Below are 122,174 nucleotides of genomic sequence, written 5' to 3' on the forward strand. Positions count from 1 at the left end.
CCATTGTGAATTGTATGTTCAGGTGGATGTTGTTGAGATGATTCAAAAACTCCCTCAATTCTTCCTCCCCATGGCTCCAAATGATGAATGTATCATCCACAAACCGGAACCATACACTGGGTTTGTGGGGTGCTGATTCTAGAGCTGTTTTTTCAAAATGTTCCATGTAGAAGTTTGCTATAACTGGGCTGAGTGGGCTCCCCATGGCCACCCCATCCATCTGTTCATAGAATTCGTTGTCCCATTGGAAGTAACTGGTTGTCAGACAATGATGGAATAAGGCTGTTACATCCTCTGGGAAAATCTGATTAATCAGTGCAATAGTGTCTTTTACTGGAACCTTGGTAAACAGGGATACAACATCAAAACTGACAAGTATGTCTTGTGGATTGAGTTTCAGAGAACTGATTTTGTTGATGAAATCTGCTGAATCTTTGATGTAAGACGAGGTTTTCCCGATGTGGTCCTGCAGGAGATCTGCCAGATGTCTAGCTAATTCATATGTCGGTGAACCAATGGCACTCACAATGGGTCGGAGTGGGACTGAATCTTTATGTATTTTGGGGAGTCCATATAGTCTAGGTGGCTGTGCTTCAGTCTTGCATAGTTTTCTGTGCGTGTCGGGATGTAGTGAGGAATTCTTGATCAGCGCATTTGTTAGCCTGGTGATTTTGCAAGTGGGATCTCGTTTTAGTTTTTTGTAGGTGGAGGGGTCCAGGAGTTCCTTAATCTTCTTTTTGTATTCCTCCGTTTTCATGATCACTGTAGCATTGCCTTTATCAGCTGGTAGAATGATGATGTCTGGATCTGCATTGAGGGTCTTGATGGCATTTCTCTCCTTGTGTGTTAAATTGCTGGTGGGAAGCTTTGCCTTTCGTAGAATCCTGGCTGTCTCTCCTCTTATTTCCTCAGCTTCCTCTTCCGGTAGATGACGGATGGCAGCTTCTACATTTGCAATGATGTCTTCCACAGGAATTCCACAGGAATTCTGGTGGGGGTGACTGCAAAGTTTCCTCCCTTTGCCAAGATGGAGGTTTCTTCTGGTGAGAGTTGACGGTCTGTCAGAATTCTATGAACAGATGGATGGGGTGGCCATGGGGAGCCCACTCAGCCCAGTTATAGCAAACTTCTACATGGAACATTTTGAAAAAACAGCTCTAGAATCAGCACCCCACAAACCCAGTGTATGGTTCCGGTTTGTGGATGATACATTCATCATTTGGAGCCATGGGGAGGAAGAATTGAGGGAGTTTTTGAATCATCTCAACAACATCCACCTGAACATACAATTCACAATGGAGAAAGAAAGTGAGGGAAAACTCTCATTCCTGGATACCTTGGTCATCCGCAAAGCAAACTTTCAGTTAGGTCACAAGGTCTACAGGAAACCAACTCACACTGATCGGTACTTACACAAAAACTCCAATCACCACCCCCGACAGAAAAGAGGCATAATGAAAACATTAGTGGATCGTGCAAGACGGATATGTGAGCCGCGCTTTCTCAATGAGGAAATTAATCATCTAAACCACGCACTTCAGGCAAATGGCTACTCCAGAAATGAAATCCGAAGAGCAATCAAACCCAGGATGAATCAAACAACCAAGGAAAAACAGTCACCTACAGGAAAAGTGTTTTTGCCATATATCAAAGGAATTACTGATCAGATGGGAAAGCTTATGGAAAAGCATAACCTTCAAGCAGTATTCAGACCCACCCGAAAAATACAACAGATGCTACGATCAGCAAAAGACAGCAGAGACCCCCTCACCTCTGCAGGAGTATACCGTATACCCTGCAGCTGTGGACAAGTTTACATCGGGACCACAAAGCGTAGCATCCAGACAAGAATAAAAGAACATGAAAGACACTGCAGACTTGGACAGCCTGAAAAATCAGCAGTGGCTGAACATAGCCTAACTCAAACAGGACACAGTATCTTATTCCAGGACACCAAAATACTGGACAACACTTCCAACTACTTTGTCAGACTGCACAGGGAAGCCATTGAAATTCACAAGCATAAGCAAAACTTCAACAGGAAAGAAGAAACCTTAAGAATGAACAGAGCATGGGCTCCAGTTCTGAAAAACACCAGGCCAACAAAACACTCCACACCCGACAATAGCCCTGCAGAGAAGATTAGCACATCAAGCACCAATCCATATGCAAAAGAACCTCCTCAGGATTCAGTGAAGCCTCCCGCCATTAGCATTCCACACCCTGGGAAACTCTTACAGAATGACTCAGCTCAACCCCACCCCTCCTGAGTAGATACAAATGACCTACTTCTTTTCCACACTGTGACACTGAGAGATCTCTGTCTTTTGGTGCTACACCTCTGAAGATGCCAGCCACAGCTGCTGGCGAAACGTCAGGAACTACAATGCCAAGACCACGGCAATACAGCCCGGAAAACCCCCAACAACCATCGTTCTCCGGCCGTGAAAGCCTTCGACAATACATAGACCAAATGTTAAAAGTAATTAATGATCAGTTTAAAAACAGAAGGGGGGAGGTAAAACCTGATGAACTGCTAAATTTTGATGTTGGGATTAGAGCCCACAGCGCATGTCGGTAGGCTGTATGCGGTCTATGGGCTCCTGGGTTTGCACTTGATTTATAAAATTAAAAGACATGTTGAACTTCCATGATTGCAGGGGGGTATAATCACTCAAGGAACCAGGGGTCATTTCATAGAAAAAGAGCTGGAGGAACTCATTAGCATAACTCATTAGCATGACTCATTAGCATATGCCACACCCCTTGACATCACCAGAAGTGTAGCATAACTGATTGCATAAGCCACACCCCCTGACATCACCTATCCTGGCTGTTTTGGACCTGATCTTGGCCATTCAGGGCCAAAATTGGGCTCAAAATGGCAAAAAGGGGCTGAAAATGGGCCCAAAATGGTCAGGATCGGGCCACTGCTGAGTGGGAGAGTGATCCACCACCTGTCAGAGGCCCGATCCAGGCCGTTTCAACCCCAATCCAGGCCAAAATGGACCCAAAATGGCCGAGTCAGGTGGGTGGGGCCACCTGACATGTGACCTCTTTGGGGAACTGCCGGAACTGCGTTCCTGCGCGTTCCCCCTCGAAATGAGCCCTGCAAGGAGCAAAGTAAAAGGGAACTGATCTGCCGTCCAATCTGCTGCATTTTAAAACAAAAAAATCTAGTAATATCTGGAAAGGGATTAAATTGGGGCCATGATGCAGGGAGACGATTTAAAAAAACCTTCCCCCTGCTCCAACTGAAATTCCGAGGCTGCTAATTTTACCCTGTGGTCAAAGCATGGACCCACAGTGCTCTGCTCCAAAACTGTGAGGATTGATAGTCAGGAGGACCAAAGGATAAGGTGCAAAGGCCAAGAGTCTCCTTGCTTGCAACCCTCCTCTGTCTGTCTTTCACTTACCTGGTCTGTTGGGGTCTCCTTGGAAGTATCTGTCGATGGAAAGTCTTGTGAGATCAGGGAGAGCTTTGAATCTGAGAAGTTAAGCAGTGGAGCTGTCAGATCAGAGAATCTCAGACTTGCCAGCATCTTAACGGTCATCTATTAGTCCACCCTTGGGAGATTTCCACAGGGCCATACCCAGCAGCCTGACCCAATGAACAGAATCTATCATCTATCACCAGCTCCCCCCTCCCATTTATTGGTTCACAGAAAGGGAGCTGCACTTAAACAGCCTGCTAATTGGGGGAGGGGCGCTATTTAGGAGAAGTTTTGTACGTGTGGAAGTGGGCAACGAAAGATTTTCTAAGACTGTCATTCAGTTAAAGAGCCTTTGTAGTTAATCAGTTAGCCTATTAAAATTAAATATGTTTGCATATTACCAAATGCTCAGGAGACGTGAGGGTTTTTTGCGGGGTGCGGGGCGATACCCAAAGAAAAAGAAGACAACGTATCACACATAAAACCCAGCTTCATCTTTATAATGAGGACTAGCAGCTTTTATAGTATGTAAGACATTAAAGGGAGTGAAAGGGAACCAAAAGTCCATTTTTAAGATTTGCTTTTGTGTTCAACAAGCTCTAGCAATCACATTTAATTTTTTTAAAACAGGCACAGAGGAAAAACAACTTGCAGTTTATGGTGAAAGCAACACAAAGCACATAAAATAAAAAGGGGAAAGGTGTGCTCTCCTCTTTTAACCCTGACACTTGCACACTTAGAGAAGGGATGCGGGGTTTCCCCCATTGGGCTCCTACTTCATCCTAGAATTTTGCTATTGTCTCCAATGCCGCCTTCATTCCAGATTCATTTCTTTAATTCCAATTTCCCCCTTTAATTTCTTTCATATTAGAGACTTTCTAAAATGAATTCCCAAACGAAAGCGGACATGGCAATGCATCATTCATTCTTTTCTTCATTCATTCGTTCTTTCAGTTCATTTCCATCTTTCAAGTGCACATCCATTAAAACACTGCAAGAAAGCAATGTAATCCCGCACATATTTTGCACCAAGATGTTTGCGGTGCGATGTTTTACCATGCACCCTTGCACGTAGTAAAACACCACACAAAAAGAATCTTGACTCAACTCAATATGCCACCACATACCTCTTTTTTGGGATGTGCTTTTAATGTACACATCTTTAACGTGGGAGATCGTAATACTGGCCAGCCTCATAGTTGTGGTGATGATGACCACGACAATATACACAAAAATTCTGGAGGCACCGTAGGAAAACTCACTATTATCCGTTATGCATTAGGCATTTATTTTTTCCAGAATTTTACCTCCTGCCTTTTGTATTGTCTATTATCATTAGGGTACTTTTTGAAAGATGGGGATATAATATGATAATGCACAACTGGCTACAGGATCGAGCAACCTAAACATTTTTGCACGGGGTGGATTTCTTGTATCCTCAGGTTTTGCAAATACCCTGTCTCTGGCTAGCTTGGACTCTGTCCCTTTCGTGAACTTTCTTAGGATGTGCAAATGGGATGGATTTTCAAGATGTCATTCTCACAACAAGAGAGCGGGATCAATGTCTCATACTGGGGCGGGGGGAGTCTTCCCCCCATTCAAATCACAAGGCCCTGTCTCAAAAATCCTTCCCACTCACCCTGAGCCATGATCTCCGCACACTAGCTTGGTGGGAGGGGGTTCAAACAGCCTTTGCTTCATGACAACGTCGTCCCTCATTCCACGAGGACTGGCTCAGGACCCTCCCAGTATTCCATGTAGACTTTATGACATACAACGAAGTCATAGCTCATCAACTGTTACATCAGAAGCCCTGGAGAAGAAGGATCAGAGCTTATTCTCGGAGAATCAAAAAGAGTCCAGTAGCACCTTTAAGACTAACCAATTTTATTATAGCATAAGCTTTCGAGAATCAAGTTCTCTTCATCAGATGCCTGATCAAAACATCAGGCATCTGATGAAGAGAACTTGATTCTCGAAAGCTTATGCTATAATAAAATTGGTTAGTCTTAAAGGTGCTACTGGACTCTTTTTGATTTTGCTACTACAGACTAACACGGCTAACTCCTCTGGATCTATTCTCGGAGAGGTTCTTTGAATAAACACACCAGAATTTATTTTTTTTTAAAGATTATATACTTTTCCCTCCCTGCAGACATAGCTACGTTCCTCTGACTCCTCCCTCACTGAATCTGTTGTTTATACTCACCAAGGAGAAAATTCCTGTCTCCCTATCTAGGACATGTCTGACTGGTTCTCTGTTTGAGACTGACGTTTGAAGAAGACTTCACATATCGGCTTTCCAATAAAGGCAAAAATGTGCCACGTTTAGTGCGGGATAGTGGTTAGAATGTTATGCATTGCTTACTAGACTTCAGAGATTCAGGCTTAAATCACCACTCTGCCATGAAGGTCACTGGAGGACCCTGGGTCAGATGGTCAGAAATACGTTCTCTCTTTCTCTCAGCCGAGCTTACTTGAGAGGATTGTAAGAAGAACATGGGGAACGGAGAATGATGGACATTATCCTGACCTGGTTGGAGGAAGGGTGGGATAAAAACTGATGGATAGATGTAGGAAATTAACATAACTACTTAACTCACATGAAATCCTCATTCTCCTTACATTACCAGAGTGAGATGGGGATGCAGGCATATGGAAGCAAAGGTCACTGGAGTCATGCAAGAAAGGGGCCCCTTTTATCAGTGGCTGGGGGAGGGAGGGAGGCAGGCTGATCTCCGCTGGAGAATATACGGCAAAACAGAGCAAGAGTCCAGTAGCACCTATAAGACTAACAAAATTTGTGGTAGGGTAGGAGCTTTCGTGAGTCACAGCTCACTTCTTTTTTTTTTAACTATTTATTTTTCATTTTACAATTTACAATATTCATAAATACATATAACAATAATACAAGAAACAAACCTTGGAACGGTCAATAACAATAATAAAGCCAATGTAATAGACTACAAAAACAGTGCAAGGGGGAACAGTGAGGAGATATTCTCATAATATAGATAAGAAGCTAAAAGTATTGATGTCAGCATTAGGCAGTTGATTAGTATTGTATAAGTAATTCAAAAAGGGCAACCATTGCGTAAAGAATGATGACTGATACTGTGGTTTATCAAGAGAATGAAGGTGGTCTGCTATTTTTTCCATAATAAAAATATCCCATACTTTCCGAAGCTACAACAGCTCACTTCTTCAGATACATGACTCAAGAAAGCTCACACAGCCTACCATAAATTTTGTTAGTCTTTGTCAGGCTCTGCCAGTTAGATCCCCAGTTACTTCACTGTAGACACTCCAGGAGTCCAGTTAAAGTTTCTTTATTAGAGATCCATCAGTATCAGTGCACGCGGGCTACAGCATTGGCAGAAGTGACGTAAAGGGGGAAAGCAATGTTAGTTATAGGCTAAGGTTCCTGCCCTGGGATGAGGACTGTTAGAATTTAGGCAGGGCCTAGAAGGTTGGAGGGGGTAGGGGAGGGGAAGACAAGGATGAGCTCAATCCATGTCTCAGGGAGATACGACTCCGACTGGCACTTCAAGGACACTTTCCCATGCCAGCCGAGAAAGTGAAAGTAGCCACCTGCAAGATAAGCGATTCACAGCTACACAGTTACACAGCTACACAGATATTTCTCTACACATTCTCAGAGGCCCAGAACACAATATAGAGTATAATAGGCACACATGGCAGATAAGCAGGGTGCATCTGACAGTCTTATTGGTGCTCCTGGACTCTTGCTCTTTTCTACTGCTACAGGCATCCTAACACGGCTACCCATCTTGATCTATATATGGCAAAGCAGGTCCTTCCCCCACCCTAGTTTCTCACCTGTACAGAGTGTTCTTGGGCATGTGGATGGTTAAAGTGCTCTGAGGAATTGTCCAATCACAGCCCAGCTCCTCCTCCGCCGAAGCTCTCAGCATGCAATCGCACATGTGCAGAGCAAAAAAAAAAAATTGAAAGGGAAGCGGGCGACGACTACAAAAGTGCCCAAACTCCCCTCCCAACCTGCATCTCCTAAGAGCTGTGGAGGTCTTCTGACCTCAAAGCACAAGGTAAGTGCTTTTGGGAAGTGTTTGTGGAGGCTGAGTTTTCAGAGCAATTCAGCGAAACACACACTCAAAGCGGGCAAAGGGCGAGAACGACCGGCTGTGTGGAAACAGCCATTTACCTGCCAAGCATCACATTTTGTTGTTGTTGCTGATTTTAATATTTATAACGTCTTTGCAGACAGTTCCACTGATCTCAACATATGATGGGCCTAGTTGGCAACTATGATTAAGGATCAAAACTGGACCCTTTCTAAAGGTTTGCTAGAAGACTGACGCCTTAGGCAAATTCTGTCTTCACACTTGCTGATACAGAGCACACAAAATAACCTGAAAAATTACCAACAGGCTTTTGAGGCATCCCTGGGGGGTAGGGTTGCCAGCTCCAAGTTGGGAATTTCCCGGAGCTCTGGAGGGTGAAACCTGGAGAAAGTGGGGTTTGGGGAGGAAAGGACCTTGGCATGGCATAATTCCATAGAGTCCACCCCTAAAAGTAGCCATTTTCTCCAGGTGAACTGATCTGGGTGGCCTGGAGACCAGTTGTAATTCTGGGAGATCTCCAGCCACTACCTGGAGGCTGGCAACCTTACCGGGGGGAGAGAAGCTCAAAGAGTATTGCTGACACAAATCAGGCCTTTTTTGTATGGGCAGTTTTTGCCATATTTGTCCCCATACCTCTGGGTTTTCTTCCAAATTCTGGACAATTATTAACCCTCTGTTCAGATTTCAATTAGGCCCAATGCCCTTCTCACACCTCCTCAGGCTATCTTCTCTGGATATCCTTCTCCCATTGAAACCCCCCAGCTCCTGCTCGGAGAAAACAGCCCAGTTCCCTCTTCCCTCCCTTGGAGTTCATCATCCCCCTCCATATTTCTGTTCTGTTGCCCAGCAACACCTTGCCCAGCCTATGCAGAAATCACCTCCCACCACTAGAGGGCAGAGTTTCCAAATCAGGAGAAGTGAGCTCTGACTCCTGAAAGCTCATACTGAAATAAATATTGTCAGTCTTTAAAGTGCTACTGGACTTCTCATTTGCTTGGCTACAAAAGACATGCCTACCCCGTTGGAATTTCCAAACCAGGTCCAAACCAGAGCACAAATATTCTATTAATATAAAACATTACTTATGCCTGCATTTTATGCAAAGTGGGGGGAAACAGCACAGAATTACAAATGCAAACTTTGAATATCCTTGTTATTTTCACTCTTGTTTTTCTTTGAAAAGAAGCCTCTGGGCCTTAGCTGGGGTTGCCAGGTCCAGGTTGGGAAATTCCTGGAGATTTGGGGGGTGGAGCCTGGAGAGGGCGGGGTTTGAGTAGGGGAGGAGCCTCAGAATGGTGTAATGCCATAGAGTCTACCCTCCAAAGCAGCCATTTTCTCCAGGGGAACTGATCTCTGTCTCAGCTGTAATTCTGGGAGATCTCCAGCCACCACCTGGAGGCTGGCAACACTACCCTTAGGGTTGAAAGTGCATACAAGGGAATAGGGTTGCACTCTAAGTAAATGGTTCAGAGAGGTGTCGTATACCCATTGTGTACTGCCTGTTGCTGCAAGTATGTTCCTACTGGATAGTTTTATGTGCTGCTCCTATGTCATATCCATTTGTTTCAACATTTTCCAGCTCTCTATAGGATTTCTGCTTGTTTCATCTTTACCTTATTGTAAAGTTGATGATCTTATTGACTTATACTGTGTAATCCGCCTTGAGTCTCTGGGAGAAAGGTGGACTATAAATAATGTAAATGAATACAATTTCACAAACCTGTTGAGTACCTACCAGAAACCTCCAAGCAGAGCATTCATGTCTTGAATAAATTTAGGTAAAATATCTAGAGGACTCTTCTTTAAAAACACTGCAGATTTTTTTTAAAAAAAATAGCAATGAATATATCCAGGTTTCCAAATCTTCTATTTTCTGAATTAATTTCCTAAATTAAAATTGAAGGCACGCATCACCCTAATATCTCCTAAAGTATAAAAACACGAATCGCCCACCCCACAAGGAGGAAACGCCCCTTTTTCCTTACTCTTGGCATGCCTCCCGATTGGAAATGTAGAGACGCAACAAGCAACCTGTTCTGTGGGCAGGTAATCCTGTTTTGTCAACATCAGAAGGGATTAATTTCTCCAGTCTCCTCCCTGAGGCAGAATTGTCTGCTGTTGGCTGACAGGACCAGAATGACAACTCATACAGAGGCAAAACAAGCAGCCTCCCTATGTGTACGTGTGGCTGTGTGCAGGCACACAAACACGTATGAAAAAATTCTGCTACCTCTCTACATTCCTAAAGACTGAAATCAGTCATTGGGAACGTCACACACGCCTGTTTATCACGTACAAAGCTGCCTTCAGCCCAATGAAACTATTGCACCATCTAGCCCAATAATACATCTTCCCGAACCCCTCCATTCGGTGTGTCATCAAGTTGCAACTGACATTGCGATCCCTTCAAGTGGCCTTCAAGGAAAGGGACAGGAAGAGGTGGCTTGCCAGTATCTTCCTCTGCAGAGTCTTCTTTGGTGATTGCCTATCCAAGCACGGACTCTGCTTAGCTTTTGAGAACTGACCAGATCGGGCTATACCATGCTGCCTCCCCGCCCCCCAAAACTCACCATTACAGATCTTTTTAAACCGTAAGCCCTAAACTTGAGACAAATCGTTCTGCGTGTGTTCTGCCATGGAGGAATGGTTTCTTCCTTCCCATAGTTGCTGTTTTTCTCTGCTTTTCTATATACATTTTACGTCTCTTTTTGATGGTTTTTATGATGTGTTTTTATCACGTATTCTTTAACTGTTAGCTGCCTTGTAAGCCCTAAACTTGAGACAAATTGTTCTGAGTGTGTTCTGCCATGGAGGAATGGTTTCTTCCTTCCCATAATTGCTGTTTTCTTCTGCTTTTCTATATGCATTTTACGTCTCTTTTTGATGGTTTTTATGAAGTGTTTTTATCATGCTTGCTTTAACTGTTAGCTGCCTTGTAAGTTTTGTAAATAAATGAATAAAATAAACTTACGGGAACACCAGAGGTCCTTGAAACATTGCATACTCACCTCTGTCATAGAGACCCAAAGCAGATTACAACCTTGTTCTCTCCTCCATTTTATCCTCACAACAACAACTCTGTGAGGTAGGTTAAGCTGAGATAGAGTGACTGGCCTGAGTCACCCAGAAAGCTACCATGGCAGAGAGGGGATTTGAACCTGGGTCTTTCAGACCTTAGTCTGACATTTTGATCGCTACACCACTCTGGTTTCACATTCCTTACAACAGCTATCAATGGATTCCCCCGGGCCATAGAATCATAGAGTTGGAAGGAGCCATACAGACCATCTAGTCCAACCCCCTGCCCAGTGCAGGATCAGCCTAAAGCATCTCTGACAAGTATTCATCCAGCCTCTTCTTGAAAACTGTCAGTGAAGGGGAGCTCACCACCTCCCTAGGCAGCTGATTCCACTTTTGAACTACTCTGACCGTGAAAAAGTTCTTCCTAATAGCCAGCCGGTACCTTTGTGCATGTAATTTAAGCCCATTTAAGCCCAGGTCAAATCATGGGGTAGTGTGCTCTGAAAAGTTGCTTGGACTGATCAGTTTTATAGGGCTAGGTGGCCCTGTATCACCTGATCCTTGCTTAGCAGTCAGGTACAGAGCCACCTCCTGTCCAGTGGCAGTGCTGCGGTGTGGCAAAACGACCAGAAGAGTAATTCCCACTTCTGGCGCCATATTGGTATGACAGCTGGGTCCTGATTCCCATTTTTTGCATCACCACCTTACACACACTGGAAAGGAGCAAGATGTCAGTGCAGGATGCTATATTCTCTGCTTAACGCAGGTCTGTTTCACATAGATCCAGAGGAGTTAGCCGTGTTAGTCTGTAATAGCAAAATAGAAAAGAGTCCAGTAGCACCTTAAAGACTAAACAACTTTACTGTAGCATAAGCTTTCGAGAATCACAGTCAGATGCATCTGATGAAGAGAACTGTGATTCTCGAAAGCTATGCTACAGTAAAGTTGGTTAGTCTATAAGGTGCTACTGGACTCTTTTCTGTTTCACATAGGTTTACCAAGCTTCAGGTGGGGCATGGAGTTCTCAAGGAATTACTACAGACTGCAGAGATCAGTTCCCCTGGAGGAAATGGCTACTTTGGAGGATGGACTCTATGGTATACCATAGGGTCTAGGAGAAACTGAAATCCTAGAGTGGCATCATATCCCTGCTGAATTCCCTCACTTCCCCAAATTTCATCCTCTCCAGGCATTGCCCCCAGATCTCCAGGAATTTCCCCAGCCACAGATGGAAACCTTCATTTCAAAGTTTGTGACCTAAAGAGGCCAGGCCCTTGCTCATCCTAGAGATGGCAATAGGATCAATTCTCCAAATGCCTCAGGCTAGAGCTCTTGGGAAATCCCAGCCAGTCAAGGTTCTGGGCTCGGTAGACTAGTGGTCTGGCTTGGTAGTGGGTTTTAATCTCACAGCAACTCTTGTGAGGCAGGGAAGGCCAAGAGAAAGAGTAATAGGGTTGCTGATCTCCAGGTGGAGCCTGGAAATCTGGAATTATAACCCATGTCGAGATCTGTTCCCCTGGAGAAAACGGCTGCTTTGGAGGGTGGACTTTATGACATCATAACCCTTTATGACATCATAACCATCCCTCCCCTCTTCTCTCTTCCCCTCCCCAAACCCTGCTCTCTCCAGGCTCCACCCCAAAATCTCTAGGAATCTCTCAGCCTGGAGTTGGGAACCCTACCCATTAAGCTGAGTGGGGATTTGGGAGTCTTAATCCCAAATCTTTTTCTTATGGGAAATGAGCAGCTGCCTCAGTGGACTCTGGGAATTATTTCCTTTTTCCCCATTGGAGAGCATCCTGGAGAGGGCAGGAGGAACACAATTCTCTTGCACTCATCTTCTTGTGATCCCCAAGCACTAAATTGACCCAGCATCTCCCATTACAAGCTCTATAATAATAATAACATTCGATTTATATACCACCCTTCAGGACAACTTAATGCCTACTAAGAGCGGTTTACAAAGTGTGTTATTATTACCCTCATGACAATCACCCTGTGGGGTGGGTAGGGCTGAGAGAGCTCTGAGAAGCTGTGACTGACCCAAGGTCACCCAGCTGGCTTCAAGTGGAGGAGTGGGGAATCAAACCTGGCTCTCCAGATTAGAGTCCTGCCTGTCTTACTACTACACCGAACTCTAACACCCATCCTTGCCATGCATATGAATGGTGCTATAATAATAAATGAATAACCATCATAATAATTTGGAGGGGCCTGTATTTGAGAACAGAGTTTTGAATCTGCTATTCACCCTGGGATGGAGAGGCAAGCCCATAAACTGCCATTCCGCCTCCACCTTCTTTTAGTTTGACACTGGGCAGAGAGATAAGATAGCAGTGAGAAGGAAACAATTGTCCATTTTCTTAGGGCTGAAGCTTCCTCGGTGTGACAGTATCTATCTGGCTTTCAGGCTTGACATCTTTTGCCTGTGAGAGATGGGATGGAGACGGAGGCCGCCTAGCTGTGGAGCTCTCTTCTCTGGCTTTCCCTTGGGGACTTCTTCCCTTCAGCTGCCTTTCCACTCCGGCTGACTTGGGTTGCTTGCCCTTTGTGGAAGAGTTTGACTGGGACAGCCAATTGGTTGATGGATTCTGTGCCATGAAATCTAGTATTTCGTCCAAATTCTCCCGGGCCACAGCCATCTTTTGCCGGCTCTGGATAACAAGGTTGGAGGGAATATCCCGGAGGGAGGGGGATGCCGCAAAGTGAGACTGGAGCTCTTCCATGTTATCGTAGACACAGATCGCTTTTTCCTGGAGGTGGGAGGGGAGGTCGGCAACATGGGGTAGGAGACTGTGGTAAGTGTTGTATAGTTGTTGGGCCAGAGTTCGGGTCAGAGCCAGTGCTTTCAACTCCAGCTGCTAAAAAAAGACAGAGAGGGCCCTTCTGAAACAAATAATCTGTGTATCTGGCACATTTTTATGCCACTCAACCATCTCCGTTCATTTTATCCTCAGAATCATCCTGTGGGGTGGGTTATACTAAGGGAGTGAGTGACCGGTCCAAGTTCCTTCAGTGAGCGTTGTGGCAGGGTGGGGTGGGGGGGAATAAACACAGGTCTTCAAATCCTGATCTAAAACTGTTTCTTATGGTCCAATACTGGTGCCAGGCCAAGACTTCAGAATCTACACCTCCTGGAATGGAAGGCCACAACCAGCTGGGGTGAAAACTCCACCCTAGAGCAGATATTTTGAATCCATACTGCAGTAATTGTCCCCCCCCCATATTTATTCATTCGAGTTAGGCTCACTGCAGGGCAGCCACCCCTTAAAGCCAGAGCTAGCTAAACTGGTAGTCGCAGAGTCTCTCTACACAAGATGCCTTGCCGCGTGTTCGTCAAGTGTAGATGATGCAATGTTCGCCAGGAAGTTGTCGGCTGTGATGCAATGATAGCTGGGAAGGGTAGTTTAAAAAGCCAGAGCTGGCAGCAGGGCAAAGGCTTTGCTATACACTGGAGCTGTGTGAAGGGGCTGTGAAATGCCAGAAGGGAAACTTCAGCCCATTATAACCTCTCCAGGTCCAAGCCCAGCTCTGGAAGGCAGCTCCAGCCCATTTCCATTCCTTGCTGCCTTCTGGTTAGGATCCCCCAGAGTGGAGAGGTGAAATTGACAGAGCCTTCAGGGAGGCAAAGATGAAATTAACAAGCCCTCTGAGAAGCGATCTCCGCTGGCTCTGTCTTTTAAAACTACGCTTCCTAGCTAACATTGCGTCTCCCTGCACTTGATGAATACATGCTGAGGTGTCTCATGTAGAGAGACTCACAGTTATGAGGCCTTGATCCGTTCAAAGATGATTGGCTTCCCCAGCGAAAGGCTGTTTGCTCCTCTGGTCATTGCCCCTGTATGGTACCCGTTCCTCAAGAAGATACCTCAGGCACTATGGAAGGGGTCTCTTTGATAGATGCTCCCAAGGTCTTTGTGCTCTTCGGTACTTCTTGTTTTGGGGCCCACTGTGCCCAGAAGTTTTGCAGCGACTCAGGAACGCTTGCAATGTTCAAAAAATTTGGGGTACGGGTATGTTCTAACTGGAGGACAGAAAAAAATATTTAAAAGACCATCATACTGTCATAACAAACACAAAGAACATTCTGAATTTTTTAAACCATGTTTCTCCAACCAGACTAGATGCTTTGCAACAACTCCCAGACTTTTAGCTCCACTACAGTCTGTGCTGTAGTAGGTTTTGAGAGACCTGAGTTCAAATTCCACTTGCCCATCAGTAAGTCTATCCCAGCCTAACTTACTTCACAGGGGCAAAACTTGGATGCTACCCTGAGCTCTTTGGAAGGGTAAAAATGTGATAGTGATGTCACAGAATATTAATAAACATCCCTACTGCAAAGCTGGAAGGGTGAGCCATGAAATCCTGAGAAATAGTGCAGCTGATGTAAGGGAAATGAAACATTAGTTTGGTGGGGGGTGGGGTAGATCTCAGAACTTGCATGAGGCCCAAGATAGTGTGCTATTGAAAGGATTGCTTTTTAAAAAAATCCTGTTTTTCAGGCAAATTCTTTCTAAAGCAGCTTATGGCAATGAAAAATTAATACAAGTGTGAATTAAAATAGAATGCATACAACAGATCTCCCTGGCGGTTTTTGTCAGCTACAGATCCAGGTATGATGGATGGGGTGGCTAATGACTGCCTCTTTAGCAGAGAATGACACACCAGTGTATGTTTGTGTGTGTGTGTGTGTGTGTGTGTGTGTGTGTTATATGCTGTCAAGTCGCCTTTGACCTATAAGAAAGCTGACAGGAAGAAAATTGATTCATTTGAAATGTGCTGGAGGAGAGTTTTGCGGATACTGTGGATGGCCAAAAAGACAAATAAGTGGGCACTAGATCAAATCAAGCCTGAATTCTCCCTAGAAGCTAAAATGACAAAACTGAGGCTATCGTACTTTGGTCACATTATGAGAAGACAAGATTCTCTGGAAAAGTCACTAATGCTAGGAAAAGTGGAAGGCAGTAGGAAAAGAGGAAGACCCAAAACGAGAGGGCTTGACTCAATAAAAGAAGCCACATGCTCCAGTTTGCAGGATCTGAGCAAGTCTGCTAATGATAGGATGTTTTGGAGGTCTTTCATTCATAGGGTTTGGGTACATGAATTTCACATGAAACAAGCTATGTATCTGGGCACTGGGTTTCACATATGATGTGTCCCCCTGGATTTCCATACGAATTCTCTTCTGAGTCAACCTTGGCCCTGTGTCATGGACCAAAATATTATTTTCTCCCCGATAGGTTGCCAGTCAGTATGAGCCCTGTGGCACAGAGTGGTAAGCTGTAGTACTGCAGTCCAAGCTCTGCTCACGACCTGAGTTCAATTCTGGTGGAAGCCAGGTTAAGGTAACCGGCTCAAGGTTGACTCAGCCTTCCATCCTTCCGAGGTCAGTAAAATGAGTACCCAGTTTCCTGGGGGTAAAGTGTAGATGACTAGGGAAGGCAATGGCAAACCACCCTGTAAAAAGTCTGCCAAGAAAACGTCATGATGCGACGTCCCCCCATGGGTCAGTAATGACTCGGTATTTGCACAGGGGACTACCTTTACCTTACCTAGGTTGCCAGTCACTCCACTGCCAACAATTCCACTGCTCTGCTTTGCAGATCTTGCCTTCTATTCCTGATATCAGGAGGGCACAAACCAGGAAAATACCGAACTGTATGGTTTATGGTTCGTCGCGTTTCATGTACCACGAACTTTCACAAACTTGCCCCAGTTCGCGAACTGGTTTGTTGGTTCATGAAAATGTCACTTCTGGGGCAGCAGAAGGTCTGCAGACAGCCTATCCTCCCATTGCCTAGGAAACTGATTGATCGGCGCGAGGCTGTCAGCAGTGATGAACCGAAAAATGAGCCAAACGAACCGGCTTAAAATTCATGGTGGTTCGTCAGAAATGGGCTCTGATGAATCGCCTGTTCATGAACCACAAACTGGCTTGGTTCATGATGAACTTTTGTTCGTATTTCAGTTCATGCCCATCTCAACACCATTGCATGACAGGTGCTGTCAAAAATACTAACCACTACTACATGTCCAATACTGTCAGAAATACTATACTCTGTTGCATGTCATCTTTCAAAAACAGCCAGATACTGATTGTCTACCTGACAATACCCAATATTGAACTCAAATGCTGCAGAATATGGAATATTGGCATCAAACACTTTGTGAATATTTGAGCACCTGGGGAACATCCACAGCCAGAGAGCATTTGCTACCAAAGATTCAGAGGGGAGAACGTGAAGGTGAACTTCCAGTAGCGAATGTGATGCCTACGTACCAGATCTAGCAAGTGATCAAGCACCGTCAGGTTCTCTTTGGCAGCCTGCCGGGCCGTTTTCAACCGGTGCAGCGCGAGTTTGAAGGCTCGGTTGCGCATTTTGGTCGAGAGGCAGTTGATGCGCATGAAGCAGCCCTCTTTGCAAAGATCCTCCGAGGCAGTACCGTGGTCTTCCTCCGCTGCAGTGGAGGACTCTGGAAAAACACGGACAGACACACAAGACGCTGGCAAGTTTTGCTGTCAATCGGATTGGAAGAATTGATCTGGCACAATGGTGGGCAAGAGGATCCCTTGGACAGCAGAAAAATGCCATGGTGGAGTGTCTATTTTGTGCACAGAAGGCCACAGGTTCGGTTACTGGCACCTCCTGTTAGAAAGCACGTCATGTAGCCCAGCTGCATGGGACCTCTCTCTACCCATGACCTAGAGCAGACAATACTGAGTATGACAGACTGTCTCCAGGGAGAGACAGCTTCCTATGTCCATCAGCAAAATCTCACAGCTCTAGTCTTCTACGGACAGAGTGCTCTGCGTAAGAGCACCTGCTTTGCATCTCCCGTTAAAGGATACTCCAGTAGCAGAGGGCCAAGCTAAAAGGGACAAATTACACTTGAATGGCAAGTGAACAGACTCACATGCATTCCTCCCTGTTCCCTTGCGCTCCACTTGCACTCCACTCGATCACGTAGTGATCGAGTGGAGTGCAAGTGGAGCGCAAGGGAACAGGGAGGAATACATGTGAGTCTGTTCACTTGCCATTCAAGTGTAATTCGTCACTTCTAGCTTGGCCCAGAGAGTGGGGAAAAGGCCTTCTCTGGCAGACAGCAGCCACCAATTGCAAGAGACAATATCGTCCAAGATCAATCTAGAAAGAAACGTCATGTTTTTTGAGACTTAGCCTGTTTATTCTTCCCTTTGGACAGAACACACTGTCTGCCCAACTCCTGCAGGTTCTGAATTCAGTGGAGGAAGACATAGTTTACCCAGTATGGGGGCGCAAGTCATGAAGGGAGCAGAGGCAGTTCTGAAAGGCCAGATATTAGAAGTCACCTTGGGTGCCAGGTGTGCACTACCTGTTTAGTTTTTCTGCCCAGAACTTGCTTGTCACTTTAGAGAGATCATTTTGGATCTCCCCGAGTAACTTTTCACTTCTGCTCCCAGGGAAGCGGTTTTGAGCAATGGAAAACACACTTCCACCTCTCGATTAGCCCACTTCTATCTCCCTCCAAGGAGTTCGGGACAGCATATACTGTTCTCCCTGCATCCATTTTATCCTCACAACAGCCCTATGAGATGGGTTAGGCTGACAGAGAGAGAGAGAATGTATGCACATGTGAGTGGCCCAAGGTCCTCCAATGGCAGAACAGGGATTCGAAAGTGGGTGTTCTTGATCTTAGAGTCTCTATACGAGACACGTCAGAGCATGTTCATCAAGTGTAGGGAGACGCAATGTTAGCCGGGAAGCATAGTTTAAAAGGACAGAGCCGGCAGAGATCACTCCTCAGAGGGTTTGTTAATTTCATCTTCGCCTCCCCAAAGGCTCTGTCGGTTTCACCTCTCCAGTCTAAAACTGTGTAGGATCTCAACCAGAAGACAGTGAGGAATGGAAATGGGCTGGAGCTGCCTTCCAGAGCCAGGCTTGGACCTGGAGAGGTTATAATGGACTGATGTTTCCCTTCTGGCATTTCACAGCCCCTTCACACAGCTCCAGTGTACAGCAAAGCCTTTGCCCTGCTGCCTGCTCTGTCTTTTAAAACTACCCTCCCCAGCTTATATCGCATCTCCTGACATGAGTTCTTCACGTGCCAAACGTCTCATGTAGAGAGACTCTTCGTCTAACATAATAACAGCTATACCACACTGGCTCTCTCCTCTGACACAGAGAACTACCTTTATAAACGGCGCTCCACAGACATCCCTACTCCCAGTCTCTCACAGGCCCCCATTCTCATAACACTGTAATTTGGATGGGCGGGGGGAAGACGTTGTGAAATTAATAGACTGTCCATTCAAAAGGCCTCTCTCCTTCACACAATGCAGGATTAACTGGTAGAACTCACTGCCACAGGACGCAGCAATTACCCCTAACTGTAAAAAGGGATTCGACCGGTTCGTGGAGTTCTGCCACCAGCTATTAGCCACGATGGCTGAACGAATCTTCTGTGTTCAGAGGCACTTGACAGCTGACACTGGATAATCATTAGGATACACGTGGTCTAACCAAGACCACGGCTATACAGCCCGGAAAATCCACAACAACCATTGTTCTCCGGCCGTGAAAGCCTTCAACAATAAGACTGTTCTCCATTGCTGTTTTCACTCAAAGGACCCAGGAAGAGCTAGCCCTGAAAGTCCAAATTTGGGAGATGTTTTTTTGTAATTGGTATGCATAATTACAGTCTTAATTTTATCACCGAATCTGTTACATTGTTCTGTAAGAACCAGTTAAGTGTATTGGTTCGGAAGTGTTGGACTTGAATGCGAGTGACCCAAGAGCGAATTCATACTCACACTGGATGGCTCTGGGCCAGTTACTCTCTCTCTCTCTCAGCCTTACCTACCTCACAGGGTTGTTGTGAAAATAAAACAGAGGAGGGGAGAATATCGTTCCAAGTTCCTTGGAGGAAGGAGAGGATAAAAATGTTTTCATTCTCTTGAGTTTTTCCTCATAAATATGACTCAACTGTAAGTATGAGAATGTCAAACTCAAAACAGCAAAGACTGTTACGAAATATTGGGTGTTATTCAACAAATGCTGAAAGGTTCAGAGATATTTACATATGGGTCTTTGCATAATTTTTTTTTTAAAAATTGGGTCTGTGTTTTGGGGTTTTTTACCCCTTTCTCACCAACATTGGTCTCCAGTTCAGGAAGATAATAGTCCAGCCATTCCTCAGATTTTTCCAGGGCTCGGTCGATAGTGTGGGCAAAGACCTGGCCAACTTGGGAGTCCACGAACGTGGAGATACTGTTGGCCATTGCCGATTTGGAGGCATTGCCAACTTGCTTCAGTTGTGAGGCGAGGTCTTCCACTGTGTCGTTCAGGGAGGTACCCTTTCCTCCAGGTGTCACTGCAGCTGGTTTTGGCTTGAGGGCATCCGGGGCAGAGGTGGAGGTATCCTCTCTCCTCAGCCAGGCCTAGAAGATCAGTTCATCAAGAAGTGTATGTGAGAAGATTTATGAACCAAAGAAATTAAATGTACAGTTTGTCAAATGTTAAGAGAGAATGGCTATAAAATGTTTTTTAGATGGTGTATTACCCCTAAAGACATTGCAAAAGCTAATAAGGATTATAGTGGAAGGTGTTGGAAATGTCAGTATACGGATGCAACAGTCTATCATATGTGGTGGACATGGAAGAAGGCAAGAAAATATTGGACAAAAATACATGAATAGATGCAAAAGATATTAAAATTTCGCTTTGAGGTGAATCTCTAGTAATATAAAAATATAATATAAAAAAATTAGTTTACCTAGTAATATAAAAATACAGAATGAACTTTTTAGATATAGTGGGATGGCAGTAAGAGTAGTATATTCAGCAAAATGGAAGACAGGATCTTGCCCAGATGTGACTGAGTTGTATGAATTGTATGAATATGAGTCTATGGCCAAATATCGATAGATAGATAGATAGATAGATAGATAGATAGATAGATAGATAGATAGATAGATAGATAGATAGATAGATAGATAGATAGATAGATAGATAGATAGATAGATAGATAGATAGATAGATAGATAGATAGATAGATAGATAGACTTTGATTATAAATGTTGAGTGTATGTAAGTAAGGGGATGGAGAGGGGAAATAGTTTTGTTGTACAATAGCCTGTTATATTGTTTTTATTGTTTTTGTGTATTGTTATATATCTTGTTTGCTTATATTATTGTATCCATTGTTTATTGTCTTTGTTGTTTATTTTTTTCTTTACTTTCAAGTAAAAGTTTAAAATAAAAAAAGTGTATGTGAGAGAGATGTGGTTTGGCTTTGAGTGATGGGGAAACCACAAGGTCCCTTTTTGTCATCCTACTATATAAAAGCCGAGCCGTATTGGCGACGACTCACTTTTTATCCCTGTGCAGGCGCACTGAGATCCCTGTGGGTGCACCTGCACCAGAATAAAAGCGGAGTCATTGGTGCTCTGGTGGGGCCACTGCAGGCCTTGGGAGGGCCGCACTGGGCCTTTGTGCTGCCTGCGGCAGGCCTCTGAGGGGCTGCGGAGATGGCGGGATGGCTACACCAGGGGGGAGCGGGTCCCCGCTGCTAGAGCCTGTTGTATTTCTTCTTACAATGGGCTCTGTTGCTAGTTACAATAAATGCATAACCCCCAGTTATTCCAGCACTAGTTCCAAGGCTTTGACTTTATCTTCATCTTGTTTCTGCTTCCTCCTCCTTCCGATTGAACCTGTGACCTTTTATGGTCTCAGGTTTTCCTTGTAGTTTGTTCCCATTGGTGGTGGAAAGTGCCCTCAATTACTTGTGTAATTCAAGTATATTTTGTCTCGTGTGATGAGACCCTGAGACCACTTCCCTACAGTACACCCCTCCTATCTGAGAGTCTCTCTACACAAGACAGCTGACACATGAAGAACACCTATTGGGAGATACAACGTTAGCCAGGAAGAATAGTCTAAAAAGACATAGCCGGCGGCAGGACAAAAGCTTTGCTATAAACTGGAGCTGTGTGAAGGGGCTGTGGAATGCCAGAAGGGAAACCTCAGCCCATTATAACCTCTCCAGGTCCAAGCCCGGCTCTGGAAGGAATCTCCAGCCCATTTCCATTCCTTGCTGCCCTCTGGTTGCCCTTTGGAGAGGTGAAGATGAAATTAACAAATCCTTTGAGGAACGATCTCTGCTAGCTCTGTCTTTTTAAACTATGCTTCCCAGCGAACATTGTGTCTCCCTACACTTGACGAACATGTGTCGGGGCATCACAGTAAAAAAGCCCGCTTGAATAATTCAGTTTTGCATTGTTTGCAGAAAGCCAGGAGAGTGGGAACTTTCCTGACCTCTTCAGGTAGGCCATTCCATAGAGTTGGGGGCACCTCAGAGAATCCACACGTACGGGCAGCTGTTGATTTTGCCCATCTGCATGGTGGCACCTGTTACTAACTGGTACAGTGAAATTCCATTGTACATCAAATAATGCATACCACCAGATACCGAACAGTAAAACTCATATTGTTAGACATTAATGGGAGACACTCAGAGAGTAGCGAATATTCAGCACTGGGGATTTTCCTTGAGGATTGCCGGCTGCTCTTCCCAGTATCAAGTTTGTACTTTTTTGTAGACTTGAGCCAGCTTGTGGAACGCCCTAGGGATGAACGCTGTTCTGGCATCTTATACAGCTGTGGTCAGGAGGGAGGGCAAGACCAACCTTAGTTTCTGAGTGTATCACACTCTCCTTCTCTTCCTGGAAGGCAAGTCTTTCACACTTGTAGGGTGATGTTTTCCGCAATGCGAAGTGTTCCTTGATAGTCGGAGTCTGAAAAAAAATCATAAATTTCAAAAACGACTAGAGAGAGAAAGTGTGCACAAGGAAAGGTAAGATTCATGGTGAGGCACTTGCGGCTCACATGGGCAGTGTTCATTTCAAGGATTATCTGTGCTCGGCAGGCAGCGCATGCAGTCCCCATAGAATTAATGTAGAAGAGATTTCCCCCATTCTTCCTTTGTTCTGATATTTACTCTGACACGCATTCTGATCCTCCCTGATTCTGGTTTTTACTGTCAAATTAATTCCCGAATCTAATCACTTGCAGTTGGCTGCAGTATTCATTTGTATCTTTCCACTCCTTCACGTTACTGATGCTCACTCTTAGGGCACTGAGAGAACATGACCAAAAAGCAGTTTTCACGGACCGTATGAAGATACTTTTTGTGCAATGTTTTACTGCTGCCCACACGTGCTCCTCTTGTGCACTGGTAAAACACAACACAAAAATAATCTTGATGCAGCCATCGAGATTGCCTTTTGTGGTGCACAATGTGCCTCCTAGAAAGAGCATGGTGTGCTCATGTACAGTGAAATGTATAATAAAGGAGGGAAATACATAGGAATAGAAAGCTGTGGCCAACTGTGCATGTAATGTGCTCAACCGAACAGAGACAGCCTGAGAGTTGTGGTCAAATGGTTGAAAGCGAACAAATTGAAACAAAACCCAGGCAAGATGCAACATTGATGCTGGTTGGAAGGGTGGAGATACGGAAGGACAGTGTGTTCCCCTCTTTTGATGGGGCTCAGTAGTCCCTTACACACTCATTTAAGAGCTTAGGGGTTACATTGAATCCAGCATCACTGCTAGAGAGGGAAGTTAGAGCCGAAACAGATGTGACGAGAAACCTAGGTTCAACTCGTGTTCTCTTACCTCAAGGTTTGTGGGGAAGTGTAGGCGTCCTTGCAGCTTAAAGTTTAGCATTTACAGAGCAGCAGGGAGGGAAGTGCAGGCATAGGGCGCCTTTCCTCCCGCTCTCGAGGTGCATCGCGGCATTTTCCCTTCCTCGCTTACACGGAGTATCACTTCATCTTCCCCCCACCTCACCCAGCCTGGCCCCTGCAGAGCGATGCCTGGCTGCACCGGGAGAGCTGGGAGGAAAGGCACCCAGAGCATCTCCCCCCCTCGCTCGCCTGGCCCCTGCCCAAAGCCACATGGCCCAGAGCTGCATAGCCCGGCGTGCTCTGCCTTTACCCCGATCGCACGGACCGTTGCTCCACCCACCCCTTGCCCAGCCCCTGCAGAGCGACGGCAAGCTATGCAGCTCCGAGCCATGCGGCTTCAGGTGGGGGGCAGGTGAGCGGGGGGGGGGAGAGATGCAGCAATGCTCTGGGCACCTTTCCTCCTGCTCTCCCCGTGCAGCCTGGTGTCGCTCTGCAGGGGCTGGGCGAGAGCATCGCTGCATCTTCCCCCTTGCTCGCCTGGCCCCCACCTGAAACCGCGCGGCTCAGAGCTGCATAAACTTTAAGCTGCAAGGACGTCTACACTTCCCGACAAACCTTGAGGTAAGAGAACATGAGTTGAACCTAGGTATCTCGTCACGTCTGTTTTGGATCTCAATGTAGCTGCAAAAAAGGTCTTCCAACTCAATCGAGCCTGGAAGAGGGCCCCTTACCTTGACAGGTCTGATCTGGCCGCCTCGATCCTCACCATGGTAACATCGAAACTAGTGCATTCTACATAGGTCTCTTGAAAAGGCTTCAGTTGGTGCAGAACGCTGCAGCTCAATTATTATCGGGAGCTAGGTGGAATATGTGTATTACTCCCATTCTGCCATCACTCCATTGGCTACCCATCAGTTACCAGGCTTAGTCCAAGGTTTTGACTACAAAGCCTTTCATGGTCTTGGTCCCGCATATGTGCAGAGCCACCTGACCCCCTATGCTCTATCCCATGGCAGCTTTGCGCATCTGAACAGGCCTTCTGCAGGTGCCACCCTACAAATGAGCAAAACCAACAACTGCCTGAGTGTTCTTGTGCATTCTCTGTTGTGGTGCCCACCTTATGGAATGGCCAGCCTGATGAGGTTAGGAAAGCTCCCTCTCTCCTGGCTTTCAACAAACTATGCAAAACTGAATTGTTCTGGAGGGCTTTTTTTTACCCAGGTAGGAGCACTGTACTGTAAGGAAACGGTTCGAAGAGATGCACTGTCAAAGGGATAGGGACTATAGACTATACTACTATGTTGTGTCTGTTGCAGTTAAGTATGTTCCAACCAGGTAATTTCTGCTTTATTTACGATGTCAGGTTTAATTGCACACGCTCTGTTTCAGCTCTGTATCTCTGCACATTTGCATACAATATTGCATTGTTGATTGAATCCCAGCTGTTGATCGTATTGACTTGCACTCTGTAATCTGCCTTGAGTCCCAGTGAAAAATTAATTCATTCGTTTATCAAAACATTTATCCCCCACCTTTCCAGATAGTTCAAGGCAGCTTACAATAGAACACCAAAAACATTTACTGTTAAAATCAAAATAAAATAACCTCCAAAGCCCTCCCTCCTCCTTAGAAGATGCCTGCCCTTCACACCCCCTCGAAGACCTTGGCCTTGCAGTGCCTCCTGAATCTCTCCAGTGAGGGGGCTCCCCTCACCTCCTCAGGGAGCCCATTGCACCAAGCAGGGGCCACAACAGAAAAGGCCTGGGATAACTGCAGAAGCATCCCTAGACTTAAGAGCAACCAACAAACGTTACTGGGATCCCTCTGTTCACAATGCTGCCAAAGCTACGAATTTTGGAAACAGGAGAATTTTTTCATTACTGCCCCATCTTCTCCAATCTGGGAACTCGTTGCTGGGAAGAAAGATTGGGACCCCATTTCCAAAACAGAACATGTAAAAAGACAGATACCTTCTCTGGCAGAGACTGCAGTAATGGCAACTCCTTTATCCCTGATGGCTGAGAAGTTACTGGCTCCTGCATTGATGGTAGTTGAGAGACAGGTGATTCTTTAAGGACTTCTGTATGAGGAACTGGTGGCTCCTTTTCAAGGAGTGGCTGGGAAACTGGTGCCTCTGTTTCTAGAGGCAATTGAGGGACCTTCTGCTCAGTTTGTGGTAGTGGCTGGGGAACTGATGGCTCCTTTTCCATTTGTGACTGGGGAACTGATGGCTCCATTTCTAGTGGTAATTGAGAGACCTTCTGCTCATTGTCTGGCAGTGACTGCGGAACTGATGGCTCCTTTTCCATTAGTGATTGGGGAACTGATGGCTCCATTTCTAGTGGCAATTGAGGGACCTTCTGCTCAGTTTGTGGTAGTGGCTGGGGAACTGATGGCTCCTTTTCCATTAGTGACTGAGGAACTGATGGCTCCATTTCTAGTGGCAGTTGAGGGATCGTCTGCTCATTGTCTGGTAGTGACTGGGAAACTAATGGCTCCTTTTCTGTTAGTGATTGGGGAACTGATGGCTCCATTTCTAGGGGCAATTGAGGGATTTTCTGCTCAGTTTGTGGTAGTGGCTGGAGAACTGATGGCTGCATTTCTAGTGGCATTTGAGGGGTCTTCTGCTCATTGTCTGGAAGTGACTGGGGAACTAATGGCTCCTTTTCTGTTAGTGATTGGGGAATTGATGGCTCCATTTCTGTCAGTGACTGGGGAACTGATGGCTCCTTTTCTAAGGGCATCTGAGGGACTTTCTGCTCCTCTTCTGGTGGAGGCTGGGGAACTGAGGGCTCCATTTCTGGCGGCAATTGAGGGATCTTCTGTTCATTTTCAGGCAGTGGCTGTGGAACTGATTGCTCTTTTTCTGGTGGCATCTCAGCAGCCTTCTCCTTTTCAGGTAATGACTGGGGAACCACTGGCTCCTGTTTCTCTAGGGGCTGTGGGACCACAGGCTCTTTCTTGGCTGCCTCCTCCTCTTCTTTCCCCTCCTAAAATAAAAATATATCGCTTTAAGAATTGAGTGGAAACTTTCCAAATCAGCTGCTTCAAAGAAATGGACTATTGAACATGAGAACTGTTCAAGAGTAATCATCACCTCTCGATTGGCATACCCTCATAAAAGACTCCAGACAAAACAAAAATATTGTTTTGTGATATGCATATTTAATTATTGCAATGACGGTTCCCCCTTATACTCTTACAGCGTAAGCCTAAGAAGAATTATTCTAGTCTAAGCACATTGATTTCAATGGGCTTAAACTGGAGTAACTTTTCTTAGAATTCCACTGCTAGTATTTTTTTCTCCATTTTTATATTTGCATATTCCTCCTCTTTTTAAATATTTTCCTTCAGTGAGCAAGCTCTCCATAAATGCAGATCACATTCTGGCTGCATCTGTTCTCAGAAAACAGTCCACTTGAGTATTTATTGTTATTTTTCAAAAGGGACTGTTTCATTATTGGGTTGTTTCACATGGTTTTCTTTCATTATCGTTTCTTCTATTACACTTGCTGTGATTTCATAATTCTGTTTTGTTATTATTTCCCATTGGTTTCAATGGAAGATTCCCCTCTGCTTTTCTCAGGTCTGCACCTTCATGATTTTAACATCCACACTGAACAGAATTCAGTGTGCGTATGTATTATTTCCCAAGGACACCCACATTATCAAATTTCAGACTGCTAGAATATTAAAAGCAAGAGCAATAAGCTGGTCCCAGAAACCTATTAAAAGGAATCCATAATTGTGCCTTTAGCAGAGTGATATCGATTGCAGAGTAAGCATGATGGGTGGTTAGAGCTTGTGTGCGGGCTGGTGTGAGTATGAGAGAGAAAATAACAAATATACACTTGGTTTATATTTAGAAATGAAATAAGAGTTCTTTATTATAGGAACTCCATAGTCTGATAGGAAAGGAGGAGAGATAGATCTCTATCCACCTATCTAATTTAAGGTTGCAGTAGAAAAGAGCAAGAGTCCAGTAGCACCTATTAGACTAACACAATTTGTGGTCAGGTATGAGCTTTCGTGACTCTTCTTTACAAATTTTGTTAGTCTTATAGGTGCTCCTGGACTCTTGCTCTTTTCTACAACTACAGACAGACTAACATGACTATCCATCTTGATCTAATTTAAGAATGGACATGGATGGCAGGACAAGTCCTGCATCCATAGTTGCAAGATGGAGAGAGGGGCGAGGAATGTATGACAAAGACAGGAAGAGAAGGGTGTCATGAGGAGGAAGTCCTGAGAATAGCAATTTACACATCAAAGGATAGTCAGCGCAGTAAACAGTAAATAGATGCCCTGACCTCTCTATCTTTCTAATTCTTTGGTTTGTCCCCCTCTGAAACCTGAGGAAAGGGACAGCGTTAAATCCTCCTCTTCTAACTACAGAAGCCCACACCTGCAAAGGCACAGCCAGGCACCAGATTAGTCTTGATGAGAATCCCAAAAGAACAGTGGCTGATCCTCAAGTTGGGTCTCTATGTCTGCTGAAGAGGTAAGATTTGATCTCTGGCTTGTTTGTGTTTTGGTTTCAAATTTCAACCCCAGCAATCTGCCCCAATAAATATTCCGACTTCCAAAAGGGATTAGACAGGCATACATAGATCGATCCATCACATGCTTAGCCCACCCTTCTTCCAAGAATCTTCAGGCAGCATCCTGCTCTCCTTTGTGTCCTCACAACAATCCTGCAAGGTAGGCCAGGCTGACTGAAATACTGGAAACAGCCAAAGAAAGTTGGTTTGTGGTTTCTCAGGCCCAAACTGTTTTCTTTAAGCATGCCACCCTTGTATTGTCGAAGCCCGGAAAACCCACAACAACCATCATGCCACTCTTGTTATTATTATTATTATTTTATTGATTTCAAAAGAATACATAGACATCACATCAGGGGATATCAAGCACAACTTCGTAAGAAATCAACGGCGATGATAACAACAAACTATGTATTATACTCATTTTCCATCTCTACAGTTCCTTCTTCTTATATCTTGTTTTCCTTATCCAAAACCTAATTTTCCTGTAAGTCTACCTTGCTTATTTCCTGTAGGTATTCTGTCCTATCTTCATATCCTATATTTAATTTCTTGTTCCATAATTTGATTTAACCCATCTAAGAAAGGGTGACCATCTTTTCTGCAGATCGCCCCTACTTTGTTCTTTTATCAAGTCTGCTAAGACATCAGTTTCTGCTGTTTCTAAGATTTTTCCTATCACTTCTCCTTTCAATGGTATCTCTAGCTTCTTCCAATACCTCACATATATTATTCTTGCCGCCATAATTACATGAATCATCAAACCCCCCTTTTCCTTCTCTACCCCCTCCGACATAATATTCAATAAGAACAATTCTGGTTTGAAAGGTATGTCCTTTTGATAGGACTCAAAAGATGGATACCTTCCCGGGGGTTTCTTGAAGGGGTCTCAGCTCCTGTGCTAGGGACAAACCAATGGCCATCAGTTCCTGCTGCGAAAGTTTAGGAATTTTTGTCTCGCCGTCTGACACTGCCTGAAATCTACCGTTCTTCTCTTCGGACTGTTCAGGCTCTGTTGATGTGCACTCATCCACTCCTTCCACCCCTTCGTCCTCGATCTTGTTTTTGACTTGAGATTCTGTGACTATGGAGAGAGACACTCACAAATTAAGCCCCATGACCCCTCCATCTCAAGCAAGCTTCACCTCTTTGACCCCCCCCATACTCACTCAGAGTTGTAAGACTGAGTTGAATATGGGCGTCGTCATTCCCAGGTGGAGACGAAGTCCCTCCGGCAGCTGGATTAGCTGTATTCCCTTCAGACTCGGCCCCTGTAGTACGGTTCTCTTTGTTCATGGTTTCAGAAGTGGGGTTTATTGTGCGGGACATCCGTGGAACGCTGAACAGCCTGTTCACTGTAATCTAGGGGGGGATGTCACCGGATCATACAGTAGAAGAATGTTCTGGGCAATTCCTAAAGAGGATTAAATGTAGGGCCCTAAAGTATTTATGGTCACCAAGTTCTAAATATTCATGGTGCATCTTTGGGCAAAGGAAAAACACTCTGCGCATGCCCAGAGAATGTTTCTGATTTCACAAACTTAGGCAGCCCTGGTTTTTTTTTTGTTTTTTTTGCAGTCTGGGCCACTAAACAGCTGTTATGTCCAGGCTGGTCAGACTCTTCCTCCTCTGTCAGTTTTACCCAATCCCATTCAAGCATGTCCAGGATTGGAAAGGCCAGCCAGATGAGCAAAGTCTATAGGTGCATTGAATGAAAGATGGTTGTAGTGTAGAGCCATCTCGGACAAAACAATGCAGACCTCCCCACAATAAACTGGACTCCATGGCAAAACCCCACCACCACCTAGTGGAGTCTGCCTGTTGCAACTCTGCATGAGCCACCATTTTCGCCTAGCTTCTCACCCACCCTTTGCTGGGTTGCACTACATTTGTGTACCTGCTGTGAATGTCTAATTCACTCACCATGCAGTGGCCCTGTAAAAAAATCTTACCCTTGGAGGATTCCCGCTGTATCTCTGCATCATGCAAATCGCTCTGGAGGATGCCCCTTTACAATAAGAACATTGATTCTTGCAGAGGCTCCTTTGAAGGCACGCAACTCTTACTCTGTGATTTGTTACAGTCAGAGAGTCAGAGTAGAATCGAGACCAGGGTGCAAATCCTCACTCTCTGGTCACCTTGGGCCAACCATGCTTTCTTTCATCCTAACTTAATTCACATGGTTGTTGCAAGAATAAAATGGGGAAGAGAGAGAACCACGTAGATTGCCCAGAACTCCTGAAGAGCTGGATAAAAGTACTAAACAAATCCTCTACCTCTAACTTTAGTGGTACAAGAGCAAAGTATCTTCCATTATTAATTCAGGAAAACATGTGCCATGGCTGTCAGAGGTCTGGGAGGCTTTGAGAGTCAGGAAATTTACAGGATTTGAGCCTAGCCAGAAACAAATTTGATGAATCTAGTATTTTGAACACCTTGCCTTGAGAGTTAAGGTAAGCTATACCATCACACTCAAATCCCTATCAAATTAAGATTGAAGATGCTTAGCTTGACATGACATAGAATCAAAGGGTTGGAAGGGATCTCTAGGGTCATCTAGTCCAACCCTTTGCACAATACAGGAAATTCACAAATACCACCCCTACACACACACACACACACACACACACACACACACAGTGACCTTTACTCCATGCCCAGAAGATGGCAAAACACCATCAAGATCCCTAGCCAAACTAGCCTGGGGGAAATTGCTACCTGACCCCAAGGTGGTGATTGGCATTACCCTAGGTTCACAGAATCAGCATTGCTGCCAGGTGGCCTTCTCCTAAAAGCCTCCAAAGAACAAGATCCCACTGACCTCAGTAGGGCTTAATTTCCAGTAAACCTACACAGGAGTGGGTCTAGGTTGCTAACCTCCAGGCAGGGCCTGGAGATCTCCTGGAATTACTACTGATCTTCAGACTGCAGAGATCAATTCCCCTGGAGAAAACGGCTGCTTTGATGGGCAAAGTCTATGGCATTATACTGAACTGTGGTACCTGCCCGAGGACTGAGTCCTCAAACACTGTTGTCCCCAGGCTCCACCCCCCAAATCTGCAGGTAATTCCTAGCCCACAGCTGGCAACCCTTTCAAATTCAATGAAGCAGATTACAGAAAAATTGTGCCCAGTTCAAAGGTTAATGGGGAACGCAGTGGACTGCTGCAGGATCCAGGAAAACTATCATTTTTAAAAAGTTGAAGTTTCTGGCCCTCATGAAAATTAGTCTTTGCCTATCTTTTAAAAATTTAGAAACCCATTTTGCAGATGGGAAGGCTGAGGCTGTCATTGGCTTGTGTGACCATTACTGGCGCTCCCGTGATAGTGCTTTTGTATACAGTGTTTTAGATACCAGACATCCGGAGTGGCATTCCCAAGACGGGCTCTAAAAACCTGGCTATACAAACCTGACCATGCACAGTATAACGTGCCTCCACTTGAGGGTCCGAAGAACTTGCTGCCCCATCGCTATCGTCAGGTGGAAAAACTAGACCCAAAGCATAAAATGAAACAACGGCTTCAGCATTGTCTCGTTGCTGAAGGACAAAAAATACCCAGCAATATTTGCTACAGAAGGTCCCACAATTTTCCTGATTTGAATTTCTCCCCTGATTTTGGAGTCCTATACTACTAAATAGTCCCTATTTCTGAAACAGAACTGGAGCCTTAGAGATCCTCCCTTAAAAATTGTTAACTTATGTCCCCTCCGCCTCCTAAGATTCCTGCACCTTTAGTACTTTTAGGAATACACAAGGTAGGGGGTTTCATTTGATGATTTATCAAGATTTAGCTTTTAACTGCTTCACAAGCAGGAAGAAGCAATGTCACTTTTTGCTGGCATGCAGGTTTGGGAGGAAGGCTTCCCAGGTTGAACAACCAGGGTTTTTTTTTTTTAGCAGGAATGCGGTGGAATGGAGTTCTGGCACCTCTTGAAAATGGTCACATGGCCAGTGGCCCCGCCCCCTGATCTCCAGACAGAGGGGAGCGGCACAGAGGGCGATCTAAACTCCCCACTGTCCGGAGATCGGGGGCGGGGATGCTGGCCATGTGACCATTTTTGCCAAGGGTGATTTAAACCTTAAAAACCTCCCCCCTTGTTCCAGCTGACCCAAAGTGACATCATTGTGCGGTCCTGGGAGCATGCACACACTTTGCGCGCGCACATGTGGTACCAGGGGCACCACCTCCCACCAGGAGTTTCCCCCTGTGCTGGCAACCCACTGAGTTCCACCACCTCTTTTCCCAGAAAAAAGCCCTGTGAACAACTATTTGTGAACAAATCTCATCTCTTCTAAAGGTTTATTTAAAGACAGATTTTTCTCTTATCTCCTTTCCCTCATTTTATTATATTTGCTGACAGTGTTTATTTCCCCTAGTTTTTAAAGTAGGAAATAGCAAAGCTTGAAAAACAAAAGCGAGAAATAAACTGCAGCCTAAGCTCCACTCACAACCTGAGTTCAATCCTAGCGGAAGCCAGGTTCAAATAACCGGCTCAAGGTTGACTCAGCCTTCCACCCTTCTGAGGTCAGTAAAATGAGTATCCAGTTTCCTGGGGGTAAAGTGTAGATGATTGGGGAAGGCAATGGCAAACCACCCCTTAAAAAGTCTGCCAATGATACAACGTCCCCCCCTCCCCCGTGGTCAGTAATAACTTGGTGCTTGCACCTTTACCTTTAACAAAGGTGGAATGTGCCCTCAAGTCATAGCAATCCCTGGTGGTTTTCATGGCAAGAAACTAACAGAGGTAGTTTGCCATTGCCTGCCTCTGCAGCCCTGGTCTTCGTTGGAGGTCTCCCATCCAATTACTAACCAAGACCAACCCTGCTTAGCTTCTGAGATCTGACAAGATCAGGCTCACTTGGGCTATCCAGGTCACAACAAACCAACTTAAGCCTTTTTGTTTAAAAAAGTCAGACGGGGGCTTAGAACTGTGTGTGTGTGTGTTTCATTTCAAAAGCAACATTTGAAAGTATGCATGTTACTCCGTGTGTCAATTTTGGCCCAAATAAGTGCAAGTTCTGTTCTAGTTCTCTGCATGACTTGAGTATTAAATCTGGGCAGAGAAGATCTAGAAAGAACTTACTCCATCACCTCAAGAAGACAAATTGTGGCATTCTGCCTGTTGGGGGTTTGAAAATGACCAGTCAGTCATCCTCTGTTAACGTAATGGTGAGTGATTCCACACACTTTGGATAATGCACTTCCAATCCTCTTTATAGATCATTTGGAACAGATTTTTTTGTGTGCGGAACAAAAAATCCACCTCAAATGATTGATAAGAGTGCATTGAAAGTGCATTATTCAACATGTGCGGAATCAGCCTTGGAAAGCATCCATCCAAGCCAAATGGCTTTTGTAAACTGGAGTGGGAGAACACACAGAATATGTAGTACTGCCCAGGTGAGTAAAAGGATTGGAGGGAGGGGGCAAAGGAAAAGTTAAACTGATGACCAGATGTGTCTACTCTAGGCTACTACAGCAACTGCTCCACTCGTGGCCCAGGAAAGCATCAAGTTCCTACCGCCCAACAAAGGAAAGGCAGCCATTCTGCTTGGCTACTCACAGTCAGCCATGATGCCTGTTTTGGAGGCCACGCAACTGCTAGGCTTTGAGCCACACCATCATCCTTCCCCATCCATGTTGATATGTAGAACCTTCCAGCCCAATGGAAAGATGTTGGTTCCATTCAGCCCTTGTGACATGACATGACGTCACAGATCACATGTCAGTCATGTGGGCTTCCCCAAAGAAAAGAACGGCAAGATATGAGAAGCTATTTCACTTACAAGAGCCACAAACACAGTTAAACTAAGCCTCAAAGTGGCCCTAATAATTCTCTACTCCTTCCTCTGGGCATTTGGCTACATCTGAAGCATAAACCACTTTGGAAGCGCCACAAAGTGTCATTTATAACTTTTTGCCTGCAACACGCAAGCACAGAATGATGAAAATATCCCATTTCCTCTCCAAGATCCAGGCAGAATACATTTTTCAGTGGAAAGCCCTTCCCTGAAGGCTCATCTGGTACCTACGCCTTACTCTCTTTTTTTAGGCATCAGACCAAAACATATCTTTTTGCCCAGGTTTTTAAATGAGTGGGCTGATCTTTTAAAATTGTTTTTACAGGCTGCTTCAGGCCACGGACTGTTTCCTGAGAATTATTTGGGGACGCTAAATATTTCTATGGCTGGGTTTTTTTTTCAAGGCTGTTAATTTTTTAATAGTTGTTTTATAGTTTCTCTGGAGAGGCAGCAGAAACATTTTCTAAATAAATAAATGTTGTGCCTGAACACAAGAGGGGCTGTTGCAGAGCATCTGCTTGGTGTGCAAGAAGCCCCAAGTTCCATCCCTGATACAGCCGGTTCAAAGGGTGATATAGCAGGGGACATGAAAAACCTGTACCTGGAACACCTGGGAAAGCAGCCGACAGTCTTAGACAAGACTGATTTTGATGGATTTTGATAAGGCAGCTTCATAGATAACATAGGGGGGCTCCGTTAAACCTGCCAGGTGCTCTACAACAGACCTGTTCCCCAGGAATTTGCCTTGTGCTTAAAGCCGTCCAGGGCAGCAGCCATTGCTCCATTTTGTAACAGCCTGCTTTGGATGTTGTAAAAGGAAATAAATGAATATACCTTACATTTTCTTAAGACACCTTTTCTAAATATAAGGTGCAGTTCTGTCCTCCCTAATTACTGCATTTTGGCCATTTCCACACACGTTGAATAATGCACTTTCGCAATCCTTTTGAAGTGGATTTTTTGTTCCACACATGGAAAATCAGTTTCAAATGTTCACTAAAGAGTATTGAAAGTGGATTATCCAATGTGTGTGGAAGCAGCCCATGTCTCTAGCTTCCTTTCATAGATTTCTCTACCAAATGAACTTGCTTCATCTTCATTCCTTACAAGAACTCAAAATGGAGTAGATGGCTCTAGCATTTTTTCCTCACAAGGACCTGGGGAAAATGACTGCCTCAAAGCCATGTTAGTTAAATTGCGATTTGAACTCGGGTCTTCCCAGTTCTAGTGAGACAACTCTCAAACCACTACACCACACTGCCCTAACATGTTGATAATGCTCTTTTACTCTCTGCGTAGGATAAATAAGTCAGTCTCCTCAAGTCAGTAGACACACACAGGCCATTTAAAATAGCAACAGTGTTCAGAAACTAGAGGGAGAAAATTCAGATCTGCGATAGTGTCCTGGAGGAATGAGAAGTCATTCTCCAGCGATGGAGCTTCGGACAGAGACTCTGGTGTAAAACTACTAAACTGGAATTCATCAGTAAGTTATACATACTCTTCTAAGGACTTCGGATTCTTCACCTATTGCAGATGTTTGGGAGTTTGACACTACTCTGAAGAGGCTCAGTACTTTTCATGTTCTCATTTTAATTTTGTTACTTACTACAGTTCATGGTCCCTTGACCAAGCTGAAACTTGTTTCCTTCAGTTTATTACAAATGTTATAGGTCTTTTACCTCCGTCTGCCAAATGTGGACTTTTACATGTACCATATGAAGCAGACAAACCCATGAAAGCTGTGTTAGAAGTTTTAGGTGTATAAAGTAAGTCTTGCAGCACCTTCAAGAGTGGTGATAAACAGATTCCTCAACTTTTCCCTGCTTCTTCTTGGTTAGGCAACAGGAGATAACTTTGTGATTTAGAGTTCAGCCCCCCCCCTCCTATTTAAGGAAAAGCATTCTTAGAACTTCAATTCCCAAAATGCACTGGGAGAAAGGAAGCAGAATGGGAGGTAAAATGGGACCCATTTTCTAGTCATAGATCCTTGTTCAACTTCTCTCTCAAAAGTCTACATTTAAGGGCCTACCTGCCAGAGATAGGTGGCTGGAGCTCTGAACTTCTAAAGTCTGACTCCAATGGTGGTCCTTCTAATGCATGTTTGTGGAAACCAGTTTCACCACTAAGGTGCTAGTCCTCACCTTTTCAGAGATGCCAGTAAAGTAGACCCCCCCTTCTTTCCTATTTGATCGTTTACTTTGGATAGAGGCAGGTCCTTGTCTTGTTTTTCCTCTGTTCATACACAAGATTGAACTATTGTGATCTGTGATTTGTTTTTATAGTTCACTATATTTTTATAGTTAAATTTGTATTTATTGTTATTATTGCTTTTGTTAGCCATCATGAGCCAGTCTGTGGAAAAGGTGGGATACAAACTGAATAAAATAAATAGAGACGTGTTTTAATGCAATAACATTTATTGATGAGACCAAGGCACACGTGAGATATACAATCAACAATAGGAGGCAAAGAGACAGTCCCAGGAAGGCACAAGTTGCATTACGTAAAAGACAGTCATGTTTCAGAAAATATGCTTTGTCAGGTTAGAGGAGCGGTAGCCGGTTAGTGGTTGCCCACCCACTCCCTTTCTGGTAGCTTTAGAATTCAGAAATCTAAAACAGTCCAGAAGTCTGAGGGCCAAATAGTTTAAAGGCATCTTGTAGATATAGTGTTTCATTAAACAAAGCAGAGTTCCAGAGAAAAACAGATTCCTTGTGTATTTCCCTGTATTTTTTATTCATTACATTCAATACTTGTGCCTGATTTTACCATCAGGAGTGTTTGTAAGGAAGTCGATTCCAACCATATAAAAGAGTGGCCTTGGGAATATTTTCCTGCCAAGCACTGCTGGAACTATCATCTCTCAAAGCATTGCAAGTTCTCTTGGCCATCTTGAGAAAACCATTTGCTTACATTTTGGAATGTGAGGGGAAAGGATGAACAAGACTCAGCACCCCAAATATCAAGTTTTGCTTTTAAATTAGCGAATAGGTGCCCCAGCAGGACAGGAAGCTAGGACATTTTGCCTTTGTTAAAGAAATGACATCAAACCGGCAGCCAAAGCCTGTAGGCCACAGCCTGGCTCAAGTAGCTCAACTGCTCAACTGCCATGACATTCCCAAGCTTCCCTTCAACAGAATTTTCCTCATTTTTTTAAGAAGAGAGTTCCTAGGCTATGAAGGGAATTTAATTCAATTTCCATTTGGACCAAAAGGCCATTACATGTGGAAGTCAATACTCGAAACAGCCTAGATAATCACTATCTCCCCTTCCTCCCACAAGAATACTTTCCACATTCTACTGCATCTCTATTTCCTCCTTTTCTGGTTTGCCAGATGGGGCAAAGGGCCCCACCAGCCATGAGAGAGGAGCATTATGGGACACATGCTCCAACAACTCATCTGTCAGCTCCCGAGCCTGGGTGACCTTCTCCCTGCTCTGGGCCAAGATGGACGCAGACAAATCCTGGAAGGACTTGGCAGATAAGAATGACGACCGGAGTTCATCGACATTTTGGCGGACGAGGCTCACTTTCTCCTGGACTCCTGCGGGAAGGCCTTGGAGGTTGGAGACCAGAGCTGCAGTGGTGGAATGTAGCTGCTGAGCAATGCCACGAGACACCTCTAAAGCTTGAGACTCAATCTCCTGGAAGAAGAGGGACCAGTCAAGATGGTTAGACAAGGCAACCAAGAGGGTTTTTGAGAAATGGTTTCTCCAGAAATGAAGAACCACCTACCGCCGGCTGAGGAACATCCTCCAGGCTGACCTCCGGTGACTGCTTCTGATTCCATTGCAGCCACATCTGATGCAGTTTCTCTTGAGCATTTTGGATTTTCTGGTCAACCCCTTGTTTGATATGCTCAATCTGAGAGAAATCACAAAGGAAGACTCCTCAGCAATGTTTAGTCAACAAAAGTCTAAAGTTTTTTTTTTTTTTATAACAAGTGACCCCTTTGTTTCTTTTAGTATATGTGGAAATTTTCTAATTGTTTTGTGGGTTTTCAATTTCTCACATCTGCCTGAAGTCTGTGAGAAAGACAAAGTCAATAAAATAAATAAATAGATACACAATATGCAGATGTTTGCTTAAAATTTTCCTAGGGTGACCCATCACTGGCTACGGTTTGGTAACTGAACGACTCTACCACAAATCTGTGTGTTTCAGTGCTGACCCAGGGTAATTCATCCCATCACCAAGTCCACAACAGGGTAGAAAGCTTCAACCTTTGATTACAGAAACCTGGGTTGACATTGCCACTCAACCCTGAAGATTGGACAACTTCAGGTTGAGAAAAAGGTTTGGCAGGCCTACTTCACAAGGAAGTTATGAGTAGACACGGGCACGATCAGAATTACGGACTGAAAATTGCCCCGATTTTGGCATTTGCGCCATTGGGACCAGGCTGATCGGTTCCGTCCACGGCTCCTGGTTCAGCGCTCGGTTGGGGCGCTCTATCGGGTCTTGATCGGATCGATCAGTTTATGTTCGGGATTGCAGTCTGCAGACAGTCTGGCGCCAGCCATCTGTTCCTGAGGGAACGGAGCCCCGTGGAAACGGAGCCTGGGGAATGCCAGAGCTGTTTGCCCTCCTTCTGTCGCCCTGGAAATGCGAATGGAAGCCCAGCTTTCCTTGATCAGCAGGGCTTCCTTCCAACCACGGAGCAGCCAGAAAAGCGCGCTCCTGTCTCGTCCGTTTGGGAGAAGAGAGGGGAGGGCGGGGGAAGGGGGTGTTCTTCTGTAGCCATGCGCACTCGAATCTCATCCCTGCAAAGCCTGAGAGGCAGCTCTTACGGCCAAACAGCCCTCTTGTGTAGCAGACCCAAGCTTTATAAATAGCCATGTGCTGCGCAACAAAGTTTCACTTTCCGCTCGCGGGTGGAGTGGGACAGAGGCAAGCTCTCGCTTGCCGCTTTTGGAGAGAGAAAGCGCAAGAGAGAGAGGGAGCTTTAGCTTTGGGCTTCAGCGGATAGGGAATTAGGGAGCTATTTCCTCTGGTCCCCCCCCTGTGACAGAACCGGCACACTCCCGTGGGGACAGACCCCCCCGCCCCCTGAGGGGAGACGGCTCGCCGCCGTCTCCACGGGCCTGCCGGGCCTGGCGGCCGCCATCCTCCTCACCCACCATTCCTTTAGCGCTGGAAACCGTGGGGCGCCCTCCCGTGTCGGCATTCCCGATTCCCGATTCTGTACCTGAAACAGGACTTGGTCGGTGAGGTTTGGGTACCTGGGTTCGGCACTGCCGCGGAATCACGATCAGCTAAATCGGGATTATTTTTTTGGATCGTGCCCATGTCTAGTTGAGGATAAAATGGGGAGGGGGGAGAGGGACTGTGCCTGTTGCCTTCAACTCTTTTCCTTTGATTGGTAATGTTCTGTTTGACTTGAGACTTCTGGTCAAGTGAGTTTACCAATAAAGGAAGTTACACCATACATCATTCGCCTTTCATTTGAAATTTCAACCCATCTATTAGACACTCGTTTTCTAGATTGCTTCATGTACCCCACCATGTCACAACAAGAGGCCTCCACAGAATCAACAAAATTACAGAAAGGACCGCGGTCCTCCGTGGGTTGCCAATCAATAGAACGTAAATCGTATTTATGAGGTATTTTTAAAATTGATAAAGTGCAAAGTGCTGAAAAGCATATAGGTATCATTGAAAAACCAGGCAACACTCGCATAAGATGAGAGATCTACAGCAAGAGGTCTGAGAATTGAGCACAGCTGACGGAAGAAATCTTAAGACTGCTGGCTAGAACATCCATTCAACATCTAGGTCATTTTCTTACCAGTTCAATTGTCTGGGAGAGCTGGAAAAGAGCATCTTGAGTGCCCTCCTTAGCTTTCTTCAGCTTGCCCAGGGAGTGCTGGTAGGCCCGGTGGCGGACTTTGCTCGAGAGAGATCCCAGGCGGACAAAATAGCTCTGTTGCTCTCTTTGCTGTTCCACAGTGGCCATTTCAAATCCTTCCATGGAGGTGGCCAGTTGGGCTAGAAAAGGCAGAGAGGAGTTTCAAAAGGAGAAGAGATGAAAATTTAAGAAATGTCCTGTTTATTTTTTACCAGCTTCTCCCCAAAATGATTCAGCATGCTAGGTTGGCTACGTACTCAAGTGCTCAGAAACATTGCACAGATATGATACACCCAAGTTTCGAAGGGTGCTAGTGGAAGCCTCAAGACAACTGTGTAGTAATCAGTCATCATGGAACCCCTCCACACACACTTTAGCACCCAAGATCTTGTAACAGATATTTTTGGACAGGTACCTCCCATGTTTTTATAGGTTCCAACAAAGCTTTTTATTGTGTGGACCATGAAAAGCTATGGATAGTGTTAAAAGAAACGGGGGTGCCACAACATCTGATCGTTTTGATGCACAACCTGTACTCTGGACAAGAGGTTAGAACAGAATATGGGAAAACAGAATAGTTTATAATTGGCAAGGGTGTCAGACAAGGATGCATATTATCTCCCTACCTGTACAACCTCTATGCAGAGCATATCATAAGGAAAGATGGATTAGATCTAGAAGAAGGTGGAGTGAAAATTGGTGGAAGGAACATTTAAAATGTGAGATACGCAGATGACACCATGTTACTAACAGAAAATAGTGAAGACTTGAAACGACTACTGATGAAGATTAAAGGAGAAAGTGCCAAAGCAGGATTACAGTCGAACATCAAGAAGACGAAAGTCATGACTATGAAGGAATTACACAATTTTAAAGTTGACAATGAGGAAATTGAAATTGTTCAAGATTTTCTATTCTTTGGCTCAATCATCAAGTAAAAGGGAGACTGCAACCTAGAAATCAGGAGACTGAGCCTTGGAAGAGCAACTGTGAGGGAACGAGAAAATTAAGATGTCTCTCTGGGGACCAAGACCAAGATAATCCAAACTATGGTATTCCTCATGACTATGAATGGATGTGAAAGTTGGAAAGTGAAGAAAACTGACAGAAAGAAAATTGATTCATTTGAAATGTGGTGCTGGAGTTTTGTGGATACCATGAATGGCCAAAAAGACAAATAAGTAGGTACTAGATCAAATCAAGCCTGAATTCTTGCAAAGAAGCTAAAATGACAAAACTGAGGTTATCGTACTTCAGACAAATCATGAGAAGATTCTCTAGAAAAGTCAATAATGCTAGGAAAAGTGGAAGGCAATAGGAAAAGAGTAAGAACTAAAATGAGATAGGACTACCACCAATTGGCTCTGACACGTTTATATATAAGAATTCATACATATAAATAATTTTTTGTGATGAATAAAAATGCAAGTCCTCAAAAGGCCATGTGATCCCATTTTGGTTTTATGCTGCAATAAGTTTCACTTTTTAAGTACCACAAAACAGGAACAGATTTTGGCTTCTGTCAACAGCTTCCTTAAAAGGAATCAAAGGACTGTTCCATCCAGCCAGCAACCCACCACCTCTGTCCCGCCTGGGACCCTGGACCTCAACCTTATTTATCCTCACTTGTTCCACTTTTGTAGCAGTATCTTCAACAGCATTCCTGTGGTAATAAAGGAGCTGGTGTGGTATAATGGTTAAGAGTGTTGGACTAGGATCTTGGAGACCAGGTTTGAATCCCAGCTCTGCCACGAAAGCTTGCTGGGTGACCAGGGGCCAGCCACACAGTCCCAACCTAACCTACCTCGCATGGTTGTTGTGAGGATAAATTGGAGGAGAGGAGAATGATGTAAGCCACTGGGGAGAAAGGCGAAGTATAAATGAATACATAAATAATTAAAGGTAGTCCTATTATGGAGGCAACAGAGGCCTCTCTCACAGGGTTTTTGAGAAGTTTACCCACTTTACTAGAAGTCTGATGACCAAGGACATGAAATGCATAAGATACACATTCAAGTTAGGGGGGGGGGTCTCCCACTCCCATCCTCCTAATATTTCAGCCTTGAACCTGGGCCAAGTCTTTGCTCAGTGCAGCAACAAATTTTAGTCATTCAGACACCTGTGGAGTTCCATCTCATGCTGTCCATTTGTTGGCTTTTTTAGCGGCTGCTCCCATGTCATGGAATAGCCTCATAAGAGAAGCAGGACTGGTTCGGACTAGTGGTTTATCTAGACCAACACCCTGTCTCTTACAGCAGACAACCAGTTGTCCTGGAAGGCTAAACAGGGCACAGAGGCCAAGGTGCTCCCCACATGTTGCCTCCTGGCATTGGTATATGGAGGTTTACCGCCTCTGAATGTGGGTGTCTGGTTTAGTCCGCCTGGCTGGTAGCCATTGATGGACATTTTCAGTCTGCCGCTTTAAATCCATCCCTGCATCCTCTATCGGTGAACCACAATTTAATCACTTATTAAACAGACTAATTGACATGGAGATGCAAGACCTTAGAAGCCTCGCTTCGGGACATTGCTCTCCTGTTCAACGGGGGGTTCCATTTAGTGATGCACCGGCAGAGTCTTTTTCCTGTTTAATCGATCCCTGTATTCGAAGGGCATTTATGTTGGCCCGTTTTAATGTTCTCCCTTCTGCTGTCCTATTTGGGAGATTCAAAAAAATCCCATTTGGAGAAAGGTTATGCCCCTCTGGGATGTTGGAAATCGAGGATACAGCCCATGTACTTTTATCGTGCAGATTTTATGATGATTTACGTGCATTTTATTTGGATTACCTACTGCAATCGCTGGAGGGTAAATCTGTTGAGAGTAAGATAGTGAGTTTTTTAGCCTCAACCAAGGTTGAAGTCACTGAAATGGTGGCAAACTTCCTTTACCGTGTATACAAGAGGAGAAGTATGTTTAGAATGTTTAACAATTAACAGGCCCCACTTGTTTTCGACACTTACGGTTATGCCAATAAAGGTTCTGTCTTGTCAATTTAATCACTTATCAAGATAAAAAGTAAATCTTCTCTTGGAAGAAATTAGAAGGTTGTTATTTCTTGTGATTTTGGAAGGCCTATAAAGTAGGAGTCTTTAGAAGAGCCTTTGGCTCTTTGAAGTAATTACTTTTGTGGTTGCCTTGGATTTAGGTTTTTTTTTTTTAGAATAACTTTTTGGGAACCGTTTGTGGAGAAGCACCCTCCATCTTAGAATTCACTTCGAGATTGTAATAAGTGGGGCTGCACAGCACACAGGCTCCAGAAGCTTTTCATACCAGCTAAAAGAAAATTGTTTGTTGTTATGTGCCGTCAAGTTGTTTCCGACCTATGGCGACCGTATGAATGAAAGATCTCCAAAACGTTCTGTCTTCAACAGACTTGCTCAGATCCTGCAAATGGGAGGACGTGGCTTCTTTTATTGAGTTCAGCCCTCTCGTTTTAGGTCTTCCTCTTTTCCTGCTGCCTTCCACTTTTTCTAGCATTATTGACTTTTCCAGAGAATCTTGTCTTCTCGTGATGTGACCAAAGTACAATAGCTTTAGTCTTGTCATTTTAGCTTCTAAGGAGAATTCAGGCTTGATTTGATCTAGTGCCCACTTATTTGTCTTTTTGGCCATCCATGGTATTCGCAAAACTCTCCTCCAGCACCACATTACAAATGAATCAATTTTCTTCCTGTCATCTTTCTTTACCGTCCAACTTTCACATCCATACATGGCAATGGGGAATACCATAGTTTGGATTATCTTGGTCTTGGTTCCCAGAGAGACATCTTTATCTTTAAGGATCTTATCTAGCTGCCTCACAGCTGCTCTTCCAAGTCTCAATCTTCTTCTGATTTCTTCATTGCAGTCCCCCTGTTGGTTGATGATTGAGCCAGGGAATATAAAATCTTGAACAACTTCAAAAGAATATTATGACGAACAAAATCATGGATCCCCTCCTAGTACTTTAACGCTTAATAAATGCAAATAGCTTGGAAATGTAAGGAGCATGAAGGTTCTCTGTTTCATATGTGGTGGACTTGCCGTAAGGCTAGAGACTTTTGGGCTAAAATATGTGCTGAGATGTCTTTGATACTCCAGTATAATGTTGTTAAAAATCCAGAAATGCGGTTATTATCTTTGCACTTAGAAGATGTTAATAGAAATGACAAGACATTGCTATATTATATGATAACAGCAGCAAGAATATTATATGCTCAATACTGGAAGAAAGAAGAGATACCTGAAATTGAAGAATGGACAAACAAATTGTTGTACATGGCTGAAATGGACAAACTAACATGAAACATGAAGGATCAAGAACCAAAAATATTTTTGGAAGATTGGAAAAAAGCTGAAAAAATATATGGGAAAGAAATGGGATGTTAAGGGACAATTATGGTCTTTTGAAGGGTTTTAATGATACTAAGTAAGATAAGATATAGTTGAGATCTTTACTAATAATAAGATAAGAACAACTATAATATAGAAATAATGTGATATTAATAGCGGGGGGTTCGAGTGCTGTTGGAAGTCAACATCGAAAAGGAGAAGGGGAGGGGGTGGGGAAATATACTTGTGGGAATTGAAATGGATTGTATTTGTGTTTTAATCTGACTATATATTGACCCATCCAATAAAAACTTATTAATTTAAAAAAATGCAAATAGCTCTGGATCAAGTTAGAACAAACTGTTTACCATTCATGCCTCTGCTAGATTGCCCCTCTTGGGGACAGAGACTGGTAAAGGTAGTTTTTTCCCCTTCCCCTTGATCAGGAAGAGAGAAAATGACTCCCCTGTGGAGTATCGACTCTGAGGACAGGGGAGATTATGAATCCCCAGTACAAGAGAAGAAGCCTGTCTCTTTCATTTTGTTCTTCTCCAAGGATGGATACAAGCCACAAAGGACTAAAACTCCACCTAGGGACTCCATCATGACCATACGTCAAGGAACAATGGGACAAGTCCCAGCTCTGAGAACTAAGGTAGTGAAGGACTTTTAAAATAGGAGGATTTGTTACCCTTCTGCCGGGCCAGTAAGACAGAGATTCCGCACATATTGGATAATTCACTTTCAATGCACTTTACCAATCGTTTGAGGTGGATTTTTTGTTCCACACATGAAAAAATCTGTTCCAAATGATCTATAAAGAGGATTGGAAGTGCATTATCCAATGTGTGTGGAGTCACTCTAGAGATGTTCTGCCAGGCGTATGGTTGAGATTGGGGTCTGGGCGGGCTCCCTTGCTGATCTCCTGCTATTGAGGGGGGACTGAATCCCCCTCATCTGATTTCTACTTACATACTTCATATTGCCTACAAGTTCCCACTTATGGGATATTGGGCTAGGTTAAGCAATATGGGCTGCCGCCTGTTCTACGTCTACTGAATTTTATGTCTTTTAATGTGATTTTATTGTGGTTTTATTATATGCTGTTATCTGCTCGGAGCCTGCCTGCAGGGAGAGCGGACTATAAATTGAATAAATAAAATTTAAAAAAATAAATGAAAAGCTGCAACTTCAAGAGTAAATAGGCTAAGCTCCTGTTAGGATAAGCACAGAGCTGGAGGACTGCACTCTCACCTTTTCTTTGTATCCTTGCTCCATCCGATGCTGAACAGAGCACATATATGCTTTTTATTCATTTGGTAAACCTTCATATAATTTGAATGCCTAAAGCTTGGCCTCTGTACCCACGTCATTCCTAATCAGGCTCACTTTACAAAAAGCAATAAAGGGTAGGGGCAGCAGATGAGCTCACACTGCCTTGTGTGCAGTAGCATGGAAGCGCGATCGATACCTGCTTTGTTCCTACTAGCTAGCAGGGGAGAAGACACAGCAACTAGGCAGGGTCTTTAAACAGCAATGCTGATACAGACTGCTAGATAGATCAAGATGGGTAGTTGTGTTATTCTGTTTGTAGTAGTAGAAAAGAGGAAGAGTCCAGTAGCACCTATAAGGCTAACAAAATTTGTGGTGGGATATGAGCTTTCGTGAGTCACAGCTCACTTCTTCAGATACAGCTAGAATGTGAGTCCATCTGTCTATATATCTTGGAGACTGGGGTGATTACAGAAGCCCAATGACAATAGCCGGTGAATGACAACAGCAGGTGTGATTGGATAGGGTGGAGAATGCAGAGGGGTAGTGGCTGTGGTGAAATCAGCATTGGTAATGAGACAGGAAGCCTAGGTCTTGATTCAGTCCAGGTGGATGCATTGTCTTGAGCTCCATTATCAGTTGCAATTCAGCAGTTTCTCTAATCTCCCTTTGAAATTCCTCTGCAGGATAACTTAGTGCTAGATGTACAAATCTGTCTAGTGGGAGGACCTTTTCAAGATTGGTTAGCAGCAGTGGTTATTACCCAGAGAGCAGTTGACAAACACCCCCTCCAGGAGTAGAGGGAAGGGCTGCCTTGCCAGGTGGAGACCTGAGACAACTAGAGGGGCTTTTCCAGTTTCCCAGGACCCAAGGGAATGGGCTTACAGGACTGTTCCTTCACATTTTTTTCATTATTACCTGCCCTGAGTTCCAGCTACCTGGGAGAAAGGTGGGATTATTAGTATTCAAATGAAGGCATAAACAACTCACCCAGCTCCTCCTCTGTTATTGGAAGGTAGTGGTCGATCAGATCTTCAGACTTGTCCAGCATGCTATCCACACTGCTGGCCACCATCTGGCCCACAGAAGAGGCCATCACTGTGTTCACACCTGTGGCCACTGCTGATTTCGTCATCTCCACGCCCCCTTGGACTGCCTCTTTGGTTTTGTCAACCACACCTGTCACTGTGCTGGTGACAGCATCCTTGGCGCCAGTGACAGTATTGCTGATGGCGTCTTTAGCCCCTGACACTGTGGAAGTCACCAGCTCCTTGGTGTCAGAAAAGATCTAAAAGAGAGAGAGCCATTTATATATTTGGAGAACAAGACCAGATTTGTGGGAAGTCACAGGCCAGGGTCAACTTTAGAAGAGCTACAGGGAAAGGTGTGAGACAAGAAAATGACAGTGTGCTTATACAACCACTCTTCTAGACAAATCAGTGCCCCACTCAGAGCAGAGAACAAAATCAGTGTTACCATTATCGCCACAATACAGCTGGGGAGCTGGGCTGAGAGGAGTGGCTGACCCAAGGCCACCTGCTGAGCTCATGGCAGTCGTGGGATTCGAACCAGCAGAGTGCTGATTCACAGCCCAACCACTTAACCATTGTGCAGCAGCAGCCCTCACCAGATCCAGAAATCTGATGATACATAGCCCTAGAACATCTGTGTGCCCACATTATTAAGACATTGTTTCCTCAGGGGGACAGATTAAGTATCTGCTACTCAATTCATTGGAGCATCCAATGTTCCCACCCCAATTATGCTGGCAAAAACAAGTTTTGAAGGAGAAAAATTGCACCCTTATGTTAAGCCAGTCATAGAATGAGGGTTGACCACATTTTGCTTCCCGGCTACAGCTCCCCAAAGACAGATGGCAAGTACCTTCTCCGGCGGCTGTTGAAGGATCGGCAGTTTCTCCTCCAGTTTATCCAGCCCCTTGCATACGTATTCATTGGCACTAGAGACTGCAGACAGCAAAGAAAATCTCCAATCAGGAATGGACACAGAGCTGAAAATGAGCCAAGGTATATAATGGCTCCCACCCTCTAGGCCACCCAGAAATGGGGACTAAGCTCCAGGGAAACCAGGCAAGGGGGGGGCATGGATATGGCAGCTCTTTGATTTCCATATAATGTTTAGTTGGCAGCCCTGCCAATCAACTTCTCCAATTGCAAATCAGAAACCTCCTTAAAGATACTTTAAGAGGGCATTGGGTACTCTCTGGTGCCAGTTCTATTCTGCTGGGTGGTCCACACCTTGACATCTGCCAGCTCTTCCTCTCCCTTCTGCTGCCCTCAAATCAAAAGTATCAGCAAGGCATCAGATATCAAGGATCAACAATTTTCTCTCATTTCTGTATGAGAATAACTTCTAATCAAGACTTTTTTTCTGGGAAAAGAGGTGGTGGAACTCAGTGGTGGAACTCAAGACCACACAATGGAACTCACTTTGGGTCAGCTGGAACAAGGGGTAGTTTTTTAAAGTTTAAATTGCTCTCGGTGAAAATGGTCACATGGCTGGTGGCCCCGCTCAGCGGCGCGGAGGGCAATCTAAACTCCCCTCTGTCTGGAGATCAGGGGGTGGGGCCACCGGACACGTGGCCATTTTTAAGAGGTGCCGGAACTCCGTTCCACTGCGTTCCCGCTGAAAAAAAGCCCTGCTTCTAATCAAGATTAGCAATAACTATATTGATGGAACAGGGTATATTCAACTAGGGGCTTTCAGTGGTTACTGTAAAAGTACAGATCCTTGAATTTTATTCAGGTTTTAATATATCTCTTTATCGACATTCAAGCCACATTACTCCAGCAGAGGTCTCTTGAAGTTTCAAGAAATCCTGGTCTAACTTGCTATGATTTGAATACTGAACCTCAATTTCTCCATACTGCTATCTTCTCTTGCTCTTCGCATGCAGGCAGGGTAGAGTTCCCAGGGGTCTGGCGGTGGTGGGAGGGGACAGGCTATCCGGTGATCACCAGCCACCAGCAGACAACTTGGGCAATGCGTGGTGCACATGCTCCCAGCCAGTTGTGACAACATCACTTCTGGAAGTGATGCGATCACACTCTCTGTGGGAGGTGCCCTTGCAGGGCTGATTTCGGCCACAAACAGACCGATTCTTAAAGAACTGGCCCCACTCAAAGCACAGGGGCACTTCTGCAGCCAGCACAATGGCATCACTTCCAGAAGTGAGGCCAAGAGCACAAGTTAAAAACGCCCGGTAAGAACTAGGCCCTGACCTGGATAGCCCAGGTGAGCCTGATCTCATCAGATCTCAGATGCTTAGCAGGGACGTCCTTGGTTAGAAATTGAATGGGAGACCTCCAACAAAGACCAGGGTTGCAGAGGCAGGCAATGGCAAACCACCTCTGTTAGTCTCTTGCCATGAAAACCCCACCAGGGATCGCCATAAGTCAGCTGTGACTTGAGGGCACTTTCCACCAAGCACTAGGCAGCCCCCTCCCACCAGTTGCCAGGGAGTAAAGATACTTACTTTGTGGCTCCAGCTTAGTCAGGATGGGCTGGGCCCCACTGACGGCAGCTGCAGCAATGGTTTTGACCCCAGTCTCTGCTGCATCACAGACCAGTTTCACATACGGGTGGCTTTCTTTAGTGGAGGCATAAGCTGAGGAGACCATGTCATAGGCAGAGCTGACCAGTGGCAGGTTGGCTACCCTGTCAGCTACACACTGATGGGAGGGGGGAGGGGAAGAACAGTGATTAGGCACAGGTAGGCTCTGAGACACAAGATAACTCAAGGACCTGTTTCATAAGGACCAGCAACTTGCATAGGATTGCCAACTCCGAGTTGCAAAATTCCTGGAGATTTGGGGAGTTGCAAAATTCCTGGAGATTTGGGGATGGAGCCTGGAGAAGGACCTCAGTTGGTTACACTGCTGCCTTCCAAAGCAGCCATTTTCATCAGGGGAACTGATCTCTTGTCTGGAGATCAGTTGTAATTCTGGGAGATCTTCCAGGTTCCACCAGATTGGCAATCCTAGGTATCCACCAACACAAATTTAAACCCCCTCACTGCCCCTCAAGTATTATTTATCACACTTCTAGAACTCTGATCAGCCCATTCAGGAATTTCACCTTCACCTCAACCCATTAAGAATCCAAGATAGCGGCTGACACAAGATCAGTAAAGCTTCCTGATTGCGCAATGATTTGTGTTGGCGGAGTGCCTAAGCAGCAGTCAAGACACTGAACTGGCCGAGAGTAATAAAAGCTTTATTTATGGAACTAACAAACTGCATAGGAAAGAGAAGAAACAAACATTGCTGCCTTGCTAGTTGAGAGAGTTTGTGCAGAGATGTATAAGGCCTAGGAATAGCATTCTGCAGACATATGAGAAAAAACCCCTTTTGAAAGAAGTATCCCCCCTCCCCAGTCCTGTCCTGCTAGAGGATGCTGTCCCCTGCAGGATCTTTTTCCCTTCTGCTCTGTACACAAGATGTTGCTATACTCCAGCAAACGCTTCTCCAGGGAGGGAAAGGTTGTTCCGTGACATCACAGTGCCAAGCCAATCAGTGCTGTGCTCTGCCAGCTTCTGAAGCCAGTAGGCAGAGGGTTTTTTTTTTTTTTACCACCAAGCTTGAGCCCGGAAGGAACGCCATTTCTCCAACAAGGCTTTAGGACTCAGACTAAAGATCTCCACATGCTTCTGTGTCTCAGCCTCATCTTCCTCAACAGGACATCACAAGGCAGTGCAGTAATGCATCATAGATACGTGGCCCTTCTCCCAGGAGCCAATATGGAACAGTGCTTAAAGCAGAGGACTAAGACCTGGGTGATGCAGGTTCAAATTCCAGCTCTGCTATGAAGCGCACAGGGAGACCATGGGCCAGTCACTCCTGGCCTAGCCCACCTCACAGGGGTGTTGAAAGGATAAAATGGGCAAGGGATACGACGGGCTCATGGATTACTGCCCCGAGTTCCTTTAAGAAAGGGAGAAATGAAAAGGCCACTAGATCCTCTCTCAGAAGACAAAATCCGCCCCCTCCCCTTTCCAGATCTCCTCCACAAAGGTAAAAACTAGCTAACTTGGCCAGGGCGCACAACATCACCCGCTACTCAGGGCAATGGTGGCCAACTCCAGCACAAGTCAGTCATTTCGGCTATCAGCCAGATCCTTGTAAGACTGGCCCAGATGACAAGGATCACAGCCTAAACCTAGACACATGCCTGAGTGAGAACGGCAAATCGGGGGAGAAATGAGTCACGCCATCACATCTTGCACAATAAAATTTAACCTTGCACAGCACAACTGATCCCAGGCTCTTTCCTCCCAACTTTCCCCGCAGAAGGCAGCACAAGATTACATGCCTGCCTCAAGTTTAGAAGGCCCCCTTTAAACCTACCTTCTCCCTACTGCCCACCCGCCAACATGAGTAGCATGTTCCAGAAGTGACCATAAGGCTTGCATGAAGCTGGTATTGCAGGCAACGATTGGTGGGTTGGGTCAGTAAAAGCAAGACTCTTCCCTTAGAGCCAAGCTACAAGTGATGAATGACGCTAGTGATCAAGTGGAGCGCAAGTGGAGCGCAAGTGAACAGGGAGGAATACACGTGAGTCTGTTCACTTGCCAGGCAAGTGTCATTCAGATCGAGTGGAGCGCAAGTGAACAGGGAGGAGTACACGTGAGTCTGTTCCCTTGCCATTCAAGTGTCATTTGGATCGAGTGGAGTGCAAGTGAACAGGGAGGAATACACGTGAGTCTGTTCACTTGCCAGGCAAGTGTCATTCAGATCGAGTGGAGCGCAAGTGAACAGGGAGGAGTACACGTGAGTCTGTTCCCTTGCCAGGCAAGTGTCATTCAGATCGAGTGGAGCGCAAGTGAACAGGGAGGAATACACGTGAGTCTGTTCACTTGCCGTTCAAGTGTTATTCGTCACTTGTAGCTTGGCCCTTAGAAGTTACATGAGGCTATTAAGCACCAACTCAGAGATACTCTTAGCATGATAGGAAGAGAAAACGGGGCAGCCCCACTAATCTAGTGAGTTAGTTGAGTTCCTCAACCAAGGGCCGTTTAAATTTACCTAGGACTACGATAAGGCAGAAGGCACCTCCTGTTTTGGATTTCCTAGCCCTGCCTGGAAATTCCTGGCTCTCCTCCAGGAATGCTTGCCTCTTACAAAGGAGGGAACAACGCCACTAGCTGACAGCCACCATCATCCAACATTAAGAAATGTCAGCCCTGTATGATCTTCTGTCCCAAAAGGCAGTTTGGAGTAGTGATCAAACTTCAAGGCCTGGGTTCAAATGTACATCAGGCACATTTGCTCACCGGACAAATTTCAGACAGCCACAGATTCTTGTAATAACCCTGTGAAGTAGCTTCAGCTAAGGATAAAACGGAGAATGGAAAAACTACAGATGTCACCTGACAGACCTCCAAGAAGTGGCAGCATAGACGTATGTTAGACAGAACCTGTGATCAGAACCGGCAGTGGTGCATCAGAGAGAGACCTGTCTGCCTATTGCAAGGGTCTGCAGAATTGTTCCTCTGCATGGAATGATTTACTGTATTAAAACTGAATCAAGGGGTGTGCATTTTGGTATCTCCAATCTAAAACAGTGTCCCAAATTCCCCATTTCATTTTGGGTATTTCCTGTCTGGAACTAAACTGGAGTTTCAAGCACCGCTTCAGCTTGGAAATGTTCAAACATGCACCCCTCATTTAAATACTTCTCAAGATGATGGCCAACAGGCTCAGGACAGAGAGATACTTCACTCAAAGAGGATAGTTTCAGGCAAGAAACCAAGATCTGGTTCCAACAGCACCTTAAAGACCAACTATATTTCCAAGGTATGAGCTTTTGAAGGGAGTCTTGACTCTGGAAAGCTCATACCTTGGAAATCTAGTTGGTCTTTAAGGTGCTGTTGGACCCGGATCTTACTCAAAGGGGAATTGCCTTACAGAATTTAGTGCCACAGGGTGTAGGCAATGACTAGGGGATTAGGCACATTCATGGAAGTTAGGTCTGATTAACAGCTATTGAACATGCGGAATAAATGGAACCTCCGTGTTCAGAGGCAGTATATCTTGGAACAGCAATTGCCAACAGGGAGAGGCTTGGACCTCCACACCCTGCCCATGGATCTTCTGGTGACATATTGCTGACCTCTGTGCAAACAGGACCCCGGACTAGAAGGGCCACTGGCTCAGTACAAACGTGGCTGCCTTTACTGCTTTGTACCGAGTATGATCAGGTACAGCATCAATAAAAATTAAATCAAATGGAGTCACAATATATATATATTCTCGAGGGACTTACTTTTGAATCTTGTTCCGCTGTTGAAACGGCCGAGGCGACAGCACCGTCTGGGGAAGCCATGCTGAGGTTCGAGGCAACTGAAGCAGAGAAAGAGAAACTCCTAGTCATGTTAAGATAAGCTTGGAGTAAACTCCAGGGCAGTTCAAGAGCTCTTGATCAGAGGTCAGAAGATAAGCACAAACACGTGATCAGCAAGGTACAGCACTGGTCAGAGACGAGATGCCTTGCAAGGTTGTTTTTTAGAGCGAGTCAGATCTGGAAGGTCAAGAGTTACCCCCATACCATGTTTCCCCCACCCCCTGCCAAATCCATATATGAGTAGTGCGCAGTGCTCTTGAACCCAGTACCACCACTCAGGGATTTTGGTTCTAGAAACCACAAGAGGAACTGAAGCCTGAACAGAAACTCTTGAATGTTTTTTTTTAAAAGACATACAACCTATTTAACAGAAAACAAGAATTCCCAGCATTCTTAGGGGGAAACCATGACAGTTAATTCAGCCTACCATTAAATTGACAAATTGGCATAAGGACATAGCTGCAGCTATGCTAGATCGGATCAAATCTAACATCCCATTTTATACAGCCACAAACTAGTTGCTCCTAGAGAGTTAAACACTTCCTCTGCTATTGCAAGTACCATAAGTACTCAGAGGTACAAAAGTGATGGATATCTCCTCAACATACCAGTTCAATCCCTTTGAAAAAAAACCCTAAACTAATAGTCATTATTCTATCCTGTGGCAGGGAGTTCCACAAGTGAGGAAGGACTTCCATTAGATCAGTTAAAAGTTCTGATCTGGAGATGCGACACAAGTTTGGTTTCAGGCCAAAGCAAGTCAGGCCAGAGAGCTTGGTGGCCCTGTTAGGGCAGAAAGGTGAGGGAAAATACTGAATTCCTCTGGTGAAATTGGAGATCTGTTTCATACCCCCCCCCAAGATCACTATAGCACTTGCCCTCCAATTCTAAACAGTCACCAAGTATGGCAGCAGCACATTCCATCCACTCCCTTTGAGATCTAGTCTCTTGGCAAAGCTCACAGAACACACAGACGGGGGTGGGTGGGGGGAGGAATATTTCTCCGCTGATTTAGGGAGTCTATGCTCCGTGTTACACAAACCCGGGATGATGTGCAAAGCCAAAACTTCACATCACCCGCTGTACTTGCTACATATCTAGGGCAGAGGCTTCACCCAAACTGTTTTGCAAGACAGCCGATGCCCTCCATCTCTGAACCACAGGGGGTGAGTCAACAATAGACCTTTCCCCTACATTTGCTCAGTGTGGTCATTTCACCATCTCCTCCTGCCAGAATTTGTGCTGCGCCCCTTTGCAGGGAAAATAACACATCCCAGCTGTATTAAGACCAACGGAACCACTTGCGTTAAGCCTGGAGACTTCTCTACCTTGACACAAAAAGACTTCGCCATGATTAAGGCTCTTGGATCTCATTTTCCAGGGCAAAGCATTGCATGTGGCAGCAGTGCTTCTGAACAGGTGCCAGAGTGCCTTTTTGGGCATCAGGGACCAACAACATATGTGCAAAGGGCAAAGTCAAGGAAGGCATTTGAGCAAAAGTCTTCAGCTTTAGAGAAACGAATAGCTCACAGAACGTACTGCCACAGGTGCAGAGATGGCCGCCATCTTTGAGAGGAAGAGGTAAATATATGTTACTAGCACTTAATGGTTGTAGACTGCAAACAAATAAATGAATGAATGAGAACTTTAGAAGGGAATTGGAGTAGAGTGCACCCTCAAGTCATAGCTGGCTTATGGCGACCCCTGGTGGGGTTTTATGGCAAGATTCACAGAGGTGGTATGCCTCTGCAAACCTGGTCTTTGTTGGAAGTCTCCCATCCAATTACTAACCAAGGCCATCCCTGCTTAGCTTCTGAGATCTGACAAGATCAGGCTCACCTGGGCTATCCAGGTCCAGGAAGGGAATTAAACACATTTATATGAAGGACAGCAGCGCCACTGACAGCTATTAGGCAGGACAACTGGAACCTCCATGTACAGAGGCAGTCTACCCCTGAATACCAGTTGCTAGATGCATCACCAGGGCAACTAATGTAGGAAACAGGATGGGACTAGATAGATTATGGATCTAATCCAGCAGGGCTTTTAGGTTACCTTAAAAATGGAGTCCCAGGACAAAATGAAGCAGTTTCCTTTAAGATGAGCAAGATTCAAGTGCTCTTTACTCTTTTCATAAGCTGACTGATAGAACTATTGTGGGAACACCTTAAAGACTCAAATCTTGCTCTTTCTACTACAGACCAACACATCTACCCACCGGAAACTATCTTCTGGGAATTGTCATTTTTGAAAGGCCTGGGGATCAATAGCAAAGCACGCACTGTTTCGGGTGGGTAGCAGCCAGGATGATTTGCAGTAGAAGACCAAGATCCGATAGCAGCTTAAAGGCCAACTAGATTTCCAAGGTATGAGCTTTCAAGAGGTCAAAGCTTGCTTCATCAGATACAAGGAGTAGAAAAAGGTAGTTTATAATTTTCCCATCCTCTGCATGGATTATAAAGACTCTTACCTTTTTCTGCTTCTTGAATCTGAGGAAGGAAGCTTTGATCTCTTGAAGGCTCATACCTTGGAAATCTAGTTGGTCTTTAAAATATGCATGGAATTTCAGCTGCCAGGATACCCCCCCCCCCTTGAAGGAAGCTAAGAGAAGCGAGCCTGTAACAAGCTTATCATTTCAACATGCCTCCGGGATGTCTTTTTTTGGAGAAGGAGGGCTGACTCATAAAGAGGTCAGATTGTTACAGTGAGATATACATTCTAGCTAGCACATACCCGGCTATGTTGCACAAAAGAAATTAGGGCATTCCAAGCACGCCCCCAGGTCTCCTATCAAGAGGCACACTGGAGAGGGCTCTACAGATGAAGTTTACCCCACCAAGGGAGCCACTCAAGACCAGCTCCAGTGAAAACCTGGATACCTGCTCAGCTTTCCACACAGGATGCTTCTGAAACGAGGCCTTAAGGTCAGGCCCTAAGGCACCCCCCCTTCTGTTGTTAAACCATCAAGCTTGATGAAGAGTTCTCGAGAACTTCTAAACTCACTCACTGTGTTGCGCAATCTTGGTTGGTCTTTTTAAAAAAGGCATTCCGTGGTTCATCAAAGTAAAACTTGGGAAAAAATCCAAGACACTGTTCTGTTTTTCCATTCAAGGATCCCCAAGAACAACAAAATAAGCTTCACCCATTGTGTGGACTGGGAGGCAGTGCACCAGTGAACTGCTATGCACATCTCCGCGCATGGATGTGCATGGCAGACAAGCTACCAACACCACCAACTCAGAACTTCTGGAGAGCTGGATTTGGGGCTGAAACTCACAACCATGAGCTAGCAATTCATGCTAACACAATTTTAAATACCTCCACAACCCCAAAAGGGGTAGCTGTTTACTAGAGACAGACCACAACAGGACTGTTACTGGAAAACCTCAAGCAATGTTTAAGTGTAGAAAGTGCAACAATTAAAGGAGAAGCACCCCTTAGTTTCTGATCAAGGGACCATTTCCCTCCCCTTTAAGCAGACACAATCCAGCTCCCTGCTGGATTTTTATTCCACCCTTCTACCAAGAAAAACAGGATGGCTCTGCTCGGTTTTATCCTCAGAACAAATTTGCAAAGTAGGTTGAGAAATGAAACCATGCCCTCAAGTCATAGTTGACTTAGGCCAACCCCTGGTGGAGTTTTCATGGCAAGACACTGAGGTAGTTTGCCATTGCCTACCTAGCAAAACTAAGTTGGTCAAGGACCTACACCCTGACCTGGATAGCCCAGGTAAGTCTGATCTCAACAGATCTCTAAAGCTAAGCAGGGTCGGCCTTGGTTAGTAATTGGATGGGAGACCTCCAAGGAAAACTAGGGGTGCAGAGGCAGGCAATGGCAAACCACCTCTGTGAGTCTCTTGCCATGAAAACACCATGAGGGGTTGCCATAAGTCACCTATGACTTGAGGACACCCCCATCCACAAAAGGACCTGCATTTCATAGCTAGATTGGGGAAGGAAGGCAACTGAACCCATCTCCCTAAACCTAGTCCAATCCCTACACCATGCTCCCGTACTTTGAGATTAGGGAGATCCAAGACTTCTATGGACAACTGAGCCCCAATGGCCTCACATTCAGGCTAGGCAGCCTAATCTTTGGGAGGAGGGGGTGGAGATTTAGGACTTGTTATTTGGGGGGGGGGTTTAATTGGAATTTTTTTTAAAAAAATATTACCTTCAGCCACCTTAAACCATGTGGAAAGGTGGGGCATCCGTGTTTTAACGAATAAATAAATACGAAATCTGGGTTTCCTCAGGCTCATTCCACCAAACATGGAAACCCATAACGGCAGGCTTAGCTTTTCGGAGACAGTTGCGGTTTTAGCACCACACGTGAAGCTGCCTTATGTTGAATGAGACCCTTGGTCCACGGAGGAGAGTCTCGTCTTCTCAGACAGGCAGCCGCTCTCCCGGGTCTCAGGTAGAGGCCTTTCACCTCACCTCCCGCCTCGTTCTTTTAACCAGAGATGTCCCGGATTGAACCCAGAACCCTCTGCATTTAAAGCGGATATGCTACTACTGAGTCTCAGGCCAGTTTAAGCCTTGGTGGATCAGACCAGAGATTCAGTCAGGTGCCTCTGGGAAGCCCTACAAGTAGAGGGAAAGGCCTCTTCCCCTACCAGCCAGCTGTATCACAACAACACCCCCCTTCTCCCCAAAAGGGAACCTACTAGCACTTTAAGAACAGGTTTCTTTGTGGTAGAAATTCACCTGGGACTGCATTAGCTGCAGACTACATTATACCGCTGAAGCCACGCAACGATGAGAAAGAGAAAAGTGTGGGATAGACTACTCCTAGTAGGGAAGTTTAAGATGGGTAGCTGTGTGGGTCAGAGTAGACTAGCAGGACTTGAGTCCAGTGGCAACTTAAAGACCAAAAAGATTTTCAGGGTATGAGCTTTTGAGAGTCAAGGCTCCTAAAAAACGCTCTGTACATGCTCAGAAGTAGTTTTAGGTAGGTAGCCAACTGTGTTGGTTGAAGTAGAACAGCAGGATTTGAGTCTAGTGGCACCTTAAAGACCAAAAAGATTTTCAGGGTATGAGCTTTTGAGAGTCAAAGCTCCTGAAAAACGCTCTGTACATGCTCAGAAGTAGTTTTAGGTAGGTAGCCAACCGTGTTGGTCGAAGTAGAACAGCAGGATTTGAGTCTAGTGGCACCTTAAAGACCAAAAAGATTTTCAGGGTACGAGCTTTTGAGAGTCAAGGCTCCTAAAAAACGCTCTGTACATGCTCAGAAGTAGTTTTAGGTAGGTAGCCAACCGTGTTGGTCTAAGTAGAACAGCAGGACTTGAGTCCAGTGGCAACTTAAAGACCAAAAAGATTTTCAGGGAGTGCGAGTTTAAGAGTCAAAGCTCCCTTCTTCAGTAGGGAAGACTCTATTTCGCAATTATAGCGAAGCAGCTATTGAACAGCCCCTCTCAAGTTCGAACTACTTTGCCTTTAAAATTAAATAAAACAAATGAGATTTACGCCAATAGTTAAAGCCGCGTCCAACTTAACGACCACTTCTCTAACACGCGTTCAACGTTGAGCTGCAACGTTGCGAGGCATCAGAAACGAAACTTGATTGAACCCGACTCACCTGAAATCCCCGGTGGAAGCCTAGAAGCGCGATTCTCCCGAAGTCGCCCAGCTGGGCCCTTATATACTCCGCAGCGACTGCGCTTCCTTTAGGGATGCCCGGGGCGTCATGTGGAGGTGGGCGGGGCCAAACTGGGAGGGGGGACCAAAAGTTCTCTAGAAGGCCCAAGAGGGATCACGTGACGTCTCTGCAGTTCCTCAAAGCGACCGAACTCCGCCCCGAACTGCTAGTGAAGTCGCAAGTCAATTCGGAGCGTTGAGTAGCTCGAGAGTAGCTGTAGCCTCCCTTTATAAATATGCACAGGATCGAATTGTCACACTTGAGAGTGAGCTTCGTTGGAGCCGGCGGTGCTTACCTTTAAGTACATAGGTTCCGGTTGCAAGCCTAATTTACGCTTAACGCGAACCTCAGTGAGGTTTACTCCAGAGTAAACCTAATGGTGCGTTGTAAGGCTGCAATCCTATGCAAACTTACTGGGAGAGTAGTAGAACTTATTTCTAGGCAAACATGCCCAGGTGTGGCTTACTTGGGAGTAAACCTCATTGAAAAGAGTTACTTCTGAGTAAATATCCTCAGGCTTGGCTGCAGATTAAAACTCTACATCTACTTTCATGTGGCAGGTTTAATTCTGAACATGCATAGAGATGAAATTTACTTCTGAGTAAACATGCATAATCCTGGCCGTAGCCCTATGCAGATGTACTTGAGAGGAAGTCCATTGAAAACAGAACAATATCTGAGTGAAGATTTGTCGACTTGGCAACAAGGTTATAGTCTTAGGCTGTTTGGGGCCAGTTTAGTTTTGCATCAAAATGCCTAGATATTCCCAAGTAAACATAATAATGGAACAGGTTTGTTAAGGACAGTGCGGTGTAGTGGGTAGGGCCTGGCCTGGCTGGCGCCCTACTTTTAATTTCATAAAGTGTGAGTTGCAGGACTCGCCTGTGATTGCGTATGATGCCAATCAATCTTTCCTAACCAGATGCAACTTCCTTATTGGGGAGGGGAATGTACATGCCCAAAGACACCCTCCTTTAGCCTTTTTGGCACATTGTATCTTTTTTTTTAAATGAAAAGTTTTTCAGTAAAGCGGAAGGTAGTTCCACAGCTAAACCATGGACCATATACAACCCAAGTTTACAGGAGACCTCGGTTCAATTCTAGTTCCTGCTGTAAAACTCAATAAGTGGATTCTTTAAAAGTTTGGTGAGTACTTTCTTTGGACAAGGCTTCTTTCATCTCAGGCAGAAATTCAAACGCTAGTAGGCAAAGCTTCGCCAGATGGATTTCTGGCTGTCGGGCCACTGCTGCCAGCACAGGAGGACACACAAAATAAAACCATTAAAACAATTTGTGTATGCTCAGAGGTGTCATAATCCCAGGCTGAGTCTTGGAACTGAAAGAAGTTGCAAAGCTGGTTTAGGGTCTGCTGCTAGTTTTGAAATTATATCTTGTTTTTCACAGGCTACTTGGAGCTTGTAGAACAAGTAGCCTAAAAAAAGATTTAAAATAATAAAATAGATAATATTAAAGTGAACTATTTTTGCAAAGCTGTGGGATGCAAAGTTCTTGGTTCAAAGCTCCACTCCACCATCAGCTCCCAAATCAATTCTCCCTTTTGGCCTCAGTCTTTCCTATCTGCAGAATGGGCATAATGGGTTCCATATAGAAGAGTGAGTCAGCGTGCAGTATTTTGAACACCTCCAGTTATACTCTGCTTCACAGCTCAGGTGACTGTTCCACACACACCTCATCCAGAGACCTAAAGCCTAGTACTGAAAAACAAATAAACCTTCACTTTGTGCCAAAGGAGCGCGTGCTTTTGGCTCACGGCAGCCTAGACACTGCCCAGCGCAATCATGTGTCCAAAGTGGGTAGAAAAAAGAACGCCTGAAGGCTGAATTGCCGAGCCAGCTGCCAACATTTGTGTCTCCATGGCTGACCCTTAGTGAACTCTCAAATAGCCTTCAGCCATGCGGGGCTCAAGTTATTTGGCCGTAATCCTTTTTGACCTTCCAGAGTAGTTTCCGTGCAAGGTAATTGTTTTCATTCAAGGCTATGCTCAGTGGTAAGGAGTAAAGAATACAGGACTGCAGCGATATCTACCCTCTTCACTCAGTTACGTGCTCAGTCAGTACATTGTGATAGTTCACAACCTGGGGTGTGTTGGAATGATCAACAGCTTGGAACTCCTGGATGTTGCTCATGCTTCGGAGCAGTGTGAAAGTCTGAATCAAAGGGGGCATCTAATTACACATTCCTGGAAGGCCCAGAAGCCCAGCATGCATGGAGCCCAAAGTCTTGAGCCTGCCGATGCGGGGAGGGCAGAATATAAATCGAATGCAATTAAAATAAATTGTTGAAACTGTATTCAGGGGTAGACTGTCTCTGACCATGGAGGTTCCATTTAGTAAAAATGCCTTAGACAGACCTCTCGCTGGTGAATGGATTCAATCTACTCTTATACTCATCCAGTTCAGCCATTATTACTGTACCTTGTGGCAGTGACTTCCATAAGTAATTACGTGTCATACAAAGAAGCATTTCCTTTAGCCTGCCCCAAATCTACCACCCAGCCAGTTCATCGAGTGCTCCTAGAGTGGGGGGAAAAGAGGAATCTGAAGTTGATTCACTTCACATTTCCTATCTACGAATCAAACCACAAACATTGGGGATAATGAAAAAGCTCTGCACCCCAAAATGAGGACCGGGCACCAGTGCATGCTCTGTTGTAGTGGACAGTTCCCAGAGTTTTAGGGTGTGGGATTCGGGTTGGTCTAAAGATTGCTTTGGGGTACAGCTTCCCCCCAGTTTCTGCATGTGCGTTTGTTCTGGAGGCACACGGAGCCATTAGCTCAGGAACTGGGCTTTGGACCAGGAAACAGCATCGGTCCGTTTGGAAGACAGAGTCCCATGCGTGTGGGGAGGTATGATACGTGGTGGTCCAAATCTTATTTCAGGGTGCAAGCGTTTACATTTTCCTCTCTATTTGTTGATTTGATTTACAAAGAGGAAAAGCATATAAGGAACCGAGAACTGACTTCTGCCTCCTGAGAAAAAGTTTATTCCCTCTCATTCTCCCCCCCACTATGCATAATTATATAAGCCTCTCTTGAGCTCCTTCTTAGTCCCTTTTTACCTAAACTGAAAAGGCCCTCGCTCTTCAGCCTTTTTCTATAGCGCTCCAAACCCTTCTTCGCTTTAGACAAAAGGTATAAGAAGCCCTGTGCAGAGGCAGGCAATGGCAAACCACCTCTGTTAGAGCCAAACTACAAGTGACATCTTACACAGGTTGGACACTAGTCGGCTTCCCTCAAGTTCTGATGGGAAATGTAGGCATCCTAGTGTTGCAGCTGTAATGGAGAGCCAAGCTGTAAAACCAGGGCGCCTACATTTCCCATCGAAACTTGAGGGAAGCTGACAAGTGTCCAACCTGTGTAAGACGTCACTTGTAGTTTGGCTCTAAGTCTCTCACTTTGAAAGCCCCTGCAGGGGTCACTGTAAGTTGGTTGCAACTTGATAACACTTTACACACACACATCCCTACGCACATGTACTTGCATGTACACATGAAGCCCTTTTGGCCAACACACAAATCCCCCGTATTAAAATTTCACAGTGTTACTGTCAGCATGCATGGCAAAGCAGTGTGCAAGATTTGGGGTTCTCTAGACTGCATATTCAGAACAACCACAACAAGACGTAGTGGAGCGGGTTGTAGTGAATAGCAATTAGACATAGTGGCTGAGGCCAAAGTCTGTTGCTTACTTACTGTCTTTAAACAGAATACAAGCTGCATTGGATTAGTTGCAGGTGGTGCTGAACTGGGGTTGCCAACCTCCAGATGGCGCCTGAAGATCCCCTGGAATCACAACTGATCTCCACCTGAAAGAACTCAGTTCCCCTGGAGAAAATGGCATCTTTCGAGGGTGAACTCGGCCATGACACCCCACTGAGCTCCTTCCCCTCCCCAAAACCTGCCCTCCCAAGGATCTAGGAATTTCCCAACCCTGATTTGATGAGCTATGCCAGAGGCAACACTAACTTACAGGGACCAAAGGGTGGGGGGGAATGGCATTCTCCTTTCGTGGATATGAAAGGCTGCAGTTAGTGGAACGCCTCTCTGGTGCTCAACACTCCGGTCCCTTGCAAGGCACAGAATGAGAAAAATACAGTCTTGCAAAGCTGGAAGTTAATGTAAATCCTTGCACTAATCAGGTGAGTATTTGGAAAATACCAAATTCAGCTGCCAAAGATAAGGGACCTTTAACAACAGCAACATACGATTTATATACCGCCCTTCAGGACAACTTAAGGCCCATTCAGAGCAGTTTACAAAGTTTGTTATTATTATCCCCACAACAGTCACCCTTGTGAGGTGGGTGAACTGAGAGAGCTCTGAGAAGCTATGACTGATCCAAGGTCACCCAGCTGGCTTCAAGCAGAGGAATGGGGAATCAAGCCTGGCTCTCCAGATTAGAGTCCTGCCGCTCTTAACTACTATACCAAACTGGCTCTTTAGCTAGAGGAAAACTCATTTGCTAAGGGGAATTCACTTGTGCATGTGTGCACATGCTTCCTTTGATCAGGCACAATACTTTAAATTAACCTCCAGCTTCACGGATCGGAATTTTCTCTGGCTCTCTGCCTCACAACGGACCTGCGAGTTTAGTGCCAGATACACACTGCACTAACAGCAGCCTCTCCTACCCATAGAGCAAATGCTGTTGTTTCCTCTGCTTCAATACCACAATTTGGGCCTCTGTTCCACACCCACCACCATCTCAACTAACCCAGTTTTGTCTGTGGAACATCCTGTTTTCCAAGCCTGCAAATGGCAGGATTTTTGCTTGCAGGCTTGGTAGCAAAACTCTCTTAATTTCCCCAGCCCCCATTTCTGCCTTCACATTCAGCCTGAGCGGTCCAGAGAAATCAAAAGCTCACACATGGCTTTGTGATGCGCACTGCCATAATATTTTGCCTGGCCTTTGGTTTTGAGCAGATGATCTTTTCCGTTGCATCTTTCCCAGCTCCACAACATGCAACCCGGTGACTCCAAATATAGCCACGCTAGAGATCCGAGAGGGCACAGAACCAAATAACCTTTGGCATCTAACTAGGTGGAACTCCTGAGTGGGATGACGACTCCACTGAGCAAAGTCCAGCTCCACACAAGCTTGGTTCACAGTCCAGCAGAGCTCTGGGGAAAGTAAAAAATCCCCCTTCCCTCCAATCTAGAAGTGCCAAGCAGTATAAAGATCAGGCTCTCAGAGTCCTTCTACGCTAGACCTCTTACAAGAGTAGGATCAAGTAGAAGATCTTAACACTCTCCCATTGTGGATACAGATGCATTGCTTAGGGAGACAGAATGCACTTGGTTATCCCCGTGTGAGAGTCTCTCTACATGAGACATCTGACAAATGATACATGTGGGGAGATACAACGGTAGCCGGAAAGGGTAGTTTAAAAAGAGCCAGTGGGCAGGGCAAAGGCTTTGCTATACACTGGAGCTGTGTGAATGGGCTGTGAAATGGCAGAAGGGAAAATTCAGCCTATTATAACATCTCCAGGTCCAAGCCCAGCTTCAGAAGGCAGCTCCAGCCCATTTGTGTTCCTTGCTGCCCTCTGCTTGCCCTCCCACACAGTTTTAGACTGGAGAGGTGAAATTGACAGAGCCTTCAGGGAGGCGAAGATGAAATTAACAAACCTTCTGAGGAGCGATCTCCACGGGCTCTGTCTTTTTAAACTATGCTTCCCGGCTAACATTGCATCTCCCTATACTTGATGAACATGCACCAAGGTGTCTCATGTAGAGGCTCTCAAGTATGACAGCATTTAATGTATACAGCACCCTCTGTATTATCCTTATTAATGCCCCTTAGATTAAGAGAATTTCCTGATTTCAGAATTGGAAACTGTGTAACCGATGCAGAAGCATGCATGGGGGGTGGGTGGGGGGAGACCACTGCAAAAAAGCAATCTCAATGTCATCATAGGCCAGATTACATCACAATTTTTTTTGCAGTGTTTCAGTGATGTGTTTAGCCCCCCAAAACATTTTGAGGCAACCCTACACACCATCTCATCAAGATTATGAAAAGCCAATGGCCTTATGGAAGAATGCAGGACACTGGTAGTGTGTGCGTGTTCTAATGAGCTAAAACAGGGTAAAAGTTGTAGCCAAGCATACATGCAGACAATTGCAAAATAAGAATGCAAACATTGGGCTGTTGTCTGTTCCACTTTGGGAACAAGACCAGGCTACGCAACTCTCCACAGTTTGGGGAGAAATATGCAAGAGTAATCAGAAGGCAAGGAGAACAGTTTATAAAAAATTAGATAAGGGTCAAAACTCACACCTGAAGCTGCCTTATACTGAGTCAGCCCATAGTGGTTAAGAGCAGCAGGACTCTAATCTGGAGAGCCAGGTTTGATTCCCCACTCCTCTGCTTGAAGCCAGCTGGGTGACTTTGGGCCAGTCACAGCTTCTCCGAACTCTCTCAGCCCCATGCACCTCACAGGGTGATTGTTGTGGGGATAACAATACACTTTGTAAACCACTCTGTTAAGTTGTCCTGAAGGGCAGTATATAAATCAAATGTTGTTGTTTATTAAGTTCAGTATTGTTTACTCAGTTTTTGCTGCCAACTGCTACGTGGTCCTTTTTAACTAGAGATGTCAGGAATAGAATCTGGGACCTTCTGCATGCAAAGCGGAGGCCCTTCCGCTGAGCCACGGCTTGTCCCCTGCACCATTATGAAGCCTCTCTCCCCTACCTCATGCAGTTATTGTTTTAGAAGGCTCAGAAATTAAGAAATAAGTTTTGATCAGCACACAGAACAGAACAAGCCAGTGGCTGCAGCTGGAAAATTCTTATTATTCAAAGGGGGAAAGACCCTTCCCTGCAAGTAGAAAACTAGCCAAGCAGGGAGAGGAATGGGGGCTAGGACTCAGCATGGTGTAGTGGCCTTAAAGTGTCAGATTAGGGCTGAGAAAAGGCTTGATTCAAATTGCAACTTAGTCAGGGAAGTCCCTGCGTGCCTATGAGCCAGCAGTAGTGTCTTGGCCTAACCTTTCTCACAGGGTTGCTCTGAAGATAAAATCAGGGAAATTACATAGCCCCATCTTCTTCTTGAGGTTTATTTGGTAAATTGTTGATAGCAGCATAGAACTGGATATCTAAACACAGGGAATGTAGTCCTTCAGCAGTAGCCGTTTCTAGGGTTGCCAACACCAGATTGGGAAATCCCTGGAAATTTGGATGATGGAGACAAGGGAGTGCAGGGTTTAGTGCCAGGCACCTCAGCAGGGTATAATGCCATATAGTCCACCCTCAAAATGCCCATTTGCTCTGCCATCTGGAGATCAGTTGCAGTTCCAGATCTCCAGCCCCCAACCATAGCTGCATCATTGCAGAGGGTCTAGAATATCATTTTCATGCATAACATGGCCTATATTTAATACTTACAGGATAGCAAACCCCCACTGGACATAAAATGTGTAGAATATTGAAAGGACCGGTTCTAGCCCACAACAGTCTTGTGAGGTAGGCCACGATATGAATGGCTAGTTCAGCATCACCCTGCAAACTTCAGAGCAGAGTGGGGGAACTGACACGGGTCTTCTAGAGTATAATCCAGCCTTCTGGCTTTCATATCAAACGATGGGCCAGTGGGCACTTCGTGTTCTTTTGCAGGCTTCGAAGACACATGCTACCCTGTTCAGGTCTCCCTCACCCCCGTGCAGCGTTTGGTGCTGATAGCTGAAACAAGAGTTTTAAGAGAACTGTGCAAATTCAAATTGCGAGTACCAAGAGGCAAGGCGGCTCGCTTTGCATTGAGTGCAAGCCTTGGCCTGTGCCTCCCCCTGGCTTTAACATAGGGAACAGCAGGAGTCAGAAATTTTGGTCTGGTTTGCACCACAGGGGGTGGAACTCTGAAAATACGAACATCAGAGACTAGGGCGCTTCCACATGCTTCAATTTGGGGGGGGGGGGGTTCCCTGTCCCAAAACTGTATCTTCCCAATCTGCTTCCAGAACTCACCTTCCACATGCATCATCCTCATGCGTGTTTTGTGGATGTTTGTCATGGGGGGAAAAAGGTCCCCAAACAGAAAATACATTCTTTATCTGTGCCTCATCACAAATGATGTTGGCGCATTCCTGCCCACCTTTCCTTTTTTTTTTTTAGCAGGTGCAGGATTGCTCTGTACCATTGTCCCATCTTTCCGCTTCTGTAGAAATTGGGTATGCATAGTACAGCATTCTCTACCGTTGAGTTCCCACTCAGTTTTAAATGCAAGAGTGTTTCATTAATATGCAAACAGAGTAGCAGTCAGGGCCAGCGCACCTATTGAGGCCAGGTAGGCCGTGGCCTCAGGGTGCAAGGGCACCAGAGGGGCGCCGGAGGGGGTGTCGGGGGCAGAAACGTGCGCCACCACCGCCACACCCCCCCAGCCGGGTGCAGCAGCCATGAGCTACTGCCAGGGTGGTGTGTGGAGCACCCTCCGCCCACCACCCTAGCCATCCGCCGGCCAATGCTCCCGTCTTGTGCTGCGTGATGTCATCGTGTGATGTCATCACGCAGTCCGTGGCACAGCATGCACGCGTTGGAGGGTTGCCGCAGGCGCCAGAAACCCTGGCGCCAGCAGTGGTAGCAGTTCCGTATCCTACTATATAAAAGGCAAACTGTGTACCCGACCACTCCTTATCCCTATACAGGCGTAGTACGCAGGGATAAGAAGCGAGTTGGAGGCAAAATGGTTTGCCTCCCGTCTGTCTCCTTGGAGTTTCCAGAGACACAGACAGGCTCAGTGCGGTGGTGAGGCCCTCTCAAGGTCCAACTGCTCCCCACCGCCTCCGCAGGGTCTTGGGAGGGCTGTGCACAAGCCAAGCAAGGGGCTAGAGGAAGAGGCGGCCCTGATCTCTTCCTCAGTCCCCCCCTCAACTGATGCTGCCGAGGGAGGTGCGGGGTGGGGGGTGGGGAGTGCTGCTGGGGCCCATTGTGATCGACAGTCCGATTGCTAAGAGGTCCAATGTAGCAAGTACTGTAGTATGATTCCCTTTGTATATGTAGATATCGTAATAGTGCAAGGACCATTTTAAAAAGTTTTTAAAGGGGGAGGATTATACTATTGCGCATGCAAGCCAGATGTTCGCACGTGTCTGGGGGGAGGAAGGGGAATGGCGAGAGGAGGGGGTGGAGATTTGTGGGAAGGCTGTTCTGAAGCAAAAAAAAAAAATCTTCCATATGCATTGTTACAGTAGATAATTGTGTGGAAAAACCAACATCAAAAATAAAGATGGACCAAAACAGGTCTCACAAAAAATGCTTAAAAACCGGGATCATCGTGACCCGCTCACGCGCGGGAAACAATGACGTCTGTAATGAGTGAGATAACCTGCCAAAGTTCCCTTAGCAGGCTGTCCCATTAAGGTCATGTGGAAACTGGCTAGGTGCTTGTGCAGTAGAGCCCTGGAGATGGCAGTCTATGGGTGCGAATATACCTCCCTACCAAAACAACACACCTGCACATAAAAGATAGCTTGTTAAGCAGAAAGCCAGGCTAGAACCTCTGCTTGGTGGTGGAGGACAGTGCCCACAAGTCAAAGCTGATTTATGGTGACCCCTGGTGGGGTTTTCATGGCAAGAGACTACCAGAGGTGGCTTGCCATTGCCTGCCTCTGCAGCACTGGTCTTTGCTGGAGGTCTCCCATCCAATTAATAACCAAGGTCATCCCTGCTTAGCTTCTGAGATCAAGTGAGATCAGGCTCACCTGGGCTATCCAGGTCAGGGCAGAACATCTGCTTAGCATATAAGCCAGAAGTCACCAAGCTTTCTGAACCTGTGGGCACTGCTGGAATTCTGACTCAGGGTGATAGGTGTAACCACAAAATGGCAGGCCCAGCATTTGGAGCTGTCCATAAAATGGCTGCCACAGCTGAATTTCAGTCACACAATAAAGATCCTTGTGTTGTGGTGGCAGCTGCTGCCAAAGCAACCATTTTAAAATTCTGTACAACCAATCAGCTTGCCAATGGCCCATCAAAAGCCTTGCTGAGCAAAAGCCCCATCTGGTCCCAAGCACTTTCTAAAAAACACTTGGCAGGCACCACGAAGGCAGTTGGTGGGTGCCATTGTCTCTACAGGCACCACATTGGTGACCCCGATTTAGACCAACATTTATAGTCACTATCTAGAGAACAAGAGGTTCTATTGGCAGTGGGTTAGAGAAAGGAGAGGGGAGGGGACACCTTGTTCAAGTCAAAGCCCATGATCTTTAAACAGGAATATCCAGATGCAAAGGGACAGCTCAAGGCAGAAGACATCTTTTTAAATTATGAACAGTTTGACAAGTGGTGAAGAAGATTCCAGTTTCCTCTAGATCCAGAGGAGTTAGCCGTGTTAGTCTGTAGTAGCAAAATCAAAAAGAGTCCAGTAGCACCTTTAAGACTAACCAAGTTTATTGTAGCATAAGCTTTCAAGAATCACAGTTCTCTTCGTCAGATGCATGGAGGGCAAAAAGAAACTGGTCAAATATAGAGGAGGAGAGGGGAGGGCAGAGTAGATGCAAACAGCTCCTTCTGATATGGAGATCAGTTTGCTTCTATAAAGGTTCAGAGGAGTTAGCCGTGTTAGTCTGTAGTAGCAAAATCAAAAAGAGTCCAGTAGCACCTCCAAGACCAACCAGTTTCCTCTAGTAATTCTAGAACTCCAGGGCACCCAATGAAGTCAAAAGGTGGCCAGTTTTGGATGGCCAAGAGAAAGTACCACTTCACACAGAGCAGCCTGTGGAACTCATAGCCACAAGATGAAAGGACAGTGACTTGCCAAGGTGGCTTTCCAAGGGGACTGAGGGCAATTAATGGTCTGTTGATTACTGGGCGTGATGGCTAAATGGAACCACCATCTCTGGAAACAGCAGACCTCTGAACACCAACTAGAAGAGACGGGGGTGGGTAAAAAATCTTTGGCCTTTGTGTAGGCTTTCCATGGTGTCTGGTGGGCCACTGCTGGAACTGGTGTGCTGGACTAAACGGGCCTTTGATTTAATCCAGCAGGGCACTTGCGTTCAAGTGGCAGAAACTTTCATCAATTTGAACCAACCTGCTGCTTTGACAGAAGGCAACGTATTCATACAATCACAAGAATGCTGATCAGAAAACCTTTAATTTTTTTTAACAAGACACTGGCCACTATACAAAAAGTAGAAAACACGCATTAGTGTGAAAAACACGCATTAGTATGATTTAGAGAGAAGAACCATTTCAATTCCCCCCCAATATTGGTTATAGTTACAGAATCTACCAGTTATGGAGATTCAACACTGCATGAGAACCAGCACCAGTTAAATCTCTTCTATGGCAAGACGAGAGGATCAAAAAAACATGTGTAGCATACAAATCTCAAGGCTAGCCCAACAATATTGGGCTACTCTGTCGGGGAGGGGAGATGTCAGAGAAAAGATAGATCAGAAGCTGAGTCAAGGTGGAATGGAAGACATGATGTCCCAGTAACATTTAAGGCACTGGAGAGTCTCAGTTCTCCTTAAAATGCCCTACAAACAGTCACAGCGTCCCTGCTGATCAGTCGAAGATCTTAACCTGCCCCACTTAATAAAAAACAAGAAAACCAGAAGATCTATTAGCCTTTGTATCTGCTGACTGAACCTTTTGCTATATTCCAGTGGAAAAATGCCCTTAAAGTGAGATGAGAAGGAAAAACGAAGATTTCCTAGACATCTAAAAAAAGATGTGCATATTTAGGAAAATGCATACACACAATGCTACGTGAGCCAAGTGGGATACTATCTCGAAATGCTGAAATGGCTCACTTAGAGGGGTGCTGGCAAAGACGGATGCTGCAGAAATCTATTCATCCACAGGGAATATTAGTATAGTTCTAGCCACCGTATTCTTACACACAAGCCAGCCAGCCTTTAAGAGGTTGTGTCGCTGGTCGTTCACATCAATTCCGATCCTTAGAAGGCACATGTGAACATTACAGACTGAGATATTTCAAAGCGACATTAACAGCACACGAGCTCTCCTAATACCTAGGAACTGTGGGTTTTGCAACAGCTCTTTCAACGGAACTCCCACAGATATTTGCACGAGAGCTGGGTTAAAGACACTTTCGAAATCTGCTGCATAAACCTAGAGGTCTTTCTTAGTCTCTGAGGTCTCTTTTTGCGGGCCATCCAGCTTCTCCTTTGATTCTCCACAGGCCTGGAAACCATCTTCCGTCTTTGCGCTGGGTGCTTCCGGAAGCTCAACCAAGTTGGGGGCAAAAGGGCCCACGAGCCAGGGGAGGGGGACGTGCGATACTACATAGTCGAGCACCTCGTCCATGGCCTCGCGAGCCTTGGAGACTTGCTCGCGACTCTGGGCCAAGATGGTTGCCGAAACGTCTTGGAAGGAGTGAGCCGTTGAGAAAGACGAGTGGAGATCCTCCGCGGTGCGGCGGAGGTGCTGAACTTTGTCCTGGATGCAAGCCGGAAGACCCTGGACGCTGGACACGAGGGTCGAGCACGAGCCCTGCAGCTGCTGCGTGAGGCCGCGGAACATGACCAGTGTCTGTGACTCAACCTGAAAAATGGAACAACTTGGTTTGTAACCCCATCCACAGTATTTGTACTCTACCTTCCTGCCCTTATCAGGGCCACCAGGCAGCTAAAGACATACCTAAAAAAAAACACGTCACAAGAAACAGCATTAACGCTAAAATGAAAAGATGGATACAAAAACATAAAAGCAACAATTGAAAAATAGGGAAGGGAAGGAAAGATCACGGAGGTAATGCCAGGTGAACCCAAGAAAGTCTTAACTCACTGACAGAAGATGACGACAGAAGGGGACAGGCGAGTCTCTCTGGGAGAAGAGTGCAAATTTGGATGCTATAACTGAGAAGACCCTTTTCTAGGTTTATGAAGAAGCGCATCACCACGCAGAGAGAAATAACATTAGATAATAATAACATTTGATTTATATACCGCCCTTCAGGACAACTTAATGCCCACTCAGAGCAGTTTACAAAGTATGTTGTTATTATCCCCACAACAAAACACCCTGTGAGTTGGTGAGCTGAGAGAGCTCCTAGAAGCTGTGACTGACCCAAGGTTCAAGCGGAGGAGTGGGGAATCAAACCTGGTTCTCCAGATTAGAGTCCCACCGCTCTTAACCACTACATCAAAACCTACACCCACAAACAATGAAAAATCTAGTTTTAGAAAAAATTATGACCCATTGGATTCAGTATAGTACAACTGAATCCAATGACTACTTGCAAGAAACCATTGATTGGAAAAAAAAACACACATGTGGCCTAGTAAACATGACAGAGAACCATCACACAGCATATTGCGCCTGATGGCAGACCATGGCCGTTTTAACATGTCTTGGCATAGCGCTAAACTCACAGAACGAGGGCGTCTTCATGGTGAGATTTCTGACATCATTGCGCCACGATGACTTCAGAAATTGCGGCATGAAGACACCCTCGTTCCATGAGTTTAGCGCTATGCCTAGATGTGAAAACGGCACGTTTCAAAGTATCTTCTTCAGATAATTAGTTACTGTCTACAAATACATGAAATAAACTTTTTTCTCCTATATGAAGCCACCAATGAATTTAGAAAGCTAAAGAGAATCCCTTTTCTCTTTCAGGTCCCCAAACCACAAGGTGACAGCTGAGAGTTTCTCCCCCGCCCCTATTTATAATTTCTTGTAAATAGTCACTGGATTCAGTTAGGTTTCGACGTATATTTGGAGCATAATTGTGTATGTTTTCTAGAAATAGACGTTTTCATTGTTTGTAGGTGTGGGTTTTTGTTTCATTTTGTGCGGTCACACATTTTGCACAGGTCTTTGCAGGGATACCTTTTGCTTTACTTCATTTCCCAGGTAGCCACCTGCCTAATCTCAGAAATCAAGGGCACTCAAAGCAGGGCCTTGGAAGTTGACTGTAGTGGTCACGTCTTATAGTTGACTGTAGTGGTCAGGTAGGTTCATAAAGGCAGTCCTTCAGGTATGCTAGCTTCAAACTATGTATGGCTTTAAATGTCAACACCAGCACCCTGCATTGTGCCCAGAAACGGATTAGAAGCCAGTACAGATGGGCCAAGACTGGAGCGAGGTGGCTCCCTACAACCCACTCCAATCAACACTGTGGCTGCAGCATTCTGTACCATCTGAAGTTTCTGAGCACACTTCACCACTGCAGCACCCTAATCTAGTTGTTATCAGGGCATGCACTACAGCAACTAGATCTTTTCTGCTAGGGAAAGGCTGCAGCTGGTCAATGCTGGTAAAAGGCACTCCTGGCCACAGCTGCTACCAGCTTTTCCAGCAGTAGGGCCGGGCCCAAGAGCACCCTCAGGCTACCGTTCCTCCAAAACGAGTGACACCTGAAAGTCCCAGGTCAGATGCATGCAGACATCCACAGAAAGGATGCGGTACTCGACACAGGACTGGAGCCCGTCAGCTTTGTTCCTGCTCAATCTATCCCTCTTCCCCAAAGTCCAAGTCTAGCACGGCTTTTTCCCCGTGTGGGCTCTGTAGGCACTGGCATAGCCTTTGGGTGGTCAAAAGGAGCCCGCTCCTTCCGCTTTGCCAGTGGGAAAACTGGTAGGATCCAACCCATAGTATTTTTCTTAAGAAACCACATTTCTAACCCTTAAGTCGTAAAGTTCTCTCCGTAGCCACAGGGGCTACAAACGTGCTTAAAAAATTGAAAGGGGAGATTAATTGAATTCTCCACCTGCACCACATTTGTGGGTTGTACATCACCCAGGTGGCTTGACGACTGTATGACTTTTGCTCGACAAGACACTCCGCTGACTCAACAGAGAAAGCCAGCCGCTTAAGTGGGGACCAGGAATCCATCAAACAAGCTTTGGGCCTATGACTGGTCAAATAGGTAACAGTACATGAACCACTTTGCATTACACACATTGCTTATGCATAAAGTGACTTCGAGTTACCAATGAAAAGAGGGAGCGTGAGATACTTTGCAATACTGAAATACGTCTGAATAAAATGGTTGCTTCATCTTCCTGTTCTGATGCAACCTGCTCAAGGCAGTGATCCATCTAAACCATTTTATCTAGCACCATCTGTGTGCAGAATTTTAAGACTTATCTTGGCCCCAAGCAACTTGCAATCCAAAAAGACCATAAACCTAGTAGGATTTTCGCAACTGGCTAAGGAGGAGAGAGTACATGGGAAATGGTTTCAGCTAGAAAAAAATCACCACATGGTGAGAATCCCAATTCCCACCCTAAAGCTTTACAACTTTCTAGAAGAGAAACTGGGACTTTGGACAATCCAGATGTATCTGATACAATTGCACAAGCTGTGAAGGAAGACTTTATTCCTCCCTCCCATAATACAACAATTCAGGGGCACCCAATTATGTTAACAGGAAGAAGATTCAAGATGGATAAAAGGCAGCCCAGAGAATTAGCGCATGTAATTCACAGCCACTGGTTTGCAATGGGCTGGCAGCATTCCCAGGAGGGCTGTACCACATCAGACCATTTTTTTTATTGCTACCTGGGAAATCAGGAAGAAGTGCCTAGCCTAGCCTCTTGCCTAGTGTGCCATTTTTCCCAGTTATAAGGAATTATCCAAGTAGTGGGACATGGACAAAATGCAATCTTCCACTTGCAACCTGAAATGATACACTCTGCTCTACCACTTCAATCTTCTCCCCACTTTCCATGGCTTGTTCAGACGAGACCTTAAAGGCTTCCAGATTTGTGGAGACCCACAGACTGGTAAGAGTCACAACAGCAAAATAAAACCTCCATGTTGAGAGGCAGTATACCACTAGCCATCACATGCCGGAAGTTAACAGCAGGGGAGGGGAGTGCCTTCAACAGCATCTGGTTTAGCCAGAATGGATGCTGGATTAGAGGGACCCTTGGTCTGAACTCTTCCGATGTGCCGTCCCAGGCTGTTGGAGCCATTTAGGAAACAAGCCCCTTATCCCGAGGGCAGGGCGCACACTGTAATCAAGCTACCTCTGGCTGCACCGAGGAGTCCACCGGCTCTCCGCTCCCCGCCTGCCTCTTGCTCCACTCCAGCCACATCTGGTGCAGCTTTTCCTGGCCTCCTTGAAGCTTCTGGCCAACACCCTCCTTGACGTGTTCCATCTGCCAAGATACCCAAAGGAAATGGGGGTTAAGAGGGGCAAGCCATGCTTCCTCCTCCTCACAAACATGCCCCCCATGCAGCAGAGAGGCCCACTGCCAAGAAGCATCACTAAAGAGCAACAATTCACAACCCATGGTTGTTGGGGGTTTTCCGGGCTGTATTGCCGTGGTCTTGGCATTGTAGTTCCTGACGTTTCGCCAGCAGCTGTGGCTGGCATCTTCAGAGGTGTAGCACCAAAAGACAGAGATCTCTCAGTGTCACAGTGTGGAAAAGATGTAGGTCATTGTCATTGTCATGACCTACATCTTTTCCACACTGTGACACTGAGAGATCTCTGTCTTTTGGTGCTACACCTCTGAAGATGCCAGCCACAGCTGCTGGCGAAACGTCAGGAACTACAATGCCAAGACCACGGCAATACAGCCCGGAAAACCCCCAACAACCATCGTTCTCCGGCCGTGAAAGCCTTCGACAATACAAATTCACAACCCACCTTGGCTCACATCTGGGCAGAGGCTGCCCCCCCCCTGTTTTTGCGCATAACAGCGCTGTTATGGTTAGGAGAGGAGTAAGGTGTATTTCCCCTGTATTTCCCTTTGATCAAGTTTTCCTTGGAAAGCACTCTGGTCATCGGTTGCCAGCACTCAAATAACCCTTGAAAACCTATAGACTAACTGCTGGGAAGGTGATCTTCCAAGAGTTAACCAGGGAACAAGGCAGAAAAACTGGGAAATACCTTATAGCAAACTGGCACAACAAATTCAAAGAAACATCCCAGAAAGGATATATTAAAGAAGCCAAAAAATGTCTTTAGAGAAAGACTGTTATAGAAAAAAAGGGAGAAATAGTGGGTAGATTCAAAAGGAAATAGGACAAAATAGAAAACACAGGGAAGAGCACACCGTCTCCCAAAACGCAGTCTCTCAAATAAAAGCAATAATATTGATCTAACTCAGCTAAGTACACTGGGTTGTAGCAGGTTCCTGAGAGCATGCACAGAGTTCTTGCAGTACCGAGATAGCAGAGGAGTCCATAATCCTTGGCCCACTGGTCTTGGGGTCTCCAGATGTTTTGAGACCAGAGAAAAGTCCAGAGCTCCCAGATATGAACGGGCAATGGAGTCTGACCTAAGCCAGCCTCCTGGGTGAAACTGATTAGTGGATCTAATCATCTATGATGTCAGAGGCTATTTCTACCAATCAGAGAATTTTTACAGGATGATCCCGCCATATTTGGCTGTTCTTCATCAAAAAGGGATTAAATGGGCCAGCTAGCCCCCTTGTGGAATAGGGGATGAAGCATTACTCTCATGTAAGCCCCTGGGGTCCAAAAGCCCAGATGCTCTGGGATGTGTTTGTGCGCTCCTGAGCCATACTGAATATCAGGGATCTGTAGACAGCTTTAAGCTTTGCTTGTTCAAGTCAACAGAGCATTTATCACCCACCCAGTAACTTCATTTCCTTCTGCTCTGTTTCTTGCCCTCTACCAATTTCTCAACACTTTTCCTGCTCAAGTCTCTAGTTCTATGTGAGGATTTATACTCGAGTCCCCTTCTCCATCAATCTCATCTTCTCCAGCCTTCCCATCTTTAAACTTCTCTCACCTCTCCTAGATTCCATGCCCTAACTACCAGACGGTTGTGAGGTTGCTTCCCCATTCAAATCAACCCCTCACTTGCCTCAAAGAAGCCGCCACCACCATTTGGTCAATTTTCTACTAAAGACACTTTCGCCCGTGTGAATGTTTGTGAACATTCAGCGACGTAACAGCAGCTCAGCAAAGGGAAGGCAGACCACAGACACAGCAGGAGGGTGAACAGGCGCAATGCCCGAGAAAAGGCTTCAGAGACCCCCCCCCCTCTCTTACCAGCTCGATCACCTGGTGGAGCTGGACAAGGGAGTCCTGAGTGCCCTGCTTGACCGTCCTCAGCTTGCCCAGGGAGTGCTGGTAGGCCCGGTGGCGGAGTTTGCTCGAGAGAGACCCCAGGCGGACAAAATAGCTCTGCTGCTCTTTCTGCTGCTCTACGGTGGCCAGTTCAGAGCACTCCACCGAAGCAGCCAATTCAACTGGAAGAGAGAAGTCAAGGTTCATGGCGTCCGACAGGCGAGCGCAAGCAACTGTCACCTGGCTAGTCACATTCTGCTCCTGCCCTTTCCTCCAAAGAGGTCTGTGTGGCGTAACGGGGGTTAAAATCCTCCTCCGTTTTGTCCCGTGAGGTATTTTAGGTTGTAAGAAAGACTGGCCCCAAGACCCCCCAGGCATAGAGAGGAGACTAACCACCAGGGCTCATTTTGAGGGGGAATGCGCAGGAACACAGTTCCCCCAAGAGGTCACGTGTCAGGTGGCCCCACCCACCTGATTTTTGGCCATTTTGGTCCCGTTTCGGACTGGATTGGGGCTGAAACAGCCCAGACTGGGCCTCTGACGGGTGGTGGATCACTCTTCTGCTCAGCAGTGGCCCAATCCTGACCATTTTAGGCCCATTTTAGGCTCAGCAGTGGCCCAATCCTGACCATTTTAGGCCCCTTTTCGGCCATTTTCAGTCCCCTTTTGCCATTTTCAGCCCAATTTTGGCCCAGAATGGCCAGGATTGGGTCTAAAACAGCCAGGACAGGTGATGTCAGTGGGTGTGGCATATGCTAATGAGTTATGCTAATGAGTTCCTGCAGCTCTTTTTCTACGAAATGACCCCTGCTAACCACTATACCTCACTGGGCTTTTAAGTCTTAAGAGATATTTTTAACTTGCTAGCTGCACATTTAAAGGTTTTAAGGAAAAGAGTTCTTTCAGTCAGGACTAAAATACACAGCATCTAGAGAGTCCTGGACCCATCTCCTTTTCCCATAATCATTGTGTCCTCCACAGCCACCTTATAAAGTGGGCCAGTGTGGTGGTGGAGGAAAGTGCTGTCAAGTCATAGCTGACTTATTACAACCCTTGATGGGGTTTTAAAGGCAAGAGACTATCCGAGGTGGTTTGCCATTGCCTTCCTCTGCATAGCAACCCTGGTCTTCCTTGAAGGTCTCCCATCCAATTACTAACCAAGGAAAACCCTGCTTAGCTTCCAAGATCTAAACTTAATAGAGAGGCAACCTTGGTCCAAGAACAATCCAAAAGACAGATGGGAACCTGCCTCACCGAGGATCAGCAACCAAAAACTTGTACACATATATTAACATGTATAGAAATATATAGGATATTTATAATTGCTTTTTAATATATATCATAAAGTGCTCACGTGCTGTAAGTAAACCACTAATGTCACAAAATATCCCACAAATTCAGTAATCCAACTCACTCTTGCACAAATACAACGCTCTCAATGAATACAATAAATAGTATAAATAGCGGTCACAAAGTTCATATGTAAACACAACTGATCTGTTTCTTGTTTTTCCCAGACACACCGGATCTAACCAGTCTCCAAGCTCCTGTACTTCATGAAGGTAATGAATTTCCAATGTGGTAACCAGTTCTTCTTCTTTCATTTGCAAAGATATTCACAAGTTATGTGTACTCTGCAGAAGTGGGGCACAAACCCACGGCCCGCCCTGCCCAATGAGCTGCTAGCCGAAAAGACTCGTTTCGTATGACTTTGTCAAGGGCATTAAAGCTGGCATGAAGTCTGCCTAATACTTAAAGAAACATCAAACATGAAAGCAGGCGTGTTGCCTAATGACAGCCAATGGTTAAGGCTGTAAGAGGAAACTTACCACGGCAGTAGCGAGATTTTCTCTGAGGATCTCTACACGACTTTGTCACAGATATATGGATTACAGCACATTATACTAAGCAATACACATGTATGCTAGTGAACTCTGGGAACTCTGCATGAAGTCTACTGTAGTTTTTTTCTAACTTGTTGAATAACAATCCAGATGTGCTTTCATCTTTGACAGCTAATTAAAAGTAGTGGGCAGTATCTAAATTAATGTCCTCTAATCATAGAATGGACCGATAATGATCTACTCACTTAACTTTTCTTGTCATTTTTACTGCTTTAGATTTCCCTTGCAGCTGGATATAGCGTCACTTTTCGGCTAGTTAGAATGTTATATACTAGAAAACATGAATTATTAAACTAATTATATATATGATTACATGAAAAAGATCTTAGATTTTTGCATAAGATAACCCATAAAAGTGCGTACTCAGTTGGTATGCCAGAATTCTGATTGAAAGAAATCTCACGAGGACCTAGGTGAGAATCTTACCATTGTTATGGGAATCTTTACGTATTTCCTAGAAACTTTGCTTGTTTTAAATTTAAGAGTTAATTAAGAAATGTTAGCAAACCTAATCCTTATTGCGTTTCTGTGTTCCCTCTTTGTAGGATTTGTATTAATAATCATGTATGTTTTGATATCTCGTTTCTTTAAAAATATTAAGAGTATATTTCAATAAAAGAAATATTTAAACGCTAAAAGAAGTCTTCGTGTCTTGGGGGGAGAATATTGCAAGAAGAACCCTATAAATAATTTTGTACTGATAAGCAGCCTTGTTTAAAAAGTGAGAGCCGTTTTCTAGGTCTCAATTAAGTAGTGAAGACTGTCCAAGAGTAAAGATAAATCTCTAGTCTGAGACAGTGGAAGCCCTAATTAGACGCGGATAAAAATCTGTTACAATTTAGCAGAAAGAGGAACGTGGAATGGAGCCACACTTAAGCTGCCTTGTTTCATTCCCTTTGGACTATTGCTAGGAACTTCCCTGGCCCCAGGAAAGCCAGCCTTAATACAAATTAGCTTGTGGAACTCACTACCACAAGGTATGGAGAGGGTCAAATGACTGTAAAATGGGATTAAAACAAAATTTCAGCGGATCAGCCTGACAGCAGTTCTTAGCCATGAGACTAAGTGGAGCCTTCTTGCTTACGAGTGGCCTGACTTCTGACTGACCCCATGCTAGGGGCAAAATGCCCTGCCTGAGGGCTGGTCAGTGTAAGAAACAGGAGGCCAAGTGGCTAGTTTGCTCTGGCAGGACTCTTCTTTTGGAGAAACTTCATCAGCCAGCATAGCGTAGTGGGTAGAGTATTGGGTTAGCATTTGGGAGATCCAGGTTCAAATCCTTGCTGTGCCATGAAAGCTCACTGACGCAGGTACAGTCACACACTCTCAGCCTAACCTACCTCGTAGGGTTGCTGTGAGAATATAATGGAAGAGATGAGAATGATGTAAGCTGCTTTGGGTCATTGCTGGGGACTGTTTGACCCCCCAATAGCAGATCATTTTAAAAAAGAACACCCGCCAAGTTTCTAGTCCATGTTGTCAAGATAGGGCACTGCCAATATGCCTTGCAGCCTATAGGAAGACATACCACTCACCTAACTCTTGCTCTGTCACAGGGAGGTAGTGATCCATCAGGTCTTCTGACATGTCCAGTACGGCATCCATTCCGGTTGCCACCATCTGGCCCACTCTGGACCCCATGACGGTATTCATGCCACCTGACATCACCGATCTGGTCATGTCTACCACACCGCTCACGCCACTGGCCACAGCGTCCTTAGCCCCGTTGACGGTGCTGGAGACCGCTTCCTTAGTGCTGGCCACCACCTGGAAGATTTGGAGGTTACATTTGAGGCTGGAAAGAAAGAGGCGAAATGCCTTCCAACAACCTAGCACAAAAAGTTGGGCGGTTGGGGCGAGGGGGCTTCCAAAGCTCCATATAAAACCTCTAAACCACAAAAGTGATTTTATGACATGTGTGGTGGAGAGTGCTCTCAAGTCATAGGTGATTTATGGCAAAACCCTTGGTGGAGTTTCCATGGCTTGTCATTGCCTGACTCTGCAGCCCTGGTCTTCATTGGAGGTCTCCCATCCAATTACTCACCAAGGCCGACCCGGCTTAGCTTCTGAGATCTGACAAGATCAGACTCACCTGGGCTATCCAGGTCTTGACATATACCAACCACTACACTTATGAAAATACAAAACCACTAAAACCTGGAATGAAAGAGCTTCATTTGGTGACTAGATCCAAACAAGCTACTATGGAGAGAAGATTTCTGAGTCAAGATGCCACCACCCAGAAGGCCACGTCCCTAGTGAGCCCCCTCCCCCCGCACTTCAAAAGGCATAGCGCTTCTGAAAACTTTAGCCCCTCACAAAGCCACAATTCTAAGGTCACACTACAAAACTAACAAGACACTTAAACGGCACTCCAGAGTGCTCTACAGTCAGGAATATCCCAGTGTACACTCTAATTTCCTGAGCCCCTGCACCACCCCCTTGAAGGAAAAGATTTTATATATCCTCATATCCGTCCATCTAGAAGTATCCAGAGAAGCTTTAGAATTTCTTCCCCTGGTTTCTAGACCTCAAGGCTGGGAAGCAAGGCTTGAAGACGCACGGGAAGTCGTCCAGTTAGTGGTCTCACCAAGGTATTTTACTGTACATTGGATCCCAGTAGGGGAAGTAGGACGGGTAGTAGGTCTCCTCATGACTCAAGAGGGTGTCGTGATCAACCAGTGGCCATGCTGTTCTTCATTGGAAAATGCTCATTTGTACTCAAAATGGCAGATTATAAACTCCAAGGCAGGGCCAGAGGCCTAGTCCTCACAGAGGTTGGTTAAGCTATGGCTACACCACCTCGATTGTACATAATAAAACATACAAAAAAACCCCCCCTGCACCCAACTACCAGGTCAGCAAGAAGCACTGCAACCTACTTCTTCCCACCAATTTAAAAATATTCCTATTACAGCACTCCCCTCCCTCAGAGGGGATAAAAAATGCAGCAGCATCAGGAAACCTGACACGCTAGCTTTCTACGTGTGGGGACATTTTGTCAGTTCAATTGGGCAAGCCTTCCAGCTCAAGGTGGTGCTGCCCAGCAACAGATTTGGGCGTTACTTACCATGAGGGTGACTCATAACACCAAGCACAGCAATGGATCAACAGAGCTGGATTGCTTTATACCCTAGTGGGGCTGGGGAGAACAGAGATACCAACCTTCTCAGATGGCTGCTGCAAAATGGGCAGTTTTTCCTCCAATTTATCTAGGCTCTTGCACGCGTACTCATTGGCAGCTGCAACTAGACAGTAAGAGAGAGAGAGAGAGATACATTTCCATTTGATTCTGAGAGCTGAAGAGTTCATTTATTCTCCAGGCCCTCATGACAGCAAAAAGAGATTCTTGTACTTAAGTGGTAGGCTGGCCTTTCCAAAGAACGCCACTCACAAAAAGCTTTAAGGCACCACAAATAAATGGTAAAATGCAATGGAATAAAACTAAATTTTAAAAATGGCGACCCCACTCAATGCCACACCCAATAAGCAATGCGTCTTTTCTATGAAAGGAGAGCAGGGAAGAGCACATAAGGGATTGGGAGGGGGGAGCATTTCACACCCTTGGAGGGCACCCTAGAGAGCAGTTCACACCCCTGGAAGGCACCCTAAACTGCATGTTTTAGGGTGCCAACTTCTTGCCAAGTTCTGAGTCCTTATAGTGGCGGAGATCACCAGATACTGACCACACCATTGCAAGGATAAACACAACAACCTACAGATGGCCATGTAGGGTTCCAGTGGTAAAGGAACGGACGGTTCACAGCCCTCCTCAGCCCGTCCTCCTACAACTACCAAATCTGTATAACACAGAAGAACTCGGTTGAGGTGAGAAACTCTACCCTTCGTGTAATTTTAATACAGGTTGTGACATTTGGCGTCTCCTTACAGAAGCGGAGTGAATGCTGCATCCCAGAGAAATGAGAGCTCTAGGCCAAACGCGCTCACATCCCAGACCCCAGAAGTGGCCCGGCCCGCTCTGTATGTGAAGAAAAGTCACCTACTCTGAGGTTCCAGCTTGGTCAACAGGGGCTGGGCCCCGCTCACAGCCGCCGCCGTGAGAGTCTTCACGCTCTTCTCGGCCACGTCGCAGACAGACTTCAGGTAGGGGTGGGTCTCTTTTGTGGAGGCGTAAGCCGAGGAGACCATGTCATAGGTGGAGCTCACCAGCGGCAGATTGGCCACTCGACTGACCACGTTCTAGGAAGTGCGGGGAGAAAAGTTAAGGGGATATTGTTCTGTTCTTGAAAGGAGAACTTCCGCTTTAAGGCTTAAGAACTTCCGATTCATTGACAGCTCAAAATTTTAAAAAATCACCCCACAAAAAACTTGGAAAAAATGAGCAGATGGTTGGCTGCTTTCACACACACTGAACACTACGCTTTAGCATTCATTTGCAAGCGGGATGTCCTGTTTCACACAGGAAAATCCAGCTGCAAAGGGTTGCTAAAGCGCATTCGCTAGTGCGCGTGAAAGCACGTGGTATGAAAAATTCTACATTCCTCCTACAGGGGAACCAATATATTATCATAGTGGCCAGAGCTCATTTTGAGGGGGAACGCACAGGGACGCAGTTCCAGCAGTTCCCCAAAGAGGTCACATGTCAGGTGGACCCACCCACCTGACTCTCAGCCATTTGGGGCCCGTTTCAACCTGGATTGGGGCTGAAACGGCCCGGATCGGGCCTCTGATGGGTGGTGGATCACTCTCCCACTCAGCAGAGGCCTGATCCTGGCCATTTTGGGCCCCTTTTTGCCATTTTGGGCCCAATTTCAGCCCTGACTGGCCAGGATTGGGGCCAAAACAGCCAGGATAGGTGATGTCAGGGGGCGTGGCATATGCTAATCAGTTATGCTAATGACACACTTCTGGCGATGGCAAGGGGTGTGGTATATGCTAATGAGTTATGCTAATGAGTCCCTCCAGCTCTTTTTCTATGAAATGACCCCTGATAGTGGCTCAGATGACATCTGTAACTATGTCTCTGTTTCTGGTGGCAGGGCACTTGGATTAACCTCACAAGAGAAGTGAAGAAGGATTTCAGCAGGTATACAAATTTCCCTGCCAAAAGCAGTTTCTCTCCGGCCACCTAAAACAGTGCGGCAAAGTTTTTGGGGAAGGGCCAACTGAGGTCAGAGGGGGCCAGGGATCAGCCTCCACTTACCTGCTGGTCCAGCTCTTTGCTTTCAGAGGTAGTCTGGTTCATGCTATTATCTTCTGAAGACATCGTGCAACTAAGAGAGAAAGATTCAACATCGCTTTAGTCAACACAATTCTGGAACTCTCAGGCACAGCACGAGGCAAGAACCACTAGCTCAAGATGGCTTTTAAGAATGAAGTTATGTCCGCTCATGGGAAACATTGAGCAAGGAGGTATCAGCAGAACCTCCAAGTCCAGGGCAGTATATCCGATGCCACCATGTGCACAGAACCAGGGCAGGCAGCCAGGTGGCTGGCCACGATTGTGAAACAGACTGGACTGACCTTCTGTTGGGAGCCACAAAAACTCCAACCAGCTCTCTACAAGAACTGGCTAAGGAGGTAATTAGCCAAAAGGTATCTTCCATGTACAGGAGCAATCTACCTTTATCTGCCAAATGCCGAGGAGGACTGTTGCTTTCATGCCCTCCTAGTGTGCTCACTAGAAAGAAGAGGATGGACTCTTTGTCTGCCCTAGCAGGGCAGTTCGTATAACTTTAAGAGATACTGGCTAATGGTTCTTTAACCACCTCCTATGGCTTTCTCCCTCCCCTCCTTCTTGTAACATTTAATTCATGACACTTCTCCCCACCAGAATGCCCATTTAAAAAAATCCTTCGTTGCCACAAATCCCAGCCCTATTGGAAATCTACTCCAGAGAATCTTCCCCTATGAACTTATCTGCCACTGAGCTTCTGTGCAATTTACACTTGGGCTTATTCTGCACATGGAAAAAACTGGTGTTTTAAGCTTCCTCTATAGGAGATGACAATGCAACCTAGAACACCCGCATTCCCCCTGCATCTTTGTGTGCTCCTGGGGCAGGGAAGAACTGACTCATTTTTCTAGAAGGTGATTATTTACATGTTTCTTAGAGTTCAGGTGCAACCGGACTCAAATCTTGCTCTTCTACTTCAGATCAACACTGTTACCGACCTGAAACTATTTACATGTTCGTGTATTTGCTCTCATCTCTTCAACCTCTGTTCTCATCCACGTGAAATTTGGGTTTCACTGGACTCAACACCTGGCTTTGAACATGATGGTTACTGAGCATATCTAGAGTGCGTAATAAGTTCATGCATGATACAGAGATAAGGGGCAGGCTTAAGATCCCCCTTCTAAGATAAACTTCTTTCAGTGGCTACCTAGAACATTTTTACCCCACAGAGCTTTCTCCGCAGACCTCAATGGTCTCTTGCCCAGTGCTAAGCGGTAGGATCCCAGGTTTGAATCCCTATTGTGCTGCGGAAATTCACTGGGTGACTTTGGGCCAGTCACACAATCCAAGTAGCGTAAGAATAAAAAAGGAGCAGAGGAGAATGATGTAAGCTACTTTTGGTCCCCACTGGAGAGAAAGGCAGGGCATAAATGAAGGAAACATTTTATCTGTACAAACAGCACACAACTGGCCACTGGTCACCAGGTGATCTTCATGCCGCTATAGGATTTGAACTCATATCACCCTGATCTTGGTCATAGTGTCCAACCATAATACAGGCTTTGAACTCAGGCTTCACTTCCCATCCTAGAGACAAACTGAAACAATTGTGGGTAAGGGAGAAGATACGCATACTGAGTTTCAGCATCTCTTCTCCACTCAGAGCCAAGTTACAAGTGACGCCTGACACAGGTTGGACACTCGTCAGCTTCCCTCAAGTTTTGATGGGAAATGTAGGCATCCTGGTCTTGCAGCTGTAATGGAGAGCCAAGCTGTAAAACCAGGACACCTGCATTTCCCGCCAAAACTTGAGGGTAGCTGACAAGTGTCCTACCTGTGTCAGGCATCACTTGTAGCTTGGCTCTCAGAAGTCACCCCTCCTCCATGCCTATTCCACAGCGACCTACATCAGCATGGGACATCTAATTACACCCTCCAACTGTATGCTCCTCTGGGCATGGACTGGTTTTGCTCATTTCAAATTCATTAATCGCCCAACATCGATTAAAAATATGGATCTTTACATCCTGCGCCAAAAACTAGAACTATGAGAAATATAATACTTTGAAGCTGGAGCCAAGTCGCCTTATGAAAAATTCCCCTGCAGTACTGAAACATTCCCTAAGCCAGCACCTTAACCCGAAGCCATGCCATTTGTCTTCTGACTTGCAAGTTGGCTTCCTTCCATTGTTAGGCTCCCAACAACCTCACTTGGAAATCTAACAACCCCAACTGCAGGCTGCTTTGTTTGTTTCTTTAAGATCTGGCTCGCTTTGACGGACAAGAAGTGAGTTTACCTGATTGCACAAAAACAGGAGCTAGGCTGCTGTGATGTCAGAGAAAGGTTAGAAGGTTGTTGCTAGAGACAGAGAATGCTTGTGGTGGGAGAAGGACAAATTCAGGCAGTCGCAGAAAGAACAGCCAGCATGTGGCTGTACAGGACGGCCCGAGCACCAGCACATTTATGCACTGCAGAACGGACTGGCAGGCACCTTGAGATCTCATGACATGTATGTAGGGGGGAGGCCCTGCAGTCCGTCCACAAACCTGCTTGATTCTTGCTGTTTTGCTCCAAAACCTCCCTGTGGGTGTTTGCACAAGGCAGGGCCTTTTCTGTTGGGGCCCCTCAATTACATAATATCCTCCTGAAGTGCACCAACAAGTTTCCAGAGCCAGCTATAGTTACAGTATATGCAGGTTTGGCCAATTGTGTGTGTGTGTGTGTGTGTGTATTAGTTAACATCCCTGCAAATGAAACAAGCCTCATATTCCGTTTTTAAACGGTGGATTGCTGTTTCAAAACAGTTGCCGGCAATTATTCTTGGCACTGGTTATTTTTAACATTTTATTGCCATTTTAAGTTTCATTTCCACGCTGTCACCCTGTGGCTACTAAGGAATGTTACTGCGGCTGATTTAACACAAGAGATGCCCGTTTCATGGCACCTGCTTTAATATGCAATGGTTTTTAAAGGTGGCTTTAAAAGTCTCCACTAGATGCCTCAAGCACCTTCCGTAAGGAAGTGGGAGAGAAATGAAAAATAAATATGCTCTGGACAGCCAGGAGAAGCAGCGAAGAAGTAGCAAATATGTACAGGACTCCATGCCATTCAATACTCTTGGAACTATGAAGGCTCAGTGAAAGACATTTTAAAGTTTATTTTACTTCATCTATCTATACCATGCTTTTCTCCCCAGAGAGCAGTTTATATCATTCTAGCCCTCCATTTTATGCTCACATAGGGTTACCAGCCTCCAGGTAGTGGCTGGAGATCTCCTGGAATTACAACTGGTCTCCAGGCCACAGAGATCAGTTCACCTGGAGAAAATGGCTACTTTTGGGGTGGACTCTATGGAAGTATGCCATGCCAAGGTCCTTTCCCTCCCCAAACTCCACTTTCTCCAGGTTTCACCCCCGAGATCTCCAGGAATTTCCCAACTTGAAGCTGGCAACCTTATGCTCACAACAACCCTGGGAGGTAGGTTAGGCTGAGAATGTGCAACTGGCCCAAGATTGGGTGGCAACTTTTAGTGGTAGAGTGGGGGATATGAAACTAAGTATCCCAGATCCTACTTCAAAATGCTAACCTCTAGACCACACTACAGGGTGTGCTCCGGGATTCTCCAGTGCAGCGTGTAGTGGAGGTAACAAAGATGTGGAGAATTCCAGTCAAAACGTTATTCCTCAGACATTAATGTCCTTTTCCAAATCGGGCAGAGGAGGGTGAAGGATCCAGAGCAGGAAATATAGTCTACTCCAGCTGCATCAAGGACTTTTCCTGAAGACTATAATATAGGACTGCCCAGGGCTTTTTTTCAGCAGGAATGCGGTGGAATGGAGTTCCGGCACCTCTTGAAAATGGTCACATGGCCGGTGGCTCTGCCCCCGGATCTCCAGACAGAGGGGAGTTGAGATTGCCCTCCGTGGAGGGCAATCTAAACTCCCCCCTGTCTGGAGATCAGGGGATGGGGCCACTGGCCATGTGACCATTTTCGCCGAGGGCGATTTTAAACGTTAAAAAACTGCCCCCTTCTTCCAGCTGACCCAAAGTGACGTCATTGTGCGGTCCTGAGTTCCACCACCTCTTTGCCCAGAAAAAAAGCCCTGCGATTGCCTCTGTTTTCGAATGTAAAGTGAATTAGACTTTTAATTCAGAAATGCCATGATGCTCCATGAATAAGAAGCTGAAACAAAGCGGGCAGGATTCCTAATGAGTGGAGTCACAGAAGACCTAAGAGGAATAAAGGAAAGGAACTTCCAAGAAAACCTTACACAGCTCTACTCTCTTGAACGCACGTTATCTTCATTTTGCATGTGTAATATGCTAACGAGTGCAAGTCACAGTATTAAAATTCAGCGGCCACCTTTTCGAACAGAACTTCTTGGTACCTGAAGAAGTGTGCTGTGACTCACGAAACCTCACACCCGACCACAAATTTTGTTAGACTCATAGGTGCTACCGGACATTTGCTCTTTCCTACTGCTACAGACAAACACGGTTGCCCATCTTGATCTAACTTCTTCCATGACGGCTAGAACCACGCTGTAATCCTGATCACCATTTTATGCGGCCTTCAGCAACCACAGGAGGAGGAAACAGGAGCTCTTGAGGCAGAAGGGGGCCTCTTTGTGGGACAGGGAACGAACCAGCCAGCTCAACGCACGTTGTGTTTGTTTAGTGTGTCAACTTTGCCCTAGTGGGCCAGCTGCCACAGAAAAAACCTGAGCTTACTCATCTAGAAATGTTCAAGTCCTTTCAACACTCATGAAGGGGAGAAGGTCAACCTTTAGTGACTCTCAACACAGTCACTACAGCTTGTTCTCCAAAGGAGTTAGTCATACAAAGTTTGCTTTCCACAAAAATCCTTCCAAGTTTTGCAACCGGGGAAGTCATAAATGTGAAATCGAATGGGCAAGAGGCTTTGTCAAAGGACAGGATTACCCCAGAGTACAACACCTCCAATGAGGAGGAAAGACCATTCAAATCAGAGGCCAGGTTTGAGTAGCAATGATGCCTGTTTTTTTTTTTAAAGAATGACAGCATGGGTTTCTAGTCCTCATGGAGGGAAGACTGGAAAGAGGCAAACCAGGGGGGATAGGGAAGAATAAGGACTTACTCCCAACACTTCTAATAGCAGAGGTATGATTCCCCCCCCACCACTCCTATTAAAATTAGACCATCACTTCATTCTTGCTGCTGAAAAGGGAAGAGACCACGTGACTAGGAACAGGACAGAATATTCCTCGCTCTACCACACAGTTCTGCCAAAGTGGATCCGCCCCACTGATCATAGCCGGTACATGCAAGAACAAAACTGTATTTAGAAAGTTGGCCGCCAGCAGCCCTAAAGCATTTGTTCCCAAGCAACTCAAAGCATCAACCTAGGCAGCTACTTCGTTTCCCTCATTTACGTCACCCCTCCAGATTTAGACTGTAAGCTCCTTGGGGTCAGAGGCCTGCTTTGAATTTGGGGCCATGTGAGCCAGTAGTATAGCAAAGCCAGAGATCTGCCAAGGTCCTATTAAGGGAAAAAAATTGCCAACCTAAAGCATCTTGAAAGTATATACAGGATTGTAGCCTTGGAGTAATTCCCTTCCTCTCCTCCTATCATCCCAGATCCCCAGAATGGTCCAAGCAGGTGTAATTAATTTTGCCTTATGCCTCCTCCCAGAACAGCAAATACGGCTCCTCCCTTTTTTCCTAGCTTCATAATCACCTTGCGAGGTAGGCTAGACTGAAAGAGGTTGGGTCTGTTGTCATTCAGAGAGCTTCAGGCAGAGTATGGATTTTGTCCCAGGTTTTCCCCAGTTCTCCTGACCCAACATCAACCATTACACTACACTGGCTTCCACTAGAAACAATTGCAGTTTTCAAAATTAAAACAAAGCCCTCAAATGTCACAAATTTTCACCAGGACTCCTTAAAACAGAACCAGAAAGGGCTATGCACCCATAACTCAACAGTTGGTATGATCCAACCCACCCAAGCTGGGCCACATTTTAGATCCATTTACGTCAAGGGGGAAAGCGAAGGCGAAACTTGCTCTCCCACACATATCAATAGGCTACAAACTCCTCTGAATTTTAACAAAATATTTACCCAGTATTTACACACCCCAAATGCCAAATTCCCCCCCCCCCATGGGAAGTCCCTTCAATTTTTAAAAAGTGTACTTCCAAATAACTTCGGCTCGCCGAGTAAAGCTTACTCATTAAACCACATATACTTCAGTTTGCCAAAGAAAAGCTAAGAAACGAAACGTCATTCTAGCAAGTTTCAACTTGTTAACAAACATGTAAGAGCAGAGAGAAAAACAAAACGATCCAGTCTTTTAAAAAAGTTCGATAGTACTTCAGATTAAAATAAGCGTATTTTCCATGAAAAGAATCCAGGAGTTTTTAAATCCTACGGGGGTAAACTCTGTTTACAGGAAAGGTGGGAGAAGCGAAGAAAGACCTGCGCGTGTGTAGGAATTTAAGGGTGGGGAGAAGAAAAACAAGGATAAGACCCCCCCCCGGTGAGATTAAGAAAAAAAGAAAAAATCAGCGATGCCTTCTCCCCGTCCACCATCACCTCAAGCATGGAGCGAAACACAGCACACCCCTTCCATTTTAGCCACCAAACAACCCCGCAACGCCCCCCTTTCGCCCATCCCATCCTCGAAATGAAAACAAAGTTACTCTCCAAATTCTGCCCCAAGAACTCTCTTTGCAAAACGTACTTCATTTAGCAACACGCCCCGTTGCGAGAGAACTCCCACTTACCCTGGGTAACTACTTCGTTTAAGAGCCGAGTCACGCCACCAGCGCAATTGATTCCCTAGACACACGCGTGGGCGTGGCTCGAACGCGCCTGGCTTGCTACATTTCAGCGCGTCGGAGCCAATCAACGGAGGGGAGGGCTGGGCTCCACCAATGAGGAGCGATGGAATGCAAACAGAAACGCGGAGAGGCGAAGTTGTTACAAAAAGACAGTTTCAGGCTTGTTGGTCCTCAATAGAACAGCAAGAATTGGGTCTAGTTGCACTTCCCAGAACAACTAGATTTCCGGGGTATGAGCTTTCGAGAAAACTCAAACCCTGGAAATCGAAGAGTCCAGTAGCACCAATCAGACTACAAAATTTGTGGTAGGGTATGTATGAGCTTTCCTGCGTCGCACGAAAACTCATGCTTTCTTGGTATCTGAAGAAGTGAGCTGTGACTCAGGAAATCCGACGCCCTACCACAAATTTTGTTAGACTTACAGTGCAATCCTATGCAGAGTTACTCCAGTCTAAGCCTATTGAAGTCAATAGCCTTAGACTGGAGTAACTCTCTATAGGATTGCACTGTTATAGGTGCTACTGGACTCTTGCTCTTTTCTACTGCTACAGATAAGACAGGCTACCCATCTTGATCTATCTCTCTGGAAATCTAGTTGGTCTTGAAGGTGCTACTGGACTGGAAACTTGCTCTTGTTTAAAAAGACTAACGAGGGTTTTTCTACATCGTGTATTGGGGGGGGGCAGACTAGCAAGCCTTTCGGGTAAACCATTGTAGACTCTTGACTTTCAGGGTTAGTGTGAAAACTGCAGTCGAGTTGCAGCCAACGTGTGCTAATGGTGACCACATAGGGCAAGAGACACATAGAGGTAGTTTGCCATTACCTCTCAGCCCGCTTTACAGAGACTAGACTTCCTTGGCAGAGACTAGACTTCCCATCCAAGTACTAACCAGAACAGACCCTGTTTAGAGTCACAGTCAACGAGACCAGACCGGCCTAGGCCATCCAGATCAAGGTTTATCAGGGCTTAATTTGAAGCAAAGCAAAGGGTCAAAATCTGAGTGTCTCCAGCTGGCATGAAGGATGTGGTTTGGAAGATGTGCGCCTTTGAGTACATGGAGAGCATTTCTCATGCACAGCCCTGCAATGGGCTCCAGGACACCAGCTTTAATTCCCAAACTGTTATGCGTTTCTATTCCCCTTCAGCTCCACACATGCATTTGAATCACTTGGTGACTGAATACAACTACAACCTGTGCTTTGCATGTGTGAAGGTGTGTTTGCATGTAGAGCAGTCCCCAGGGCATAACATCCGTCTTTTCTAACTTGTAGATCTTTTGGAGTGTTCTATACAAACTTTGCTCTACGATCTGAGTACACACTTGTATAATATCTGGAACATTCTCATGGAACTGTGACTTCTGGAAATTCATGTGTACTTTTCACATGCTCGGAGTTTACTGTCGTTTTAACTGAATAATTTTTCTTCTCACTGCACCACTGATCTTTTGTTTTGTTCAATTAACATGTAGAACAGTCCCAGACAGACCATTCATATCCCTCTTCAACCCCCACCCTCCACATTTACTTTTCATCGCTGGAACAAGAAACTAAGGGGTTGATTTCGTGAGCTCTATAGAATGTGAAAACTTACCTAATGAAAAAAACATCTTCTCGGAGGCAACTTAGCGCTAAACTCCAAGATACATAACTATTTAGGACAGTATTATCCCACCTAAACCTCAAGACCTTCAGGGCAATGGATGTTATTCCCCCATTTCAATTTTTTCCTCACACGAATCCTGCGAGGTAGAGTACACTGAGAAAGTGTCTGGCTGAAGGTCCATGTGAGCTCTCTGACTGACAGGGGATTTTAACCCGAGTCTCCCAGATTCTAGGCCATTATGCATTATACTACATAATAATAACAATAATATTTGATTTATATAATGCCCTTCAGGACAACTTATCACCCACTCAGAGCAGTTTACAAACTCTGTTATTATTATCCTCACGACAATCACCCTGTGAGGTGAGTGGGGCTGAGAGAGCTCTGAGAGAGCTGTGACTGACCCAAGGTCACCCAGCTGGCTTCAAGTGGAGGAGTGGGGAATCAAACCTGGCTTTCCAGAGTCCCACTGCTCTTAACCACTACACCAAACTGTTTCTCATTGGCTGATTGATTGGCAGAAAAATTGCTGGAAGAAGAGAAGGGCAAACTGCCCCAGCCCCTATGCCTCTTCCACTTGCAGTCCCCCCAGGCTGCTTTTCATTTCTGAATGATTTTTTAAAAAATTGTACTGATGTATGCATTAGTATTGCCTCCACATACAATCTATATTTCATGTGCATATACATATATACATACAGAATAAATTTAGCTATCCATACATCCGATACAAGCTTGTTTCCCCTCTTTTCTCCCCCCGGCCCAAGAGGAACGACCATAAGAATCATCTGCTTTATATTTTTAACCATGAGCACACTCTTTGGAGTTTCGTTAATACAATTTGGTTGGTCTCCCCTCCTCTTACCCATCTTATATATCTAGACCATTTCTTCCTTATCGTTAACGGCTTATTTTCCCATGTCTTATCCTGTTTTAGTATTGATCGATATTTCTGAATGATTTAATCTTGCCGGCCGCTTGTCGGGCCAACCCGGGACCGGGCTGGATCCCGGGAACCATCTGTCTGTTTCCACCTAGTCCAAGAACAAATTCAGAAGATTACTGTCTGCCAACTTGGTTTCACATTTCCTTCTGCTCTATTATTGACGGCTTATGAACTATACGGATGCTTGGACTTCGAAATGACTCTAGAACAAACGGACGTTCACTTGATTTACTTTGTTTCCAGCGCCGTTTACTTGTTCTTGGAAGGCACGGTCTGTTGAAATTGACTAAGACTGGTCTCTGTACTTACTCTACTGAGATGGTTCTTTAAAATTTCTTCCTGACATATGTGATTAATTACTGTCTAGTGTTTAAGAATTATATTTTGCATTTACATTTTGGTATCAATTGTTGTCTTACTGATTCATTTTCCCCTGGGTTTTGGTCTTTTGTTTGCTTTGGCTTTAGATCTGTGACAGGCTGAGGCAGCCACTAAGCAGAGAATGGGTGTGTGCAGGGCTTTTTTTCAGCGGGAACGCAGTGGAACGGCGTTCTGGCACCTCTTGAAAATGGTCACATGGCCGGTGTCCCCGCCCCCTGATCTCCAGACAGAGAGGAGTTTAGATTGCCCTCCGCGCAGCGTGGAAGGCAATCTAAACTCCTCTCTGTCTGGAGATCAGGGGGCAGGGACACCGGCCATGTGACCATTTTTGCCGAGGGCGATTTAAACTTTAAAAAACTCCCTCCTTGTTCCAGCTAACACAAAGTGATGGCATTGTGCAGTCCTGAGTTCCACCACTGAGTTCCACCCCCTCTTTTCCCCAGAAAAAAAGCCCTGGGTGTGTGTGAGACAGCCCCTAGAGGTGGAAAGATGGAATTCCACAAGAGATAAATGTGCACTGCAAATATCCCTTTGGGTTTGGTAAGAAATACCATGCACAGTGGCGCACGAAGATGGCATCCATTGTGCACAGATCATGTGCAAAGGCCACTGTGGGGTTTTAATATGGATGAAATGGAGAAGGGGAGATTGTTGTAAACCACTCTGGGTCCTGGAGAAGAGCTGAGTATAAATGAACTTAATTAATTAGTTTAAGTGTTTTGGTTAATCTATAGTGGAGAAACTGTCCTCAGATAAGCTCCAAATTTGTTCATATCTCCCTGCCCCCCGCCCCCTGCAATGATCCGAGGAAATTAATGTGAGAATCTGGAAACTGCTCCTCTCACAACTGGAATGTAGGCCGGCATTGTGGCTATGGCAACGGCAGGAGGCTTTTGAACCACTGTTGTCACATTTGATGCGCTCTGGAGTTACCATAGCAACCCCCCTTGTTCCAGCACAAGGAGGCTCTGATACTGCTGAGCGCCAAGTCCCATTTTTGGAGTGTGTACTCAGGAAAGGTGCAGAAAATTAAAACTCCTTCATAGATTGACATTGGTTTAAATATTCCAAGTTGAGGTCCCTTAGGAGGCTTTTCTGGTTGCCTGTTGGATAAGTAAGACCCCATACTGATTTCAAGACTTACCAGCCAGAGTGCCTTGAAGACAGCCCTTCCCCATTTCTAACAGTGTTTAAAGGTACACTGCTTTGGAACACGAAGATTCTCTTTAGTCAATGCCATCTAAATTTGTGGTTGTCACTGCATACTGTGGCAGTGAGTTCCACAAGTTAATTATGCATGAGGCGAAGAAAGGGGTTTTGTCTCTCTAGTCTCAATCTCCCCGTGATCAATGGGATGGGGAATACGCTTCTGGGTAGCAGTGTGTGTGAACAAGATCTTGGGGTACAGGTGGATGGGGAAGCTAAATATAAGCAGTCGGTGTGATGCAGCAGCAAAAAAGGCGAATGTAATCTTGGCGTGTATCAATAAAGGCATACCTTCCAAATCAAAGGATGTCAGGCTCTACCTGGAGTATTGTGTGCTGTTCTGGAGGCGTCACTTCAAAAAGGATGTGGACAAATTGGAGCAGGTCAGAGGAGAGCAACCAGGCTGATCGGGGCCTTGAGACCAAGCCCCAGGAGGAAAGACTGAGCGACTTGGGAATGTTCAGTTTGGAGAAGAGGAGGTTGAGGGGGGACATGATTGCTCTCTTTAAGTATTGAAAAGGCTGCCGCTTAAGGGGAGGGAAGGGAGCTGTTGCTGTTGGCAACAGAGGACAGGACTTGAAACAATGGGTTTAAACTACAGGAGGGAAGGCAATGGCTGGACATTTGGAAAAACTTCTTCACATTAAGAGTAATCCAGCAGTAGAATTGGCTAGGCCTAGGGATAAGGTTGGCTCCTCCTCATTGGCAGTCTTCAAGAAGCGGCTGGATGAACACTTGTCAGGGATGCTTTATGTTGTTCCTGCATTGGGCAGGAGTTGGACTGAGAGCCAAGCTACAAGTGACGCCTGACACAGGCTGGACACTTGTCAGCTTCCCTCAAGTTTTGATGGGAAATGTAGGCGTCCTGGTCTTGTAGCTTGGCTCTCCATTTAATTGAAGTTTACAGAGTGGCAGTCTATGGGAGGGAGAACATGCAGTCGGGAAGGGATTGGAGGCATCGGGCTCTCTCCAGGCGGCCCCCTTCCCCTCTGCTGGGTATGTATGTGTGGGTTTCTGTAAACTTCAATTAAATGGAGAGCCAAGCTGCAAGACCAGGACGCCTACAGTTCCCATCAAAACCTGAGGGAAGCTGACAAGTGTCCAACCTGTGTCAGGCATCACTTGTAGCTTGGCTCTAAATGGTCTGTAAGGCCTCTTCTAACTCTATGTTTCTATGAATATTAATATTATTGGACAGGGAGAAAAAGAGATCTCTTTATTTTCTCCGCATCTGGCATAATTTACAAGCCTGTTTTGTGTTTCTCCCTAATGATTTTGGTTTGTTAGTTTCCAAACTAAAATGGTCCCACTTTTGTTTAGGATATCAGACAGTAGCACAGGAAACAGATAATCACTGTCAACCTGGGGCTGGCTGGCTACCCTATTGTTATGACTATTGGCCCACCATTCTTTCCTTTGTTAAGTAAATTGTGGGTAGTTGACATTTTGTCAATGGGAGTAAAGATGGTCTTCTGATCACTGGGAATTGCTCTTTGGATTCTGCAATGAGGTGCAGAAGGCAAATAAAGCCCTGGAAATGCCAGAATGGATTCATTCAGAAAACAGCTGGAGACCTTTATAGAGTTGGGGAGGGGGTCCTTCCTGTCCCATGGCATGCTGGAGATCTCGGAGGTGGGAATCTTAAGTGGCCTGGGGCAGCTCAGAGGCTTCTGATACAGCAAAAGGCCAAGGCCTAGCATGCTCCAGGACCTTGAGTACAGTAGAGGAAATACTTTGGATGAGCCTAGGGGAGCTTACAGCATTCACCAGATTCTATAAACCAGGGCTTTTTTTCAGCTGGAATGTGGTGGAACAGAGTTCCGGCACCTCTTCAAAATGGTCACATGGCTGGTGGCCCTGCCCCCTGATCTCCAGACAGAGGGGAGTTTAGATTGCCTTCCGTGCCACTCAGCAGTGTGGAGGGCAATCTAAACTCCCCTCTGCCTGGAGATCAGGGGGCGGGGCCACCAGCCATGTGACCATTTTCTCCCAGGCCAACCCACTGAGTTCCACCACCTCTTTTCCCAGAAAAAAAGCCCTGCTATAAACCATGATGAAGCCTGTGCCATGGAATCACTCTGCATCCTCCACCACTAATTTTTAGAGCAGAGTAGCAGGTGGTCAGTGTGTGATTTGCCAAGCGGACTCCAAAGGTTCCCCTCCCTCTTTTCAGTCAGATGATGTTCAGACAGGAGCACCAACACCGCTCCCCAGGGCTCATTTCGAGGGGGAATGCGCAGGAACGCAGTTCCGGCAGTTCCCCAAAGAGGTTACATCACATGTCAGATGGCCCCTCCCACTTGACTCTCGGCCATTTCAGCCCATTTCGGCCTGGATTGGGGCCGAAATGGTCCAGATCGGGCCTCTGTCGGGTGGTGGATCACTCTCGCACTCAGCAGCGGCCCGATCCTGACCATTTTGGGCCCCATTTTCAGCCATTTACAGCCCCTTTTTGCCATTTTGGGCCCAATTTCAGCCCTGAATGGCCAGGATTGAGTCCAAAACAGCCAGGATAGGTGATGTCAGGGGGTGTGGCATATGCAAATCAGTTATGCTAATGACACACTTCTGGCAATGGCAAGGGGCGTGGCATATGCTAATGAGTTCCTCCAGCTCTTTTTCTACGAAATGACCCCTGCCTCTCCCCAATTTCTTAACTTTCAGTCATAACCAGATTTTTCACCCTTTCCCACGACTGACATTTCCTGCGTCTGTCTGGGCCGAGAGAGCTTTTATTATGGAAGAAGTCACCACAAAGCTCCCACCACATAGATCATTTTGCAATATGAAGCCCTGTGAGGACAGGACTGAGTTGGTGCAGACGGACTTTGGGAATACCAAACACGCCAGCACGTCCGACTGTGAGTGTCAGGGGTCTGCCGACAAATGATATTGTGGCGCATCCTTTTCCATGCTCTGGCTTGCTCCTGTGATTCGTGTGGACGCTTGGGGGAGCCACAAGGCAGTGGCATAGAAGCAGGGAGTGTAAGTTCCCCACAACTGGCTGGCTCATCTGTACATTTGCTTTGGTTCCCTTGGTAGGGTTGCCAGCCTCCAGGTGGTGGCTGGAGATTTCCCAGAATTACAACTGATCTCCAGGTGACAGAGATCAGTTCACCTGAAGAAAATGCTGCTTTAGAGGGTGGACTCTATGGAATTATACTCTTCTGAGGCCCCTCCTCTCCCCAAACTCCACCCTCTCCAGGCTCCACCCCCCAAATCTCCAGGAATTTCCCAGCCTGGACCTGGCAACCCTACCTTGCAGTTGTGCTGGAAGCAGGGAGTGGCCTGCAGAGAGAAAGATGGTTGCGGGCAAGAGGCAGGCATTCATTTCCATGAGAGTTGAAACTGGTCCCAAAGGAGCTTTGCTGCTTCTTAAACAGCCTCTGGTTGCCTCTGGTTTGACAGGTTTTTACAAGAATTCAAAAACCTGCCAATCCTGTTTGACCAGAGGGGGGGACTGAACACACCCAGAGCAGCGTTCCTTCTTTCAAATCACCTTCAGCTTTCTGGAACAAAAATGTTATCCCTGTCCAGTTTTGGCTGTCCCAGAAAACAAGCTGCCAAGCACCAAGATTGATGCTCTGGGGGGGGGGGGGGGGAGTCTGTTACTTTAAAACTGATTTTATTTGTGAGCTTGATGCAGTGCTTGATGCCGCACTCGCCACTGAAAGGGATGCCCTCTGCACATGCTCAGAGTCATTGCCAGATGCATTTTGGGATCCAAGCTCCTTTTCTATAAGGAAAGTGGAAGACTCTGGGACTTCAGTTTCGAAAAGGGATGACTGGAGGAGGGGGACATGATAGAGATTTATAAAATTATGCACAGGGTAGTGGACAGAGAGAACTTTTTCTCCTTCTCCCAAAATACCAGAGCATCCGATGAAGCTGGTGGGCAGTAGATTGAAAACAGACAAAAGGAAATACTTCTTTACTCAATGAGTGATTAAAAGGTGGAATTTCTGGCAGAGGATGTAGTGATGTCCAAAGACGCAGAGCCAGAGGAGTTAGCCGTGTTAGTCTGTAGTTGCAAAATAGTAAAGAGTCCAGTAGCACCTTTAAGACTAACCAACTTTATTGTAGCATAAGCTTTCGAGAACCACAGCTCTCTTTGTCAGATGCATCTGACGAAGAGAGCTATGGTTCTCGAAAGCGTATGCTACAATGAAGTTGGTTAATCTTAAAGGTGCTACTGGACTCTTTACTATTTTGCAACTACAGACTAACATGGCTAACTCCTCATCTTCTAATGTTATATATATCATAAACTCTCTATATTGGACAAACAGGTCAGTCACTTTGCAAAAGAATGAATGGACATAATCTGATGGCCAAAGCCATAGACAGCTTTAAAAGGGGATTAGTCAGAAGTATGGAGGATGAGTAAGGTTGCCAACTTCCAGGTGGGGCCTGCAGCAACCTCCTGGAATTACAACCAGTCTCCAGACTACAGAGGTCATTTCCCTGGAGGAAATGACAGCTTTGGAAGGTGGACAGTATAGCATTATATACCCCCCTGGGTTCTCTCCTCTTGTCAAGCTCCATCCTCCCCAGGGTCTGCCCCCAAATCTCTCGGAATTTCCCAACCAGGAGTTGGCAACCCTAAGGATAGGTTTATCAGTGGCTACTAGCCATTGGAAACTAAAGAGAACCTCCATATTCGGAGGCAGTAAACATCTGAAAACCAATGTCAGAGGGCAACATCTGGGCAAGGCCTTAGCCTCCGTGTCCTGTTGTTAGCTCACCAGACAGGATGCTGGATAGATGGACCGCTGGTATTATACGGCAGGGCTCTTCTAATGTCGTTCTCTAGACAGGGCATAAGCGACCCCCTTTGTGCCAGTTTCTAACCCGTGGATTCCTTTGAAATAATTCCCTACACCATTTTATGGGCCACAGCTCCTGCTCCCCCCCCCTTTGCCCTCTCTCCAGGAGATTATAAATGTTCTTCTGAAGTTTTCATACACTGCATCTGAAGAAGTGAGGTCGGACCCAGGAAAGCCTGTGTTGAAAAAAACTTGGTTATTGTTAAAGGGGCTCTTTGATTTCTGTTTTACTAATCTTTGATCGCTGATTTCACCAGGGAGGGAGGGTGGGGTGTGGGGTGCCTGGAACTGGTGACTGGCACTGCCCTTGACCATTGGTTCTGTGGTTTGCACACTGCACCAGATAACCGCACATGCCCCTGAGGGCTGGACTTCTGCTGCAGTCCCCACCGAGGTTGCCAGCTGGCCAAGAGAACGATGCCTTGCCCCTTTAATAAGGCAGTGGGCAGTGAAGTTTCTCAGGACACAGAGCCCATAAACAGCACCTGATTTTTGCTGCAGATCACACTGATGTTAAAGGGGTAGTTTAAAAGCTGGCAAACCTCTCTGGGCAGGGGGGGGGATTCTGATACTGTATCCAGACACCAAGGAGGAACACCCATTGTGTGTGCTTATAGGATGGCCAGTTTTAAAATCGGTCTCTTTAGCTGTCCCTTTAATATCACTTTGATTGGCAACAGAAGACCAGGTTACCTTCTTGACCTCCCTGCCCTGAACAAACTGCCCATTTCCATACATTAAATTTCTCTTAAAGAGACATTTTTCTCCCGGCCAGTTGGGTATCTTAAAGAATGGGAAGGGAGTTTTGTTCCCGGCACCTGTCTTTTTAGAAAGGAAGTTGGAAATTGAACCAGCTTAAAGAGGTATTAACAGCTCCCCTTGATGATTTGGGGCAAAGGTAGCTTGGAATTCTATGAGGTTTAGCAGCGAATATCCCTGGGATTGTGTCACATGCAAACCACGTGCGATCTGCAGGAAGGCTGGCCTGCTAGTTCTGAGCGTTGCTCACTTGCAAAATGTCTATTCAGAGGGGAGGGCCAGTTCTGGATTTCTGCGAGCCCCAAATACTCCGTGGAGGCACCCCACACCAGTGCTCAAATTGTAGGGGGTCATAGCGAATCATGACACTTACTTCTAAAAACAATAACAAAAGGACATTATTTTATTTATTTACTTTATGTATACCCCATCTTTCTCCCGAATGGGGACCCAAAGATGCTCACATCATTGTCCTCTTCTCTGTTATATCCTCAGAACAATCCTGTGAGGTAGGTTAGGCTGAGAGTGTATGAGCAGCCCGAGGTTCTATGACAGAGCAGGGATTCGAACCCAGTCCTCCAAGATCCATGCCTGACAGTCAAACCACCACGCACCAGTGGCTGATTGTTCCAAAAGATGGGGAGAACTCCCCCAGCGCCCATCAGGAACTTGAGACCAGCCCCACATAAGAATTCCTTTGGGCTGGACTGTCCCCCAGCAACTGCTGGCTCAAAATGGGTCTTGTAGAGTTGCAAAAAGAGGTGGCAGCTGGAGCACCATCGTGACAAGGAAATGTGGAAGATTTTGGGGGGGGGGAGCCTTTTGGCTTAGAAAAAAATACAAGTGAGGAACAAGGGGACATGATGAAAATTTATAAAACTAGTCCTAGGGCAAAGTGAGTGAAGAGAGCGAACTTTTTCTCCCATAAGTCTAGATCTAGGGGACATTTACAAGTTGTAGATTTATTTGTTTACTTCATTTGTACTGCAGGTTTCTCCATAATGGGGGCCAAAGTAGCTCACGTCATTCTCCTCTCTTCCAAGGCCAAGTTAAAACACTTCCCATGACTGAGACAAAAGTTGTGCTGTGGAAAAGCAACGCTGGTAGACACCAGTGTCCCAGACTCTCACCAGCTGCAGGGGAGTCTGACAGGGGCTTTTTGTCTTTGCTTGTCGGTCTCCCAATGTGGCATCTGGTTGGCTGCTACTGGAAAGATCATACTGAAAATAATGGACCTTTAAACCTGATCCAGCTGGGCTCTTCTGCTATTTTGATGCTCATCCATTAACTGAGCAAGAGGAGAAGTGGCCAAGTGTCAGCAGTTTGGGGCAGCCCAGCTCCTTGAACTATTGACCGAAGATGTGTGGGAGACTGATCTCTAACTGCTAGGGTTGCCAGTTCCGGGTTAGGAAATTCCTGGAGATTTGAGGAATGGAACCTGAGGAGGGCAGAGTTTGAAAAGGGAAAGGACCTCGGCAGGGTATAATGACATAAAGTCCACCCTCCAAAGCAGCCATTTTCTCCAGGGGAACTGATCTCGGAGTCTCTCTACATGAGACATGTGACACGTGATGAACACATGTCGGGAGATGCAATGTTAGCCGGGAAGGGTAGTTTAAAAAGACAGAGCCCGCAGCAGGGCAAAGGCGGTGCTATACACTGGAGCTCGGTGAAGGGGCTGCCAAATGCCAGGAGGGAAACTTCAGCCTATTTTAACATCTCCAGGTCCAAGCTTGGCTTTGGAAGGCAGCTCCGGCCCATTTCCATTCCTCGCTGCCCTCTGTTTTTAATCCCACACAATGTTAGACTGCAGAGGTGAAATTGACAGGTCCTTATGGGAGGTCAAGATGAAATTAACAAACCCTCTGAAGAGCCATCTCTGCCAGCTCTGTCTTTTAAAACTACGCTTCCCGGCGAGCATTGTGTCTCCCTACACTTGATGAACATGTGCCAAAATGTCTTGTGTAGAGAGACTCCAAGTTAGGATTTGAACCGGGGTTTCTCAGGCCCTAGTCCAACACTCTTAACTGCTACACCACAGCGGCTGTCTGAATTAATAAATAAGATTGGAGCATATACACACAAGCATCCATACGCTGGACTGGATCCAACAATCTTCAAATGAAGGTTCCCCCGATGGAATGAAATTTTCCTGCCTCTCCACTGAGGTGTCTCATGTAGAGAGACTCTGTTACCTGAAGATCACTTGTAATTCCGGGAGATCTCTGTCCACCACCTGGACATTTGGAACCCTCCTATCTGCAGAGTGATGGGTGATTTGGATGGGAGGGGTAAACGTTTGGACCGCTATAGAAACTGATGGGAGCAGAGAATTCCCATCATAGTATTTGGAATCTGGGGTAGAAACCACTCTTTCTCTCCAAAAGAGGACACTGCTGGGCATTTGGGGCTGAAGCTGCATATCCTGCCATCTAGCAGGCTCAGGGCTTTTTTCCAGCTGGAATGCAGTGGAACGGAGTTCGGGCAGCTCTTGAAAATGGTCACATGGCCAGTGGCCCCACCCCCTGATCTCCAGACCAGCCCTGGTGCCAGGGTTTCTGGCGCCGGAGGCTAGCCTTGTGGAGCACATGCACGTGCGCCCTGGACTGCGTGATGACGTCATCATGCAGTGCCGCTGGCAGGTGGCTGGGGTTGAGTGAGGAGGCTGCCTGCGTGCTGCACACCACCCTGGCTGCCTGTTGTCCCTGACCCATGGCTGCTGCGCCCGCCCGAGGACAGGCGGGAGGTGCCAGCGCCAGTGGTGTGGGGCTGGCTGGTGGCGGTGTGGGGCTGGCTGGTGGTGTTGTGGGACGCGCACCTCCACCCCCAGCACTCCCTCCGGCACCCCCTCCAGCCCCATGGCCCCCACGGCCCCCACCTCACTGCCTCAACGGTGGCACTGGCCCTGCTCCAGACAGAGGGGAGTTTAGATTGCCCTCCTTGCCGCTGAGTGGCACGGAGGGCAAACTAAACCATCTGGAGATCAGGGGGCGGGGCCACTGGCCATGTGTCCATTTTTCTGAGAGCGGTTTAAACTTTAAAAAACTCCTCCCTTGTTCCAGCTGACCCAAAGTGACCTCATTGTTCTGTCCTGAGTTCCACCACCTCTTTTCCCAGAAAAAAAAGCCCTGAGCAGGCCCATTGGTGCAGTAGCAAGTGGGATACTGTCATCTCATGGTATTTTTAAGGGGGAACCAGGTTAGTTGCCTGATGTTGCCTGATGTTGCCCACCCCAATTCCTGTGATGCTCAACCTTCCACTTTCTGAATAAGAAAGCTCCCTCTTCGCCACCTGACCCCCTTTCTCCCTCTCCCTTTCCCTTTACACTACCCAATGCTTAATTTTATTCTTTTCTGTTTATAGCCACACTTATAATTATTTAAAGCAAGAAGCGGGGGCGGAGGGGGGTAGGGGGAAAAAGAACAATCTAGGCACCCGTTTTGGCTTTGCAAATGTGATTTTGCTTGCTGAATTTTATTTTTATTGCTTTGTTAAATCACAGCCAGTTGCTCGGCAGCTTTAAGCAATTGGGTTTAATTTAAAACTTCCACAGGGAGGACGGCGGGGCCATAAATTTCCAGGCGAGAGGCGACGGGTGGAGAACGTCGTTTTTGTTCCCAATTAAAAACAGGGGAAATAAAGAAAGGGAAAACAACCCACGCTGATTGTGGAAGCAATTAATATAGCGTTAATAATATAGCCAGATCTCGTGAACACGAGCGCAGTGTGCCAAGCATGGAGCCCGGGACTGATGTAATGGGAGCCGATACACAACCCAGGATGATGTTTAAGGGGTGACCAAGGATGGGGTGCAGATGAACTAACTCCAGACTCTCTTAAGGGAGCTGCTATCATTTGCCCAGGGAAAGGACACTACTTAGGAAAAGGGGGCTGTTCCACACTGGTTTTACATACTTTCCAACTAGGAGAAGTGGTGTTTCTTTAGGGTGACAAAAGTTTGCCATGTACCTGATTCTATTCATAGAATCATAGTGTTGGAAGGGACCTCCAGGGCCATCTAGTCCACCCCACTGCACAATGCAGGAAATTCACAACTACCTCCCCCCCTACCCTCAGTGATCCCTGCTCCAAGCCCAGAAGATGGCAGAACACCATCAGGATCCCTTGCTGAACTGGCCTTGGGAAAATTGCTTCCTGACCCCAAAGTGGCGATCGCCATTACCCTGGGCATGTAAGAAGGGGCCATGAGAACGAATTCCTCCAAATTTGAGCACAGCTATGAATATTTTGAAAATTTTTACAACAGGTTTCTTGCTGCCATAATCCTCACTCCTCCTCTCCCCTTTCCCCCTTGTTTGTTTCAGCTATAAGTGTTCACTTAAAATTTCCATTTCACGTGCATCTGAGGAAGGTACCTTGCAAAAGGTATTACTGGAATAAACTTTAGACTTGATGGGGCCACTTGATTTCTGTTGTTAGTTTGTGGCAGATTCCAAGGCCTTCTGTTAGTTTGCATTCTCTCCCCCAACACACTTCTTACTGACTATTGTGTTATCAGTGAAATGGGCCTAAGCTCCATGCATACATTTCAAAAGGACAAATCCTTTTGCTTCACTTTAAAATGCAGTTTGTCCTAAAGATCCTTAAGCAAGTTACTGCCAAAATCTATAAAGTGGGGGAAGAGTAAAATTTTGACCTCACCTAACTATTAAGATGAATTTGCTTGTAGCTTGTTTACATCAAATGCCACCTTCAAAAGTTGGGGACTTGCAAAATTTCACACTGCTGTTCTAGTTGGGGAGGAGGGATCAATCTATCTTTAAGATTTAGCAGGAGTCAAATGTGCTGGGGAGGAGAGAGGTGACCACTTGACCTTCAAGGTCCTTCGGGCTGTCACAGGTTGTTTGTGGCTCAGCAAATAGAGAAACTGCGGATTGCTTTGCCCAGGTCACCAGAGCGCTCATGTGATAGTCACATGTCCAGGGGTTGTTTGATAGATCAAGACTAAGTTTTGTAGCCTGGCTTGAAAAGTGAGGTTCAAGGGAATTGAGCTTATTGTTGGAGACGTCCAACATTTCCAGATGGTTCAATGGCTTGAAGAGCTCAGCTGAGAGACTGGCCAAGGTGTTGTTTTGGAGGAAGAGAAACTTCAGGTTTGGAGCACCTCGGAAGGTCCCATCCGTGATGGACCAGAGATGGTTACCTTCGAGGTCCAGCTTCTCTAGATGGGTTAGTCCTTCTAAAATTTGTGGAGTCAAGGTCTGGAGGAAGTTGAAGGAGAGGTCCAAGTATGTCAGATTTTCCAGCTTGCTGAAGCAAAAGGGGGGCACATCCTTTAACTGGTTGTTGGAGAGGTCAAGTGCGTCAAGCCGCTCCAAGGGGTGAAACCATGATGGACGTAGGGTGGCCAACAGATTGCCGCGGAGAGCCAGTTGCATCAAGGCACTAGAGTTTCTGAAGATCCCTGGAGGTAGATCTTCAAGAAGGTTGTTGGTAAGATCCAAGGCAACCAACTTCCGGAGATCACGGAAGAGACCGTCGGGAAGAGATCTCAGTTTGTTATTGGAAAGGTGAAGTTCCATGAGTTTGTCAAGGCCCACAAGAGCATTCACGTCAATCCAGGAGATGTTCGTGAACTCGATGGAGATCTGCCGAGTGTCTTCAGAGAAGCCTGTTGGGAACTCCTGAAGAGATGGGGAGGAGCAGGTGTACTCAGTTACTTTGCTTGGCATGGGCAGCAGAGGGCATGGGGAGGCCTGGACGCAGCAAAGAAGACTCCCCATGCAAGCCAGGGAAAGGACTGAGACCCAACAAGCCATGGCAGGGCTCTGGACAGCTGTGGGAAGTAAGAGACAGAGATTATCTGCTGTGGCAGAAGATCTGACAACGACTGCTGTCTTTTGTGGCTGCCTAGCTGGCAGGGCCTTTTTGGTTGTTGCCCCAGCGTCGCTGTGCTTAGGCCTGACTGCTAGCTGCTTTTAGGAAATTGGCTATATGTTCCCATGTGGCCTGGCTTTCTGGACAGGGAGTCTCAGCTCAAGATTTATACAGTGCTCTCAAGTGTTCAAAGCACTTTACATATAGTATCATTGTAATCTTTACAACAGTCCTGTAAAGTCGGTCAGCATTATTATCCTCATATTGCAGAGGGGATTATATACGCTGAGGCTAAGAAAAAGGGGCTGGTTTAGGGCCACCTAGTGACGGCAGCGGTGAGATTCAAACTCTGGGACGTTTGGATTTGTAGCTCAGTTCCATAGACACGATTACACAAGGTTGAAAGGCTGTGTGGTGTAGAGGCCGGAGGGGCAGATGGGAAACCATGGTTCAAATTCCCCATCCTGCTTTGAAGCCTGGTTCATTCACTCAGACTTCAACCTACCTCCTAGGGTTGTTGTAAATATACAGCGTAGGAGAGGAGATCTATTTAAGCCTTACTGTACTCCTTTGAGAAAGGGGAGGATAAAAACGTTTCAGTCTTTTAAATAATCGAAAGCCATGATTCTGAAACCTACATGTGGCAGTCAACTAACAGTAACAGAGTTACTCCAATCTAAGCCCATTGAAATCAAATTAAATGTCAACGTAAGTGATGCATTCTCTCATCAAGCGTAAAGGAGTTTGGGAGGCAGCCAGTCTAAGTAAATGGTAAAGTGAATGGTACAAGAGGGAGAGGCTGGTAAACCCTTTGCCCTCTTCGGCAGTGCCATAATGCGACTAGAAACTTAGCAATGTCTCAGTTGTGAAACTCCTCTAATGATCCTGAGCCCTTCTTTCTCATTCTCTCAGCCCTACCTACCTCATAGGGTTGTTGTGAGGATAAGATAGAAGATGGAAGGGCAAGGTGTGCCGCCATGAGCTCCTCTGGGGATGGGAAGGATAAAAATGTGATTGTATTTGTTCAGAGGAGTTAGTCTTGTTAGTCTGTAGTTGCAAAACAGTAAACAGTCCAGTAGGACCTTTAAGACAACTTTACTGTAGCATAAGCTTTCGAGAACCATAGCTCTCTTCGTCAGTTGCATCTGATGAAGTGAGCTGTGGTTCTTGAAAGCTTATACCTCAATAAAGTTGGTAAGTCTTAAAGGTGCTACTGGACTCTTTACTATTTTGCATTTGTTTTTCCTAAAATTAGGGAGGGAGAGATTTGAGGGCCGAAAACTGTGCATGATGATCAGCCAAACTACACCTCCCTTCATTCATTTTTTAAAAAATGCAAACTGGTTTTGGAGACAGCCAATCAAAGCAGAGGAATGGGCGGGGAGGGGCTCTTTAATCCTTTCCTTCCTCTTGGCTGGCTTCTCCAAAACTGGCTCAAATCCCCATCGCAGAAGGGCTCCATTCACTGGGACCCTCTATCATTCTCCTGCTCAAGAGAAATGAACTCGGAGCAATTTTGAATGGGCGAACTGTAGCACAGAAAAGTTAAGCAGCCTCCGCCTCCCACACACCAGTTTTTACATTGCTTTGCCTGGCTAAGGGTAAGAAAGTGTTAGCAGGGACTTTGTGGGTCCCAATATAAAACAAAGGACCAAATAAAACCTGAACACAATCCACATAATTCCTTTTATTAGGAGGAACTGAAATGACACATAACAAACCGTCCTCCGACCTGTGTCCCGCCAGCTTCCTACTGTTAGACTCTGGGGTAGCCAATTCCAGGTTAGGAACTTTTTTGAGATTTGGTGGGGGGGGGTGAGGGACTTCAGCAAGGTATAATCCCGTAAAGTCCTTCCTCCAAGGGAGCCATTTCCTTCAGGGGAACAGATCTTTGCAGTACGGACGGCAGTTGTTATTCGGGGAGATCTCCAGGCCCCACTGCACCTTCCCACCCCTTGCTTCAAAGTGGGGGGAAAAGACACATTTATATTTTCTGCACAATCTTAAGTTCAAGATCCATCATTGGAGAGAAAGCTTTTCTCATGTATGCATCCCGAATACACAAATCAAGGAATGATGAGAGGTAGAGAGGAGAAGGCCAGGAGAGCTATTCTAACATTCATTCAGGTCATGTTATTTAGTAAGCCATCTCGATGTGTGGGTGCAGGGGAGGGTGCTATCTCTCCAGTCCCTTTTGCTGCCAGCTGAGTGGTCCCCTCCCATCATTGAAGAAACTCAGACATATGGACTAGGAGCTTGGATCAACGAATGCTGGATTTGGCAGCCGATTTCTGCAATGCAGTGGTGTATAGCAAGCAAGAGATTCAGTGCTTTTAATCTTCCACATCACCTATTCCTGGTGCTCTCCACCTCTGCCCAGGCAGCTTTTAGCCGCACATTGGCTCCTCCACCCACTCAAAATCTCCAAAGGCAAAATCAAGAGGCCCTTGTTGAAACGGCTGCTGGTTGGCATGGGGGTGGGGGGACTGGCCCCAGACTGGGTACTCACTTGCGACTTCGCGGCTCTCTGCAACCCTGAATGCCACCAACCTCTTCTTTTCCTCTCCCGTGTCTGGCTGTCACTCTTCTGCATGAATCTTAGTAATGTTCTGGGAGGGGACTGGGTGCTGAAACTGGTCTTTCTGGGAAGGGAACGGGCCTCATAAGGTCACTTCCTGGTTGCGCCACCTTGTTGAGAAATTGACTCTTTGTAACATTTCAGAGAGAGAAGAGCCAACTTTCTGTCCAAAGCACACCCAGATATTGACATTCTCTTTTCCGGAAACCTCCTAAAACACTGTCCCCTAATCTCTTCCAGGAAGAGAATAAAGATCAGACAAAAACCTTCAAACATTTGAATATCATATCAGAGGGGTTTTTTAGGCCTCTAGATCCTTTTTTTCTTTTGCAGCGAGGTATGTGCAAATCTCTTGACAAAGGGATTGCAAATTTCTACATGTACAGAGTTAAAAAACTCACTCTCCTCTTTTCCTAATTAATTACGATTGAAAATTCATAACCTAATGAGGGTGATAGATTATTTTTGCTACTTTCATCCGTGTCTGGTCCTCAGATAGACTTCCTCTGGCTATAGAGAGTGCAAAGAGGTATCAGGACGAAACCAACTTCCATGATTTTGGGCTTATTCTTTCCCCTCCTTTTTTTTTAAAAAAATATTTTTTATTATTTTTCCACACATACATATACAGACATGAGACAGTTATCATTTTGCTTGTCGATATCTGTTATCTATTTCTTTATCTCTTATATTTCATCTTGTTACATCTTTAATTGTGAGGTCTGTTATGTCATTATACAGTTAGTCTTGGTATCATATTTATGTTTAAACATTCTAATTATTTGTCTTCCATTTGTAGAAGGGATCCCATGGTACAGAGAAATCTTCTTCCATTTCCCCTTTCATTAACAATGTTAATTTATCCATTTCCGCCGTCTCCATTATTTTTGTTATTAGTTCTTCTTGCTGGGGGATTCTTTGTTGTTTCCAATAGGTTGCAAATAAGATTCTAGCTGCTGTTACTATATGGATTAGCAAGTGTTCTTGCTCTCTCTTTATATCCAGCATACAGTTTAATAGAAAAAATTCTGGTTTCAAAGGAATTGATATCTGTAAGATATTTTGTAATAACTTATGTACCATTATCCAATATCTATGCATTTCTTTACAGGACCACCACATGTGGAAAAATGTCCCTATACCTTCTTTACATTTCGAACACTTATTTGACATATTTGTAAACATTTTAGCCAGTCTATCTGGCATTAAATACCATCTATGGAACATCTTATATAAATTCTCTTTAAACACAGCAGATTTAGTTATTTTAACATTTACTTTCCATATCTTATTCCACTGCACTTGGTCAATATCATTACCTAAGTTCTGTATACATAATCTTTTACATTTCTCCACCCCTTCATTTTCTTTCATTTCCATTAGGAAGATATACATTTTCTTTATCAACTTTTCTTTCCCCTCCTTTTTAATAGCTAAGCTAAATTAGGGCTACACAAAGGGCTCTCTAATTTGTTTCTTTATATTGGCATTTTTTTGGTCAGTTCTCTGCCCTCCCCCCTCCAACTTATTTGGAAAATTTGCTTGTATTGTTCATGTATCCCTTAGGGTTGTTATGTGCAATTTATATGGTATTTATATGTACACAAGGTACCAATTTCTTCATAAAACAATATTAAATTATATGGTTTTAATATATAATTTGCATAATATTTATAATGCATTTATAGGCATAATGGCTAATGGTGATTTATTGAGGCACAAACTTCATAGGAGGAAACTGGTCCAAGGAAATGGCACGGAAAGAAAAGTGTCGTGGGCCTGGTCACAGAAAGGAGCAGCCAAATCGAAATGGGGGATTTTCAGGTCTCGACTACGGAGATGAGAAAACGGAAATCTTTCAGAATCTGGATTCCTGGAAAGCGGACCTGCTGATGGCTGTTAAATGGAACCTCCATGTGGAGAGGCAGTCTGCTGAGTCTCTGAGGAAAGCGACAGAAAGAAGCCACCAGCCCCAGCCACCAGCCCCTTTGGCATAGTCAATTTCACCAGTTCGTGGGGCTTTGCAGGAACAAGTCTTACCCAAATGCCCCCTTCAAGCTCCTCCTTGCCCCCAATCCTTCTTCTCTCCCCCCCAGCCCCCCATCTTTCTTTGTTGTGTTTCCTTTGCTAAACTTGGAATAGATTTCTCTCTGACTGATAGACTTGCCAAGCTGCAGCAAGCAGCTGTAGTGACTGAATGACTTTTGTATTCTATGGCCCCATGGTTTATTAACCAGCTCGGTCCCAGAAGGAGTCCCTTCCTTACATCTACCCCTGTACAGAGCTATTTTGGGGGTGGCAGCTGCCTCTTTTCACTCTCTAGCTGCCGGGCCTTCTGCAGGAGACTAAAACTGGAGCCTGAAACCTGTTTTTCCACACCAAATATTAAGAGATGCCCTTTGAGGCTGTGCCAAGCAACTTCTTATCCCTCCCTCTGCCCCACCCTTAGCAGTGAGCGACCAGGCTGCCACTCAAGATGGCAAGATAGCTTTATTTTACATTTCTAAGGTTTTGATCATTTGCATATCTTTGCCTTCTTGCAATAAAATTTGCTTTCACAACAAAGAACGATGTTTTTAATGCTGTTGCAATACTCTGTTGTCACATCCTTACCCTGGCAGGCAAGTGAGTAACCAACCCCCCGTCCCCACATCTTTAAAAATATAAATGTTTAAACAATATAGCCTCTCCTGTTGATGTATTATTAGGAAAGTCCTCCTTGAGTCCCTGAACCAGCAATGTTTAGTGAAAACACTGTGAAAAGATAGAGCAGTTGGCATAATTCTCTTCCGTTGCAAGATCGGTTTAAGTGTGTTGGTTGGAAAGCATAGATGCCAGCTCTATATCCTCTGCTTGCTTCAGACTTCATATCCAGACACCAAGGAGGAACACCCATTGTGTGTGCTTCTAGGGTGGCCAGTTTTAAAATTGGTCTGTTTAGCTGTCCCTTTAATATCACTTTGATTGGCAACAGAAGGCCAGGTTACCTTCTTGACCTCCGTGCCCTGAACAAACTGCCCATTTCTGCACATTAAATTTCTCTTAAAGGGCCCAGACATTTTTCTCCCGGCCAGTTGGGTATCTTAGAGAATGGGAAGGGAGTTTTGTTCCCTGGCACCTGTCTTTTTTGAAAGGAAGCTGGAAGTTGAACCAGCTTAAAGAGGTATTAACAGCTCCCCTTGATGATTTGGGGCAAAGGTAGCTTGGAATTCTATGAGGTTTAGCAGCGAATATCCCTGGGATTGTGTCACACGCAAACCACGTGCGATCTGCAGGAAGGCTGGCCTGCTAGTTCTGAGCGTTGCTCACTTGCAAAATGTCTATTCAGAGGGGAGGGCCAGTTCTGGATTTCTGCGAGCCCCAAATACTCCGTGGAGGTACCCCACACCAGTGCTCAAATTGTAGGGGGTTATAGCGAATCATGACACTTACTTCTAAAAACAATAACAAAAGGACATTATTTTATTTATTTACTTTATGTATACCCCACCTTTCTCCTGAATGGGGACCCAAAGATGCTCACATCATTGTCCTCTTCTCTGTTATATCCTCAGAACAATCCTGTGAGGTAGGTTAGGCTGAGAGTGTATGAGCAGCCCGAGGTTCTATGACAGAGCAGGGATTCGAACCCAGTCCTCCAAGATCCAAGCCTGACAGTCTAACTACCATGCACCACTGGTGCTCATGCTGGTTGTTCCAAAAGACTGGGGGAAAGCCCCCAACGCCCATCAGGAACTTGATACCAGCCCCACCTAAGACTCTCTGCCAGCAACCGCTGGCTCAAAAGGGGTCTTGTAGAGTTATAAAAGGTGCCAAAAAACTCTATGAAAATGAGCTGGCAGTTGGAGCACCGTCTGGCAAGGAAATGTGGAAGATATTTTGGTGGGGAGGGGTTTTAGGTTTAGAAAAAAGATAAGTGAGGAAGAAGGAAACATGATGATGGTTTATAAAATTAGTCCTGGGGCGAAGAGAGTGAAAGGAGCGAATTTTTTCTCCCTCTTCCATGAAGTCTAGATCAAGGAGACGTTTACAAGTCGTAGATTTATTTGTTTGCTTCATTTGTACCGCATGTCTCTCCATAATGGGGACCAAAACAGCTCACATCATTCTCTTTTCCTCCGAGGCCAAGTTAAAACACCCCCCATGACTGAGACTCCACCCACATTGGGCTGGGGAAAAGGATGCATCCGACGAAGAGAGCTGTGGTTCTTGAAAGCTTATGGTACAATGAAGTTGGTTAGTCTTAGAGGTGCTACTGGACTCTTTGCTGTTTTGCTGGGGGAAAGGAGCACTGGTAGACACCAGTGCCAGAGACTCTCACCAGCTGCAGGGGAGTCTGACAGGGGCTTTTTGTCTTTGCTTGTCGGTCTTCCAGTGTGGCATCTGGTCGGCTGCTCCTGGAAAGATCATACTGAAATTAAGGGACTCTTAAACTTCATCCAGCAAGGCTCTTCTGCTCTTTTGACTGAGAGCCAAGCTACAAGTGACGAATTACACTTGCCTGGCACTTGAACAGACTCACGTGTATTCCTCCCTGTTCACCAGGGCCGGATCTAGGGTTGCTGGCGCCCAGGACAACCCTAGACTGACCCCTTGCGCTGCGTGATGACATCACTTCTGTGACATCATCATGCAGGGTGGAGCGTGCCACCCGTGCAGTGCATGGGCGGAGGCAGCGTGCGGTGCTGAGAAGCCGCCCGTGCCATTTGCCTCCCCGCAGGACAGGGGGCAGCTGGCTGCCCCCTGTCCTGTGGGGCAGGCGAATGGCACGGGCGGCCTTGCAGCCCCCGCGCTGCCTTTTGCCTGCCCCACAGGACAGGGGGTGCACGGCAAACCAGCCGCCCCCTGTCCTGTGGGGCAGGTGAAAGGCAGCACAGGGGGCTGGGAGGCTGCCCGCGGTGCTGCCCGCATGCTCCCGGCAGCTGGCAGCTGCTCCTGGTGCCCCCTCCCTGGTGGCATCGGGGGCAGACTACCCCCCTGCCCCCCTCGATCCAGCCCTGCTGTTCACTTGCACTCCACTTGGTCAAGTGAAGTGCAAGTGGAGCGCAAATGAACAGGGAGGAATACACGTGATTCTGTCCACTTGCCATTCAAGTGTAATTTGCCACTTGCAGCCAGGGCCGGATCTAGGGTTGCCGGCACCCAGGGCAACCCTAGTCCAATCCCTCACGCACTTCTGTGATGTCATCACGCAGGGCAGAGTGTGCCACCCGCACGGTGCGCCAGTGGAGGCAGCATGCGGGGCTGGGAAGCCGCCTGCGCCATTCGCCTCCCTGCAGGACAGGGGGCTGCCGGGAGGGGGCGCCGGGAGCAGCTGCCAGCTGCCAGGAGCAGGCGGGCGGCAGCACAGGCAGCCTCAAAGCCCCCTGCGCTGCCTTTTGCCTGTTCCACAGGACAGGGGGAGGCCGGCTTGCCAGGAGGCTGCCCGTGCTGCCGCCCACGCACCCCTGGCAGCTGGCAGCTGCTCCCGGAGCCCCCTCCTTGGCGGCACTGGGGGCAGACTTCCCCCCTTCCCCCCCCCCCCCGATCTAGCCCTGCTTATAGCTTGGCTCTGAGCAAGAGGAGAAGTGGCCAAGTGTCGGCAGGAGTTTGGGGCAGCCCACCTACTTGAATGTGTGGGAAACAGATCTCTAACTGCTAGGGTTGCCAACTCTGGGTTCAGAAATTCCTGGAGATTTGGGGAGTAGAGCCTGAGGAGGGGAGACTTTGGGAAGAGAGGGGACCTCAGGCGAGTATAATGCCACTGAGCCCCAGTTATAATTATTTAAAACAAGAAGGGGGGTGGGAAACAAGGCAACCATTTTGGGTTTGCAAATGTGATTTTGCTTGCTGGATTTTATTTTTATTGCTCTGTTAAATCACAGCCAGTTGCTCGGCAGCTTTAAGCAATTGAGTTTAATTTAAAACTTCCACGGGGAGGACGGCGGGGCCATAAATTTCCAGGCGACAGGCGAAGGGTGGAGAACGTTGGGTTTGGTTCCCAATTAAAAACAGGGGAAATAAAGAAAGGGAAAACAACCCACGCTGATTGTGGAAGCAATTAATATAGTGTTAATAATATAGCCGCATCTCATGAGTGCAGTGTGCCAAGCATGGAGTCCGGGACTGATGTAACTTGACCCGACACACAATCCAGTTTGACGTTTAGGAGGTGCCCACCCTCTGCCATAATCCGCACTCCTCCCGTCCCCTTTCCCCCTTGTGGTTTTGGTTATAAGCGTTCACTTAAAATTTCTATTTCCCATGCCTCTGAGGAAGATAAGACTCTCAAAAGGTATTACTGGAATAAACTTTAGTCTTGAAGTTGCCACTTGATTTCTGTTTGACTTAGGTCCACTCCCAGTTTGTGGCAGTTTTCAGGGCCTTCTGTTAATTTGCATTCTCTTGCATACATTTCTGCTGACTATTGTATAATCAGTGAAATGGGCCTATGCTCCATGCGTGCATTTCAAAAGGACAAATCTTTTAGCTTCACTTTACAATGAAGGAGAATTGGGGGCAGATGAACGAACTCCAGACTAACTGTCTCAAAAGAGCTGAGATCATTTGCCTGGAAGAGAGGGGGCAATACTTAGGAAAGGAGGTTGTTCCGGACTGGCTTTACACACTTTGCAACTAGGGAGAAGGGGATTTCTCCATGGTGTTTCTTTAATGTGACAAAAGTTTGCCATGTGCCCAATTCCTCTCCTCCAGAATTTGAGCACAATTGTCACCATTTTGAAAATTAGTTCCTAAATAGAACTCCAGGGGAGGCTAGAACCTGTAACCTCTTGCATAACTCATTAACACCTATCTCTTTAATCCTCTCTCCTTTCAGTTTTGGTTATGAATGTTCACTTAAAATTTCCATTTCACATGTACGTGAAGATGGTTTGACTCAAAAATAATTTCACTGGAATAAACTTCTGTTTATTTGCACTTTCCCACACACGCTTTGGCTGACTATTGCGTAATCAGTGAAATGGGTCTAAGCTTCATGCATGCATCTCAAAAGGACAAATCCTTTTGCTTCAAAAGGATTTAAAATGCCGTTCGACCCAAAGATCCTTAAGCAAATCGCTGCTAAAATGTATAAAGTGTGGGGGGAGTAAAATTTTGACCTCACCTAACTATTAAGATGAATCTGCTTGTAGCTTGTTCAAATCAAACACCACTTTCGAAAGTTGGGGACTTGCAAAATTTCACACTGCTGTTCTAGTTGTGGAGGAGGGATCAATCTATCTTTAAGATTTAGCAGGAGTCAAATGTGCTGGGGAGGAGAGAGGTGACCACTTGACCTTCAAGGTTCTTCGGGCTGTCACAGGTTGTTTGTGGCTCAGCACATAGAAAAACTACGGATTGCTTCACCCAGGTCACCAGAGCGCTCATGTTTTTGTCACATGTCCAGGGGTTGCTTGATAGATCAAGACTAAGTTTTGTAGCCTGGCTTGAAAAGTGAGGTTCAAGTGAGTTGAGCTTGTTGTTGGAGACGTCCAACATTTCCAGATGGTTCAGTGGCTTGAAGAGTTCAGCTGGAAGACTGGTCAAGGTGTTGTTTTGGAGGAAGAGAAACTTCAGGTTTGGAGCACCTTGGAAGGTCCCATTCGTGACGGACAAGAGCTGGTTACCTTTGAGCTTCAGCTTCTCTAGACGGGGAAGTCCTTGTAGCATTTGTGGGGTCAAGGTGTGGAGGAAGTTGAAGGAGAGGTCCAAGTAGGTCAGGTTCTCCAGCTTGCTGAAGCAAGAAGGGGGCACATCTTTTAACAGGTTGTTGGAGAGGTCAAGTGCGTCAAGCCGCTGCAAGGAGTCAAACCAAGATGGCTGTAGAGTGGCCAACCGGTTGCGGTGGAGAACCAGTTTTCTCAAGGCATTGGAGTTTTTAAAGATCTCTGGAGGTAGATCTTCAAGAAGGTTGTTGGTAAGATCCAAGGTGTCCATCTCCGGGTGATCATGGAAGAGAGTTTTGGGAAGAGATCTCAGTTCATTATTGGACAGGTCAAGTTCCTGGAATGTTCCATGGGCCAGAAATAATGGCAAAAGAAATGAGGGTGTGTTCTTGATCTTGATGGAGGCACGCTGAGCCTCTTTAGGGTATACTGGCATCGCTTCAACAGATGGGGAAGAGCACGGGTTCTCGGTGACATTGTTTGGCACGGGCAGCAGAGGGCATGGGGAAGCCTGGATGCAGCGAAGAAGACTCCCCATGCAAGCCAGGGAAAGGACTGAGACCCAACAAGCCATGGCAGGGCTCTGGACAGCTGTGGGAAGTAAGAGACAGAGATTACCTGCTGTGGCAGAAGATCTGACAACGACTGCTGTCTTTTGTGGCTGCCTAGCTGGCAGGGCCTTTTTGGTTGTTGCCCCAGTTTCACTGTGCTTAGGCCTTACTGCTAGCCGCTTTTAAGAAATTGGCTAAACTTCCTGTATCACCTCGCTCTGTGGACAGGGAGCGTCAGCTCCAGATTTCTACAGTGCTCTCAAGTCTTCAAAGCGCTTCAGCTATAGCATTGTTGTAATCTTCACAACAGTCCTGTAAAGTGGGCCAGCATTATTATCCCCATATTGCCGGGTTGCCAGCCTCCAGGTAGTGGCTGGAGATCTCCCGGAATTACAACTGGTCTCCAGGCCACAGAGATTAGTTCACCTGGAGAAAATGGCTACTTGGGGGGGGGGGTGGACTCTATGAAATTATGCCATGCCAAGGTCCTTTCCCTCCCCCAAACCCACTTTCTCCAGGTTTCACCCCCCAGATCTCCAGGAATTTCCCAACTTGGAGCTGGCAACCCTACCAGCCACCATATTGAGCCTGGAAACCCTACAAGAGGGAGGAGCTGGTTAACCCTTTCCCCTTTTTTGCCAGCCCCTCCCGTCTTCTGCAGTGCCACAAGCCAAAGCTTTTATGCTTTCAAAGCATACATTTCCCCCAGTTACAGGGACTAGAAACTTAGCAGTTGCTCAAGTTGTCAAATTCCTTTTGTGACCCTGAGCCCCTCTTTCTCATTCTCTCAGCCTCACCTACTCCACAGGGTTGTTGTGAAGATAAGAAAGAAGAAGTCATGATCCCCTCTGAGGAAGGGAAGGTTTAAAATGTAGTTGGTTTTTTTGGTTGTTAAAAAGGGGGGGGGGAGATTTGGGGGCAGAAAACTGTGTATGATGATCAGCCAAAGGACTCCTCCCCTCATTCATTAAAAAAAATACAAACTGGTTTTGGAGACAGCCAATCAAAGCAGAGGAATGGGAAGGAGGGGCTCTTTAATCCTTTCCTTCCTCTTGGCTGGCTTCTCCAAAATTGGCTCAAATTCCCATCGCAGAAGGGCTCCATTCACTGGGACCCTCTATCATTCTCCCTGTTCAAAGGAAATGAGCTTAGGGAGGGGGAGATTTTGAGCAGACAAACTGTTTGGGGAAGGGACAGAGGACATTGGGGTATACGTAAGGTTGCCAGCTCCAGGTTGGGAAATTTGTGGAAATTTGGGGGGTGGAGTCTGGAGAAAGTGGGGTTTGGGGGGAGGGAAGAACTGCAGCAGGGTATAATTCCATAAAGTCCACCCTCCAAAACAGCTATTTACTCTGTAGGAACTGATCTCTGTGGTCTTGAGATCAGTTGTAATTCTGGAAGATCTCCAGGGCCTACCTGGCAGTTAACAAGCCTAGCTCTGTGCCATATGGATATTTTTACAGAAAAACATTATGTTCAAGATCTACCTTCAGACAGAAGGCTATTCTCATTAGGATTGCCAGCCTCCAGGTGGTGGCTGGAAACACAACTGATCTCCAGGTCACAGAGATCAGTTCCCCTGGAGAAAATGGCGGCTTTGGATGGTGAACTCTATGGAATTATACCCCACTGAGGCCCCTCATCTCCCCAAATTCCATCCTCTTATACCATTCTGAGGCGCCTCCCCTCCCCAAACCCCGCCCTCTCCAGGCTCCACCCCCGAAATCTCCAGGAATTTCCCACGCTGTACCTGGCAACCCTATTTCTCATGTATGCACCCAGTTTTGTATCAGAATACACACATGGGGGGGCAGAGGGGAGAAGGCCAGGAGAGATACTCTGACATTGATTCAGATCATGTTACTTAGTAAACACCCTGACCTGGATAGCCCTGGTGAGCCTGATCTCCTTAGATCTCAGAAGCTAAGCAGGGGTTGGCCTTGGTTAGTAAGTGGATGGGAGACTTGAGCTGAAGACCAGGGTTGCAGAGGCAGGCAAGGGCAAACCACCTCTGGTAGTCTCTTGCCATGAAAACCGCACCAGGGTTGCCATAAGTCAACTCTGACTTGAGGGCACTCTCTACCACATTTATAAGCCATCTCGATGTGTGGGCGCAGAGGGAGGGTGCCATCTCTCCAGTCCCTTTTGTTGCCAGTTGAGTGGTCCCCTGCCATCATCGGAGAAACTCAGACATATGGACTAGGAGCTTGGATCAAAGAATGCTGGGTTTGACAGCCGATTTCTGCAATGCAGTGGTGTATTGCAAGCAAGGGATTCAGTGCTTTTAATCTTTCACATCACCTATTCCTGGCTGGCGCTCCCCACTTCTGATATCACGGCCATGCTTACCTATAATAATTAATTGAATGCAGATAGACCTAATACAAACAGTGATTTCTTATGTGTCTGCTATAAGCGATTCACAATTGCTCAATTATTCTGAGAAGCTGTGCTTAGTTACATAGAGTACCAAAGGCAAGATGACGGTACAGGCTAGCATTGTGTGTTTGCCCGATACATCCCGGCAGAAAGGAATTCTTGAAAGGTAACATATTCAGACAATGGCTTATCTTGTAGGATCACATATGTGCAAATGTAATATGAGCTTTGCACTAAAATGTCTAACCGCAACATAGCTATCAACTAATCATATTGTAATTAGGTACAACGATATTGTGATGTCATAATTGTTATAAAAACTGTGCTGCTCAAGGGAGGAGCCAGAGGGAACCATTTTTGGTATTTTGTTCTCTAGCCCAGAATTGCAATTAAAGTTCTAAAGACCACTCCCTTCACTCACTGTGTCTAATTGGGAAGGGCGCGGAGGGTTAGCAGTTTCAAGCATAACACTTCTGCCTGTGCATCTTTTAGCCATGAATTGGCTTCCTCTCCCACAAGCAAAATCCCCTCACCAAAGGGAAAAGCAAGAGACCCTTGTTGAAACTGGTGCTGGTTGACATTGGGGGGATCAGCCCCAGAATAGATACTCACTTGCCACTTTGTGGGTCTCTGCAAACTGAATGCCACCAACCTCTTCTTTTCCTCTCCTGTGTCTGACTGTCACTCTTTTATAGCAATCTTAGCAATGTTCTAGGATAGGACTGGGCATGGAAACCTGCCTCTCTGGGAAGGGAACGGGCCTCGCAAGGTCACCAACTTGTTGAGAAATTGAGAGAGAAGAGCCAACTTTCGGTCCAAAGAGCACCCAGATATTGACATTGCTTTTTGTTGAAACCCTGCCCCCTGGAAGAGATCCAGAAAAAATAAAGATCAAATTTATTTAAAGCCTTCATCAGTTTCGATATCATATTTGAGGGGTTTTTTTTTAGGCCTCTGGAGTCTTTTTTTCTTTTGCACCTAGGTATGTGGAAACCTTTTGAGAAAGGGAATGCAAATTTCCACTTCTACGTTCGAAGTTAAAGAGCTCACTTTCCTCTTTCGCTAATTAATTCCAATTGAAGATCTATTATTTGCAAACATAAGGCAGGTGATGGCATTCTCCTCGCTGCTTCCCTCCCATGTCCTCATCTCACATAGACTTCCCATGGCTGCGGAGGTTGCATCTAAGTATCGTGATGAAACCAGCTTCCATGAATTTTGACTAATTCTTTATTCTTTTTAATAGCTAAACTAAACGAGGGCTGAGTGAAAGGCTCCTTAATTGGTTTCTCTTGTTATATTTGCTGCTTTTGTTGGTGCTCTGCTCCCCGCCCCCCACTGCTTGTTTCGGGATTTTGCTTATGTTATGCGTGTATCCCTCGGGAGTGTTATGTGCAGTTTATATAGTATTTATAGATATAAAATGTACTAATTGCTTCATAAAATAACGTTGAGTTATAGAGTTTTAAAACACAATTGACATAATATTTATAATGCATTTATAGGCATAATGGCTAATGCTGATTTATTGAGGCACAAACTTTATAGGAGGAAACTGGTCCAAGGAGACAGCAAATGGCACGGAAAGAAAAGTGTTGTGGGCCCGGTCACAGAAAGGAGCAGCCAAATCGAATGGGGGATTTTCAGGTCTCGACTACGGAGATGAGAAAACGGAAATCTTTCAGAATCTGAATTCCTGGAAAGTGGACCTGCTGATGGCTGTTAAATGGAACCTCCATGTGGAGAGGCAGTCTGCTGGGTCTCCGAGGAAAGTGACAGAAAGAAGTCATCAGCCCCCTTGGCATAGTCAAATTCACCAGTTCATGGGGCTTTGTAGGAACAAGTCTTACCCAAATGCCCCCTTCAAGCTCCTCCTTGCCCCAAATCCTTTTTCTCTCCCCCCCAACCCCCCATCTTTCTTTGCTGTGTTTCCTTTGCTAGACTTGGAATATATTTCTCTCTGACTGATAGATTTGCCAAGCTGTAGCAAGCAGCTGTAGTGACTGAATAGTCCTTTTGTATTCTATGGCCCCATGGTTTATTAACCAGCTCTGTCCCAGAAGGAGTCCCTTCCTTTCATCTACCCCTGCACAGAGCTATTTTGGGGGTGGCAGCTGCCTCCTCTCACTCTCTAGCTGCCGGGCCTTCTGCAGGAGACTAAAACTGGAGCCTGAAACCTGTTTTTCCACACCAAATATTAAGAGATGCCCAACTTGTCACCTCTTCCTCTGACCCTTAGGAGTGACCAACCAGGCCTGGTCGCCACTCGAGATGTGAAAGAGCTTCATTTTATATTTCAAAAGTTTTGTTCCTTTGCACACCTTGGCCTTCTTGCAATAACATTTGCTTTCACTGCAAAAAACATTTTAATGCTGTTGCAATACTGTGTTGTCACATCCTCACCCTGGCAGGCAATTGTGTAACCAAAAGACACCCCCACATGGTTAAAAATAAAAGTGTTTAAACAATATTGCCTCTCTTGATGGATGTGTCGCCATGGTTCTCTTTCGTTGCAAGATCTGTTTAACTGTGCTGGTTGGAAAGCATAGATATCAGTTCTATATCCTCTGCTCGCTTCTCCACTTTCTGTGTCAGTTGCGTATCTGATCTCTCTTAACCCTTTCTTTCTCCCCGTGACCTCCTTGTACACTCAGATATTGGTACTCTCAGATAACCAGGCACCAGAGATGCAAATTAAATGAGTGAATTTCATTTATACATTGCTGTTGCCATTAGTGTTCCAGTTATTGTAACCAATAGAATTTGGAAATAAATGAATACCCCTCGTCTCCGCCTGTCTGGAATTCAGGGAAAAGGTTTCTAGGGTTAGAAATGCAAACTGATTTGATCTCAGCATCTCTCACTTCTGAAATCACAATGCCGATCCTGTTTAGCCGCCAGCTGCAGGCTAGTCCTGTGTGCCAGTCTTCTCCCTGCCCCTTTCTCTGTAACAGGGCCAAGGCACTCTGTCCATGCTTGCTGCACTTTCCACATCATGCGTGTAAAGAATGCTGACATGCATTCCTGGATGGTCGGAATAAATTTCCCTTTGCAAACTATCTTGTTGCATGCTCTCCAAAGGGTGAAAAGACTTTTGAGTCTTTCCTTTTGAGTGACACTTTATTTGGAAGAGAGAGCTGGAGAGACTTGGGAGCACCTTGCGAGATTTGCAAAATGTATATACAGAGAGAGAGAGAGAGAGAGAGAAAGAGGATTCTCCAGAGAACAACTCCCCTTTCCCCCCAAGGCTGGACTTCAAGTTTCAGCTAACTCCCGCAAGATATTCTCATCCTCTATTTTAATCTTCAAAACGGCCAAACTTTGATGTCTGCTCTTTGATTCCTCCTCATAGGATAAGGATGCTACCTTATTCATGCTCTGAGGGTATCACAAGCCAAGTCTGCACGGGTCAATTGCGCCAGTTCAGTTCCCACACTGCAGCATTTTGTTGCTGCCACGAGTAGTCACTCTGGCCACCATATGTGGCTTTCCCCCAGCCAATTCCATGCCTTTTGGCTTGACTTCAGGGTAAGGGAGGAGTTACGTCCCTGGTGCGGAAGGGGTTTCATTCTACCACCGAGTGATCTCCATCTATCTGG

The 122,174-nt window shown here is 45.9% G+C and overlaps 4 protein-coding genes across 5 annotated transcripts; all 4 read right to left on the minus strand.

Moving 5' to 3' along the window:
- Positions 1 to 36,006: 36,006 nt before the first annotated feature.
- Positions 36,007 to 58,064, minus strand: LOC129330971 (perilipin-3-like). The gene is made up of 8 exons (XM_054981268.1): positions 57,953 to 58,064; positions 52,295 to 52,371; positions 48,507 to 48,702; positions 46,895 to 46,977; positions 46,001 to 46,298; positions 39,365 to 39,564; positions 37,312 to 37,440; positions 36,007 to 37,220 (listed from the first exon to the last, which is right to left on the minus strand). The coding sequence occupies exons 2-8, from the start codon at positions 52,352 to 52,354 to the stop codon at positions 36,873 to 36,875; spliced, it is 1,314 nt and encodes a 437-aa protein (XP_054837243.1). The 5' UTR covers positions 52,355 to 52,371; positions 57,953 to 58,064; the 3' UTR covers positions 36,007 to 36,872.
- Positions 58,065 to 69,104: 11,040 nt separating this feature from the next.
- On the minus strand, positions 69,105 to 89,868 carry LOC129330952 (perilipin-3-like). Of its 2 annotated transcripts, none has more exons than XM_054981236.1 (8): positions 89,799 to 89,868; positions 83,058 to 83,127; positions 81,898 to 82,093; positions 81,059 to 81,141; positions 79,429 to 79,660; positions 75,975 to 76,174; positions 73,976 to 74,107; positions 69,105 to 70,541 (listed from the first exon to the last, which is right to left on the minus strand). In XM_054981236.1, the coding sequence occupies exons 2-8, from the start codon at positions 83,118 to 83,120 to the stop codon at positions 70,110 to 70,112; spliced, it is 1,338 nt and encodes a 445-aa protein (XP_054837211.1). In that variant the 5' UTR covers positions 83,121 to 83,127; positions 89,799 to 89,868; the 3' UTR covers positions 69,105 to 70,109. The 2 variants fall into 2 exon arrangements, with proteins under 2 accessions (XP_054837211.1, XP_054837210.1); XM_054981235.1 differs by having other exon boundaries at positions 89,756 to 89,804.
- Positions 89,869 to 99,970: 10,102 nt separating this feature from the next.
- Positions 99,971 to 108,056, minus strand: LOC129331142 (phospholipase A2 inhibitor beta-like). The gene is made up of 2 exons (XM_054981521.1): positions 107,931 to 108,056; positions 99,971 to 105,380 (listed from the first exon to the last, which is right to left on the minus strand). The coding sequence occupies exon 2, from the start codon at positions 105,361 to 105,363 to the stop codon at positions 104,371 to 104,373; it is 993 nt and encodes a 330-aa protein (XP_054837496.1). The 5' UTR covers positions 105,364 to 105,380; positions 107,931 to 108,056; the 3' UTR covers positions 99,971 to 104,370.
- A 6,827-nt stretch (positions 108,057 to 114,883) lies between these two features.
- Positions 114,884 to 119,294, minus strand: LOC129329751 (phospholipase A2 inhibitor beta-like). The gene is made up of 2 exons (XM_054979343.1): positions 119,188 to 119,294; positions 114,884 to 116,236 (listed from the first exon to the last, which is right to left on the minus strand). Exon 2 carries the CDS (start codon positions 116,217 to 116,219, stop codon positions 115,230 to 115,232), a length of 990 nt encoding a protein of 329 aa, XP_054835318.1. The 5' UTR covers positions 116,220 to 116,236; positions 119,188 to 119,294; the 3' UTR covers positions 114,884 to 115,229.
- Between the last annotated feature and the right edge of the window lie 2,880 nt (positions 119,295 to 122,174).

This window comes from Eublepharis macularius, chromosome 5 (assembly GCF_028583425.1).
Source record: "Eublepharis macularius isolate TG4126 chromosome 5, MPM_Emac_v1.0, whole genome shotgun sequence".
Lineage (NCBI taxonomy): Eukaryota > Metazoa > Chordata > Lepidosauria > Squamata > Eublepharidae > Eublepharis > Eublepharis macularius.

Excerpts from the sequence above, each read along its gene's own strand:
- LOC129330971 (XM_054981268.1), bottom strand. The coding sequence starts at position 52,354 with ATGGCTTCCCCAGACGGTGCTGTCGCCTCGGCCGTTTCAACAGCGGAA. Across the intron at positions 46,299-46,894 it reads TTCAACAGCCGCCGGAGAAG|ATCTTTTCTGACACCAAGGA; the intron begins GTACTTGCCATC and ends TCTCTCTTTTAG. Across the intron at positions 39,565-46,000 it reads AATAACAGAGGAGGAGCTGG|CCCAACTGGCCACCTCCATG; the intron begins GTGAGTTGTTTA and ends TGCCTTTTCTAG.
- LOC129330952 (XM_054981235.1), bottom strand. Across the intron at positions 76,175-79,428 it reads TGTGACAGAGCAAGAGTTAG|TTGAATTGGCTGCTTCGGTG; the intron begins GTGAGTGGTATG and ends TCTCTCTTCCAG. Across the intron at positions 74,108-75,974 it reads TCCACCAGGTGATCGAGCTG|ATGGAACACGTCAAGGAGGG; the intron begins GTAAGAGAGGGG and ends GTATCTTGGCAG.
- LOC129331142 (XM_054981521.1), bottom strand. The coding sequence starts at position 105,363 with ATGGCTTGTTGGGTCTCAGTCCTTTCCCTGGCTTGCATGGGGAGTCTT.
- LOC129329751 (XM_054979343.1), bottom strand. The coding sequence starts at position 116,219 with ATGGCTTGTTGGGTCTCAGTCCTTTCCCTGGCTTGCATGGGGAGTCTT.